Source organism: Pocillopora damicornis, chromosome 2 (assembly GCF_964200805.1).
Source record: "Pocillopora damicornis chromosome 2, jaPocDami1.2, whole genome shotgun sequence".
NCBI lineage: Eukaryota > Metazoa > Cnidaria > Anthozoa > Scleractinia > Pocilloporidae > Pocillopora > Pocillopora damicornis.
Genome location: NC_142671.1, coordinates 8,020,702 through 8,161,299, shown reverse-complemented (window position 1 = coordinate 8,161,299; position 140,598 = coordinate 8,020,702). Strand labels below are relative to the sequence as shown.

Genomic DNA, 140,598 nt, shown 5'->3' with positions numbered 1-140,598 from the left:
CTTGGCAGATCATGAGAGAGAGAGAGCCTTCTTTACCACTCCTCTTGCTCAGCCTTGGAGCCAGGCTCGGCAGCTTCTCCGAGATACGTTTATTTTTTTGCGGTGTCTCTATTTTCTTTGTGTTTGTTGACGATGTTATGTTTTCCATTTTGTATAGTTTTTGGTTGACTAGTATTTCCTTTTCACTGATTCTAAAGAGAGTGTTCATCCTTATAAGTATCTTACTGTTCTGTTATAAACTATTTTCTTTGTGAAATACTTCTTTTTCCGGGTTAAAGCGTAAGCAAGTGAGCAGTTTGCCAAGCGCTTAGAGGTGTTATATTTTGTCATACAGCAGTTATCTTTTTACACGACATTTTTACATTGTGCAATATTTTTCTGAGCGGTTTAGAGTCCATTCATTGAATTCAGCTAGTTTTATCCGACGAAGCTCTCTCAGCGATGTTTTAATAAAAGCCCTTGGAGACCTCATGGAAGTATAACCAAGAAACCGTAACCTTGAACACGATAATTTACACGGTAGCTATTTAGCCATAACGTGTAGGGCATAAGTATTTTCAACCGAGCTTTTTCATGACAAAGTGACAGATGTGTTCGTCTGGGATGTCAAAGTACGAGGACAACTAAATAGGCACGAGAAATATTTTTCAGAGGAAGCTTTCAGACAAGCAATCGTGCTAACTACTCTGAACACTTTTCAGAAGTTGAATTTTCCCCTCCCTCAGAGGAATTGAATCGGCAGTACACACTAACCGTAGTCTTCTATTCTTTGGGTATACCCAAGTGGCAACACTGATTGTGACGATCAAACTAACTGTGAAATGGTATCGTAAACCTAGTTTGCGTGCTTAAGGAATTAAAATAATTCTGCGTTTGCAATATTTTGAGAATTCCGTTTCGCACATAGGGAATTGTTGGAGAAGTCGCACATTGACCAGGATCTCTGTAGGGAACGAACCAGGTAGCGTAGGTCACTATGCCAAACATGTCTGAAAACAATGTAACTGCATTCGGGTACTTTTGGGCTAGACCGGATGTGTACAAAGATCCTGGAATTGAAATATGTATGTAATATGTATATATGTAAACCTATGTAAAAAATTGTATGTACAAACATGATCTAAAATAAAGTTGCTTGTTTTCCGCGATGAATGTGGTTTACCTCTTGGTTAATGGGTGATCTTGAGGAGCGCCTTTCGAGGGTGGGTACCTGAGGGATGGGACGTTGGCCATCCTCTGAGCACAACTTGTTAGAGTTGACGAGGTAACTGATTGGAGATTATACAGGGTTTCTAGATATTAATTAGGAGGTATTGTTCATTGACCATAAATGAAGAAAGGAGCAAGCTATCTAGTAATGAATTCCCCAAATAATTTGCTGTAATCGCGTTTGTTTTCCCAGAACCTGTACCTTAATCTTCAAAATGAACTCTCGTTTCTTTACGTTTTTATTTCATAAAGAAAACTGTATGGTTGTTTGCGATCATTACCGAGGCAAAAAAGACGCCAACATCATGCCGTAGTAGCTCGGGTGGTAGTTAGCGAGAAGCCTGGATTCCCAGGTGAAAGGGCTGGCCTTTAACATCCCGTCCAGCATAACCAGTCCCGTGAATCCACAAGAAAGAGCTTTGTCCACATAAGACGCCGCTTCAACTACAAGCTTTTCAGAATCCTGGGTGCTCACCCAAGCTCCGCACGCTTTGTCAAAGGGCTCGGCGGCGGTGGAGAAACCGTACGGCCCTGATTTCAAGTGAGTATGCGCCAAGTCAGCGCTAATGATGACCACGATCTTCTCCAGCTGCGATTGGAGAATTTCAAACAAGTTTTCGCCGAGATGGTGCAGCTCAGGGATCATCTCCACACTTTCCGTGTACCTGCGACTCGGCTGGGACAGAATGATCACCTTACTTGGTTGGCCTAAAACACTTTTTGTGAAATACAATGGAACCACCTCGCCCCATCGCAAAGGGAAGGGAACATCTTCGTTTCCGGGAGGCCCAAATGCGCTCAGATACGATACCTTCTCATCTTCGTCCTTGAGTATCCTTACAAGGTTCTCACTCCCTTTAGAATCCATGGCAACGGACAGGTTATAACAGCACAGTGGACATGCGCAGTTGTCCGTGTCAGAAAATCCGAATCCTCTCGGGCTAAGATAGAAAATGAAATCTTCAGGGGCAGCAATTCCGTGTGGGGTGCTGAGAACGATGGTATCAGGCTTGAGATCTTCGATTTGTTTGCCCACTTGTTTTGAAGCGTCATGCACCAACCAGGCTTGTGCTTTAGCTGTGGCGTTTGTTGTGTTAAAGTAGCGTGGGTCCAGAGCGATGCCTCCTAATTGAATAATTAGCAAATAAAAAAGAGGTAAACACGTATGCAAATACGGAAGTACACTAATAGAGAAGAGCTCATCTAGATAAATAAATAAACAGAAAGATAAATAAATAAACAGAAAGACAGACAGACAGACTTAATAAATACCTGATGAAGACAGGTGGGAAAGGATGAAAGGAAGACTGAGAGAGAGGAAAGATGGATGAAAGGAATGAACGCCATGTGAAATAAACGAATGGCATCTGTCTTTATTCTGTTAGGAATTAGAAAAATTAAACTGATCCGTTTTGAATTTGGAACGTAATTGTATACCCCTGCCTTCTTTCTTAATATTTTATATGCTTTTCTTTATTATTAATTAAACAAAACTTTGTTTCAAACAAACGGTTTCTTCTGTTACGTGTTGAAGACCTATCCTCCTTTTTCCCATTTGTAGCATTTCGTTCGTGATATATCTATTTATTATTATATATTTATTTATTTTCTTATCAACCCTTTGAACCCTGAGTGACTAGCATCGTATTTCTCCTTACAATATCACCCCTAAATTACACATTAAGGTCGCGAGAATCAAGGACATGATCTCAAACTAGAAGAGGCTCTTGATTTTAAAACTAATTCTCCTTGGCAGCACTTTGGCAAATGTATAGAGAAAAGTGCGGAGAATATACATACTGATGTTAGGGTGTAAAGGGCTGGATGATTTGTTATGTCACGTCTTGATGAAAATTCATTCTCCATCAAGGGACTTTCGATTGATTCCTCAGAGTTATCTTCATACAACATAATTTACTCTTACCAGTAATACGCTTCAATTAGTGACTAAATTTTGCTTACCGTGGGGCATCACGAAGGCTCCAATTACAACACTGTCGGTTTGAATCACGTAAAATGACTTCAGAATAAAGATTACTACCAGAATTGAAGCGAACATCGCGTTGATTTAACAAGAGTCGACCTCTTGAAATTAAAAAATCAGAACTCCGCTCGAACTAAAAGCAGTCAGAGTCAGGGAGCAGACACTGAAAAAATGAGTTGCGCACAGAAGAGGTCTGACTCTTGATTCTGATAGATAAAGACCTTCTGATCAACGTGAGATAATTCGTCGAGTTGAATTTGTGCTATATACGTTTCAAAATACAGGGATTTTTGGTCACGCGTTTTATATTTCAACGTGGAAACGAGGCTGAGATCTAACTTGACCTTTTAGCTCCCAATGGTTAAGCGAAGACGATTGAAAATTGATGGAGACTTCCCAGCCAAGCCACCTCCGAGCAACACGCGCTGGATTTGAACCTGAAATATACTAATGGTTGCAGGAATAAAAAAAAAGTTAAAATCGTCTTTTTGTGCCATATTATTTCACTGGTTTATTATATACTAAGTACGCGTATATATATGTTTATTATAATTTTACTTTTTTTAGTGCGTAAGATGGCAAAGCAACAATCCAATGAGAGAGAATCCTAAATGTACGCAAGATACTAAAGTAACAATCGAACGGAAGAGAATTCTAAAAGCGCGCAAGATACTAACGTAACAATCCGGTGAAAGAGAATATTAAAAGTTCATGAGATAGCGTAACAATCCAATGAGAGAGAATCCTAAATGTGCGCGAGATGCTAACGTTACAATTGAATAAGAGAAAATCCTAAAAATGCACGAGATGCTTATTAAATGGAAAAAAAATCTTCAAAGTACGCGAGATACTAACGTAACAATCCATTAAAGAAGAGAACCTTTAAAGTGGACGAGATGCATACGTAGAAATCGAATAAAAGAGAATTCTCAAAGTGTACGAAATACTATAATTTAGGATACGTCAATTCTGTTGATGAGGTGCATAAACTTATTGCGGAATTTGAAACAGGATTGACGACGAAGTTTTCTTTCTTTAAAGCTGTCAAAGGTTTCGGGAACACCGGTGTATATATATATATTTTGATATAGCTCTTTGGCATTACAAAGCTTTGCTATCGCTATTGTGCATTCTCACTAGTTTATCTAGTTCAAGTCCTCTGGCATGGATTGGATGATACCACAATTGTGGAATCATTCGGGTTAACTTAATGCTTACTCCTCCTTCCTCGGACAGAAGTCACAAAATACTCGGGGAAGATGCATGAGATATTTAAGGAGCAAAAATTCGTTTTTTACTGGTGTGCCTTTCTTGATTTTTGGAAGGAAAGTGTTCAATTGCCAGTACGGCATAGATAGAACAGCTGGAGAGAAAAGGAAGTGAAAAGATGCAGAAGAAGTACTGTATATAATAATTTCTTTTTATCCTCAACCTTTGTGTTACTGTCAACTATGGCTTGCTAATTCGAAAGGTCAAATACATGAATGGGTCATATGACATTGATCTCAGAATACTTTTATGACAAACGTGATAACAGTTCAATCTTGGCTAAATTGAAGATGGTTTAGAAGTTAACAATTATAAGAACTTTTCATTAACATATGCTGCTGACAAAGGAGAAAATATATGCAATTCTGCATTTTTTGCTTTCTATCAAGCAATCAAATATTGCCTCCTTATCACGCTATGACACTTCCATTTTGTCACATTCCAAAAAATGACTTGAGAAATACACTGTCACTCATCTTACATTGTTATATTTACCTATTACAGAAGGCCAGAAAAAAAAAAATTTTGTTTTCAAGAAAATAAGATTTCTTGTCCAAGACACAAGGAAGTTTGACTGCAAAGCACAGATAAAAATGTGAGAAATTTTATTTTTTTCAGAGAACAAGGTAGTTCTACTCATGTATAAACAGAACAAATCCGGTTTAATAAATCAGATATGTGGCATGACTCCTTTTCTTCCATCCCCACTCAAAACAAGCAAACACACCTATAGAGGTTCCAGTCTGGTCTGCAAATGAAAAGGAGGAAGGTGATCACTGCAAAATTAAGCATTAGGGTTCTTATTTATAACATATTGATAATTGTATACTGATATCAAGAAATTAAGGTTGCAAGTAGCAGCCAGCTGAGTTATAGTTTGAGTTTTATCAAGTCCATTACTTTATTAAATTTAGAGTAACCTTGTCTTGAGTGAAGGAAATTGAGGAGCTGTAATATACTTATCATCAATTAGGGACCACAAAGAAAAATTTATTTATAGAGACTTTTGAAGGAGAGGGGTAAGACTTGTGACAAGCTGGCAGACATATAGATAAACTTTACTGCTAAATGGGTTACAATATTAAGTGCTCAGTATTTGGATCAGCTATGGCTCAACTTAAACTTTGCTTTAGCTTCAAGTTTAATCCTTTGTGGTTTCCTTTCTCTGTGTTTATTTTTCAAGTTATGTTACACAGAAGAACACAAAAATGACAAGGAATGCTTTTGAATATTAAGAGGCTGGAATAAGCAAGAAACCAAAACTGAATTTTAAACAGTACAAAGTTAATTTGATCTTTCAATGTTATTTAATTTTAACCATTAATAGAATTTGCTATTTAAATTTATCCCCTCCATTTTTCTGGATATTGTGAGTAAAAACAAACAAATATCACAAAATGCATGGTATATAATGGTTTGATTCACCAATGTGGCAAAGGCCTTTCACTGTCTATCCATAAAAAGGGAAATAATTTGTAAAATGTAAGACATTCTGCATCTTGAGTGTATACTTATCCATCCATGTGAAATGAAAGGTTACTTGAAATAAATGTGAAAGATTTATAGGATTTTCAGACCCATGATAACAATTACTGATGTGCTGATTTGTTGTACTTAAAGGTTATGATTTTAGTGGAAATAGTGGAAGAAATTTCTGGACCTGGAATTTTGTTGCAAATGTCTGTTTAAGTCAGTTTAAGTCAGTTAAAAACTCTCCTGTTTCAAGATTACATGATTGCCACACCAGAACCTTTTGTATTCTATATTGTGCACCATGTTATGATTACGGTTTCAATAATAAAAGGTGCTGACTCAAGAACTTTGCAAAATATCACTACATACAAAGAAATAGATTGTGGTTATGTACTCCAAATAGCAGATCACATCAGTCTTCTGTAAGGAAGTAGCAGAAATTGCTATGGTGGTTTTGGTGGATGGAGAGAAACATCCACCAAAACCACTTTATTCTATGTGTTATGAGTTATGATAATCATTATGAACGTTTGGTCGGTCAGCAATTGTGCACCATAAAAAATAATTAGCCAGAGCACTAACTGCTAATTAGTGGTATAAATCTTTTGTCTCCCTGAACATCTAACAGTGGCTAAAGATAAAATTAAAAAAATATATTTTTGATGGTTTTGGTCAAAGTTTTGGTGGATGTTCCCTAATGACATCCACCAAAACTACGTAACATCTGGGCGCCTTTTAAATACGTGAAATATCTGCATAAAATTGCGTAAAATGTTTTACAATACTACAATCGAACAATAAATTAATACTTACCATTTCTTGAGTAAAAAGTTTTGACGCAATTTCCCAAACAAATAGTACACTTAGATCATCGGGATAAGTCGGCATGTTGTCGTAGCTTCGTAATTTTCGTTTAGTATAACAAGTCATGAGTTGTCCATCATTCCATCTCAGTCCCTCTCGACCAAGGTGGTTTTGGTGGATGGAATCTAATGCTGACTTTATCTGCGCTTCACGACAAAATGGCGACCGATACAGAGCATAAAAGAAAGTACACGCAGAGTCAGAAAATGGTATTAACCCACATATTCTGTGGCGGTTTTCTGTTGGCTTGCTTTTTCTTTACGGGAGTGTTTTTCCCGTTCCCTAAACCGCACCTACCAACCTTATTTGGCAGAGTTGTGTTCACCCTTCGCTGGCTGATCGTGTCTCTTCTTCCCGTCTGGGCTGGAGTCATTTTGGTTGGAAACGTGCGATTTGCAACATCTGCTATTGACCCACTTGACCAAAGCGGCGAGAAGTACATAAAAATGCGTTCGAATTTTCTTCAGAACACCGTTGAACAGTTCTTACTCCATTCTTTTGGTCTCACTGTTTTGTCCACTTATTTGTCTGAGGAAAGTATGCACTGGGTACCTCTCCTGGTGATCCTGTTCGTTGTCTCTCGAGTTCTGTTTTTCGTAGGCTACTCTATACATCCTCTTAAAAGATCCATTGGATTTTTCATGACATTTGCCCCAAGCGTTGCGGTCATGCTATATTCTTTGTGGTGCTTGATTGTTTATGGATTTGACGCGTATCGCTGAGCAAATAAAGCCGCTTAACTTTGGTTTACTGTGGACTGAAGCCAAGAGTTCCTTTATAAACTGTACTGCCTGATACCAAAGCCTTCAGTTACCATAATTTTTCAGACAGGAAGAGCTGTAAGACTCCTTTACAAAAGGACCTAGTAAAGTGACAAAAGGTATCTCACAGCCTACGTGTAGCCGTACCCTCCCCTCCTCAAGGTAAAACGTTTCACCTTGCGGGGGAGGGTACGGCTACACGTAAGCTAGGTATCTCTTACTCCATCAAAATTACGAATAATGGTATTTCTGACGAATGAGTCTGTGAATAAGGCAGAAATAGATATTTTGTCGGCACGAGATACTACAAGGCCTGGGCCTTAGGCCCGAGCATCATGGGTAATGATGCAGTGGTATATAAGGGAAAGTATAGCACGTGATGTCCATCTAGGCCTCAGAACCAACCGTTCACCTCTGGCTGATGACAAATTTATTTTAGTTTGAAAACATATTTTCTTTAGCTGTGAAGCCTCATAGGATGGGCTGCCAACTGCTCTGAGTTTGGGCCATGGTTCCTACCCAGATTTCCTGTCATGTTTTTCCCCAAAGGGGTTTTTTCTGGCAGGTTTTTTCTGGCCTCTGTATAACCGTAGTTATGTCCTTGTAAGCGGTTGCCCATCTCTGTTAATCCAGACTTGGTGAAGTTTGCATGTTAGTAATGTATACCTTTTTTTTTAATGTCTAAGGAATTGACTGTATATCAGGATTGTATATGGTATATCAGTTGCGAAGATATGTATGTATGCATTCCCCGGGCTATATATGCCTCGGGTTGGTTCTCGGCAGGCTTCCCTAAATAAACTTATTTGGTGTACACTACTGTGTTATTTGTTGTGTAGTGGAGACAAAATCGAGCCTTTCTGTTGCAGTAAATCAGTTGAAAAGTATTTAATGTAGCAGCCTGAGAATGTCTCAAATGTGGATGAATTTACCGGACAAAGGCATCATACGTCACATCAAATCTTTTTTTCAAATAAAATGATTGTCAGAGATGAAATATGAGACATTAGTTTGTTTAGAACAGTTTGATGGATTTTGATTATATATTTGTTTTTATGAAGCCGCTATCATTATCATAACTATTATCACTATAATTATCACTACTAATACTATTATTGTCATATTCGGAAGAGTCGAGCATTTCTTTGGAGTATTCCCTCGTCTAGGTGGCTACAGGGGTACACTTGACTCCTCACTCCCCTCCCCACAGTTCTTCGAAGGTCAAACATACCGATTACATATAAGATGCATTTATCAAAGCTCCGAGCAGCATCTGCGATTGAAAGTTTTCGTTTTGTCGTTGAACTGGGTGTTCTGATGTCCAATATGATTAACACAATTGTTGAAGTCAATGAGTAGTCTTGTAACCATACCTTCCACGGCCAAGCAGTAGTTATGACTCACTACATTTTGGTTGCGCGCTAGGATCTGGATACGAGATTAGTCCATAAGTTGAACAGAAAGTAGCTTGAGCACAACAACTGCTGTGACTGAGATTAACTGCAAAAATACAACGTATAGGCTCATAGTAATAAAAAAAAGGAAACCTAATGCGTGCGCCACTTTAGAAGTCATAGAATGTTTGGCAGTTAAGAAAGTACTTACAATAAAATTGATGCAGAATTATTACATTTATCTGATGGGAGCAGCGTTTATAATAATATTTTCTTCGCTTTGATTGACATTCGATTTTTATTTTCACTAAGGAAAGACAAGAAATTCTTCTACTGAAACAAAGTGGACACAGTCCATTTTCCAAAACTCAAAACTGAACATGTATGCAAATATTTGAATTTCACGTGAAATAATTAATTATTAACCATCAATACAACCTCTTGTCTGAATTAATTTGGTGCAAAAACGTAAGCAACGCCTTCACTACATACCACATAAGTTCTTCAACCGTGTGCCACATTTTCTTCAAAGTGAAAGGAAAAAAACTGAATCAGAGAATTAGATATCAGGCTTTATTTTTATGAAGTATTTCTAATCATGGAGACTCAATCTAAAAAATTTTTGAGAATTTGTCATCTCAATAGTTTATATATATTCTGTCAGAATAGCAAGTGACAAAAGAAATAAAAACACAAAAGCTTCTCTCTAGGTTTTAGGATTTTTCATCGTTTTCACCTCTCTCTCTCTCTCTCTCTCTCTCTCTCTCTCTCTCTCTCTCATGAACAATTAGGATTGTTATGGTTAAATTTAATAGCTATTTCTGAGTTAAGTTTAATTAAAGCCAGTTAACTTTTTTAGGCAAGATAAGGCTAAATTGCTGCGTGACCCAAACAAAAACCTTGACTATAAAATACAAAAGAGGCCAGGTGGAAATTTAGGCTCAACAACGCACGACGCTATTCACGTTCATGGCCTATATTCTGTCGTGGCTATCTTCTACTCGCATTCTCAGCGCTAAGACATATCGAAAGGGGGATTAGGGAGGATTGACTCGTTAATCCTTTCCAACTCTTGAATAACCTCACGTAAGGGAGTTCCTTAAAGTATGCGATCATTATCCTTTGATAAACAACTTCTTCAAGGTGATTGGTTCTTATTCTTTATACTATGATATCAATTTCACCGTACTTGAAATACTAAGAGTTATCTTTGAAGAGGATTGCTGTGTTACTGCAACAGAGACACACGTTTGAGGTATCGACGCGATCAGATTTTTTAACTTAGTGGTGATGTATCGCTCTAGTGGTGCTTACCATAACAGCAGAACTGCTGGCTACACAGCTGGTTCAGGCCGATCAAATGATTATTCCGCAAAACCAGTTTCCTCAACATCTTCGGTGTACTCCTATAAACCAAGTTCTTCCTCAATTCAACCGGGCACCTCCGCCACTGCAAGTCTGACCGGCTCAAGATCGCCGTCAGCGAGCTACATTACAACAGGCGCCAACCGATCGAGTGGTGAACTATCTTCAGTTAATCGGGATGCAGACCCCTCGAGGTAAGTGCAGTTACCTTATGCAGTGAAATATTTCCATTTAGGACCAGCTTCAAGTACATCAGTTTGAATTTATTTGGAGCCTGCGGTGATTCATTTATGTTGCCTGAAAAAAGTAACTCCAAAAACTAACTTACGATATCATCTGGGAAAGAAAGTGATATGATGCTTTTTTTCTTCTCAGCGCCTTTCTCCTTGAAAATTTATCCGCGATATTAGAAAAAAAATTTTATTTTTGTCACTCTTTGAGTGAGAGGGTAAAACCAAACTCACTAGATACCCTGACCAATGACTAACACAAGAAAATCGCCGAGAATAAAACAACAGTATTCAGAATTTCGCCTTTAAGAGTGAAACTAAGAAACATATGAAAATGATCCAATGTAACAACTTCTCGAATCAACCCACGTGTTAAACTAGTTCTGACTGAGAACCCACATGCTAAGCTTTTTAAGATAACTTAATTTAGAAATTCAGGACAAGCAAAAGAAAACAATTCGAAAGCGACATATAAAAAGACTTCAATTTCTTTAATACTAATGAGTGTGATTACAAGACAATGTCGAATATAATAAATTCGCTTGATGTTGGACCAGAAGCACGCCTCAGATATAAAAATCAATAGAAGAACAATATTACTGAGGAATAATATTATCTGATCTATAACAGGATGAATAGAACGTCTTGGAAAATTGGGGAAGTGGGAATACCGAAAAATGAAACAGAAATTAAACAAAAAACTGATACTCTGAGAGAGAATACTTTGTGAATACGAATTTATTGAAAGAGCGATAAGTGCTCAAAGAAAATTATTTCCCATTTGGATTAGAAAACAAAATGCTGTACTTGCAGAGCGGATGAACCAATACAAGATAATTTGGATTTATCACCTAAGTTGATTATGCAAATCGGCCACCCTAAAGAGTTTCTAAGCTGGCATTTCGAGCGTTAGCCCCTCTTCAGAGCGAATGGAGGAATTTTGGGTTGTGTGTGTGTGTTTACACATTACCTTTTGACCCGTCGATGCAACGCCAGGGAATTGTGGGTAGCTCTTTCTCTCTTTCAAAGGGACAAAAAATATTTGGATTGGTATTAGTTTGTATGGATGAAGAACAAAGTGGAACCTATATTTAAATCAAAGCGGATTATCTGCTCTTTCTTTGGCAATATCGAGTTAAGTAATAAATCCTCATCGATTAACATTAACATAGAAAATTCCATCCATCTCTGAGGGCAAAACAAAATACAAAATCGGTAAACTTATGAAATTAATGCACGAATGGATGTAACACGCTGGCTTTTGAATGCGTAGTAAATGAAATTCATTATACCAGGTCTATGAAAATTTTTTAATAAGAAATATGTGGTTCAGATTGTCCTCAAATAAATCTGTGTTTTTTATTATCACTGTTACATCAGATGGTACTCCGGGTCAGGAAGGACTTATGACTCTATCAGGTCAGCAGACGTCTCAGGAAAACCAGTCGTTTATTCTTTGAGTAACACTTCTCAACCAAGTGCAGCCACCTACACTGGGAGTTCTACTCGCCCAGTCACAAGTACTGTTAGGTAATTTTATCTAGAACAGATTTGGTTGAGTTCTGTTAGGGAAACATGTCTCCCATTATTAAGATTAGGAAAGCTCCTTTTAGAAGCACAATCAGCCATATACCATTTTTGCGGGACTAAAGTATATACCAGCGGCCATGTAATCTGACTTTCGAAAGATTTAAACTACTCCTAATTTCAACGGATTAAGCTATTGTGTTCATGAGTTAATTTTAGACTCGATCGCCGCCGCTGTTCGGGTAATGATCCCGCGCTCCCTTTCCGAAGTTACAAAGAGACGAAGTTCCTTCCTGTTTGTCAACAGTTGTTTGCCCGACCAGTCAATTTTCGGCAGACAACTTGTTGAAAGACAATGGGAGGTCGTTACTTTCTTATTTCAGACCTGCTGGATCTTATGGTTCAGTGAGAGCAAGTGTTTCCAGCCAGCCTACAGAATCACCAGTAAGACTGAAAACTCAGCCCATATACACCTCTAGTTATTCTCTCAAGCCATTCACGGTGAATTCCACTGCTACAAGCGGCGGTTCAGCGCATTTCAGCACACCTGCTGGCACCGGGTCAACAAGTGTCCGCGATACTTTTTCTGCCCGCGGAACTCCGAGGTAAGAACTTGTTTCGGTTACGTAAAATCATGGACCTCGAGCACGTTTCAGTTTTTTTGAAAAATTAGTCGATTCTCAGTGGAGAATTTGTTGAACGACAAACGCAGAGCCATTAATTTCTTTTTCAGAACTATTGCAAGTTATGCATCAGAGAGGGTATCTGAAGCTAACCAGCCCACAAGAGAACCAAGGTAAACGCTTGATTTCAGCTATGTGCGAATCATGGAATTGGGTGGTTTGTTTTTTTAACCCCTGTTCAACGTTTGCATTTGCGCAGACATATAGACGCTACGTTTCACGCATGCGCTCCTCTTCCTGCCCGGATTGGATAGAGTGAGATATCGAGCCTAAATGTCCTCTAATCCAATCAGATGCAAAACTAAAACTAATGACGACTTAGTCTCGTGTACTTTCCTGAAAAGAAATAGTTTACATTAAATTACCTTCATTTATTCCTAGCTCCTTTCCTTAGTTTTATGAACAGTTGTGATAACCTTAAAGACTACGACTTCCCCAAAATAAGCAAGTCAATCGGGAAGCACATAGCTTTTAAATTTTAAAGGAAGGAAAAAGGGGTGGGGTGGGGTGGGGCTAAAACATTTATATGTAGGTCTGGGACTTTCTTCCCTAAAAAAATCGTACATGCAGAGGCTTAGATATCACAATCCGCCATTCCTTAATATCAGAATGCCCTCCATAGCTATGCCCTTCACAATCTCAGATTAAAGTAAGTTTGGTGATCGGTATTCCAGTCGTCCTAGCAAAGGACAAAGTTATTTTGAAGAAAAAACTGCCTTTAAAATAGTTTGATTTTCTGATTTGATTTCACCATGCAAGGACGTCGTCTTATACTGTACCGGCACGGACATATGTCAATACAAGGCCAACGGAAAGCAGGTCTGCCAGTTATCATTCATCTTACCCGACGAGTTTAAGCCGACCAATTACGACTTCTAGCCGACCAATCCCTTGTTATGACCAACCAGTCATGAGTTCTAGCCAACCAGAAACGAGTTCAAGCCGACCAATTACGAGTCCTAGTCGACCAATCACTAGCTATACCCGACCAGTCACCAGTTCAAGCCGACCAATCACGAGTTCTAGCCAACCAGTCACGAGTTCAACCCGAGTAGTCAGCTCTACAACTTTAACTGGCGCTCGAAATGTATCATCAGCTGATGGAAATGCCAGGTTAGTCAATACAAGTCAGGAAAAAGTCAACAGCCGAACATAGAGGAAGCTTCGACAGTATGATGCCTTAAGATATAGGAGTATCTTTCTAGCTCAAAAATTTACTAAAATTTTCCTCAACCTGAATCATCTAAGTTCCTTTTGGTACAGGACCAAGAATTTAAGATACTTTTAGACTAATTGGTCGATTCAACAGAAAAAAAAATATAAGAGGTGAGAATGAAAAAAATCACGTCGAGAGAAAATGAAATACTTAGATTAGTATTTAGCTAAAAAAATTAGTTTATTGTGTGAACTCCAGCAAGTAATAACAATCTCTAGGTGAATTTAACTGTCTCTCGGGATAGAAAATCGGAAGGAACAAGTCCGGCCCTAGGCGATCACTCCAATCTGCAATCACTTCAAAATATTTCATCGTGAAGCCCGTTGTGTTCAGAAAAACTTCAGAGGTAGTTAAAGAAAAAACATCAGACTTTTTGTTAAAAAATCGTATCACAAATGTTCGAAGTATAAAGGTTTTTTCGTTTGACAGACGTTCAAGTCAGTGAAAGTGTTTGATGTCGCCTATTAAAGCAAACGAAACATCCCCCCTCCAGAGATTTAACTTTAACTGTAAGAAACAACTTCGGCCGCATTACGGGTACCATAAAACCGCCAATCTTCGTTGCAACAGATAGTCACTCAGTCTGGGTGTAAACAACCCGCAATGTCTAAACGGAGCGCTGTATGGAGTGTCTGGCTAAATAAATGTTTCCCCAGAGCTGAAATAAGAAGTTAAAATTGATTTTATATCAGTAAAAAAACTGATTCTGAATCAATTCGAATAAACGTAAACATTGTAAATGTATGGCACCTACTTTGAACTACGTATTTATTGCTGCATGAAATTAAAAGATGGTATTAAAGTACGCAATTGATCTACCGAGTGAGACAGCCGATAGAAACAACTCCTCATAAAAACATTTTAAGAAGACCAGCTGTGCATTAAAAATTGCTGCTGGGAAAAAATTATATTATAAAATGACAACCTCCCGTGAAGGAAACAGAAACATAAACATATCGGTATTTTGATGAACAAAACGAGACGTGAACAATTTCATCCGATTATTATAAGAACAAATTCGTTATTACGAGAACGATGACAACCTTCGCTCTCGTCCAACGCAAAAATCTGTACCGACAAATAGGGTATTCAAGGTCACAAAATTCAGAGGAGGACTTTGAAGAGCCATCGAGAGGGGAACATCTCAAAAAACTAAGGAAAAAAACGGAGAAATTGAATGAGGATGATTACGAGATACTCTACACTTCACAGATAGGTTTGGTCTTCCTAAAACCATGCGTTCGATTTTCCACCACAGTTTATTTTCATACGAAGAGTGATCAAGGATCTCCAGCACAAGACAGTAGGTGTGATTTGGACTTTTTTTCCTCACACTGAATTTCAACTCATCATTGTAACTCTTCCTTCATAAGCTTCCGGTTTGGCCGGAATGCATTTTTCACCCATTTTAAAATATTCCTTTTCTAAAATTAGGATTGTGACTTCACACCAATGTCAATTTGAATGAAATTGTGATTATTTTATGGAATGGTGTTTTGAGACCGTCCATCGGTCTCCATGACAAAACAACTGTGTTTGGGCTCTTCATGGACTTAAATAATTATTATTAGCTCTGCGCATTTATGGATAGGCATTTGTCGGATAGTTTTATACCTGTTCATCGGTGCCAGAAGTCAAATTTAAGCTTTTGGCTGAAACGATTTGAAACTTTTTAAGAATACTTCAAATTCCTTAGAATAATGAAAACCTAGTAAACATGTTCTGTTAATGAAATCCTTTTGAAGTCCGTCGAAGCACTCGTACAGCTCTTTCTCTCGTTATAGAATAAACAAACTTAACAATCGACAGTCTTACGACCCTCGGAACTACAAAAGGATGCAAATCGAGTGGCTCCTTCGGCGAGTTACATATTTTCATTCTTGAGCTTCGTAAAATCACTGGACGAGTTCGGACTATTTTTGTGAAAAAAAAAAAATGTACGAATGAACAATCGACAGTATGTTATGTTGTAACTTGCGCTTGTAAATTGCAGGCTCAGTCTATGATGCACATAATTTTCGCAATCACAATAATGTTGGCTGGTTACCTACCTGCAAATTATTATGGCGACCTCTAGCCGAGGAAATAATGTCGTACAAGACGCTAACTTCTCATGCGCAACGTCTCAAGTCCCAATAAATACTTAAAATTGATAATATTTGCTCAAGAGCAAACTGTTTATAAAAAAAACAAAAAAAAAACCGTCCCGCCCTAAGGACATGTTGGAAAGGGATAACTTAAGTAGCATATCTTAACAACCAGATTGGAAAGAGATACCATTGTTTAATTTGGGAACAAAGGGTGTGAGCCAGTCGCACATACGACATACATGATTAACCTCTACTCATGGCAATTTTCAGAGACGAGGCCGAACGAGTTCGATGTGGTAGGCTAGGCGAAGGAGTCAGCGGTCGTGCAATAGTGATCTCCGATAGAGAATTTCGCAACAACAACAAGGCCCTGACAACATCAAATCATCAAAAACATGGTACGGATAAAAATAGTTTCATTTAATTTGTTTGTTTATTTTTCACTGTGCCAAAATATTCATAGATGCGGGTAAAACCCAGTTTGTTATTCAAAACACATATGACTGTGTTTTTATTCAAACCCCAGGTAATTTCTCTCTTTGGAGGATGAATCCAAACGTTTTTAAGGTGCACTAAACAACCTATCGGAACGATCATCAACTGATATAAACTATCATATAACAACTCTTTACTAAATAACCGTGTAGGGCAGTAAGGAATATACATTTACGTGTCCAGTGGCGAAAATGCAACCCCATTATAGTTTTTCAAGTGGTGAAAATGTAACCCCAGTATAGTCAGTCTAGTGGTGAAAATGCAGCCCCATTATAGTCAGTCCAGTGGTGAAAATGCAGCCCCATTATAGTCAGTCCAGTGGTGAAAATGCAGCCCCATTATAGTCAGTCCAGTGGTGAAAATGCAGCCCCATTATAGTCAGTCCAGTGGTGAAAATGCAGCCCCATTATAGTCAGTCCAGTGGTGAAAATGCAGCCCCATTATAGTCAGTCCAGTGGTGAAAATGCAGCCCCATTATAGTCAGTCCAGTGGTGAAAATGCAGCCCCATTATAGTCAGTCCAGTCGTGAAAGTGCAGCCCCATCATAGTCATGTCCAGCAGTGAAAATGCAACCCCGTCTAGCGGTACATTAGTCTGTTACGAGGAAGTGCCCCTCCAGACTTTCAATTAACTTCTAAAATGTATCTTTTCAGCTGAGCAACTGACAACAAAGAATATTGACCTGCACAAGGACGAGAATCGAAGCAATTACTACACTGACAAGTACGAACACACAAACTTGATTGTGAGAAGAGGCCAGGATTTTGACGTCACTGTGATATTCAACAGGCCTTATGATGCCTCAAAAGACACATTGACCTTACAATTTGCAGTCGGTAAGTTTAACAGATACGAAATATTTCTTCCACACAGAGAAACGTCAATAAAGCTGAATACTGAGAGCAAATCCAGTTTCAGAAAATCTCGTGGTAATGGGGTCTCAGTTTATTACTTGAAGGTCTTTGCGTGGTCGATGTGGAAAACTAATCAAACTGATCTAAATGTATAAATAAAAGGGGTAAGTTTCTGAAGAATTTGTGGCGCTGCACGGTGGGGGAGTATAAAATGAAAATTTGGTTTTATCAAATGAGTTGAGAATGTAAATTGGCAACCTTAAAGACTTTCTAAAACTAATGTTTTCAAGCGTTAGCCCTTCGTCAGCGCGGATGATCTAATCATAGCACACCAACTGTAAGAGATCAAGTGACATCAATCACTGGTGAGCCTCAGAGTGGACAAAGAGAGACCAATACTGACTGCACAGTCAAAATGAAAAACAAAATGAAATTAAAGAAAACAAGAAGAAAACAAAGGAACAGTAGCACACTACTTTGTTCCATAGGTACCCGAAAAGCTCAACTAATCCTGCAGACCCGCAACAAATAAAAATAAAAATTGACCAAATTCCTGAGTTCCACATTCCACTCTTCAAATCAACCATTTATTGTCGGAATAAATTCTTTTTGGTCTTTTTACTCAGAAACTTCCATTAATCCTTTAGGATATCGACCACAAGAAAGTAAAGGAACCATTATCAGGGTGCCAGTGAGTCTGACCAGAGATTATGTGTACGGCGCATGGTCAGCAAAGATTATGCAGACCAATCAAGAAAGTGTGCGCCTTCAAATAACGTCGCCAGCGGACGCCGTCGTGGGTAGATGCCACTTTTATGTGGAAACCAAGACCAGTGTACCGGGTGTAGAAAAAGAAACAGATTTTCGTTACCAGCATCCGGAAGAAATCATTATTCTGTTTAACCCATGGTGTAAAGGTGAGTACCTGAAACATATTGTTGTGTTGAATATTCGATAGTTTTTTTCTTCCTAAATTGTTGAAAAATAAAGAAAACTTCAGATAATCTGATGGAAATATGTAAATAGATTTATAAATATATAAATACGCAGTCGCTTCAGAATTCGCATTTTTTAAGAGTTCCTCAGGTAAAATTGCATCTCCTTCCTTAACCTTGAATGATATAAAAAAAAACATAATACTATCAATCATAATTTAACCTTATACACTCTATATGCAAAAAAATTTGTGTAGCTCCTTCATAATAGCTTTACACGGGTTCCACAGTAAAAACGTTTCATGCAACTTTTCAATTTTCGAGGGATTTAGAGCCATCTCTGCGCTAACGAAAATTGCCAGGAACTGAACTTTGCTGTGTACCTTCAGCTGTTTGCGCACAAAAACGAAGACGTTTGCATTTTGTGGTTAATAGGTGTTTTTCTATTTTTCGCTGAGGAGCAAAATCAAACCTGAATTTCGCCGTTCGCGTTTGTTAGGGACTTGCTTCTTAGATATCCAAATATATCTCACTCCCTGATTGATTAGGCCAAAGTCTGTTCTCATTTAGTGGCCATGACTGAGTTCAATTATGATTTGGATCATGTGCGCATTAAATGAAAACCCTTGTTATGTCTTCATCCCGCTTACAAGATGACACAGTGTATCTGGACCAACAAACCTCACGCGAGGAATACGTGCTGAATGACAGTGGGCTCATATGGATGGGAACCGCCAAGAGGAACCGAGGGATGCCATGGAACTTTGGCCAGGTCAGTGAATTAAGTGCGTACTGTAAGAATTAGTACAATTGGTTTTTATCGTACAAAGACTAAAAAGCGTGTCTTACTTCGTTATGTGAGAAACGAATTACAAAATTGTTACTTCTCCGGATGGGAAATAAGTCTTTGTCAGGTCAGATTTCTAGCATTTCCTCACGGTTGACAATTTACTTGTATCCATGAAAATATCCCGGAATATCATAGGGCTTTAAGGTTGAACTGATTTCTAACCAAATGCTTAATGAACTGCCAAAAATGAACAAACCGCTGGACGTGAAACTCAGGGCGCGAGCATTTTGCAGCCTGAAACCATTTAGCCCAACGGCTCCCACAAAGAAAAAAAATTTTTCAGCATCTCTCACGTATTCTCTCCGTCCTTTTCATGATGACTTCAGTACTTAGACGTTTTTATTTCCTTGGTTTTTCAGTTTGAGGATGTATCATTGAACACGTGTTTGTGGCTTCTAGAACGAGGGCAGCTCGGAACAGCTGCGCGTGCAAATCCTGTCAGGGTCACCCGCTGTATCTCTGCCATGGTAAGAGTGAGTCAATTGATGGGGTGACTTTTACCTGAATTTCCAAGGAAGTCCAGTTTATGTATTTTTGAAAAAGTAATGAATTTCATTGGTCCAAATCTGTAGGCAAACTTCAATGATCAAGATGGTGGTGTTCTTTTCGGTCGCTGGGACAACGACTATCCCAAAGACACGACTGCTCCAACAGCATGGTCCGGCAGTGTCGCCATTCTGGAAAAATTTTGGCAGAAGAAGATTGTTGTCAAGTTTGCTCAGTGCTGGGTCTTTTCAGGGCTAGTTACAACATGTACGTGCTCTTTTCCACATAACAGGCAGTTATCTCATCACATCGCAATGCTCCTCGTACCGTGTGGGAAAAACATACGTGCTGTTTTCCTATGCCGTATGTTTTCAAGGCTCCAACTTTGCCAGCGTTATCTGCATGCGGCAGAATTCCAAAACTATCGTGTATTTTCTTTATTAACGACTCAAAGACTGCATTCAGTCAGCTGTGGATGATGGTGTACCATCATAAAGAAACTCGATTTAATTAATTTTCAGTATGACATGCTCATTTGTAAAAAGTGTTCAGATTATAATTGCTATTAATGGTTGAGGAGGCGAACGATTGCAAAGCTTTGGAAATTCTCAAGAAGAATGTGTATGGAGTCCAGGACTCCAACGATGGGCGACTCTGGGTAGGGCTAATAGTGGCAGAGGCGCATAGACGAACAATCTCCATCTTCTTCTCTAGACTTGTTGGGAGATGGGTTCCGAGTGTTTGCTTGTAAATGCATAATGCATATTTAGAATTTCTAAGTGTCCTTACTATTGTTTTGCCAGTGTTGAGGGCGATAGGCATACCAACGCGATCAGTAACAAACTTCGCCTCGGCGCATGACTCAGATGCCAGCATGACTGTCGACTTCCATTTTGACGAGAAAGGGAAGCCACTAAAGGATATGGACGATTCTGTTTGGTGAGAGGATATACTGTAAAATATTCCATATCGGTTCGGAGAAAAGTTCAGTAATGCAGAAAAGCGTGGTTTACACCTCACTATAAATGTTGAATCACTATAAATGTTAAATTATTGAGTGCAGAAGAGTGTTTTCATACCCCCAACTCTTGCACTAAACCCATTGCAGTAGCGTCCAACTTTTTTTCAAGCAACTATCTCGTTTTACGAATATGGTCGAATATAGTCGAGAGTTATATGAATTAAAACTACTGATAATATTAAAAGCTGCCACCCCTTTGTCTTGTATATTACGTCCCAGATCATACTGATAAACAACCCAAGATATTTGTTTCTTTGGAAGGGTACAGTAGCCCCTATAAATGGAAGAAATGCGATTGTAAATTACGACGCGTAATCTGTTTGTTAACAGGAATTTCCATGTGTGGAACGAATCATGGTTCAAGCGACCTGATTTACCAGATGGTCATGATGGATGGCAGGCGCACGATGCCACACCCCAAGAGACAAGCTTTGGTGAGAAGCTTCATTTAATCTTACAATTCAGGAAAAGCTAAAATGTCTTTTTTCCTAATATCGGGTTTCTTTCGTTTCGGTAGAATTCTGATACCATAAACAATAGTGGAATGTGGAATAGAAGATCAATATGATCAATTAATTTTTCAAACTGGGAAAAGAAACGTGGCTTTTTGTACAGGGCTTGATGCAAAGCCGTTAAAATATACGCTCTCTTCACTATAGACGAAAATTACCGGGAACATTTATTACACAATTGAGTGGCTCAGGAAAATTACATTTCGAGGCTCTTTGATCAACCTACTATTTTTTAGAGGGAAACGCGGGACAAAAAGCTAAATGATGGGAAGCATAAAGTCCATGTAACTACGTTTTAGTCACAGGCATAATTTTTAATGTTTCTTAACCAATTTACGTTTAGGAGTGTTTCGGTGTGGCCCTGCCTCAGTGAAGGCCATCAAACAAGGTGAAGTCTATTTACCCTTCGACTCTTCCTTCGTGTTCGCTGAGGTAAATGGTGACCGCGTGTTTTGGGAAGTTGGAGAGAATGGATCCATGAAAGTGATAAGAATAGACAAGAAGTGCATTGGAAAGATGATAAGTACCAAAGCTGTTGGTAGTGATGATAGGGATGATGTCACTCACCAATATAAACATCCTGAAGGTAAAGTTCTCTAAACATATGTCATATATGGCCAAGAGGGAATGAGCCTGTTTTGGCATGGTTTTTAGTGGCTGAAGTAACATTTTTAAATTTGATGATAACGATGACGATTTGGCCCAGGTATTATTTAAAAAAATGGGAGTAAAGTCTGATTTATTAGCTTCGGAGGATTTTCTCGGGCACTCAATCATTTTTCATGGTGGGTCCGGCTGACATTTTGCCAAAATACATTCTAGGGGCTCAGAGATTCGCATAACGTGGTTTGTGTAAGTGGTTTCGCTCAAGTTGGAAATGAAAGTCTCGTTCCCGGGTTGTTACACGCGCAATCGAAAACACCAAACCAATATGGACATACGATTCTTTCCTTTATTGTTCCTACGTACTCCTATTCTTGTGGCCTCAGGGCATTTATCGAATCAAAGCGGTCAACTGAAATAGTTACATTAAGAAATCACTTAAATATTTGTCTCTTTTACAGCTAAGGAATGATCATAAAACCAAGCGCACGTGATATTGAGAGAGAGGCTTAAGCAGTGAAATCTAGCGAAACCTATAACTTCAGAATTACAAACCGACATAGCTTCATAGCCTTAAAGATAATTAGATTGCTGCTTACCAACGTTCGCGGGTCTTGATTTCTATCGAGATTTTCGCTCTAACCTGTCTTCTAGTTTTCACTAACAGATCTTGATCTCGCGGGATCTTCTGAAGAACTGAAACGCGAGCTATACGCTATGCCTGTCTATACTGCGGTAATCCCAGCGGTAGCATAAATCAAACCACAAAATATTTCGTGACGTATTTCGATCCTAACGGAAGCGGTTACAGTTTGGTTTCTGTAATCAGTATGCGCACATCATTTCCTAAGGTTTATTTTTTGTAATTAAGGGTTTCTCGATTGGAAGAGAGTAAAATGAAATAGCTAGCAGGAGATTCACTGATGTCATTACTTCGTTACCCAATTAACGAATGGAGAATTTGCGAGATGAGGCAATAGAACAAGAGAACGTTCGACTGTAAAAAAAACTAGGTAGCATTTCATCAAATTATTAGGTAGGCAACCTATTGGTGCTGTTTTCCCCCGAACTCTTTAGCGCTAAGTTGCCGTCACCTAATTTTGACGTGCCCATTTGTAACAGGAATGACTCATTATTCTGCCGTTTACTTGAAAAGAACAATTTATTGATAAGTCATTGTTCTACCTCATTTACCATTTCAAACGTAATTTAGGTTCCGTCCAGGAGCGCAGAGCTGTGGAAATGGCATACAAGTACAGCAGCCGCAAGGATCAAGCTATTTACGGACTACCCACGGAGGACGTCAAGTTCTCATTCGAAATGCCGGATGATGTGCCCATAGGAAAGGATGTAAGTGTGTCACTGAAGATGAAAAACACCACTTACAAAAGTCGCACAGTCGGAGGAAAGATCACGGCCATGATTGGATTCTACACAGGAATTTCTTGTGAAGATTTGAAAGAGGAAGACTTTGAGATCACTTTAGACCCGTGGGAAGGTAAGTGGCGAATATATCTTTGTACTTGAATTCCTTGCTGAGACAAAAGTTTCTGTCTCCTAATCACTTTACCGGTCATTCACTCTGTTGTAGAGAGGAGCTTTGTCGTGGATATTCCTGCGGCTCTGTATCTTGACAAATGTAAAGCCGATGGAGGTTTAAAGATCTATGTCAAAGCGACAGTGAAAGAGAGTGAGCAGAGATTCGCTTCGTATGACACGATTGATTTCCAGAAACCGCACATAAACATGGAGGTATGTTAACTCCCAAATGACTTGAACCGAACCCAATTTTTTTTGGCAGTGACCGGGATATTAGGTGCACTGAAAAGTATTTAAAAAGCTTCCTAAATTTGCGGGGACGTCCTTGGGTGAGACACTAACGGTGGTAAACATGGAGACTTCTCCACTCACACTTGTACAGCCCGTCAATCTGTATGACCTTTTTCTATATGCAAGCTTGGATCGAGTTAAGCATCCTTACATATTGTAAAATAGGATGGATTCGAAGCGATCTGTGATCGACTCGTTGCATACCTATTACTGTATACATGTGCGCATGACGTTGTTATTAATATGTTTGGCCAATCATATTGCGTACAAGTATGGAAAAAATAAGAGCAAGATATAAAGGGAATTTCAGTTTGCGGCCTTAAAAAGTGCTTTAACTGGTACAATTTCTAATCGACGAGTGTTGCGAGGCAGTGCAGTAATTTTGTCTGTTTCATTTAATTATATAAATCAGGTGGCTTCCACATCTATCAATTCGGTACTAAATCACAGAGAACGGCTTAGTTGTATTCACGGTTTTACCCCCAGGGTTATTAATTTTGAATAGTTAATGTAATTTCAAGATTATCTTATTTTGATATCCTTTCAGATTACTCGGGGCGAGGCCAGGGTAGGCCAAGACTTTGAGGTCAAGGTTTCCTTTGTAAATCCTTTGCCAGTCAGAATCAGTGGAGGAAAATGGTACATTGAGACATCGGGTGCCAACCCAAAATCTAAAGAAATTCCTAATTCGTAAGTATTCTCCGTGAAGTTCACAGCCGTACGAAAGACAATTTGTACTACTCGACACGTTTGAGCCTGTAGCGAGGTGAAGCATATTACCATCCTCTTTGACGAATTTACCATGATAAAAACCTTCCAGGCCTTGAATTCGACGCAATTGCTCTGTCACTGTGGTTGGAGCATGCTTCTTCCGATCCATTGCCATTAAAGTAGAACGTTTTAAAGACACTCTTTAGCCGACTTTACTTGCCCCGTTGCTTTGCAAAAGCCATCATTCGCTGGCCCAGGTGTCTTTTTCTAGGTGTTTTTCTTGGGATAATTTGAACCCAAGGTTGATTTTAATCGAACATCTTAAACTCTCTATAGAAATTAAAAGAGAATTGTTAAAGTTAAAAGTAAAACTATTCAGTTTTTTTTTTCTTTTATTTCAGTGCAATTGTGCCAGAAGGAAAAGAGGCTCAAGCAACTTTCAAACTGACGCCTTATCGCGTGGGAGTGTGCCGGGTATCTGTTACTTTCAGGGCTGACATGCTCAGTGGAGTCTATGGGATGAGTGGTGTACGCGTCAGAGAATAAACAAACCAAAACAAAAGCAAAAAGGGAAAAAAGTTGGGAACTCTACCTTATGATGTGACTCAACAAGCAAACCTGCCGCATAAGCCCGTAGGATGTCAAACATTTGAAAAGCTATTGAACTTTTGGACGATGTAAAGGGAGTTGAGACAGCTAAGTTTTTTCTATAGAACGATGCAATGTTAAAATTTTGAAAAGGAAAAGTTCAACTTTCAGTTATAGTGGGGGCAATAGGAAGATTAACAGATCAAATTATAAATGGAGTGGATTGAGAAAATCCGGCGGTAAAAGCCATAAATGTTTATGAATTTATTTCAAAATTTAAAGAAAACAGCTTATGGTTTTTGCACGTTATAGAAGCGTATTCGAACGGAAGTCAAGTATTTCTACACCAGTGTAAATAGGCGAAATAAAGGAATATACACAATTTATTGGGGAAAAAGAAACTGCTCGTGTATTTGTTATTAATATTTGACGCTACCAAAGACGTTGATAAAAGATAATTTAAGGAGCTACGTGGTTATTTTTTTTTCTGGTCTAACGCAAGGTTAACTGAAAAGGTTCTCCAGTTGGGGCCGACCCCGTTGAGACTATCTTAATGCAATGCAATTGTCTGATGACTGAAAATCGAGTAGTTAAGATCACAGATTTTATGACCAGTTGAATCGATATGGCGCACTTTATTCGTGACTTTGGCAAAATTTGCAACTACCATGTTTTGTGTTCCAGGGCTAAATTCTTGATTGATCAGCGTCACTTAGTCTCAAAATTTATACCCATTGGTCACGTATCTAAAATAACTGTTTCTGGAATCGCAAAATTATTATTATTATTCTGGCTAGCAGATTAGAAGTGAAGCAGGTAAAAAGATTCATAGATAAACAAATAAATATATAGATATGAGAATAAGTTAATAAAAATAGGCAAGGGAGAAAACGGAGAAAATCTATGCATTGGCTTCTATGGCCAGGGAAGGGGAGGGGATCAATGATGCTTTGCGCGTGGTTCAGTCTCTACCATTTTCTAATTCACTAAAAGGTAAGTTATACTTTTTATCTACAATCGGTGACAAAATTATTGACACATTGACTTTTACAACCTCCTATTACCTCAGTTATATCTCTTTTGCCCCTGTTAAGTTAACCTTTTCGCCCAATTCCCCCCAAAACAATGTTGCATCGTGATTTCGTGAGCTTTGAGCTATATACCTGCAACATTCAATGGGGGAGGGGGTGTTTTCAATGATTTAGAGCGTGGTAAAAACAGTGGTCAGTGTTCTACATATACATAAACTGTTCAAACACAATCGGCTGGCTATATAAACAAAGTTAAGCCGTTTTTTAACAAAACCGTGTCCTAAACAAACCTCAGTTTAGCTGGACCCTCTTTCTGAACATTTATTTTTGTGAAAAGCGTCAAGAAGGCAGAAAGCTAACACTGGAAAGACATTTGTTTAACAAAATCAACCCTCTTATGGAGAAAGTCCGAGGACCAGTGATTGCGTAAAACCGTAGTTTGGGTTACACCTTGTGCAAACAACCGGCCCAATGTGTCAACTAACTTTGCGCTGATTGCAGATAGCCCTTTATCCTGTTGTTGCAATGAGATGTAGGAAGGAACACGAGACGTAGTCGAGTGTTTCTCCCTACCTCTAAACCCCAGATGTAGTCCCTCCAGGCTCGTTTATAAGTGTGCAAGATTTTTTATCCGTAGAGGCTTTGACAGAATACTTGGTGTGCTTAGACAAAAATGACACTGCTTATGGTGAATACTTCGCATGGAAACCAGAAGTCGCCTATGCAGGCATGTTGGGGTTAAAAGATACAGCCTGTGACATATGTGATGCTCTTCACAATGAGTACCTTAAACCCCAATTTTATAAAGATATTTCAAGCCTTTTTGGAACAGCGATTTTGATTGCAAAGATAAAGAGAATAGACTTTTAAAACTTATTGAGAGAGAGGAAGAGTTATCAATGTATGTCAAACATACAATAGTTTTCATAGGATAAATGTCAGTATCTGGGCAACTGCGCGCTTACCCCTCCCTTAAACCAACATTAACCCCACCTTACCATCAGTTGACTATTTTTGGGTTAAGAGTGGGGTAGGTGTGCAGTTGCGTTGATACTGACATTGATCCTAATGACTTAAGGAAGAAGAGTATGTGCCGTAGTAACGGGTACGAGAAGATTGAAATGCGATGATAGGTGAGTTGAAAAGACAAAGATTAAAACCACGCTTTTGATTATGACATCGTTATGACGTTAAGGCTTTCGCGCATTTAATTTATATCGCAATCGAAAAGTTCTCTGCACATTAATTTCGAGTGAATTTTAAATAACTCTTGATATATTTTAACTCTTTTCAAACAATTAAAACTTTTCTTGTCTGAGAATTTTGATTTCATTAAAATTCGTTCTTTGGCAGCTAAAATAACAAGTGGTTCGGTAAATATAGTTATATCCATTTTTCATGATCCCTAAGACTGAGTACCTAGCATCTAATCCGGAGAATATGCGTATTGATTCTTCTTTCCAATTGCTTAAATTGGAAAATTTACTGCGATGATCACATTTCCACTTTCATCTACAACCGCAGTACAAATATGAATTATTTCATATAAACTCCACATCATTTCACTGCACGGGAAGATATCAAATCAATAAATTGACCTCGCTCCCAATGTGTGGCTTCATAGCTCAGTTGGTAGAGCATCGCACCGGTATCGCGGAGGTCACGGGTTCGAATCCCGTTGAAGCCCTGATTTTTTTTTTTCAGGCTTCTTCTTTCCAATTGCTTAAATTGGAAAATTTACTGCGATGATCACATTTCCACTTTCATCTACAACCGCAGTACAAATATGAATTATTTCATATAAACTCCACATGCGTATTGATGTTCGCCTGTATAGGGTCATTATTACTTTTGATCTGCTCCAGTGATATCAGCATTTTTGAACATGTTTAAAGTAAAAAATACTGCAAATTGCTTTGGCAGGAAAAAAAGTCTTTACAATAAATATTCAAATCTGGTTTACAAGTAACAATTGTACTCTTTGCATCATCAGATTTTTTTTGTGTTACCTGTGTTCCTTTTTTTTTCGGTCAACGTTTTTTAAAAGTAATTATGTAAGAATTGTGATTTTTCATTTGTTAGTAATGTAAAGGAGGCTTTACGCGCCATCTACGTACCATTTAATTTTTTACGCCTTACCGGGCGACGGAGGTGTAACTGAGGGTGTGACTAAGAGATCATATCATATGACCTTTACCCACAATGCCTCAGTTTGTAGCCATTCTTCAAAACCATGGCCGATACTGCGAGAAGCAGGTTGGAGGTAATTAAACAACATCTATCCCCTTCGAGATTTCATCTAAAGTCACCAGAAAATTCAGAAACGGCCGCAGTGGGGGTTGAAATTGATAGTCTGGTGGTGCCAAACGATGTTTTGACCGAAGAAGAAATAGATTTCTACAACAAGAATGGCTACCTGGTTGTGCGAAATCTAGTACCCCAAGAGCTACTTGATAAGTATCTCCATCGTTTTCAACAAATTTGTAACGGGGAGGTGCGCGTGCCTAGTATGACTGTAATGAAAGATGTTACATTTGTCAAGTCGAACCGCTTATCTGGCGAGAAAACCATCAATAAACTTCAGAATTTCGAAGAGGACGAGGTCCTCTTCAGCTACTGCCAACTACCAGGGATTTTGAAGTACGTGGCATGTTTTACGGGACCTGACATCAAATCGATGCACACTATGCTAATAAACAAACCACCAGATCCTGGGACAATGACCTCACGCCACCCTCTCCATCAGGATTTGCATTACTTTCCCTTCCGTCCAGCCAATCGAATAGTATGTTCCTGGACAGCAATGGAAAGGGTCCATAGGCGGAATGGCTGTCTAATGGTACAACCGGGTACCCAGTACAGCCCGCTTCTGCAGCACTTCTACCCTGAATGGGAGGTAAGAGAAACCCATCATTGAAACATTCTGGGTAGTTATTTGTTGTTGTCTAGGTTAAAGACCACCCAAGCAAAGCACAATGTAGAGCGTCATTATGTTACGTACAGTTATAGCTGATTGTTTACTGCAGCAATATCCATGAGTTTTATTCGTGACTGTATTGATGAGCTCATTTTGCAATCTCTTTTCCATTGTCCCACAGTGTGTACAAAATTAAATCTTTACGGCATGATTAAGCAGAAAGTTGAAATTTAAAATCTCAACAGAAAATCACAGAAAATGTTCCATGTATGCCAAGTCCCTATTACATTCACATGGACCAGTGTTTTCAAAGAAGAAAGTGGTATCAATTTCTTATCTCGGACTTCAGAGTTCTCCTTTTCACTAGGTGGTAACCGGTAACATTTACTGCCTGTAGCACCCCTTATTACCGTTTAAAATTGCCTGAAATTCTTGAAATTCAACAGGCAAAAGGATTGCTTTACCAGGTTCAAAATTTATTTCACCTGTCATGCTTAAAATAAGGGAGAACACTGAACTTACAAAAAAAACTATTGATGGGGCAATTTTAATACCAAATTAAGCAAGAATTCTAAAAACACTGATGTTTTCTAGGGAGGAGTCAATGTACTGTATCATGGAATAAAAGATTATGATCCCAGCATTCCATTGGTACATTTGGAGATGAATGCAGGGGACACAGTTTTCTTTCATCCTCTTCTTATCCATGGCTCAGGAGCAAACCAAACAAATGGATTCAGGAGGGTATGTTGTTTCTCTTTATACTGTTTACATATTTTGGTAAAAAAGTTTCTAGTGAGGCCCTAAACTAATGTAAAAATGAGAAAAAAAAAGGGTTAAATCAAGTTTCTGAGCTTTTTCTGATTTACAGCATTATCAAGAATCCCTGAGAATGCCATGGATTGGCAAAAGCTGAGAGACTTTCCATATTTAAGGATATGGCAGACCCTTGTGGGTGTCCTTTGTGAAAAAAATTTTGATAGGCTATTTGAAGCATAACCCCCATAAACTATATATCAATGGAAAGGTTATTAAGTGCCCTATTTGGTAAAAGCTGTTTCGTTTTAGCTTGATCTAATAGTAAACTGAATGAGGTATAACAATTTAATGTGGAAGACTTTCTTTGAGCAAATCAATTGCATATCAAATCTGACTGCAGAAATAAAACTTCATGCACAATTCCAATCCTGAAGAGTTGGTTTTCAAGACCATATAAGGGTTTTTCAATATTCTGATTGGTTGCTTTACAATTCATCTGTTAAGTTTGCTGATCAAAATTTTACTGTTATGCATTGCTTCAGATGCCATTGAGGGAGATCCATTTTGAAAAATGTAATTCTCCCTGGTGGTTCTTTAGGTTGGTATTGTGGGAGTCTTTGAACCAAATTTCAAAGCATTCCATCAAGTTAAATACTCTATAAATTTGTTCAGAGAAGCCACATTCACCCTGAAACAGATTTCACATCTTTGGGTGACCACATGTCAAGTTATGTCAACACTCTGAAAACTATTGCATATTTTGACATGGAAAATAAATTAAAAATATTGGCCCTGAATGTCATCAATATCCTTAATTTGTTTTTGATTTTTGTAGTAGTTTAATTGAGGCCTCACTGGAAACTATTTTACCATTTTGAAATACAAGTTGCACTACTGAAGGACAACATCATACAATCACTTATACATTTTTGTTTGCAATTTTTGTTTATTTATTTGTTAGAGAATATTAGAGTAAACCCTTTCACTAGCAGGAGTGATCAAAACTTGATTTTTCCTTAGATTACCATTAGATTTTAAGCAGAAAGGCGATTAAAAGTATCACCAAAGTTCTCTGTGTTTGAAATGATAAGAAATGTATGGAAAACAGTGTTGAGAATAGACATTCAGATCTGGGGAGTGGAAGGATCAACTGTTAGGGTTAAAGTTAATTGTTATCCATTGTTAAGCTCATCAAGATAGCATCATGAATCCCACTTTTTTTAAAGGTTGAGATGTTTAGTGTCGTACATGTAACTTTGTTGGGACATTGTATTGTGTTTTTGGGTAGGGTATCTTCATCCCAAAGTGCTCCCCTCCACTCTGGAGTATAAATGGGTACTGATGAAATGTCAGGAGCATCTGAAAAAATCCTTGATAGAGATGGGTGATGTTGCAGGGGACTGGTTTCCCATCCAGGGAGAGAAGCAATATTGCTAATCACTTCATGATAAAGAAATTGGGACTAGCTCTGACTAGATGGACCACTTAGCCATCATTTGCACAAGAATATCAACTATATGTTTCTCCTCTTTACAAAATTGGAATTGGCCATAGTTTTGAATATCTTTCCTCTTATGGAGGACACGACTTAGTTATCAGTAATTGATGTTACCCTTGTTCAATAAAGTTTATATTTATTATTATTATTAAGAGTACAGACTTAACTTTCACTTTTTAAATTTTTATTTAAGGCTATATCAGGGCACTTTGCCAGCTCACACTGCTATTATATTGATGTGAAGGGAACAATTCAAGAGGGCATCGAGGCTGAATCCTTAGAAATTGTACATAAGAAGTTTGGTGCAGATATTGATTTGTCTTTTCAGGTATGAGAGAAAATATTTAATGTCTTGTTCATTATTATTTTTATGGTACTCTGGGTCAGATGTCACCACAATGATCTCAAAAATAGTGTTATTAATATCATAATTAATTCTTTTTTCTCTCAGGGCATTTGGAGGTTGAAAAGTCGCCTAGTACAAGGCAATGAGGGAACCCTGTGACATGCATTAAACTCCATTGGTGTTGCTGGGTTACATTTCTTAGTATGCACACTGTAAGGCCCTTGGGCTATTACTTTGCACCACTGGTATGCAATGCGCATGCAATGCACATGCAATGCACTGTTCAAGGCATGAAGTGAATAATGATCAGGACAAATCAATCCAACAGCCATGGTTGCAACCATTGTAGAGATACTGGTCGAGGGAAATGAGTATTTTCTGAATGATCAAAGGGGAGAAAAAGTCAGATTTAGACAGAATCACTTTAGTATCTTTTCTCAAATTTACTTTTGATGAAAATGGCATTGAATAAGAATGTCTGAAAAAAATGTTGACATACCTTGCAGGCTGGTATTGTAGAAATCAAATCTTTAACCCTTTAACCCCTTAGTGTGTCTGGCTTCTAATTTCTCTTTAGATTATCTCCCTTGAATCAAATGTAAAGGTCAGGAGAGTAAAGGAAATGATCACTGATTTAAGAAGCTTTTGATTGTTAAACAAGTTCTCCTTGTCAGTATTATAGGAAGACTGAATGGAGGGGGAGAGGGGGGGGGGGCTCAGAGCAAATTTAGTAATTGGTTGGGCAGAGGTGAGGAGAAGACGAGATGATTTCCTTTCTCAAGTTAAGTTTGGTCAAGGGGAGGAACAGTGGTACGTTTTCGCATTTTATTTCTCAGTAAACTTTGGGTTTAACCTGGGCAGTTACACTGTGGAAAACTTACTATATCATTCATTGACTTGTGGTAATGCAATAATTCAAATAAAAGTGGGCTATGAGCAGGGATGTCTCCAGAGGAATACCTTTTATTGGGATTAAGATGATGCGAGCTGCTGACGTAGAAGAGAGACCTACAATTGGAGAGGCATATGTTAAAGACGATTTATTTTTTATTTTTTTGCGATAAATTTTTGTTTGTCCCAAGCTTATCAGGAGACGAATTACTCTAACTTCCAATACTCAGCGCAAATTTAGCATCTTTCGTATTCCAAACACTAACAACTAAGGGAAATATTCAAGCGGTAATTGATTTAAAGATTGCGTGTAATACTGGTAAAACCCACAAGAACCCAGAAACAACGTCTGTACTGAGTATTAACCGTTTTAAAGGATGATGGAAGAAAATCAATCGGAAGGTGATTAAAAAAGGAAAAAATAAAAGAAAAGGGCTTTTGTAGGCAGAATTTATCGTTCAAATTTATTAAGTGTCACATCAAGTTGAAAAAGGCTTCACAAATCAAAAATCATTCAGTATATTCAAAATATATAATTCACATTTTGAGGATAATTGATTAATTCGTTTGCAATCATCATGTTCAACACCGTTGTCTCCAATCTTTACTTCTTCCTTGCATCTGTAAGTGGTTAAAAAAAAAAACCAACAAAGAGATGATAAGCAAGAAATTCATGATTTAGGAATCCTTTCCATGTTAACACCAAGATCTGCTTTGCTTGTGTCGGTTTTGAAATCATCCTATGTACATTTGTTCTGGAGGTAATCTGGGGTGTTCGTGCTCACCACCAGCAAAATTGTGCGTCGAGAATTACTACAATGATCTTTTCGGTTTGATCTCTTAAATTTAATTAAGTATCGGATTGTAAACAAGCTCATTTGGTCTTAAAGCTGTTTCCCGGCTGAACTCTCCAATGCTAATTATCGTAGTTCTCTGAACGGGTCAACCTCCAGAATTAAACAGAATATCTCGGACTTAGCTACCGAAGCGAATATGAGGTCGCATGCTATCTTTTCTTCAATGAAAAAATTGCATTCAATTTGAAAGATTCGACTTAAGTGAGAAAGGAAAAGTGACTTTCTATCTTCTAATTTCAGGCCCTTGATGGAATACCATTAAAATGGAAAGAACCAAAATAAGAAAGTTTTGGTTAGAGAGCATTAAGATAAATTAAATCTACCAAAAAACACTTTTAATGACGAACTGACCTACAGCTGGATTTTCTGAGTCTCTTGTGAATTCAGGGACATCTTCGGCTCCAGAGGCTAGTTTCAGCTCCTCATCAAAAGCTGCTAATTGGTCTTCATCCATTTCTGTGGCCTCTGGTACTCTCTGCGCCTGGGAGGCAATCACGAAAGCCATCAAAAAGCAGAACACAACAAAGGTCCTCATGTCTGTAGCTCTTCGCTAGTTTCTTGTCAACCTTTGCTGCCCGATTCGCGCGGATGAAATTTGCTAGTAATGAATAAGGCTTCCTTTCTCTTCTTTTATACTCAAGCACTCAAATTAAATTGTTTTTTATTATTGACAGAAAGGACACTTGTCATATGTTTACTCCTTAGAATTGTCCTTAATTAAAATTGGTCCTCTAACTGGCTTAGTTGATTTAAAAATAGCCGTGGAATGAGATCAATTTATACAGCTGCACGCTAAATAAGTTGAAAGAGAAGGTCTTTTGAGTTTCGTGAAGGTTTCGTCGTCATTAGAGTTTGACGGAGATTTCGAAACACATGGCAAAGTTACAAGTTTTGGAGGTTTCCGACTCTGCTCGTTGGAACAAACCTATTCTGGCCAGGTTATAACGCGGTCCATTTTAGTTATATCCCAACACATAAACAGTCGGAATAGTAAGAATAAATAGTAACCATCTTTGTTAAATTAAATAGATATCTGTGTATATCTTCTAATATTGCTAAAAAATTTCTAAAAATTTCCAAAATTTAAAAAAATCGTATTTAAATTGAAATTCTGCCTGCTTTCTATCACAATTTTGAGGGCTATTTCGGAATTGTTCTCCTTAGATCTAATCTAATCCCATTCATTTGTTGGTTTGTTAACTGTTACCTCTCTCTTTTTTTATTCCATATTGCCATCTGCATTCATTGCTCTTATACTAAAAAGTGTTTTTCAAATGTTTGATCAGCAATTATTTGCCGGCAGAAAACGAATAAAGCCTTCTCAATGTCGATTGTGTGTTTTCAATACAACAAATAAAGCGTTTTGGAACATATTAGTTCAAGTTAAATTTAATTCAAGTCAAAAACCGAGTTTAATTTTGGATAATAACGGTGGTTGCTTTTTAAAAGGGTGGATACACCTTAATTAATGCATAACAGAAGATACCATCTTTACACTTTAGATAGGTTTTACTGCCATGAAAAGAATTTCCTCTGAATCCATTCTCGCGTTATTCCTGGACGGAATTGTTCAGTACTTAGGTTTCGGCCTGGTACTGCTACTGAGACTCCATAGGGTAGGCTAACGCATGGATACTGCTGGTACTGTCATTTTGTAGTGAAAAGGAACGTTTGATTCATTGGTCTTTTAACTCAATCAGACGTCACAGATACCATCACCAGTGGCCTCGCTTTAATGATTCAAAGAGAACTTTTCATTTTTTTGTTCACAAGTTTGTTTTGTCTAAAGAAGTTTATGAGATTTGGCAACACTCATAAATCAGACATTTAATTTAATAAAAAGTCTATTTGATAACAAAATGAATGAAAGTAACAATTGAATAAAAAGAAAAATTCTAATTCCTTTATCGGCATGAAAAAAAAAAACGCTTTGTAAAAGATGACGCGATGCAACAGGGCCTACGTAAAGAAAACTTACGTGAATTAGAGGATTTTTAACAAGCCTTTGCGCCCCTCGATCTCCCATGGGTTTTTACGGGTTAGGTGTGAAATGGAAGGTATCACAAGTAGAAGAAAAAAACGGTTTTCTGTCATTGGACATTGGTCAACTTTATAACGAAAAGGGAACAATATTTATTATTGAATAAGTTTCTCTGGGTGTTAATTTAACAATTTAGCGAAATTGATTTTCTGCCAACTAATTGAAGTAAATAAAGACCCGAAGGTGGATGTCAATGTTTAGTTTTAACCGAGACGAGTTCAAACAAAAACCGAGAATATTAAAGAAAAGCGTTATACGAGTCTAGTTGGTTGGGAAATAACGTAATTCTTGCCACGTTTCATTTGTCTCTTGTAAAGTGGCATTACTAGATGGGAATGAGAAGAAAAGACTTGGTATAAAAGTCTAATTTAAATTTTTCTTCGACATTGAAGAGATAACCAGATTTGTACAGAATAGCGAGCCAAGTTTTATACTGTACTAGATTCATTTACTATTATCCCAGGGGTAGTGCTAATCGGTCTTCGAACAATTGGGCATAGATCTCGAACCCGGACACTTCTACCTGGGGTCCAGCGCGAGCTTACCTAGCAAGCGGCCAACTTGTCTTCCAGTTGGAGTTGAGAAATTGCCCTTTGTATGGTGGAATAACCAGACATTAACCGAGACAGATTTATAACCAACAAAAATTTATTTTAGGTTTAATGGAACTCCTAAAATAGCCAGAAAAACTTGTGGATTCAGTCTATCTTGATAGTATTTGAACAGCTCTTTCCCTTATCTGTCTCAATCGACATGACTCTCTCAAACAGACCAAAGAAAGTTTGGTAAGTTGTTGAAACAATTACGAATAACGCTCCTTGTCAGGACGAAATTGCATATGTTAAAGAAGAGCAAAAAAAAAAAAAAAAAAACGTGACTACTCTCAGTCACTCGCTCATCCTGAGAGCCGTTGAGAAGTCCACCTTAAAAATTACGAAATAATGGTAAAGTGTTTCACCTGGTTGAAATATTTTGCATGTACTGCTTATAAAAAGTTCATCATTTCTGTGTGAAAATCATTTGTTGAATCAGGAAATATCAAACTCTCTGAAAGTTTACGTTGGCATGGGTAGACTTGGTTGACTTCCAAAACAAATTAATCAGAGCGTTTTAACCCGCTAAACCGACAGAGCAACTGGTAGAGCTGCACTTGACTTCCACTTCCTGTTTGTTCCTTGGCACCGCACAGTAACTAAGGAGCACGTGGAAATCCCACAACTCCATGCACACCGACCAAGAAGAGGCACCTCGCGACGACACAGAACCTCACTTTTCTTTTCCAGTTTCCTGCACATCAACAAAAACCCCTCGCGTAAATGAGTGATGTGGAAAGCTAAACTTAATAGCAAGAGGATGTTTTCTTCATGCAAAACAACTTTCCCTGAACTAATATACAGGCAGTTATTTAACGCCTAAGAAGGACGGCTACCAATCATTTCTGAGAAGTTAAACGGTTCAAAAGGGTGCGCTCTGTTTGTCTTTGTGCCACGTGCAGGCAACGAGCCATGAAGACGAAGAAGAATTTTGATTATTCGATTGATATAAATATTTAAATGTAGAATTTCTAAACTTCAAAACAATTTAGAAAAATGGGAATTGAATTGATAAATGCTGAGAAGAAATTCAATTTTAAAGAGCGTAGCTCTCTCCACTTGAAAACCAATCAATAAATATAATTGACCTCTAATTCCCCGTCGATAAAACACAATTTGAAACGTTTTAAATACAAAGAATTGAGATTCAAAATGTGTAAAAAAAATACATAATTACAAATTGGAACAATTAAATTATTAAAATAGATCGACATAAACAGTTAAATTTCAAATTTTGTGGACAGTTTCCTGCATTATCACATTTCTTTCCTCTCCTGCCTTGTCTTATTTACACACAAGTCAGTTATTCCGCTTTGAGGATTTTGTTGTTTTTGTGCTTGGTGTGTTGCAAGCTGGAACCAGAGCTAGAGGGAGCCTGAAGGGTTACTCCAAGCAGTGGAAGCACAATCTTGGTTAAAAGTATTTTGAGAATGAAGATAATGAGCCTGAAAAGAATAATGGTAAAAAAGTATATTACGTACTTGGTTGTCACAGGTGGGAGACAAAAAAAATGTTTGATTCCCCTTGAAGAATCGAGCTTCAGGCCTTTGGATTTCGCGCTTCGTGGCTCTAGCCCGAGCTAAAGAGAACTCTATTGAGAGTTTCGCCATTAACGAGAAGAATGACCATGGCTCTAGATCTGATTTGGCACTTTCCAGCTAAGTGTGGAAACTACTCGAAAGTTGGGTAGAGACGTTCAGCACATTCATAAACTCTTGTGAATTATCATGTGGCCAGTTTATGCCAACACAGGACCTATCTCCAACTTTAACAGTTACTTTTGAGAATTTTCGTTGCCGTTCGCACTTTCGATTGGGTACCGCTCCATTTATCTCTCGTATCCCTCAATATCCAACGCAAAGCTAAGAGGCCTTGAGGTCTGTTCTCGATCCTAACTAATTGCCGGATCACATTCCGGTTTCTGTAGCATGAAGCGACTAGCAGTTCTGCAAGCTCAAGGATGGGATGCGAACCCATCGCAAACTCCTCCCTCCCCTCCCCGCTTCTAAAGGTTCGTCACGTTTTCTTGATAGTTGGCCCGGCGGTATTCATTTATTCTCCCGGGTGAAGAAAGCTTCCTAACTCCTGATTAACCAAGGATGGGATGCGAACCCATCGCAAACTCCCCCCTCCCCTCCCCGCTTCTAAAGGTTCGTCACGTTTTCTTGATAGTTGGCCCGGCGGTATTCATTTATTCTCCCGGGTGAAGAAAGCTTCCTAAATCCTGATTAACACAACACAGTGATCTTGCCAAGGCTCAGACTCAGACCTTTAAACCAGTATTTTGGCGCGCGAAACATTAGGTTAGAGTCTCCCTTGACAGCCAGAGTTAGATTCTCCCTGATTTTTCAACCCTCCTTACCCTTGTTGGCACGATCTCTAACCTTTTCATCCCCCGGCAAGGTGATCCCTCGAGAGAGACCTTAGATGAACCCCTTAAGAGTGAAGGTTCCGAAAAAGTGGCTTTCACCACTACTTTTTATCATTACCATGTGTAGCAGTTACCTACATCATTAAAGAGAGTCATTCACATATGCACTGCATAAGTCTCAAAAACGATACCTTGAGAGTCCCACAAAGATAATCGTGAGTATACAAATGGCTATTGCGTAAAATAAATTTTTCTTGATAACTGGAGGGTCTTCTAATTTCTGTGGACAGTGGCTAGCATCTCTCGCCTGTAATAGGAAGAAGAAGAAAAAAAATAACCTCCCTTTCAAAGTTGCATGAATTTTAACAATAAACAGAAGAAAGGAGAGATGGTAAACTTTGAGCTCCGCCGTCGCATAATGACAGATTTCAGCGAAAATTCGAAGGTTTGAAGTTCAATTGCTCATTGGGGATGATGATGTTGCTAAGAACTGCCGTGACTTCGATCGTCGCCTCGCTCTCCTTTTGCAGCTATGAACACGAAGCCCATAGTTAAAAACGAAGAAGAATAAATAGCTGGTGAATGAATGAATGAATCAATAAAAAGATGCAACTAACGAAAAAAAGCTAGACCAACAAATAACCAAGGATATCATCAGACAGTAAACTAATTGAAGCATGTAAATCAGTGCCTACCCTCTCTAAATGACCTAAAGATACAGTTTGCTTGAGATAGCTTCCAGTTTCTCCACGTACTTCTACTGTAACAGAGATCTGAAAAAGACGAGAGAAAACATTTTGCCGGTTCTGCTGTTAACCAGTCATCGTTCGAGACCTTCTGCTGGTACGGACTAAACGGGGCCATGAAAAAACAATTTTGTTCCTCTCCTTCCCTGTCTACGTAAGCAAGATCACAAACACTGTTATCTAAATTTCTTCCGCAGCAAAAATAACGAATGTAATTATAAATCAACAAAAAACTATTCCATATCATAGTTTGAATGTATTGCTCACGGTTGTGACAGTATTGGTTCCATTGTATAGAGATGAAAGTCAGGCCACAATACACTCGAGGATTCAGTCAGTAGTTTGTTATGAAAAAATGGAATACTGTTCAAATTTCTTAGGCAACAAGAGTTATCCATAATAGTAAATGTCATCATGAAGGCACCATTTATGATTTTTTTCGTTTGCTTAGGGCTACAGCTGTTTTAGGCTCAATAAAAATCGTAAAGGACTGTCACTGAATCACAACACCACATTACTTACTGGTTGATCGTTCCAGTGGACGGTTATTAAACCGTAATTTAGTTCAGTTATAAACGGATGGGTACGTTTAGAGGATGTTAAAACGTTCCTATAGGAAAAAAAGGAATAAAAATAATGAAATTATACTACAGACGAACAAAACTGGACTTGAATTAGCCTCACTGACTTCGCAAGCTCGCGACAGAAACTAAAATATAGTTTTACTCAATTGTAAAGTAAATTCTATTTCATTTTCAAGCCACGTAACTGGAAGGAATTTTTACCTTTGTTCAAAACATTTAGTAAATTTTAAACTGAGAACTCATACGCTACATGCTACCCACCCTAACTATAACTGTATTTTCAACCAAAAGAGAAAAAGGGAAAAGACAGCTTTGTAGCCGAAACTACAAAAAACCTGCAGATGGGATGATCTTTAAAACGCCACAATTTGCTTAGGAAAAAGTTCCGAAACCGTATTAGCAACGAATAAATTAAGTGTTCACGACTTTTATTATTTTTTCTTGAAAAGTGGGGAGCGAGAATCTTAAACATACAGATAATTTTTTTAAAAAAAGCTTAATGACAGATGGTATTGACATGAGATTTTTCCGTTCTTGAGATATGTTCATTATATTTTACTCTAAATTGGTTAGACACAAAAATGTCTTACGTTAGCTTATCCAGTTTTATTCAACTAGATCCGCCCAAAATCTGTATCAATAGGAAATCCTCTATTTCAACACCGCATTTCCATGTGTAATATATTTTCTGGGCCGAGAATTACTCTTTTGGGGAAACTTAATTACCCATTCCGGTCATTCCGTGTTACACACAAAGAAAAGGAGAAAGTTAGGAAAACGGTAATGCAAGAAAAGAAAAATAACATATGCGTTGGCCGGGAATCGAACCCGGGTCAACTGCTTGGAAGGCAGCTATGCTCACCACTATACCACCAACGCTTCCATGAGAAAGTGGTGAAAAATGAAGATACAAATTGCTCGTGGCAGGTACTAAATAAGACCGTTAAGAGCCTAGATCATAAAAATTAACCGTCACTCGAACAGGCTACAAGCTTTAGTTAGCTCTTTGAGACAGAAATAAGCAGTATGAACTTGGGTCTTTTTTGAAATAGCTGTATCGAGATTCAAACAATGAACATTTGTCTTGAAACAAATTAATTTTGTATTTCGTGACTCCCCGAACACGTGTGACATCGTCTGGTATCAAATCTCGACAAGAAAAGGACTTCATTGTACTTTCTGATATTAGTCGGTATAAACGTTCCCTTGTTCGACCTTCAACGAGTCTTTGAACTGGCGCATGATGATCAACTCTCTATTTCAAAAATTCGACGATTATTAACTCATCTTGGCAGTCGCGTATTACAATTGCAAAATTCTCCAATTCTTGCTTGCTAGTAAAACCAACAAACAGCGGGGTTTCTTTGGTTTAAAGCATGAGGTCATCAAGGGTTCATAGGAGGATTATAAAGACCGCAAAATCCCAGTGTTTTTAGGATTGCGAGGAAGTGTCACACGAAACAAGTTCTGTTGATTCTCGACTTCTCCTGATTATTCCATCCATATTTAGAGCCTATTAATTGCAATAAGTCAGACAAAGAGGGGGAATTCAAAATACCCTTTTCAGCGATTTCAACGTTTAGATGGGTCTAGAGCAGGAATATAATTTTCATCTACAAATTTATTCGCTTAAAACCGGCGGGAATTTTATGTTAATTGGAGATGCTGACTTAAGGGTTGGAAGAAGAAAAAGTTGCCTTATATACTCACTCTAAAAGCCAGCGGCACGTGGCTTTCGACATCCAAGATACACAGGTGGCTGTGAGTCCGCTGGAAGTAACCTCATAGAGAGGATAACCTGAAAGGGAAAAATGCAATAATCAGATAGAGATATGTCTTATGAAGAGTGTTTATTTTAAAATGATCAAAATTTTCTTTGAACTTATGTCTATTCATTAAAAAGCTCCAGATGCTGAAAGTATAGAAAAAACCTCTAATTGTAAGCAGCTTTCACCTTTTAACCAGGAGAATATAAGAAACTATGAATGCGCTATGCTGAATTATCAAATAAATAGAGTCACAGTTCCTTTTCATCGCTTGCTTTTTTGAAAAATGTTCGGAGCACCTGACATCTGATGGCAGCAAGCAACCTCAACTAGGACATTATTTTGTTTTCACGAATTGGAAAGATACAGTTATCGTTTTTGAGAAACGGTTGGCTTTCCGTAGGAAAAACGGATTGAAAACAGACTTTTAACTTACCCGTGCTTGTGCTATTGAGACAAGAGAATTCTCCAAAGTGGACATCTCCACTAATGAGAATCACCTGTAATAAGAACGAGGATCAGAAGACTCAGATTCCAAGGTAAATTAATAAAACGCAAGAGGAAAATACCTCAAGAAAGAAAAAATGGTCTGGTCTACATAAGATAGTGATCTACGTTATGCTCTTTAAGGTTGTTTTGAGGATCGTTGAAAATTGCCGCTTATTGTAGAGAAACCTTGGCATACACTGTAATTGTTTGCCACCATTTCTGTTGTGCTTTAGCATCTTGTAATGAGCTGAAGCTGAGATCTAAATGAATGAGCTCTCTTTGTCACTGCCCAGATACATTCACTGCTGCACAGAAATCATGGCCCGCACCAAATTCAACTCGAGCCGCAAAATTCTTAAAACAAGCTTGCAGTAGCGTTCGCAGTTATTTCATAATGAACTTGGCCACATGTGTTTCCTGTTGTTTCACTCGTGTTGTGAACTAACTGCAGTACATCACTGTATAAACACTGTCCCTCATTGATAAAGAAGTCCCTGAACACTTACGAAAACTTTTTTTTTTCAAGCTAAAGATTCCTACCCTTGGATTCCTTTGTACAAGCCAAATCAAACGATCATAGCTTGACGGGCAACCGGTCCATCTGTCTGTATAAGGAACGTCAGAAATAACCTGTGCAAGAGAGTTACATGAAAAATCATTGAGGGCAACGGAGGCAGTGTGGCAGTCAGTGAGTTAGGGCGCTGGGCTAGTAGTCTGGTCGTCCCGAGTTCAAGCCTTCCATCCTGATTCTCACTGCATTAATTTTGTCCTCAGTTGCCCCCAGTGCAACTCCTTGACTGCACTTTTTATATATAGCCAACTGATCTGTCTCCTTCCAGTTGGAATTTTTAAATACCATATTTTTCTCTACCATAAATTAGCTATATGTTCTTAGCTACTCTGGAAATTTGACATAAAATATGGTCCTGGTAACTTTGCTTTTGTTTTTGTTCTTTTGGTGCAAGGTGGGACAAATAAGGACAAAACCTTGTGTCCTTTCTGCTGCTTTGCAAACAAAAAATTTGTAGTGACTTTGAGTAAATGATGGTGGCTTTGGTAATGATCAAATAATCATTTAATAAACTAAAAAATAAATATCAGAAATTCAACAGCTTTTTCACCTGTATTCCACTGCCAATGATAGTAAGTCCAGCTGGGTTTGGATCACTAAGTTGGGTCTCCAGCCATGACCACTGCTCTGCTCCTAAAATATCACACTCTGGGCCCCATTTAAGATGCGAACGAGTGTCAAGAAGAATAAGCTAAAAACAGAAGAGAGCAAGGCCTGCATATAGATTTTACATGTATTTTTTAGTCCTCAAGGACCAAGAGAAATACACAGCTTGTCAGGATGTGCACCTCAAAAACTTAACCTCTATCCTCTTGTTGTGGAAAACATGTTTGAGCATGGGTTTAATTTAATGGCAGAGTTACATGTACATTGTTTCAGATCATGAAAAAGGAGATTTTTCTTTTGCTTTTTTAATTCATTCATATCTAATTTATTCCCATCATCAATTTATTCTTGGCTCGTTTAAATTTCAAGATTTTACAAAAAGGTGGACAAACTCCCTTTTATTTTAATCACCCTTTTAAAGAAAGTGTAAGAGCTATCTCCCCCAAATGAAAAATGGGTCTTCATCTGATTTTAGAACTTTGAGTCACAATCAAATTGCATTCCCAATTTTCTGTAGAGATTTAGGCTTTTTTCATGTTAAAGGTTACCTTTATTTTCAGGAAAACAAATTCTTATCATTTTATTGTCAACATGCATTACTGCTGCTGAGTTGCACCCTGGCCTCAGACTCGCTTCTAATTGTTAATGAAACAGTTTGTAATCAAATTTCTAAACAAAGACATGTCAATCTGTTAAAAATGGTTTTACTGGGTACTGTAAGAAGGTTATTCTAACCTTGATGCTCTTATCTCCAGTACCAAAGCTGTATGATACATAAGTGCCTTCTCGCTTGCGTCGTATGCTTTCAGCAGGCTCATCCAGAAAATCTAAATAAACACCTTGTGCTTGAAGACGATCTTTGTAATGCTGAAAAGATAAATTTATCATAATTAATTCATTAACTATTTCTTTGCTTGCCAGACACTCCTCTGTGTAAAAGGTTAAGTTGAACCATACTGCCATTTTATTCTGCTTTTCAAAGCATTCATTGACTGGGAGTATTATTATTCTCTCAATCCTTTTATACATGTATATCTGTTTTAAAAACCAAACATGCAAATAAAATGTAATGATAAATAACCAACCTTTCCTCCATTGTTCATTCCATAGTCATGGTCATCCCACACACCCAAAACCTTAATACCACTTCTGAGGAATTCCTATAAAGTTGTTTATCAATAAACAACATTAACCCCTCACATCCTATTATCAACATGCATATTCTCCGTGTTGTTCTCTGTACATTTCCTAAGGTGCTGACAAAGAGAATTTGTTTAACAATCGACAGCTTCTTTGGTTGGTGATGAATGTGGAACTCAGGAGAGATAATGTAAGGAGAACCAAGATGCTAGTCACTTTTAACCCTTTCACTCCCAAGTTCTAATTAGTAATTCTCCTTACTATCTGCCATATGATTCTTATGATGTTAGTTCAGAGAATTTGGTATTAGATCAACTAATAATCTCATAATTGATATTCTTCCCTATTCTCATCACCTGCCTGCTTGATATTGTATTGATATTGTCAGGAGAAATTCTGTCTTGGTCACTTGTGGGAGTGAAAGTGTTAAAGGTCAAAGGGTGTTCAAATTCTAGATACTATAAGCATACTATTGATCATGACAGCTTTTGGCTGTATGTTGTTCACTAGAAACAACAGCAATACAATATCCAACTACACATATCAAGAAGACAAAAATGCATGTGTCACACCTGATATTCTGACGAGAACTTTAGGTAATTAAATTTTTCCACCATTTCACTGAGAGGAGACGGAGTCCACAGAAGTGGTGCTACTTTGGTATCAGCATACACAGCTGCAAAAAAAAACGCAATTAAGTATTAATTAATTTCAAATTGAAGAAGCTTCAATATGATTTTAGCAGATTGCTTGTAATGCACATTATGTAACATGATCTCATTTTTCACTATCAATAATTTAAATATCTGAAAAGGTATGTCAAATTATGTTCTCTAAATGTGTTATTCACCTTGTGAATATTGAATTGAAGTGAAAGTTGCTGAATCCTCTTTTTTACATTTTAACCCTTAAACTCCCAGAAGTGACCAACATTTAACTTCTCCCCATAATATGCATACATTTTTCAGCAAACAGACTGTAGGAATACTCAAACTTATCTGGTAGAAGTTGTTATCTTGATCTAACACAAAATTCTCATTATTAAAGAGGAGAGTTAAAATCCGATCTTGGGAGTTAACATGTTAAAGTATTTCAAAGCAGCCTTCCCCAAAGGTAGTGTGTGTTTGAGGATAATAATCATTTAAAATTGTCCCAGATCATTAATCATTGATGAATATTACAAAAATATATACATGTTCCAAGTTCTGAGTTTTTTTTTTTTTTTTGCTGTGATGAAGTGATTTGACTTGTGCTGTGCATTTACATGGAGTGGATTACACTTGTTATTACTATTATTATTACTACTATTATTATTATTATTATTGTTATTATTATCTTCAAATAATTGTTTTGAAGTCCTACATACCGTCTCCAAGCCAAACCCATACATCTGGTTGTTGACTTGATATATGTTTCCAAAGTGGTTGAGGCTTCTTGGGGAAACTGAAATGTACAGCATACAATAATAATGCAATTAGAAAGATTAAAAAAACACACACACACACACACGCACAAATACGTTCCTGAGGTATAAAAGAATCGATGTATTATTGCCCGAGTTGAATACATGATGAAGACACTTCCCTAGTGTAGATTTCTGACGCTCATCATGTACACCTTTTTCATTGTAGCAAGAAAATTGCTTATACTTCTAGCCATTTTAAATACACTTCCGATGTAGTATAGTACAAATATGACTTCGCTGAACAGAAGAATCGCTAAATAGGCGAAAATATTGAGGGAAAAGTAGCAAAGCGGTGACGCCATTTTATACGTTCTTGCCCTTTACCTGCAACTTCCGAACGCGATGCGATTAATTGTTGTTTCATCGTAGAAATCTGCCACTATACTATCTTCGCCACTAGAATTTACAAGAGGAAAATATCTTGCACTGGCAATAATTAACAATGAAACTATAACTCTAAGTAACTTTCTCTTAGACATTGTCATCTGACTGTCACTTCCACTGACACTTCCGCCGGTTTATTTTTGGTCAGCTGTGTTCGCTCAAAAGAAATTGTCTTCGTTTCATTATCGGTCCTCTCCGTAGCGTGCTCGTAGATGCCTCTCAAAAGCCGACGAGTGGGTGTTTATCAGAGAATGCACGTCAAATAGTTTAGCGAACAATTTCCTTCGAAAGGAGCAGTATTTTGGTGCATTATTCATTGCCTAAACTGCTTCATTTGTTAAGTTTAGTAGTTGACGGTCATTGACAGAAGCTCCTTTCTTCTTCGGAAGGAACGGAAGATCTTCGGATAAATTTGACTTCCGGCACTATGCTGACGTCATACCAACTCCAAATATAGTATTACCCGTTAAAAAGTTCTTTCCTTTTACCTCTGAATTGTGGCGAGTAAATTAGATTCTTAGTTACAAAATAAAATGGCTCAGACCTTACAGATGAATCGGGGAATAGTCAAACAGGTAGTATAGCCGTAGACATCTCTATCTAGTTATTTAAAATTATTGATTTGAAATGGTGCACGGATTTTCGAATGCCACGTTTTACATTTATAAACCTCGACCAGTGACTCGAAATCATGAAAGTGATTTTCTACTAACAATTATTTTTAATTTATCGAAGGTTCTTTCAGGTGATAGCGTGGTGATACGCGGACAGCCTCGAGGAGGACCTCCTCCTGAAAGACAGCTATGCTTGTCGAACGTGAACGCACCAAAATTAGCGAGGAGATCGAACCCCAACGTTGAAGCCAGTGTCGAGACAAGAGACGAGGTTTGCGTGTTTCTTACGTTACTGCATTCTTCCGCGATGCCCTCATTTTCAGAGGTTTCATGTGCGTTCTAAGCTATTTTTCCTAGTCTTAAGCTTTCTTCATCAATAGGACGGTTTTATTTCTAAATATTATATCCAAGTGAGCAAGATTTCCTACTATAATGTGTCTTTTGAAATGGTAAAAAAAATTATCGTGTTTTGTTCATTTCGTTATGAATGACTTAAGGTTGTGGCCAATGGCATTAGGTTACGTGCCGTGGTTAAGTTCCGTTGGCTCATGAAATATCGGCTGTGTTTCATATTACAAATACACTCAGAAATCACGCTACTTGTAGTGTTCATTATTGAAGAGAAGTTTCGTGTAATTTTTCGTTGAATATTAAATTGGGTGAAGAATGTAAGACCTCTTCCCTATCGATCCCCACGTGAGGATTGATTATAATTCAAATTCACCTAAATGATCATTTATTCCCCCTCTTTAAAGAATATCTACTTAAATGAAATTAAAATTGGTTTTAAAGAAGACGATTAAGTGAAAACATTTGTTGAAAAAGCATCTTTTGTACAATCTGTTGACCCTAGTAAATAACTGTTACAGGGAGAATCTTCAAGATCTTGCATCAGCGTTTCTTTACAGTAACTTATTAGGAATTGATTGATTATAGTTTTACAAGCTTTGTTCATTGCATTATATAAACATAAGTTGCGAATTAAGAAAGGAATCCAGCTGAATCACCACCCTTTTGATAATGCCCCTGGCCACTGTAAAGCATGTGTACAAATGTATTTTGCAAGTTCATATTTTGCAAATTTGACAGATTTTCTTTGATCTGTAAAAACATGATTCTGGTGATTGAACTGAGTGGATTGCAATTTGGGCTGAAATCATACGCGTGATTTCAAAATTGAATGAGTGCGCAGCACGAGTTCAATTTGAAATCACAAGTATGATTTCAGACCAAAATTGCACAACACGAGGTTCAATTACCACTTTATTACATCCATTTTGAAATCGCCCAAATACAGGACCTGGTCAGTTCAAATATTTTATAACTACAATACTGAGCCAGTTTGAAATTAAATTCACCCATTTTTTGGGAGGAAAAATAAGAGTTTTGCAAACAAAAGTTGCAAAATTTGCCACATGATCCTTCATGTCTTTCATCTTCCTGCAATTTGATCGGTTACGTTAAACAAGCCTTGAAGTCTGATTGGTTGTTTTGTTTTTAGTGTAGCCTCCTTGTTGGCTGGAAAAAAGATGCGATTAAAGCAAAAAATGGTGCAATTCGTGAATAAATTGCACCAATTAGAGCCAATCAGATTACAGGGACCACCAGTGATTTCAAAATGGGTGTAATAAAAACATTAACAGAATAGGGGGTGAAAAAATTTTACTACCTTTAGCTAACTGAAAAAGACATAAAATTTCTATCTCTACACCCTAAGCAGACCAGTATTCATGTTTTCCATATTCTTCACTATACATTTAACTTGGTACTAAATTGGTAGAGAATTATTTTATCAATCAAAGGTACTGATGTTGGGGATCATTTCCTTTATTCTCATAATCTTAATAAATAATTCAACAGTATTATTGTTAGAAGAAATTAGATGCTAGTCACCGGTAGGATTTTCAGGGGTTAATGGTCGCTTGAAATATCTTTTTATGAATTGTCAACTGTATGGCTTTCTTTGCTTTAACAAAAGGTTTCCGTTTCAAATGTCACCTTTAGAAAGTCCTATTGATAGCCACTCTACATTATCAACTCAGTTGATAAAACCAAACTTCCCCTCTTGTGCAGTATCACAGTTTCTAAATACAAACTTACCCTTTTTATCGTCTTCTGTATAATTCAATCACTTGGAAAATTTGAAATTGTTTCCATTTCTCTCTGTGTACTGACTGCATTGTGTGAAACGAGAATTTTAAAAAGCCAAAATTTTAGGTGTAATGAATGTGCAACATTTTAATTCTCCAAAAAAGCAGGTTATCACTGGTCTACGAATAGAATCACCATGAATGTTTTGAAAACAGTAATTTCTCTACTCTGCTATCCTCTTATTATAACCAAATTTTCAGCTACCACAATTAACTGCTCCTTTGGATGGAAGGTGAGGATTCCCTGTCCTTTGATCCTTTAACCCCTAAGCTGGACTAGCATCTAAAATCTCCTTACATTTTCACCCCTGTATTAAACATTAAGGTTATGAGAATAATGGAAATGATCACCAATAAAAGAGGCTCTTGATTGTTGAACAGATTCTCCTTTTTAGCTCCTAAGGAAATATATAGAGAACAGTGTGAAGAATATGCATATTGATGTTGAGATTAAGTGATGGATCAAATGTAATAAAGGATCATAAGTTACTAAGGTATTATGTCTTGGAGGTCAATAAGGGGTACTATATAATTTAAAAAAGCAAGGTCTTCAGCACAGTCAGGCTTTATACATGGTTATATACCCTAACTAGTATATATTTGGTAGTAAGGAATTCAAATTGGGATCACCTGCCCAAGGTAATTAAAATTATATAGATTTTCACATATGGTACTTACGTTTGGTTGTCTACCTTGCAGCCATTTGCATGGGAGGCCAGAGAATTTCTTAGAAAGAAGCTGATCGGTAAAGAAGTGCTCTTCTCTGTGGAGTATAAAGTTCCTGGAACAGGGCGAGAATATGGATGTATCTATTTACAGAAAGGTAAATTACAAGATATACATGTACATGTAGGTAGATTTGCATTTGTGAATGAAAGGAATGATTGATTTTATTAATATCAGGCTTTCACTTAAAGCTTGATTATCCATTTCAATCTTCAAGTGAATTTTCATCTTCCAGGAGAAGACCTTGAAAATGTAACAGAAGCCATAGTTTCTGAAGGGCTTGTTGAAGTCAGACGTGGTGGAATCAAACCATCAGAGTAAGTTACACAAACCTTGTTTTTTATTATCTCTTCTAATTATAGAACATTTCCCATGATATCCAGTAAACAATATATTTTTACTGAAAGGATCCAGATTTGATTTTGGACTTGTGCAAGGTTTGAATGCTTTCACAAGGTGTTAAAGATTTCAGAATTGGAGGCAGGTTACAGTTTAACTAGGCTTGATTATGGGGCCTAGATTATTAGAGGTGGGGATTAACATATAAATTTAATTGGGATTTATTTAATAAGTAGAGATTGATGGTTTCTTGTCTCATGATCAGATTTGGTATAGATGATGGTCAAGTACTTTTGCTGTGGTCTTTGCATGTAGACTTATAAATTATCTATATTAATTTTGAAGTTATTGTTTTTATTGTGTTGGAAAAATATTAAATTGTAGCTTGTTAGTGGTTTGAACTTAGTGAAAATTATTGTGTTTGTAAATTATTGACAGAATAATTAGAAATGTGCTTAGTTTTACCTTGTACAGTAACTGTCTTTTAATCTGATTATCATTCATTTCAGTGACCAGACAAAATTGATTGACTTGGAAGAGATGGCCAAAACAATGGCCAAAGGAAAGTGGGGTGCTAATGCCTCAGATGTGAGTATAAATAAATGAATTTGAATAACTCCAGGCTACTTCAAAAAATTATGTACTATAACCATACTCTTTTTTGTACAGTTTTGGGTGAGATGAATGGTTTTTTATGTACATGGAAGTCTGATGTTTACAATGTCTTTTGATCTCAACAAAAACTGCACTGCATGTGCTAAATTTTTATGTCAACCTTGTGGATGATTATCTTTATTCTCTGTTTATCTGTACCCAAATCAACAGAGCTATACAATATAACATGAGCTACATGTAGCATGTATACAAATCAACATCCCCTTAATTTTTTGTCTTTTTAGCCAGCAATTCTTTGGTCCTCAGCTGATATTGCTCATACTTCAAAGATCCATCAGGATTACTAGCCTTTAGTACTTCTGCATACATTCTAAATTGCAGAGTGCCATTCAAAAAAAGGAGACTGTAATGCCATTTTGAATTATTGTGTTGATATTAAACCTTGAAATGAGGAAACCTTGTTGGTACTCATGGCCAAATTGCTGTTTTCTTACCTTGCAATCAGTGTTACAACTCTTTAGAGCAAAGCTGTTTAGTTTCTGAATTGATTTTTCGAGAGATTTTAATCAAAAGCTATTATTGAATAACTTTTTAATAACTAGCACATCAGAGACATCACGTGGACCGTGGAAAATCCAAGACATTTTCTTGATGCCAACAGTGGAAAGGAGTTTAATGGTAAGCAAGACAGTTGTAAAGGTTTCAGACTGGGAACCTGAAGACTGTAATAACTTAACACATGTAATTTATTTTCTGATAATTTTTGAGATGGTTTGTACAACATGGCTTTTTTTGGAAGCTATTGCTTAGGCACCATATTTTCAGACCTGATAAATGTTCATTGTACAATTTGTAATTGTGTTGGACTGGGGGGGGGGGGGGTAAAGGATTTTCTGTCCAGGTTTTTTCAAACCAATTTATAATGGATCACAAAAGCCTTGAAAGCCAAATAATGCATCAGTGAGTGGAATTATGAGAACCTAAAAGATGTATTTTAATTTTTAATTTTGTAAGCACTTTTCAACAGTTTCAAGGGTGAGATTAAATGAATTGCCATCCAATGCACAGTTGCTTTTTATTTTGAATCTCAATGGCTCAGAGGATGGTGTTAGTTTTCTAGTATATTGAAAAGAATAGAAAGTCAAAATAAAGTTTGCTACTTGACCATAAAACTATGATTGACATTGTTTTAATAATGAAACTGATGATATTTATTCAATTCCAATAGCAGTTAAGTAGCTGTTTTTGATGTCTTTTTTTTTGTTGACAGCTGTCATTGAACATGTTCGTGATGGTTGCACAGCAAGAGCATTTTTACTGCCTGAGTTCTACCATGTGACAGTCATGTTTACAGGAATAAAGGTAACTTAAACCAATTCTTAAGATAATCAAGTTAAGCTACTTCTTCATAAATGTAGTTATTATTAATAACAATATGATATAGCCAACAGATCGCATTTCTTTTTATCTTTTTAGTGTCCCATGATGATCAGACGTGATGCAGACAAGGAAATTTCAGAACCATTTGCAGATGAGGTTAGTGGCCATCCCTGCTTTTGGACAATACCTTTATCTATAAAAGTCTCACACATGTGTGTCTTTTAATCAGGCAAAGTTTTTCACTGAGAGCCGTTTATTGCAAAGAGAGGTGAAAATAGTTCTTGAAGGTATGTAATGACACTTTTTAACTACTGACAAAGAGTAGCATACTGTAACTTGTATTTTAGGACAAAAAAAAAACTTGTTTCAATTAGTCCTGTAGTAAATGCCTCTCTGTCAATTTTGTTGTAGGGAGACATTCATCTTTCTTGGAGTCATCCTTTGATAGGCATAATTCTTGTTGATGATAAAAAAGAATTTTAATTTTCCAATGTCTGTTCTTCCAATTTATGCAGGAGTCTCCAATCAGAACTTCCTTGGATCAATTATCCACCCAGTGAGTTTATTTGCTGTCTTTATTTAAGTCAAAGTGCCTTACTGTAAAGTTTTTTCTGTTTTTTTTATTATTAATTTATTTTTTTACTTTTAATCAGTATGCATATTTTCCTTGCTCTGGTCATGATACTGATGAGGAGAGTTTGTTGAACTATCAAGAGCCTCTTCAATTGATGATCATTTCATTTCTTCTGGTGACCTTAATGATTCAGGGATATTACTGTAACGATGCAAAAGACTAAAGAGGCAATAATTAACCCAGTATAAAACTGGTTGAGGATGATTATCATAGAAAATAGAAAGGCTGCATTTTTCAAGATTGACAAAACATGAGCTCCCGTAATGTTATTATCTTCTTTTGGCTGACTTTTCACTTATGCTTTATGCCTAGGCTGGAAATATTGCTGAGCTGTTGCTTCGTGAGGGATTTGGCCGTTGCGTTGATTGGAGCATGGCAGTGCTTACTAAAGGACACGACAAACTGCGTGCGGCGGAAAAGTAAGCTAATTTGTTATTATACGCACATATATCTATCCCTCCCCCACTTCCATCCACTTCAACCCCAGAGCTCCCCCTCGTGGAGCGGAAGGGAGAACTCAGTGTTGTAAGTACCAATCTACCATACGGTTTATTTTTTTTAGATTTGCAAGGGAGAAGAGACTTCGGATATGGAAGGATTATGTACCAAGTGCTCCAACTGTGCCTATTCAGAACAAAGAATTCACTGGAAAGGTAGGAAATGAACTAAGATAAAGTTTAGGAAGGTAATCGTAAAAAGCGGGAAGATTTAACTTTATTTACTCATGATAAATGTGCGCTTGCCAAGTCGTTTTATCCCTCCCTTCTTCACATGGTTTTCTAAGTGTTCATGGTGTTTCGTTTGATTTGTAGGTTGTGGAATGTGTGAATGCGGATGCTTTAGTCATCAGGAATGCTGATGGGGCACAAAGAAAGATTCACTTCTCCAGCTTAAGACCGCCCAGGTACTGTACTGTATAGCGCTTGGAGAACTGTGTGGCCCCTTTAACCTTTTTAGGGTTTCACCAGCATTACTTGATTAACGAATCTTGCCAGGATCTTACACAACCCGAATTATCATGGGAAAAATTATCACTATTTGAAAGCCGGATTCTCTGCCTTGAGTTGCTTGGAAAAAAAAAACAGCATTTACGCTGTATCTGCTGGCAATTCGTAGTTTGTGTTTTATAATTTCATGAAATTATTTTTTGCCTAATCGAGTTTCCCGCACCCCAAAACCTCTTCCGAATACTCACTATTTGCTCGAAATTCCAAGCTGTCTCTCTTTTGCTGGCACTGCACGAACATATTTGAAATCCATCTTTTTTTCCTTGCAGGCTTATCCCTAGAGAAGACGGCACTCAGGTATGACGAATCGTTTCCTTCTTTCCAGTAGGATTAAGAAACCGACGATGAGAATTGTTAATCTTCGAAGCGTTGTGTAAAGGTCATCGCTCTCATTACTAATATACACTGGAAATCACTCAGCTACACTGTAACTCGTAAACAGTTTCAAATACAAACGAACAGCTCACAGATGCATGTCTTTTTTTTTTTTTTTTATTTTCGAACAGGATACTATAACTAACGGGAAAGATAACAAGAAGCCCAGGCCACTGTATGACGTACCTTACATGTTTGAAGCCAGAGAATTTCTCAGAAAGAAACTAATTGGTAAAAAGGTAAAGAAAACCCTTTCATATTTTAGAAATTTGAGCGAAAATTGGATCCCCGAACGTATAAGTTTTGGCATGGCAACGTCTAATACACATCTCAAACACGAAGGCGCGCTTTGAATAAGTTGACTCCCTCCCCTTAATTTCAGCTAAAATGCAGTAATCATCCAATACGACGACCATTGTTGAAGAAAGGCCTTCAACATTTCTACATCTTTCCTTTTTTATTTTTACGGTCATCTACATCCAGTATTTAGAAACAGACATGAAATTATGCCGTGGTAATATTACGCAATGGCGAAGCCAATCATTTCGAATTTCAAATTTACCGCCATAATTGAAGACGGTTTTGATCGGAGAAAGGAGATATAAACCTCAACAAATTCTACCACTGTGATGCAAACGTAGAAAATTATTAGAGCTTTTGAGAAATCTGCTTGCTGTTCACTCGTTTTGGATCGACTGCAGCTCAAGCTGTTTTTGAATATAGAGACCAGTATGCCATGGCGGTTGATTGAAAAATGATCCAGAGGTACCTAAGGCACCTCTACTCTTGTAGCGCGCTTTCGCGTTTAAGGTTGTGGTGCTTGTCTCAGGAAGATAGTTTACTATAACAATCTCTCTCTCCGTCTAGTAGTATAAAAGGGGTATTAGCGAATTGGGGGGGGGGTGAGTTGATGAAATGCGGGGGGGGGGGAAGATAGGGTGGGAGAGGGTAAGGAAATGTAGACTACAATGGATAAGTATATCTATTTTTAGTTTACCCCGCCAAGGACGCTTTTTTTTATTTAACAGAGTACCTTACTGCTCTTATCTTTTTCCCTCCTTACAGGTGAACGTTAAAGTTGATTACATCAAACCTCCCAGTGATGGTTTCCCAGAGAGAACATGCGCAACTGTAACAATCAGTGGTATTAATGTTGCTGAGGCTCTGATAAGTAAAGGATTTGCGACCGCGTTGCGACACAAGCAAGACGATGATCAGCGGTCTTCGTGCTATGATGACTTGTTGGCAGCCGAGACACGTGCCATAAAGAATGGCAAAGGACTGCATAGTAAGAAAGAAGCACCCATTCATAGAGTTGCAGATCTTTCAGGGGTGAGTAAGTGGATCTAGACTATAGATTCGTTTCTGGTCTTTGAAGCGCGAGCTAAAGAGGGGTCTGGGAATAACATGAACGCGTTGAGAGGGACTCGAGGAAAGTGAGACTCTTCTTGGGAACGAGGTTTTTTCACTAAGGCAGTTGATGTATCTCATCGATGGTACCGGCCGCAATGATAGTGGGATAGAGGATAGAATGACAACAGTGTAGTGTAAGCTCTAGTAGTGTTTAGTATATTCTTCCAATTAAAAACTAAATACGTTTTTAATATTTATTGCAGGACGCAACCAAAGCTAGACAGTTTTTGCCTTTCTTACAAAGAGCGGGAAGATCCTCAGGAATAGTTGAAGTAAGTGATTATTCTTATGATTAATTTTGAACTTTTTCATCGCGACGCATATCAATAGCACGCTCTAGAGATTTTAGATTTTATTTTTAGACAACCGATGGCTCAGTAGATGGTCGTGATCACGAAAGTGGCCACACAAATCTCAAACCTAAAATCTTAGCGTGTTGCCTTGAAGCGGCGTCAAACCACTAGTAACCGGCTAAAATCGAAGCCCTAAAACAATATCTCGTGAGAAAAACGAGTTGTTGAATTTTTGATGTTGTTCTGTTCTTTTAGTTTGTTGCCAGTGGTTCAAGAATAAGACTGTATCTACCCAAAGAGACTTGTTTAATAACTTTCCTTATTGGTGGTAAGTATTTTTACATGATTGTAAAATTGTATTTTTGTATATAAAATGCAAGAAAAAAAAAAAAAAAACAGTTTGACATGGTTGTGTTGTCGTGTTTTGCCGAATGCCTGGATGTTATATCATTAATTGTGAACAGTACGCCGAATTCTTGGGTTGAAATCGTTTAGCTGTCAGGTAAAGTCGCCAGGCCGCTAATTTTTTAGTGATGTGGCCATACTGTAAATGTAGCTCAAACTTAAAGTTGCTCTAGTACACCAGTTCCGCCCTCGACAAAGATTTTTCTCAAGGAATCCTGCGATGTGAGAGTCTTCGACCAGAGCTGTCGACGATCCAAAACAGGGACTTTTAAGGGTTCTCTACTACGTTTAAGTTTGTGTATGTACTGTGATTCTTTAAGGTATCACATGTCCCCGAGCTGGTAGATTAGTTACTTCCCAGGGAGTTATTGCTACGGAAGGAGACCCGCACGGAGACGAAGCTTTGAGTTTTACTAAGGATCTCTGTTTGCAAAGAGAGGTAAGTGGTATGACAGAAATAATGTTTACACTTAATGTTTTTCAAAGTTAGCACCAAATAACTTAACAACCAAATAAAGTTACATGAGGAGCTTCCAGAATTGTTTCATCTAAATGTCATCGACTTTTATTAATATTTGTTCATTTTTCTTTTGTCCAATGTGTATTAGGTTGAAGTACAAGTTGAAGCTATAGACAAGGCCGGCAATTTTATTGGCTGGTTATTTGTGGACAACACGAATCTCTCTGTTGCCTTGGTCGAGGTAAAAAAAAATCTTAGCTACACATCAACCTTACATTTAACCTAGAGTAAGAATTTTTCATGTCCAGTCTCTTCAGTCCAGTTTATTATCCTCATTTGCCCTGACGAAGGGTAACGCTTGAAATGTCAGCTCTCAAACTCTTTACGATGGCGATTGACATGATCAACTCAGATGATAAAACCAAATTGCCCTTTTATAATAGTTGTGAAGGTGTTGAATATAAGTTTAATCGATGTCTGGTGTTTGCAGGCTGGTCTTTCTCAAGTACACTTCACAGCTGAGCGCTCCAGTTACTATCCTCAGCTCATTCAAGCTGAGGAAAAGGCAAAATCGCAGAAACTAAAGGTAGAATCTTTTTTTATCGTTTTAGATAATGTTGCCTTCTACCAGTGTAAATGGTATGGGGCAAAACGCGGTGAAATTATGCATTAGTATTTAAATTTTTTAATAAGGTTGTTTGGAATCTGAAAATAAAAAACCCGAAAGAGCAAAATCATTTAAAAATATAGTAAATTTTAAACTTGATTGTGGGATTAAGAAAGATCTTGATTGCCTTGTCACGAGCTGGTTCTTCCCTTTTTCACACATTTCCCTCGGTGTTGACCGGCAACTCCTCCATGAACACAATAAGGAATAACACGTGCCAGCACAGCCAAGCCTACGGACGACTTCATCACGGCACGAGAGTGTAAACTAGCACAAAGTGGGTCACGTTTAGAGCAACAATGTGTATAAGTATCGGCCTTAAAAACTTCGAACTTTCCTTGGAAACTGCAGAAAACTACGTCTCACTTAAATTCTCCATGTTTACGAAAGCAAATTATCCATCTAAGTGTGCTTGTGCGATCATTTGACCGCTGTGTTGGGCGCATGTCACGTGAACTTAGTGATACCTTAACCTAGCGTAGGGGTCTTAGTAGGTCAGTGATAGAGCGCAAAAGCTGAAGGTCTGGGATTCGCTTTACTGGAACTTTTGTTGTCCCATGCTCGTGAAAAGACGAATAATATCTTTCCTAACTGAACTAATGAATAGTCTCCAATGTGTGACTAGCATTCAAAACATTGCATCCCAAAACCTTTGAATGCAGTTAATTATTGGTGAGCCACAATAGCCTTGAAAAGAAAAAAAAAGAACTGATCGCGATTTAATTTGATTTTTTTACTTCTACCAAATAACCAACCTCTCTCCATAATAATTTTCAGCCAAAGTAACAATTTTTTCATTTTTAGTTATGGACCAGTTATGAAGAACCTAAAAATGTCGTTGTTGTTGAGGAAACAGAGAGAAAGTGCAATTATAAGAAGGTTTGTGATATCACTGATGTTTGAGGTAATTATTGTAAAATACTGCCTTAGTAAAGATTGCGTTACTTGATGTGAATGTCTTTGATGTATTTCTTACAGGTCATTGTCACAGAAACGTCTCAAAACCTCTCTTTTTGGGCACAACATGTTGATTCAGGTGAGCTGTAATAATGACCGGGAACGGACAAAGCTGTAACTTCTGGCGGTAAAGTTTGATCATCAAAGGGTTTTCGAAAACCCCGACCTCTAAAAATATCTTAGAGTTTTGCGGCTTTGCGAACTGCCTAGATGTAGGGAAAGGCTGGATGCTACCATATGTTCCAGCACCACAGTTTATTTATTTTAAACTTACCCCCTTTGTTCATTTACCTCAGGTGGACAACTCGAGAAACTCATGGATGATCTTCATACTGAGCTCAGTTCTAACCCTCCCCTCCCTGGATCATATACAGCACGAAAAGGAGATTTATGTGCAGCTTTGTTTGTGGATAATAACTGGTATGTGACTGGCAAGTCAAACATTCTTTCCTATGCTACCTTTACCTTTGCCATCCCATCCTTGTGGACTACCCCACACTTACATTTTCAAAAATAACAAGGAACTTCTCGCGGTCTTGCGACTTGTGGGTAAGAGGATTAATCTTTGTACCTCTAACATCTCAGTATTACTGTGAAATTCAGAAGATTGTGGACACCAGAAATCGTTTAAGTTTCAAGCTAAAAGTAACTCAGGCGTCAGTCACTTAAGACGCTAATAGCAACAGTAATTAGTTCTTGGTTTTGAGGTTTGTTTCCTTGTTCTGAGCTTTTAAATTAATTTTGGGTTCGTACACAACTGAGCGACGTGATCAAATCAAAGTGTTCATTGTTTTCTGAGTTTCACAAGGAATTTCTTAAATTTCCTGTATTGTTGGTTTTGACTGAGAATTTGACTTGGGATAAAACCGTAAGCTCTGGTTGATAATTCCATTTCTTATCATCACCTGTTTGCCAATGTGTAGTTAGTGGAAGAAAGATACCAGTTGGTCGCTCCAGGAACTAGAAGGGTTAACTGCAAAGGCGAGCTTTCATCAATTCTTTTGGAGATATATCAGGACACAGTTCAAGCTTCTCCTTGTTTTAGGATGTAGAGTGCCGAGTGGCAGTGTGTGTTATTAAAACTTATCGTTTGCGTTTCTCCGTCCGTAGGTACAGAGCACGAGTCGAAAGTGTGGCATCTCCAAAAGAGATTCATGTGTTTTACATTGATTATGGAAATGTAAGTACATTCGCAGTAAAAAAAGAGGCTTGAAGTATTTCCTTTTGTTGTTACACAATTCTATGCGGCTCTCATGGATTTAGTCATAAGTGAGTAATAGTTACTGTATTCAGAAAGTGTTGGTGGAGAAGTTCCCTGCGCCAAGATAGATTTTGTTTTCTGCTGCGTTTATTCTCGTTGTTTAAAGTTTACCGGTGTACATTCAAAACATTTGTATGTTTTCATTTCTTACAGAGAGAAGTGTTACCGTTATCCAAGCTGTGCCCTCTGCCTTCAGCGTTCCACAGGTAATTGTTGTTAATAGTAAACAATGGTTTGAATATGTCACTTCCCAGAAGTACTATTATTGCGTAGGTTTGAGTAGTACTTCATGTAAGCTTGATCATAACAATAATTCTGCAAGAAATATAAAGGTTTAAATGTTACAAACTACTGCAACTTTTTCTCTTCAGTTTTCCTCCACAAGCACATGAATATAGTATGGCTTTTATTGAACTTCCAAAGGACGTAAGTAATTTTTTCCTTCCCTTTCTTAACGAATTTGGATTATGATCTCCTCTCAACTGATTACAAATGTGTCGTAATATTACTTCCAATGACATAATTATGCCAACTCAGCTCAAAATGATTTTTAGTAGCTTTCCGTGGAAAGTGTTTTGTATCCCCCTTGCCTCTTTAATGGTTTTCCGCACACACAAAAAAATAACGAGTAAGACAGCGAAATATTCCCTTCCTTTCACACTTGCAGGGTTTTTCAGGCAGTGTGACTCTTTCTAGCTATTGTGCACCCAGTTTTTACTCTCGGGCAGTCGCTGGAAGACTCGGCCAATGTATGGTTTAACATTAAAAGGATCGTACGTGGTTCTGTTTTTCACATGCTCTTGAGTTAACCTGATTACTTTTTCGTCATACGTCGTCCATTTCACAGTAGATTTATGATCTGTAAAGGAAAAGCAAAATTACCGAAATCAGATCAAAGGAAGGTGCTGTTTTTCTAATCTTTTTCTCGTTTCTGTTTGTCAGGTGGAACAAGTTGCTGATGCCTTGGATTCCTTTAGAAATCTGATCATTGTAAGTTTTGATTTTGATTTAGTAGGGTCCTGCCTTGCGTTTATAGACGTTTATAGGCAGCTTGAATATACTTTTTTAGAGATCTTCCCTGGTGCTCATTTGAATTTATTCTCTGCTCTGTTTGGTTAATGCAAAAACAAAGACACTTACCTGAATTTAACTGAAAAAAAATTACTGAGACAGAATTGAAGCTTGCGCATCAGCGTTCTTAACTCACGCAGGGTAAAGTAATGTTTTATTATTATTACTATCATTATTTTTTTCTTTTAGAATCGACAGTTTATGCTAAATGTGGAGTACAAGTCCTCAGGCCAGGTAAGAAGTGCTGCTATTAATCACTTGCAAATAGCGCCCGGGAAACCAGGCAAATAAGCTATGGTATTACTTAGAGCGTGGTAGAGAAACGAAGGGGGGTTCATTAGTGCTCGTGACCTGCCTCGTTGTCATCAAGAAGTAACGTTTGCTAACAGGGAGAGAATGGCTGACAAAGTGGTAGAAATACTAGCCTCTCGTTATGCATTTCAATTTCCGGTGTCACACGTGTATTGAGGTTGTTGTCGGCTTAGAGGGTTTTATTCCGGATTCCCTCGTTTTCCGCACCTCCTAGATATCCTTGATAATAATGATCAGACCAGCCAATCAAAGCATGAGCAATTATTACAGGGAGCCAGTGAGAACTCAAAGTAAAAAAAAAAATAAAATAAAGTGCCTGAAGTGCCATAAAACGCGAATGACCAAGTCACGATTGGTTTTAGTTGTGTAACTGATTTATTTAAAAAGTGGTGCGAGTTTCTCAGACCATTCACTTAGCGAAGTCTCGGAAATCCCGGATTACTTTGGACACAGTTAAAAGTTTCTGTAATACATCAATCAAGGATGTCTTAAAATGCCGGAGTATGGCGTTAGTGTAGGACCCATCTAAACTAAAATTCGGGCCCAGCAGTATTAGAGCTGGCAACAAGTCTATAGCACACATTAGAAAACGTATTTTCCGTTGGTTTTTTGGTGTTAGGATTTCGTGACACTCGTGCAAGAGAATGGGGATGATGTCGCCAAGTCTCTTGTCACCGAAGGCCTGGTTACTGTTGAGAAGAGGAAGGAGAAACGACTGCAAAAACTGATGGAAGAGTATAACAGGGCACAAGATGGTGCGAGGAAAGCTAGGGTAGGTGTCTTGGAGACTTGCGAGCCTTTTAGCCCATTCGGCTGGCACTCTCCCTGCTTGCCATAGCTTATAGCGACTAGGGGTATGGTCTATCGTAGGCCACCTTCATCAATTTCTTCTGGTTTCACTACAGTTTGTTTTGTGGGTGCCCGTTTATACTCCTGGCTTGAAATAGGCACTGCAAAGGTTGAGTGTCTTTCCCTAGGACACAGCACAATGAACCGGCTTACGCTCTAACAGCAGCGCACTAACCCTCCAGGCTCCCCGCACCTTTCACAATCCAAATAAAGCATACGTAAATTTTTGCTGATTATTACAAATGTTCCCTTTTGAACGTACCTGTGAACGGTTTTCTCTCCCATTTTTGCTCTAGAGCCATTTGCAAAACGAAAATGATTCATTCAGTTGTTTTCGCGTAAGGCGTTTAGCGTTATTTCAGGATTAAACTTCAAACTTTTTAGGGTAATTATCAACCTCGAGACTGAGAATGCATTAGAATAACCGGAAGAATAAGACGGTACGTGTGTTACAAACACGCGACGCACTTAGATAAGCTAAATTGATCTTATACCTGTTTAGTCGCTCTCAGTGTTAAACAATTGGAACATCATCAAAACCGCATAATATTGTTCCTGTTCAGAATTTAAGCGCATATTTAAGACTGGCGTTTTGTGTAACCAACCGTTTTGTCTTTCATGTGCTGTGAGACAAATCTGACGGAAGCCAAAAATAAACATACAACTTGCTGTAAAGCTACATAATTAAAAAAAAAAAGTCTTGCATGCTTTGTTCAACCTGGCTGCGATCAATAGTATTTTTTTTTCTTTCTCTCCTGTTGCTAGGTAAACCTGTGGCGTTATGGAGACTTCACTGATGACGACGCTAAGGAATTCGGGTATTCTACTTAAGGACAAACTGTCGCCCTTTCGTGAATGGAAAATTTTACCAATCACGGATATGAACTAATTATCAATATGAGGATAACATTAACTTGCGCTGTCGTGAGCAATACAATCATTGATAAGAAAATGTCTACGCGTCTAGCGGCGAGAATTGTTTTTCGGCTTTTCAATAAGGTATATTCTAAATCCGGTCATAAGAATAGTGTGACATTCTGCAGAGGAATTATTTCCTTGTGAACCTGTTGCATTTCCAAGGTTAACTTTCTTTACTCGCCACACTTTCATGTCCGTGTCATGTCGTCTAGTCAGAATTTCTGTTTTAACTATGATCTCGTAATCATTCAATTTTCTTGTTTACACAAGTGAATTTGTGAGTGTAGAGAGAGAACTCACTCGAAAGATATAAAATAGAGGCAAACGAATGCACTGGTAGCGTTGTGTTTCTTTGGTTTACTATGACTGTTTGTTCGTAGGAGAAAGCTTCATATCGCCAATTCCCCCTCACTCCCCTCCATTCCTTGAGACTGTACTTCGTTGTATAATGAAGAGTGAGTTTAGTGTTACCAACTGGTGATTGTTAGCCAAGCAAACTTTTCTGATTTAGGGTTAGACGGAGTAGGCAAGGGGTAGGGAAAAGAAGCTTCTCCTCCCTCCCTGTTATGTTTTTCATCCATCTCCCTCCCCCCTTGGCATAAATTTCTTTCTCTTGCAAACCTTCCTTTCCTTTCATAGATGGCCGCGAAATCTTCGAATTTTCATCCACAAAATATATTTTAAAAAAACACACTAACAAAACAAAGGTAATCTACGCATCGGTAGTAATTTTTTTTAAAAAGTAGAAGTAGAGTCAGTAAAATAGCGAAATTGAATCAGGTATTGTATTCAAACAATAGTAATCCATTTAGACAACAATGCACATGTGCTAGGAACTTTTTCTTTGGGCCGGTTACTTGAACGCTTACACATCCAGACATGGTTGACTTGTAAATCCATGTAACAACCTCAACACATTGTGACAAGACAAAAACATCTATCCTTCTCAATGCATTTATTTAGCAAACATTGGATCAACAAACCTATCAGCCTACAAAGGAGGGGTAAGTTTCGAAAGAGGGGCATGATAAGATGATTTGGTTTAATCAAATGGAAACCACTTGGCTATTTAAAAGCACAATCGAAGTGTTGAACCCGAGACTGTCGAAGTCAGTACAAGAAAACATTGGACTGACAATATTGTCGGTATTTCAACTCAAATCTAAACGTTTAGTCCGATAACTCGGTTGTTGCGGCTAAAACAAAACGACGAAAAACTCCTTCATCCCAACTGAGGACAATCTGCTTGATGTCCATTTGTTTTATAGATTCTCGCTTAGCGAATTTGGTACCTTTCTTTGAGGTCATGAATACGGCATCTAAATATGCAGCTTTGATTGGTAATAACTTTTAACAATCGTACTTCTTACTGCACTATTCCTCTGCTATTTTCCCCGTCTTTAATTTCTTTAAAATCACATGAAAGGGTAACCTGAGGCAAAGGCAACGTTAAACCACACAAACAGACAAGAAATGTTACATTCTCTTACATACTACTGTTTGTAACCTAATTTATAAGATATGCCGAATGCTTCATCCATCGTTGATTTATAAAACTAAAATCTCGCTTCAGTAAGCTACACGAGCGCTTCAAGTAATAATTTTCACCCTAACATGACTGATTAAAAATGTTCTTTAAAATGCTGGACGTTTAGCTCATGACACCAAGTCACTTAAAGACATTTCCTTAAAAAGGTTGTCCAGAATGATGGCAGATTCTGAGCACGGTAGTGGAATTAAGGAAGGTTTTTTTTTTCGTCTTGTCACGAACGTGGGACAAAAGAAAGAGAAAGATGTAAATAAAGATAAACTGTTTTAAATTTGGCTACCGAGCTCAAAACCTACCATCTAATTCTATGTACACTCAAGACGCCTTCGATATTGCAGATCCTAGCAGTAAGCAAGGCGTCTGATTCTTAAGGACCTCGCAATGGCCTAGCCCACTGTAGGGTCCCTGTGGCTCAGTGGTAGAGGTCTGAACGACGGGGTTTGATTCCTTTCGGGAACTCAGAATTTTTTCTTTGTCCCACGTTCGTTACAAGACGGAAAAAGATTTTTAAACAAACACACTCCAATATTGAATATGAAAGCGATCCTCGAAGTAATGAACACTACTTAAACAGTGGTGAAAATAAGGCCTGAAAAAAATTCAGGCATGTTCGGGATTTGAACCCATGAGTTTTTGTGATGCCGGTGCAGCGCTCTACCAACTGAGCTGACGAGCCAACTGGGAGCTGGTCATTGTTGTCATGTTGGTTCCATATTGTTGATAATATTTACAATAAGTTTATATATTCATGACGTTCTTAAAACTAGAGAGCGTTCTTCAGATAAAAAAAACAAAACTCGATTTAGTCACATGGTATCACGGGCTTTGCGCACTGCTCCAACTCTTCGTGACCACATCATTTGTTATATACAGCAGGTGTCCGGGTTTCTTTGTCCACAGCCGCGGGTATACGCTGTATTTAGCCACTACATGCAAATTTAACACACGCTTTGAACGTGTTGAGTGTGTTTCTTTTCGAGGCACTGCTGCAAATTATCATGACCAAACAATTTAGCACATTCAGCAGGTGTTCGGCCTTCTTTATCCACTGCATTCAAATCTGCTCCATTATCCAGCAATAAGCAGACTACCTCCGTGTGACCAGAGCCTGCAGACACATGCAGCGGTGTATCGTCACTAGCATCGGACGCATTGACATCACTACCAGCATCAATCAAGACCTGCACGATTTCGGCCTTGCCAAGTGCCGCAGCAGTGTGTAAGGGAATGCCGCCTTCAGAATCCTTTGAATTAACACTCGCTCCGTGCTCCAGAAGCATACAAACCACGGACACGTCACTGAAGGCAGAAGCCAGATGGAGGGGAGTGCTTCCTTCACTGTCTCTGGCCTCTAGATCAGCTCCTTTTCTAACCAGTTGAAGCGCACAGTGTTGGCGATTAAACACTGTGCAAATGTGAAGCGGAGTGCATCCTTTGTCGTCTTTAGCCTCAAGATTGCTGTAAACAAAATTTTTAGAAAGGAAGATAAAATAAAATCTTCAGATTTAAAATAACTAAACGCTCCCGAGTGGCACTTCACGCAACTTAAGATCACGTAAGTTTAAATCGTAACCTTTTATCTTTCGCTCACGCCCTGGTGCTCCTTCCGCTAAGTAAACGATATGACCCAGAAGAGCAGGACTTATCCAATATGATACAAAAGAGCCATGGTATTGGAAAAAAATACTGTATTAAACCGTGTCACTTCAAAAGACCCAAAACGAAAATATTTAAAAATCGAACAATTCAAAACCGACGGCATACCTTTTGTAATCAGTAACAACTGAAACAGCTTTACTGCTCCCTGAAAAGCAACCCAAGTGCAAAGGTGTGCTTCCTTTATAATCCACGGCTCCAGGATCAGCCCCATGCTTCAACAAGCCTTTTGTTATAACCAGGTTATTTTCTTGTACTGCCAGATGCAGGGGGGTATTACCGAGCTCATCAACAGCGTTTACTTGACTTCCATGCTTTAGGACTTTTTCAATACAATTAGCACTGCAGCAACTGAAAGTACTCATAAAGTGTAAACATGTCCTTCCCTGCAGATTGGAAGCGTTGAAGTCGCCACCGTATTCAATAAACACGTCGACAACTTTTTCTATTCTGTAGCCTGTCACAGCAATATGTAAAGGTGTGTTCCCTTGGTTATCTCTGCGATGAATATCAGCACCCGCTTTCAACAGAAGCTTCATGGTATCCACTGTAGACATGTTTTCTGAAAAAGAAGCACGATGAAGGGGAGTGCAACCGTTTACATTCACGGCATTAACATCTCCGCCGTTCCTTATAATTCGCTTAAGAAGTCTTGGCAAGTTTACGGCGAAATGTAATGGTGTGTTTCCATCTATATCCGCTACCTGAACGTTGCTTCCTTGCTTCAACAGAACTTCGGCTACTTTCTTAAAGCCGACGGCAACAGCAACTAGAAAAGGGGTCTGCCCTTTATTGTTAACCGCCATGATATCTGCGCCCTTCTCAATAAGTCGTTGCACAATCTCTAGGGTGCCTCTTGCTGCCGCCCTGTGAAGAGGAGTGTCCCCATTCTTGTCCTTTGCTTTTAAGTCTAGTCCTTGATCCAAAATACGATTCAAAGAAGTGACATTCCCCGATGTTGCAGCAAAATGTAAAACTGTTCGACCGGTTACCTTATCAACAGCATGCAGGTCGCAACCACTCTCAAGGAACACTTCTATTAAGACCTTGTCCAAGAAATTACTTTCCTCTGTTGCTCCCAAAATTGTTTGCCCATTAAGAGGTGTAGAATTCACGTCGCCTTCGTGACGAATAAGAAATTCGACGATCTCTCTGCAACCGTACTTTGCTGCTAGAAAGAGAGCAGTTCTTCCTTTCTTGTCTACAGCAGCAACGTCACTTCCATGCTGCACCAAACTTTCACCACTGCCAAGTTGACCTCCCGCAGCAGCAAAATGCAAGGGCGTCCAACCCCTCTTGTCAGCTGAGTTAACATCTGCTCCACGCCCAATCAATAACTCAACAGAACTTACGTGACCTTCGTAAGCAGCAGCATGAAGAGGCGTCCGATCTTCCTTGTCCAGGGATGTCACGTCTGCTTCTTGTTCAAGGAGCCACTCGATCACAGCTGTGTTACCATCTTTCGCAGCAAAGTGTAACTGAGTCTCTCCGTTTATATCTCGTAAATTTAATTCAGCTCCATGGTTCACTAAAAGCTCACATATTTCCCTCGTGGCCATTTGTGGTAAATAATAAAGAGGAGATCTTCCATACTCATCAGTAGACTTAACGCTGCAACCACGATCCAAAAGGATTCTGATAATGTTGGTCAGTTCTACAGTTTCTGGATCCAAGAACCGCATACTTTCTAGAGCATGAAAAAGAAGGGACTTGCCGTGTTTGTCCATTGTATGGACATTACTTCCATGATGTAATAAAAGCTCGATCATGGGTAAACAGCCAAGACGTACTGCTTCAAATAGGACTGTACAACCCGACGAGTCTTTTGCCTCCAAATCCACACCGTGTTCCAACAACAGTTTGGCAGCATCCAAACTATTTGAACTTACGGCTGCATGTAAGGGCGTCCATTTGTCTCTGTAAGATTTCTCTTTGGAACACGCACCGTACTGAAGCAATGTCCTAACAAGTCGACTATTATTGCGCTCAGCCGCATGATGAAGTGGAGAAAAATTCAAGTTAGCACCATGAACATTTGCTTCACAACCATGTTCCAGAAAAAGCTCAGCTACTTTATCTAAATTCGCAGAACAAGCTATCTGAAGGGGCGTTTCAGACCTGCCATTCTTGATGTTGATGTCAGCACCGTACTTAATAAGGAGCTTCACAATTTCCATCGCACGAGTAGGTTCTGCGTACTGAAGAAGGATAGAAAGCGCAGTATCCCCTCTTACATTCCTAGCATTGACATCCTCACCTCTCTCCAAAAGATGAGTAATAGAATGGTATTCTTCTCTTAAGAGGGCCATTGTTAGTGGAGTTTCGTCAATTTCCGACTTGTCAAAGGTAACGCCGCTATCAGAAAGCAGTTGAGCGAGATCTGCATCTTTGACAGCAAGGTCAGCAAGATTGCCAAGATCAAAGCTGTCTCTCATACAAGCGGACGTGTTAGCACCACGTTTGATCAGAAGCTTTGCTACTTCGATTTGACCCGCATACAAGGCGCGATACAATGGCGAAATGCTCTCCTCTGGACAATACCAGTATTTATCTATCTCACCTTCTTCGTCATCTTCACCCTCATCGTCACTATTGTCACTTTTAATTTCTGTTGAGTTTTCAAGTTGTGCTGCAGTGCCGCCATTTATGTTAGCTCCTTTATCTAACAGAAAAACCACTGCGTCGTAGTGGCCACCAGCAGCTGCTACAGACAAGGGTGTGTCACCATATCTATTTGCTTCATCAATGGCAGAGAATCCTTTTTCCACAAGAAGTTGCAATACATCTGTCAGCCCTGTTGCGGCAGCCTCCATGAACACATCATCCTCCCGGTAACCATCTGGGAAACCTTCGTTTGTGGATCTAACTTTTAAATCGCAATCTCTGCTAATCAAAACTTTTGCAGCATCCCCACGCTCACTGTAAACAGCGTCAAACAAAGGAGAGTGACCAGCATCGTCGCGTGCATTGATATCGACACCTTGATCTAAAAGATAGGTTATTGTGTCAGATTGGCCCTTTTCAGCAGCTGCATGTAATACGGTTTTGGAATAGTAATTTCTTGCGTGAATGTCAGCTCCTTGCTCCACAAGAAGACGAACTACTTCAAGGCTGGTTGCCAGGTGAAGAACTGTATCCCCATCATTTGTCTTACTTAATACACTGGGATTGCTTTGAAGAACGAGTTTAATTACATCTATGTGTCCACCTTCAACGGCATAGTGAATGGGAAGCCTTCCTGCCTCATCGCTAACAACACTGAAATCACAACCATTTTTCAGCAGCAACTGGATGGTCTCAAGGTGGCCATTTTTTAATGCTAACGTAAGAGGAGTCATACAAAAGCAATTGGCTTTCTTTACAGAAGCACCATGCTCCAAAAGAAGACGGACAGCCTCTGTGTGACCGTTTTCAGCCGCTAGGTGAATTGCTGAAGACTTATGATAATTTACCTTGGAAGCATTACATCCGAACTCAATTAATCGTAGTATATTTTCTGATTTACCGCCCATCGCAGCGTGATGTAATGCAGTGAAACCCATATCATCTTCGTATTCTAATGATGCTCCTCTTTCAACAAGGAACTCTACAACATCTACCACGTTAAACCTGGCTGCCAACATAAGGGGTGTTTCTTTGAGAGCGAGATAGTCAGGCATCCTAAAATTGACATCCTCCCCACAGTCAAGCACTCTTCTAACATGCTCAACTTGTCCCCTTTTAGCAGCCAAATGTAAAAGTGATTGGCCTTGGAAATGCTTGGTAACTTTTTCCACGAACTCGCTGATCTGTCGATGCTCTTTCGAGTCACGCTGTCTTAAAACGGTGTAAATGGATTTGCCAGCGTAGCGTGACGCATTCCAGCCAATCTTAATGCTAAACGCAATAGCGCTGTCAAGTTTATCTGGACTATAATTCAAGATTGCACTAACTATATCGACGTCTCCCCTTATGCAGGCTGACTGGAGGTAGCTCAGGCCACTGTCTTTGTCAGGAGTACTCAGGTAATTAAAAGCCAAACTCTTCAAGGGCAACTAGAAAAAAAAAATATGGATTATGTTGTAAAGTACTTCCATTTCAGTCACAGTTCACAAGAAACTGGCACAAAAAGAACAACATCAGCATCAACCAGGGTCCAGGAGGGACGCATATCGTCGATTTGACAGGCAGTCAAATCCGCAATTTCAGTAAATTTTGAGGGTAAATTAGACGGCTGTAGGAGCGTTCGCCGAAGTCGAGCGTTTAGGCCACGCACCCACAGAAAATATCTGAAATACCTGAAATATCACAGGCAACTGCTATATACCATCTGTACAGCGGATTCTTCAATTGACATGATAAGAAATGCGACTGAAATGTATTTTAGATTAGAGGAAATAGGGTTTGTTACTATGTGGAAAAGAAGTAATTTTGTGCGAAAAAAGGAAAATGAAAATTGGCAAATCGTAATGACCATTCTTTTGCTTGTCGCTTACGAAAAGATGACAACCAAATGTATTTTACGCTGAACATGTAAAACATTTGAGTTGTGAATCGTATGGACTTACAGTTTTGAGCTTCCCAAATGAAATAATCCCTCATTAAAGTTTCTCTCAATGTAGAATATGTGTTTTGCTTTTTGTGACAAATTAACACAACTTGCCCAATCTTTTTCTCTTTTTGTTGGCTTCTTTAGCTTTTTGTCACAATATTTTTTGTACTAAATGATGAGAAACTGAAAATAGTCTGTTTTCCTCTTCTCTTTTCTTGTTGAAGACACCTGATACCCATAGTGGGTCCTAGATTTGTACTCTGCAAACTAATTTCAACAACTGAGCACTTGTGTTTTCATATTTTCAGTTTGTTCAGTGATCTGAATGATTGCTTCCTTTAGCATATGCATATTACAAAATGAGCCTCATCCCTTTAAACTCTAGGAGTCCTTAGCATCTAATTTTGCTTTAGTTATAACTGCTTAATCATTTGTTAAAATCATAAAAATAATAGAAATTATCCCCAACCTTGGAGGCTTTAATCATTGAAAGAATTCTTGCTTTAGTATCATGGGAAATGTAGAGGAAAGAGGAAACAGTAAGCAAATGTTCATACTGATGTTAGGATGTAAAAGGTGAATGAATATGTTAGTATTAGTATGTTAGTATGTTAGTATGAATATAGTATTATGTTGCACAATGGGCAAAATATTATTATATTATATTATTATATTATATTAAAGATTTGCACACTAATAAGAGGTCACATTTTTAAGCTAAAAATTTGATTTAGTTTTCAATGAAAAAAATTTTCTGATAAACTAGGTCAGAGGTGACAAGGAAAAAACTTTTCAACTTAGAGCAGTGAAACAAAATGGCACCTTACACAGTCATTTGGCTTAGAAAGAGGAAATACATCTACCATTATAGATATCATTATCTCCCATTATAAGGCAAAAAAACTCAATTTAAGTTAACTATCAGTTAAAAAAAAGATTAAAAACAAAACATTTGCTGCATTTTGCTATTTATGTTTAACCCCCTGAAGGAACTCTTGTTGTAGATACTAGGACAATTATTCACTACAGTGCCTTTAACCCTTTAACTCTCATGAGTGACCAAGACAGAATTTCTCTTTACAGTATCAATACAATTTATCAATCAGACAAGCAATGAGAACAAAGGAAAATATTAATTTAGGGATAATTAGTTGATCCACTACTAAGTTATCCAAACTAACATTATAAGAATTGTATAGTTGTATGAGCCTCATCCCTTTAAACTCTAGGAGTCCAAGACAGACCATTGTATGGTCCACTACAATTCAGTAACTCCTGATATTTAAATAATTGTTAACTATTTAACAAATACATTCCACATTGCTGTACATCTTTTCAGTAAGAAAACAACAACTTGATTATGTGCTGTATCAAGGAGGCCCTCTAAGCAGTTTTGATGACATTCAACATTGATTCAAAATGTGACAACAATGGTGTTCCCATGCACCAACAGCAAACAAAAAACTGACTGAAAAGGGGAATGTTTTGTGACAGAGAAAATCCATTTTTAATTTCAACAAAGGGAAATTTTTCCCATCTAACTTTTTTCAACAGAGAATTGATGTGGTAACCAGCACAGCCTCACCCTTTTTTTATCTTTCTGGCCTTATCATGCCCATAAACCACAGAAACATCAATAATATTCAACCCTTGTCATGCATGGTCAGTCCCTTGTTACCTATTGTCTTGTTATAAGTCTGTTGCAAAAGTTGTAGATTGCTGCAAATGATGGGAAGGTATGAAAGCTAGGGCACAGATTGACAATGAAACATAAACACAAAGCCTAGAAGCATGATGTTGGTCAGAGTAAACAAGTAAGGATGAGTTTCTATATATCTGTTGCAAACTCTGAGACTTAAACTTCAACTCACGCCTCTACAAACTTATGTGTGCTTCATCCTCTGTTAGCAAGAAAAAGCTTGCCAGCACTGGCACAATTCAGAAATAATTGAAACCATAAATTTAGTGTGATAGCCACATATGTATGATAGTGAAAGAGCAACTATGGCATTTGTCCCTGACCAAATAGCAGACAGGAGTGTTGGTAAACAAGCAACAAGATGACACCTAAAACTCCCATGAAAGGCCTCATTAAATGGAAAAGAATAATTAATTATAATCATGATAACTGGAGGGTACCAACTTCCTAATACAATCCAAAAAGCAGCTAAAAATGACAGGGAGCTGAATTAAGTTAGATGAATTAAATTTGCATAGCAGATGTACAGTATGGCTAAGTCATACACACTCGCTGAACACATTACTTAGAAAAATAAAAAATTATTGAAATTTTTAACAATCTTTGAAGATCAAATGTTGTAAACTGATTGGTCATTTTAGGAGTGACATTTTGGCTACAAGAGAAAGTTGGTTAGTTAGTGTGTATTGATTAGTCAGTTTTCATGCATCAGCAATATTTAGTTGCACATCCTACACCCCTTAAATAAGTACATTACCCACAAACCCATCACTGTACTATGTCAGTTGCTAACCAATGTCAAGACAGTGACAAATAGTAGAACAAACAAGGGGCAGTTTATAAGATAAAGTGCTCTGACTGCCTACCCTCTGACATTGCAGAGACTAACAGCAACCTCACAACAAGACTGACAAAAGAGTGATAGAAATAATTATATCAACAATCCATTCGTTGAACATCAACAACTTATAAGCCATGCAATTTACTGGGACTCTGCACCATGCCTAACCTACAGTGTACTGCAATAACTATTTCAACCACTGACTCTGAAAAGCTGGTTCACTAACTGATAACTGAGAACAGAATTCCCTCCAGTCAGCTTTCAAAACCTACCAGCACCATTCAAACGACTCATTCACGACATTTACACCAAAAATGAAACAGAAAAAAATGATCTCAACCGGACGATCACACTACTTGATCAAACTTAACAGTTTTGGGCCCTTTTGATTTTAAGTTACAGTACTATAATCCTGCATGAACATGTTACGTTCTTGCACAGCAAAAATGCAAAAAAATGGCGGAAAAGACTCGAGGTCACAGACCGATAGAAGTGCTAGAGCTTTCTAAAGAAGCTTTCTCATCTTCTCTTCTTTTTACCTTTCATTATATTAGCAACTGTGTATGTATTTTTCATATCCATCCCTTCGTAAGGTGTCGATGCTAGCAGACAATTGTCTAACTACAGCAAATCATTGAAAACCTACCACTCTCTTTCCGATGGATCTGCTCATTGCTTTGCGTGCTGCCAAAAACAAACTTAGTTCGAATGCTGATGGAGGAGGAACTACCGAACCATAGTTTCGAACCTACGTGGACTTCGTGATACAGCTGACCACGGACAATAGAGTGCAGTTTCGTTCACATACGTCGTTTTCACTCACGTGATCAATTCCTTGACTACCGTTGCTACGCCGCCATATTGGTGTACCTCAATTGTAAACAAACTAGTAGCGTCCTTCGCGTGGAACATGGTTTTGTGTCTGATCGTTGGCTGTGGCAGCAAAAGTGGACGAGATAAAGGGTTGTACTTTGCAAGGGTGCCTTCTGTGGTCACAAATTAAGGCGAAGAGGCACAGAAACTATCCGAAGAAAGAAGATCGCGCTGGATTTCAGCGATAAGCCGTGACGATCTGACCGAAGAGATCTTAGAAAAGCATTTTGTTTCAGGAAGGGCAGCTAAGAGCTGGGATAAATTTAATATTGACTGGGTTCCGACATTGCTTTTGGGACACAAGAAAGCTACTGATCGAGCAGATCATAAAGAAGCGGCGGCAAAACGAAGCGAGAGAGCGAGGGAACGTGAACTGGTGAAGAAGCCGGCTTTTGAAAAGAGAGAACGAGAGCTAGAACTAGAGCGAATGGCGAAGAGACAGAAACTTAATGAGCCCGGTGAACAGGTTTCAAACCTCAGCTTTGAAGGAAATGAGGACGAAGAGAAAAAATTAACAGTTGAAGCTGGCACACAAACTGAAGAGTTTGAATATTTATTCAGCTCTCTAAACATTGACCGGAAACCATTTGATCGGTGGGAATTTGTACAAAACGAAGAAAAAGTTAAATTCTACACTGGATTGCCTTCCTTCGATATCCTGCAAAATGTTTTCGAACATGTTTCTCCGTTTGTTGCTTACAAGTCCCAGAATCTGACCACATTTCAAGAGTTTGTCATGACTTTGATAAAACTTAAACTTGACGCACCACATCAAGATCTTTCATATCGCTTCAATGTCTCCCTTTCAACAGTTTCAAGGATTTTTTCATCCTGGATGGTAGCGCTAGATGTACGCCTGGCTCCACTTATCAACTGGCCTGAACTTGAGGATTTATGGCGAACTATGCCACAGTGTTTTAAATATTCATTTGGAAACAAGACTACCGTTATTATTGATTGTTTCGAAGTATTTATTAATAGACCATCAAATCTGCTCGCAAGAGCACACACATGGTCATCGTACAAACACCATAACACTGTTAAGGTGCTGATTGGGATAACTCCACAAGGTACAATCTCCTATGTTTCCCAAGCTTGGGGAAGACGAACATCAGACAAATATTTAACTGAGAACTGTGGAATTTTAAGTAAGTTGTTGCCTGGGGATCTGGTCTTGGCTGACTTGTGGAAAAATTACGGGGATTACGCAATCGAAAGTGGTACACCAATATGGCCGACCGGAAATGATGTGACGTCACGTGAAAACGATCTATATATTCCGTAACGTCCGCTTGTCCGATAAGTGGAGATGATGAATCAGGAGTACGGACTACGGACTACGGATTACGGACTTAGTATAAGGCGGCCACTGAGTATTTTTATTTTCCGCTGCATATTTCTTATCAAATGACGGTCTGTTATGCGATGGATACACCTTTTACTACCTTTCTACACAGAGTTGAGATATTTCTCTGTCCAGCTTTTCGAAAAAAAGTTAACGATAATGATAATGATAACGACAATGATAAGGAATTTATATAGCGCTAAAACTACAAACAATATCCAGAAGCGCTTTACATAAGTTAAAGTTCTATACTAAAAAAAATTTAAATATTCAAAGGCGATAAACATTAGAACTATTGAAACAAACTAAAAGCTTTCCTAAATAAAAATATTTTAAGTTGCTTTTTAAAAATGGCGAGGCTACTACTTGTTCTTACAGTTAATGGCAGCGAATTCCATAAAACAGGTGCAGCATGAGCAAAGGCCCGATCCCCAAGTTAAGAGCAGTTGGCTTTTGGAACGAACAGAAGAGATTGAGCAGACGAGCGAAGAGTATGATTAGTAGCTGGTTTCAGGGACAAAAGATCTTTAATGTAGGGAGGACTTTGGTTGTGTAACGACTTGTAAACAAAGAGGAGCAATTTAAACAGAACTCTGAACGTTACTGGGAGCCAATGTAGGTCGATAAGTGCAGGTGCGATATGATCAAATTTCGGAATCTGAAAAATCACACTAGCCACAACATTCTGAACTCTCTGTAAGTGATCGAGTTGATATTTAGGTAGACCGAAGAGAAGTGCGTTACAGTAATCAGGGTACGAGGATATAAAGGCGTGGGCTACTGTCTTAGTCGATTGAACAGTAAGGAATTTTCTGATCTGTCTTATGTTGTATAATCCGCGAAAAGCCTTGCTACAGATCTTGCCTATATGAACGTTCATTCGCATTTGGGCATCGAACCAGGACTCAAGGTTCTGGACGCTTTCTAAAGGTTTAATGAGGGTGTCACCAATAATAATAGTTTCAATAGATGTTTTTACAAGTTGTTGGTGGGTGCCAATAATAAGCAACTCAGTTTTTGCGTCGTTGATTATTAAACGATTAGCAATAAACCAAGAGCGAACATCAGCAATGCACATCTCAATCGCAGAGACAGCGTTAATTTCGGAATGGATAGAGCAAGGTCGGAAGGAGAGGTAAATCTGGAAATGACGGGAAGGTATGAAATCTAAGGTACAGATCGACAATGAAACACAAATACAAAGCCTTGAAGCATGATGTTGGTAAGAAAAAACCAAGTAAGGATAAAATGGCTTGAAATCGCTAATTTACATGATTTAGGACGAGAACCATAAAAACAACACTTCAGGCAAGGAAAACCCTTCCCAGACTATGAAACAAAGTATTTTGGAATTCTTAAACTAATGCGAATTTGTTCGTAACCCGACCTTTTTTCCATCACCAGCACTCACTTTCACATTGAAATTTCTGGTGTAGAAATTGAAATTCAAGATTACACTAACTGTATTGACATCTCCTCTTAAGCATCTCCTCTGAGGCAGCACAGTACTCAGGTAATTAATGGTAAAAGCCAAACTCTCACATCTGCATGGCACGATTAGGACAACTGTTACAATAACAACAGTATGCGGCACCAAAAGGGTCCAGAAGAGAGGTATGTCATCAATTTTGACAAGCTGACAACAGAATCCACATTTTCAGTAAGTTTCAAAGTTGGGGGCTTCAAACGCAATTTAGACAGCTGTAGGAGCAAGCGCCGAAAGCATGAGACTCTAGTGGACCAATCATTATTTTATTACAATGAATCAAACCTCTTATAAAGAAAGCCTGAGGCTCACTGATTGCGTAAAACCGCGATTTTGGTTAGACCTCGTGTAAATAACCGGCCCTAAGAGTCTACAGTGAAGATGCATTTCAACCAGTGCATTTCAAAGCGGTCTTCCCCATCCCTATCCCCTTACGTTCGCATTCGTCAAATACCCCGCGGTTCTAATTTCGCTTGTGCTCTGGACTATGATCTAAAAGGAATTATGAAGTCTGTAAGCAGACTAACCTCATTCTTTACTTACCTTTCAAGACATTTAATTCTACAAGTCAGATTTTATATGCGTAGTATAGCCTGCGTGAGAGCAAAGTGCGATCTTTGGAATCTGAGAATAACAATTGCTACCGAGGAAATGTGATAAATCTGGATAAAGACAAAGACCAGGAAACTGCTTCTTTAATCATAGGAGTGGAGTCAAATAACGAGAAAACAACAAACTTTGGTGGAAATTAAAATTCAAAATAGCCTTGGTATCAAAAAAACTTAGAGAGAGAAAAAACGTCGAGAGAGAGGTATGAGACAACTATTTTTACCTCATGGAACTATCATGAAATGTATAAAAAGCTGAGCTGTAAAAATAAGTGCTATATCTATAGGAACCTGTGAAATTTTTCATTGTTTGTTTTTTGTTTAGTTTTGTTTATTTTTTCACTGTGATTTCCCTCATTTGTACTTTCTTTGACTTCTCTGTTTCCTTTGTTCTACTACACACAACGAACACGAGCCAAACTACGTCATCCATCAGGCAGAAGAGGGCTTTATATAAAACCTTTGTCTCAAAATATCACCATTGCACATGTTGCCTTATTCGAGGTCTTTCTCAAAAAATAAAATACTTAGAATTTCTGTCATTACTAAATAGTTATTGCTTAACAATATGATTTGTTAAAAAAAAATACCTTCAAAAATTATTCTAAATTTCACAATATTTTACCCTTCCTACGAGAAATATAACGAGTGCACAAAATGTCAATTCGAGGCTTCGAAGCTTCAACATCCCAGCCTACCTCTGTGCAACCCATGGGCATTTTACTGTCGTCTGTCCCCGCGAGTGGGAAATTTGAACCTTGCCTGGGTTGGGTGAGAAATTTGAACTGCAACTAACAAGTCTTTCCAGCGGAATAAACGAGTTTTATCTTTAAATATGGCGGCAAAGTTCACTTCGCGGGCAAATGGCTCAGAAGACTGAAAAGGTCTACAGAAAGTCACGGTGGCTAATTTTGCCTTTTTCAAAAAAGTAGACTATTAAATCCCGCACTAAGGTAGGGCATTTGAACAAAGTTTTGGCCTGAAGGGGGGGGGGGGGGGAGGGGGGCGGAAATTTGAACGAGCCAATCTTCAAAAGTCTAATGCCCGGGGGTAGGGAGGAAGATTCTGAATCTTCGAATTGAGCATTACCGCAATCTTCAGTTCACGGAACTGCTCAAGCATATGGAAATTATGGAAAAAAGCTTAGTAACTAGATATGTAAATATCTTTTTAAAAAAACGCTACCTTCACTATTAGTAACACCTCAAAAAAAATCGCAAGATAGTTTTTCTAATTGTGATCGATTATTTACAAATTATAAATTATTATGTCTTAGCATAACTTAACTTAGGTTACGAAGGCCGACGCTCAAAACGGCAGCTTTTTTACTCTTTACGGTGGCCAATTAACGATTTCAACTCAGTTGTTAACACCAAATTACCTACTATACTCTCCCACCAACGCAGCACCACAGTTTCTTTAGAAACTTACCCCTTTATTAACTTAGGGTAGCTAACTTTAAGGAGCTCTTTAAAATACATTTACTTAATCTCTTAAAAAACTCTACTCTCTCATTTAAAAATATTTGAGGTATTCAACTATTAGTTTGAAAATAGTTTCTATTTCAATTGATGTAAGTCTTGCTACAATCACCCTTCCATTCCCTGAATTTACTGTCTAAAACCCCAGTCACACCAAAGCTTAATAAACATGATTGATTTAAAATTGTCTTAAATTGTTTTCTTCATAAAAGCGGCTTAGACTGATGTCGGTCGACTTCAAATACACAGGTTAGCTCTCACTTGAATACTAAGGAGAACTCAGATTTTCATTTCTTTGTTCCTGATTTTCATTCAGTCAAACCCAGTTTTACTAAATATGTTTTGTGATAAGAATACATGAAAGTCATATATTTGTACTGCGGAAAATACATTTTTAAGCAAATGACACACCTTCTCCATCTACGGGTATATAACGAACTCACAACTGACCAGCTCCCAGTTGGCTTGATAGCTCAGTTGGTTAGAGCGCTGCACCGGTATCGCAGAGGTCATGGGTTCGATTCCCGTTCAGGCCTGAATTTTTTTCAGGCCTTATTTCTCAACTGCTTAAGTTGAGTATATACTGCGATGATCTTCATTTGCTTAAAAATGTATTTTCCGCAGTACAAATATATGACTTTCATGTATTCTTATCACACCTTCTCCATCTACGGGTACATAACGAACTCACAATTGACCAGCTCCCAGTTGGCTTGATAGCTCAGTTGGTTAGAGCGCTGCACCGGTATCGCAGAGGTCATGGGTTCGATTCCCGTTCAGGCCTGAATTTTTTTCAGGCCTTATTTCTCAACTGCTTAAGTTGAGTATATACTGCGATGATCTTCATTTGCTTAAAAATGTATTTTCCGCAGTACAAATATATGACTTTCATGTATTCTTATCACACCTTCTCCATCTACGGGTATATAAAGAACTCCCAGTTGGCTTGATAGCTCAGTTGGTTAGAGCGCTGCACCGGTATCGCAGAGGTCATGGGTTCGATTCCCGTTCAGGCCTGAATTTTTTTTCAGGCCTTATTTCTCAACTGCTTAAGTTGAGTATATACTGCGATGATCTTCATTTGCTTAAAAATAAATATGTTTTGTTGGTGTGGTATAAGTCTTACATTCTATTTAAATTGATTATATAAATTCATTTCGTATATTCTGATATCACTTCTATTAATAATAAGAATTATTTTATAACATAATAAGATGACAGAAAAGGCAGAAACAGCCTAGATGCTCCAGTTCATTATAATGCTTGGCTGTGATGCTTAAATTTTGTAATTTACCGTCAAGTAATCTAGTCAATCCTTGAAACTGGTAATTTTCCCACACCAAGATCAATACTTTGTGTGGTGGCGTTGATGCGTTCATAGAGTTCAGAATCTTCGGAAGAGTTTCCTTTTTCATTTGACATATATTGGTAGTCGCAGTGACCATTCGGAAACTAATAATAAAAGGAAGTAAATAAATAATACGAATCAAGGTATTTGGAAAAGATACTTTGCAGGTACTTTGCAGGGCGTGACCACAGCAAAAGCCGGAGAAAAGGGTCGAAGCACGCCGTGTCAAACAGACCCTACGTGAAAAACAGTATCCCCTACCAAAGCTATGTAGCTAAATACTCACTCACTAGGGATACTACAACGTTGTTCAGGTGAGGGTGATCAACATGACAGCCACTTAACGGAGATACCCAGTTTCAAGCTCAACTTTTCTTAGAGACATCTGCACGCAAGTTAGATATGGCAAACTACGCCTGTGAACTTTACGCGCATTTTTCCCTTATTTCATCCACACTAAGTCCTCCCATAAAGATTCCGAAAACGATTTCGCATTTCTAAAACGATTCTAAAACGATTTCACATTTCTTTTTTTTTTTTCTAACGCGCTGATCATTGTGTAAAGAAGTGAAAACGGAGTCTTCCGAAAATGTCGACGTCTAATGTCGCCTTAATCTGAGTTTAAGGGTGTTTTGGCGTGGAAGATAGACGAAACGCAGCAAAAATATATGCGTTGTTTTCATATGAAAACTCAGTAATATGGATAGTTGAGAGCAACATGAAAACGTTGGCGTGGGAGAAAATATTTTGTTTCGTTTCGCATGCGACATAAAGAAAAAAACACAGTTTAAAAAACGCATAAGTTTAGTCTGGGCCTAATAATTAAAAAGGTGCTTTCATTAGGCCAAAAACACACTACTCCCCAAAATTGGTTTCCATCAAATTTAAATTGCATTGTATAATTCCTTACCAAGGGTCCTCCAATTGCAGTCCACAAAGAACTTTTTCGGGCACCAACCCTTTAAAGAAAGGGAAAAATAGTTCATATCACTGAATGAGACTACAATATCTTTGTGAAAAGCTGACGAGAGAAACTACCAGAAGGCATGACCAAAATGGAATGGGCACAAGCAAAAGATACAGAAAGTACATTACACCATTTCCTACATTTTCTAATTATTTCAAATCTAGCGACATCAGTTGGCAAGGTGAGCTTCACCCATGAAACAGATGATTAGGCTGCCAGAAATCTGTTCCTTTCTATCTTTTTTCCTTCTCAATTTCTATCTTTTTTTATTACTTTTTTTCTCACGATATGGAACGATGGTTCTAGATGAGAAAAGATTAAAGCAAATATATACACATACCGTTTCCGTTTGCGTAGATAGGCGATAAACACGCACGCGAGGCTTAACCCACCAACTGTTCCACAGACAATGGCAACAACCTTGAGCACTTTATATGTAGATAAGGTGGGATCAGGTTTTTCGGTAACTGAAAATCAAAGAATTCATGTTTAAAGGGTAATCGGCGAAGAAATTGATACTATGGCCAGGCCTTATGGGGCGCCGAACCAGTCAATATTCCCTCTGTATTTCTGTAACCCAGTTTAATTTTAATACCTTCAACTCGACTTTTTATATGGTCAACTCGACTTTTTATGTGTTCAATTTTTTATTATTTATATGGTCAATTCGACTCTTTATACGGTTAACTCGACTTTTTATATGATCAACGTGGAAATCGAATTGACCTTATAAAAAGTAAACTGGGTCATAGAAATACTGAGGGGATATTTACTGGTTCGGCGCCCTATAAATTTCGGCTATCCCTTGCACTTTTTCGGACTTTTGAACACAAATTCTGTAACTGTAACCTAGTATACCTCTACTTTGGTCATTGTAGACGAGTGACTGAAACATACGTTAAAACACTGAAGGTTAAAACTGGTAAGCGCAACCTTCGTGCCTTTTGTAACCATCTTGATGCATAAAAATTTGCTTAAGGAACAAAAACAACAACCAAACATAAGAATGGAATGTACGCATCACTAATAAAACTTTCTTCACCCATGTAGCTAACTTGTATATGTCGCAATAACATCATCTCTGGAGGGCACAAGTTTAATCCCACTCGAGGCCTAAGTGAAATTTTTCACACCTCTTTTCTGCAAAATCTTTATATTTCTGCAAATACAGTTGATATGTGTGAAGATCGATTCTTTACTAAACAACTACTCATCAAAGAGTAGGCGGCGAAGCGGCGAGGTAAATTGCTACCGCTACTCACCGACACTGAGGTGAATAGTTGTTTTGGGATATACTAAAACAGTGAGATGGTATAGTATATTTATTCCAGCAACGATTACAATATTTTCGTGTGAGAGATTATTCAGCGTTAATTGATTTCCGGTTGACTTTTTGCGATAAGTGACAGATGATTGAACAATAGGATCATATTATATATTTAAAATGAGAGAGACCAGAGCGAAAGACAGAGAACGGTGAGAGAGAGCGGGAGATTAAGTTGATTTTATAAAATAAAAACGTGAAGTTTCGGAACATAGCAGATTCTTTAGTCTCATTTCCGACACAGTGGCACCTCCGACGGGACGCGCGAAGCATGGAGGAACTAACCAAAGAAGCAGAGGCTAAATTGCAGATGTTGCTGTACACTAATGGAAAAACACGTGGCATTGTGGAAAAGGGAAACATAGGAGCGGTCGCGCGACATCGCAACAACCTACAAGCATTAGTAAAAGAAGTAGACGCGCTTAAACTAAAGGTTGAACAGACCATGTTCAAGGCCGGGAAAAGTGCAGAAGACGTTGGAAGTTGGAGCAGCAGCATTGAAGAACCGATCGCCGAAGCTGACGAAGAAGTTTCGCGACTGGAAAAATGGCTCGTGGAGACGAATGGAGAGATCGAACATCGAAAGCACAAGGACGAAGAAGAAAGGAAAGCCCGTGCTCGTGAAGAGGAGCTTAAATTCGAAAGAGAGCAAATGGAGATGAAGCTAGAATTCGAACGCCAACTGGAAGAGACCAAGGCAAAACAGCAACCTGTTGAGAAGGCCAATCAGATTGAACAAAGGACAACAAAGCTACCGAAACTACAGATCACAAAGTTTAATGGGACGTATGAAGCATGGCTGCCGTTCTGGAACAAATTTCAAGCTGAAATTGATAAAGCAAACCTTGCATCTGTGACCAAGTTTGCATACCTAAAAGAGCTGGTAGATCCAAAGGTTCGAGCAGAGATAGACGGACTACCTTTCACAACAGAGGGCTACGAAAGGGCAAAGAATATCCTCATCGGCGAATATGGGAAAACGAGCGAGATCGTGAATGCGTACGTCCAGAACATCGCGAATTTGCCTGTCATTACAGGAACACAACCTGCGCCTATCCACGAATTTTACAAGAAGCTCGTGTACAATGTGCTATCTTTGGAGACACTGGGCAAATTGAAAGACGTCACTGGAAATGTAAGGAGTGTGCTCGACAAACTAAAGGGTGTAAAAGCAGACCTAGTGAGAGGACAAGTGGACTGGCAGGACTGGGACTTCCCACAGTTAATAAAAGCTTTGAAAAGTTGGAAGGAAATCAACCCCATTGGGAGCGGCGCGGATAATGCGGGGAAGCAAGGTGCTAAATTCCGCGATCGCGAGAAAACATTTCACGCAAACGAAACTACGCCAACACAAAGAGGGTGCGTCTACTGTGACGCAACTGACCACAGAGCTGTGAATTGCGACAAGTTTGTGACAGTTGGAGACCGCAGGAAGCAATTAGGACTGAAACAGCTTTGTTTTAACTGCACCGGAAGTCGACACCGTGCTTCTGAGTGCAAATGCCGTTCTGGCTGCCAGATCTGCAGTCGAAGACATCATACGTCGATCTGTGACAAACATACATCGCGAGACCAGCTGATGACCACAACGAGCGCAGAAAGGAAAGGAGTGGTGTATCCTATGGTAACAGTTGACGTGAACGGTGTTAAATGCCGAGCATTGTTGGATACAGGAGCCGGAAGTTCCTACGCTTCATCAACGCTTCTGAACTGTTTACATTTGCGCCCTATCCGTCAACAATTCAAGCGCATTGAAATGATGTTTGGTACTTCAAACAAAGCGATAGACATCTATGGCCTACAAATTCGAAGCGTCGATGGTAAATTCACCTTAGGCAGGGGTCGCACTAGTGCTTTTGGTGTTTGCATTGGACATAGAATCTGTCATAGCATGCTTGCGACAAGTGCGACCCTTTTGTCGCGTCCAGACATAACTATGTCCGAAGGACCTAAAGATCAAACAAGCCGATGTCCTGCCTCAAAGCAGGTCATATCTTGTCTAATGGCCTTAAAATAACAATTTTTTATTTTTCTTCTGTCGTCAACGTCAATCAAATCTGAAATACGGGCAGAAATTGGAGTTTTGCAATTCTGCAAAGGCAACACGTGTGCACTGCTAGCTACAGCTATCGGGTTAAAATTTTAGTCACCGGTTTTCTCTTCAAACGTTTTATCATGGCGAATTTCAACCCAGTAATTGACATCCGTCGACGTCGGTTTAAAGCGGCAAGGGCCAACATTTGCCGTTGGCGAATGTTGTACAATGCGTACAAACCAATAAGGTTTTGTACATTGAACAAATTAAACAGAGATTGAAGAAATGTCGCTAATAAAACTAGCACCAGCCTCATGTCTAAAAATTATATTTGGCGCTCTTTTCGCGCGTGAAATAGAAAGAGTTGACAGACTGGTTTCAAATATCATTTATGTCGCGCAAGTGCGACCTCCATGACTCCCGTGGTGTAAATGTCGCGACATATTTATGGGACAACTTATGACGCGACATAAGAAAAATAAGGCCACAGTGCGACCCCTGCCTTAGAAGCCGAAGTAAACAAAGTCGACCGCAATGAGTTGTTGACATTGGAAAACCCAAAATGCGCAGAAATCGTAGCTCAGTTTTCTCACTTGAAGGGCGTAACCACAAATGATAACGACGAGAAAGCGATGTTGCCTGTTCATCTGATCCTTGGAACAAACGAGTACGCTAAGATCAAAACAGGGGCAAGACCAAGAGTTGGGCGCTCGGGAGAACCAGTAGCAGAATACACGAAGTTCGGCTGGACGATCTTGTCACCTGGAACAGAGTTGGATCTCAGTAACATGTTGTTAACGCAGACCTCCGCAATTGATTACGAAGAATTGTGCAAGTTAGACGTCTTGGGGTTGAAGGACAATCCAAGTGGAGACCAGGAAATCGTTTACGAAGAATTCAAAGAGCAACTAACTAGGAGTTCAGAAGGCTGGTACGAGACGAACTTGCCCTGGAAAGGAAATCACCCCCCCCCCCCTACCGAACAATCACACTGGAAGTTTAAAACGTCTCAAAAATATCGTGCGGAAGTTAGAGATACAAGGCGAGCTGGAGAGGTACAACGACATTATCCAGACTCAACTGAGCCAAGGGATCGTAGAACACGCTGACGAGGTGGTCAAGGACGGAAAAGAGTTCTACATTCCTCATAAAGCGGTCGTGCGCGAGAATGCAGAATCTACAAAGATACGCATTGTTTATGATGCTTCTGCAAGAGCTAATGCAAGTGTCCCCTCACTCAACGAGTGCCTCGAAATCGGCCCTCCACTACAAAACCAGCTTTGGAACGTGCTGGTACGAAATAGGTTCTATCCCGTGGCAATAGCTGGCGACTTAAAACAAGCATTTTTGCAAATTCGCGTCCGAAGAGAAGACCGAGATGCCTTACGCTTTCATTGGACAAAGGATCTGGCAAGCAAACAAGTAGAAACCTTGCGATTCACTCGAGTACTCTTTGGTTTGGCACCGTCTCCATTCCTCTTGGCCGCAGTTATCAAAGAACATCTACAGCGATACAAAATGGTGAACCCGGAATTAGTAGAGGAGATAGAGCGCAGTATGTACGTGGATGATTTAATCAGTGGTGGGGAGACAACAGAACGAGCGTTAGAAATCAAGATGACAGCCACGACCATCTTTGGTGAGGCGACCTTCAAGCTGCACAAGTGGCATTCCAACGATCGGGAACTAGAAGTTGAAACTGCGACTGTAGATGAAGAAAGTCAGAGTTACGCCAAACAACAACTGGGAACCAGAAAGGGCGAATCAAAACTGCTAGGAGTCCCCTGGGACAAAGGAAAGGACGAAATTCAAGTCAGCTTCCCGATTTCAACCGCTGAGCCGACAAAAAGAGGTATTCTTGGAAAAGTCGCAAAAATCTACGATCCACTCGGTCTGGCTTCACCCGTGACCCTCTCTGGAAAAATGCTCTACAGAGATGCCTGCGACACGAAGATCGCATGGGATAGGCCCTTACCAAGTGACTTACAAGCCAAAACAGAAGGAAAGGCCTATCTTGCATTGTACGCGTGCAGTCTTACCCGAGGATTATTCCTGGAAGTACTACCAAACCTGGCAACCAGTGAATTCCTAAGAAGTCTAAAACGGCTCATCGCGCGCCGTGGGCGTCCGAAGAAGATATATTCCGACAATGGCAAAACCTTTGTTGGCGCCGAGAAGTGGCTCAAACAAGTTATGCGTGACGAGAAGACACAAGATTACTTAGCACATGAGAACATCAAGTGGCAATTCAACCTCAGCCGCGCCGCTTGGTGGGGAGGACAGTTCGAGCGCCTCATCGCACTGGTAAAAACAGCTTTAAACAAGACTATCGGATGCGGAATGTTGACCTGGACAGAGCTGTGTGAAGTGGTACTGGATGTGGAGATTGCTTTGAATAATCGCCCTTTATGTTACGTCGAAGACGACATACAGTTACCCGTGCTTACCCCTAACTCACTGCTATTTCTTCGATCAAACCAGCTGCCAGAACTGGAACCACACCATCTAAGAGAATTTGATCTGCCTAGAAGAGCTAAATATTTGCGAAGGTGCAAGCAGGCTTTGTGGACCAGGTGGACTACAGAATATTTACGAGGGTTGAGAGAACGACACCGGATGAAACACAAGGGTCAAACCACGCCCTTGGCGAAAGGAGAGGTAGTCATCATCAAGGACGAGGAACGAAATCGCAATAAATGGAAAATTGGAATCGTGGAAGATCTGATTCCGGGACGAGACGGAATCGTTCGAGCTGCCAAACTTCGAGCGGGGAAAGGAACACTTGAACGGGCGGTACAACACCTTTACCCACTGGAGCTGTCCTGCGATCGGGAGAATGTACAGGCTCCTCTGCAGCTCAACCCCTTAGCCCCGACATTCAGGCCCAGGAGGGATGCAGCGGTAGCCGCTCGTTATCGCATTCAAGATGCGAACATTGATGCCGATTAGAGATATTTAGGAACACTGAACTGATATACTGGACTAACTTTCTGTTTCGTTCATTGAATTTCAAATTTTATCGAGCGCGCCATTCTAGTGTTTTTCTCCGTTGAGAAAAACAGGGGAGTGTGTGAGAGATTATTCAGCGTTAATTGATTTCCGGTTGACTTTTTGCGATAAGTGACAGATGATTGAACAATAGGATCATATTATATATTTAAAATGAGAGAGACCAGAGCGAAAGACAGAGAACGGTGAGAGAGAGCGGGAGATTAAGTTGATTTTATAAAATAAAAACGTGAAGTTTCGGAACATAGCAGATTCTTTAGTCTCATTTCCGACATTCGGGCACAAATCCGGCGCGTTGCTCGGAGGTGAATAGCAAAGTATATTCAGAGTTTGGTTAGCCAATCAGAGCGAGGCTTCAACACTATCCACCGTTTTAATATATACCGGTAATAATTTAAATTTCACAAACCTTTTGTATTGACCTCATCGCTTGGCACTGAATTGATGATGCACAACTCATTGCTTGCCCATTTACAACCTACAGCCGTACAAATAGCAACCATTGCTGAGTAATTCCTGTGTGGTTGAAGACCGTTCAATTTTACTTCCAGTGTATCCGAGCCATTGGATCCTTCCTGTAACTCCTTCAGAGATGTTTTGACTCTTTCAGTAGTGTTACCATAAGAAACCAAAAACTCACGAGGTATACCATTCCAAGTGTTGACCGGCGGGACCTGTGTAAAAAGCAAAGTTAAAATGATAAACAAAATTAGGATAAGCAGGTTCATGTAATAAAGTACAGTCGAATCTGTATTATTCCCCACGGGGTATAGCGGGATGAAAATTAAATACATCTATGAACTTCGTAATATAGAGTCTCTGTGGCTCAGTGGTAGAGCATCGGAGCGCGGAACCTGAAAGGTTCGATCCCTCTTGGGGACTCAGAATTTTTTCTTTGTCCTACGCTCGTGACAAGACGAAACACCTTTATCTATAACTATACAGTACTGCTAATTCTCTCTACGCATCAGATCTCTGAAGATAAAGATTTCACGAAGGAAGAGGATCAAAAATGAGGAACTTGGCGATATGGGTCTGTCAACAACATGAAAGTAGGGGTGATGAAAACTGAAAACCCTGTTGAGGATAAAGGTACTAGATTGCCAACAGTCCCTACGTTATTCCCATGATCTATTATACAATCAAGTCAACTTTGCAAGGTAAACAATAAAGAAAACGTTCTAGCTTCTTGTTTTTCGCTAATTTCTTATGACCTGTGCAACAAAATACACTGGATTGGAGGGACTGCTAAAAGTCGATCCAAAATGAGCATTCACACGAATTATATTTGGCTCTTATTTTGTGTAGAAGACAAAGTAGCCATATTACAATAGAGAATGGGTTATAACCATTTCACTTCCGGCAGTGACCAAGATATACTTTCTACTTACAAAATCAATAGAATATCAAGCAGACAAGTGAAATGAATATTGAAAAATATCAATTAGGAGATTATCATCTGATCCAATACCAAATTCTCCATACGAAAATCGCAAGCAATGTACAGCAGACAGTATGGAGAATCACTAAAGAGATCTTGGCAGTGGAAGGGTTAATGAGGCATTGTTCTATTGTGATCTGTTCTGTGTCTTCTACAACATTAAGGAACCTTAAATTCTAATTCTAACATCCATAACCTGTGAAGCTGTTTAATATGTAAAACAGAACAAAGTTAATTAAATTCAGTAGCTTTAATTTAACCTTTTACTTTCCAAAAAGTTCTCCAATTTTTTAAACAGATTACAGAAAGAAAAAATAGTTGTTTACCTTAAACTCAATAGTCACACTATGTGACAACCTATTGTTTGCCTGACACCTCGTTGGAGCCTCACTTGGAACTACAACATAAACAAACATTATGATAGTGTTGGAAAAAAACTATTTAGTCAAAACATTTCCTGTTCAGCATATGCACATGCATGTAGTTAACATACAATGTTTCACTGTAAACATCTATAATGCTTGTTGGGCTGTTAGTAACAGTAAGTGTTTCAATAAGAAACTCAATGTCATCTGCTAAACTAACCAAATTCACTACTGAAACCATTATTGCATTTTGGTCCCTCAGGTTTACATGGGTTTTAATAAAAGTCAGTTGCCAGAAATCAACCACCACCTCAACTTCCACCATCAACAGCTACTTAGTTGAGGTGGTAAAAGCAATTGAAATGCCTGATTTACCCCCCATTCCAGCTCAGGCTGATAATTAGTAGTAGATTTATTGGCCACTGTAGAGAGTTTCTAAGGCTCACGTTTGGAGCATCAGCCCTTTTATGTAACACTTTGAATGTCAGCTTTAGAAATTCTTTAATCAAATTAGTTGATAAAACCAAATTATCTCTTCATACTGCTCCATCGATGCAGCACCCCAGTTTCTTTAGAAACTTACCCCCTTTATTCAGGCTGGTAATAGCTTGTTTTAACTTTGAACTCTTATTGTCTCCTTATACTGATAAGCCAGTAAGACTATTGTTTACCATTCTTCTGATTGTCTGTTGTGATTATGTTCCTTTTGGTATAACAAAACTTGATGGAAAAACATTTTAACCCTTTAACTCCCAGATCAAATTTGTAATTCTCCTTACTATCAACCATACAATTCTTAGGATGTTGATTCAGAGAATTCAGTATTGGATCAACTAATTATTCCCAAATTGATATTTTTCTTTATTCTCATCACTCATCTGGTTAATATGGTATTGATATTGTAAGGAGAAATTCACAAGTTTCACAATCAAGAACCAGAGAAGAGTTAAATTTCAATGCAGAAAAAATAAATGTATATTTGGAATTAAATAAAAAATACACACACAATCCTTCCTTACTTCCTTCTTTGGACTTCACTTGAGCAATCACAGGAGGACCTTTTGTGTCCGGATCAGCTGCCATGCTGCAGGTTATTTGGAAACTATATCTTGCAAAGTGTACAGCATTGTCACTGAAGGAAGTGTTATCTCTAACTACTTTAGAGTATCTGGTTCCCTTTCAAAACAAAATTACACAGTCAAACTAATGCAGCTATAGTTAACCAATGTCATATAAAAATCAATATAAATAATAACTCAAGATCATATTCAATGAGTTTAAGATTTGAATTTAATTTCCTGCACTATATATACACTATATATACTTAAACAGTGGAAGGCACACTCTGATTGGTTACTCAAACTCCAAAGATCCTTCACCATTCACCCCTCAAGTAACTCACAAGGGATTTGTGTTAATGCTCCTCAAAAGGTTGATTCAAATCATGATGGGAGAGCAATTTGCTGTTAATTCTACTAAGGAGGAAAACTATTATAGCTCTGAAAAGCCAATATTTCTTTTAAATTTGATGTTAAGTTGTTTGTAAATGTTCCTCAAAGCTTGTTGGTTTCCTCTAGCTTTGGTCTAAGAAAACTGCTAGTTTCTCAGATAAATATCAGAGCTTGTAATCCATCAAATACTTTTGCTCACATGTGATTGGTCTAGATGCATCTTGTCACCAAATGTGCCCCAGCTAAAACTGAGGAATATCCAAGAATAAATTCAATGTGATATTCTTCAATTTTCAAACCTCATTTTCACTATGACATAAGTCTTTGTTTGAAATTTCATTCAAGATGAGAGTGTTTTGTGCTTGTTTCAGAAGAAGGGACATGATTTTCTTGTTCATAAAAAAGTTCATTTTACAGTTGTATGCTTGGTTGCCAAGTGTTTGAATAGGAGTGAGGCTAGGGGTGACCTTGTTGTGATATAAACTTTACTGCTTTTCAAATGTAGATGACTTTTTTTTATCATACTAACTAGATACTGTTCTCTATCACAACATGGTCAACTTCAGCCTCACTCCAAATCAAAGGCTTGGCAACTAAGTACACAACTGTAAAATGGCCCATTGTACCAGAGAACACTGAAAAGAGATTTATCACATGCATTTAACAGTAACCACTTGGAGAGTATTTTTTCCCAGGTGTTGCAAAAATATTTGAGGGATAATAAACACAGAAGACTTCATTTGGGGTGAAATATCGTTGTATATTAGTCCTTGGAAATTGTCTGTTCCTCAAAGCTCACTGAGTTTTCCTCAAGCTTCATTCACAGAAAAAAGTTAGCATCTTGGAACAGATTATGTCCACAGACAAATATCCGTGAATATTTTTGTGCCAAATGGAGGATATTGTAAATGTATAATTCCAAACCAAGTAGAGGCTATTCTTTACATTACAATATAGTTCAATAATCTTTAACCATAATTCTCCTGAAGGACTTAATGACCTATGAAAATCTCCTGTAAATTTTAGAATTGTATACAATGCTAAATACCTGGCCTGTTAGTATCCGAGTGAAATTGTAAGTGATGAGGTAATCCAAAGGAACTTTGCTCTTCACCAGGCGTGGGTGATCCCATGTTAGTGTAAAAGAGTCCCTTGTTGACACAGCTTTCACATTCTCCAGAGGGGGACACATCTCTTTGGTTAAGAAAATCACAATAAAAGCATTTCATCATCATACTTGTATCACTTTATTGTGGGTATCTTCTTTATTAATTAACATTGATTTAAAGAACTATTAATCTCTTGTGCTGTGATAATGTTTCATACCACAGCTGATTTAAAAATAGATAATTTCAAACAAAACTCACCATGATGTTTTAAATTCCAGTGCTTGGGAAGTGTAGTTTCTACTGTTCCAAACTGATTTTTAGAGATTACTTTGGCACAGAAAATGTCACACCTGATTCCTTGATTCTTGCAAGGAACATCAAAATTCTCTATAACGTCCTCTCCCACTTGACATGATAATGTTTCATTGAGATACCTAGGTATTTGCTTACAATATGCTTGACTGTCAAACACACAGCTCCAAGTAGTACTATCATAGTGCATACTGACAAAAAGTTCATAAGTCACATTTACTTCCTGAGCACTCCATTGTACACTCAACACTTGCGGCACTGGGAGTCCATAAACATCCACAAGCTTCACCAATTTTTGGGTGATCTCTTTTGGTTTCACTGTAAGGATTATAACATATCAACCCTTTAACTTCTATGACAGACTAGCATCTAATTTCTCCCTACAATATCAACCCTGAATCAAGCATCAACCCTTTTACTCCCGAGATCTAATTAGTAATTCTCCTTTCTATCTGTCATACAATTCTTATGATGTTAGTTCAGAGAATTTGGTATTGGATCAACTAATAATTCCATAATTGATATTCTTCTCTATTCTCATCACCTACCTGCTTGACATTGTATTGATATTGTAAGGAGAAATTCTGTCTTGGTCACTTGTGGGAGTGAAAGGGTTAAAGGTCACAAGAATAATTAGAAAAAATACATTTAATGATCACCAACTAAAGAAGTTCCTGATTTTTCAATTAATTCTTCTTATCAGCTCCTTAGGATGTGTATAGAACATTATGGAAAAAATGCACCCTGATGTTAGGTTGTGCAGGGTTAAAAATGACTTAAAACTAAATAAATTAAGTCTAGACCTAAATTATAAATCTCTTTGTTATTATAAGCTCTAACTGAAAAGAACTAAAAGTAGAAAAACCAAAACTTAAAAGTTTTATGTTGCTGCCAGTAAATTCAATTTATACTTCATAAAAAATCTTTTACAGCCCTTTACTGCCACATTATGACCAATCATACCATTCAAATTTGTAATCAGCTAGTACCAAAGTGAATGTCATTTGACAATTTGTGACCAAAGGGCAAATAAAATAATTTTATCAAAGTCCTGTCAATTTTTACCATGTAACCCATGTGCGTATATTAATCTATTGGGGTTGCAAGACTAGTATGAAGTGTCATGAGTTATAGTACAATGGTTGTGAGCATTCAGTCTCATTAAATAAATATAACTGCAAAGTCAAGTATAGTTGTACAGTACAAATTCATATTTTATAGTACATACCTCCTATTATGACTCTAACTTGATGAAACGTAATAATAGGAAGCTTTGAAGAATTACTGAACACTCCACAAATATAAACTCCAGTGTCTGCGAACTGGGTGTGATTTCTCCTCAGTTGTAAAGTGCTGTTATCAATCGTGCGGGTGAAACAGCTTGGTATCAGTGTATTGTTATGTTTCCATGCCAAGAAGTGTTTCGATGTAGTCTTCTTGAGTGTCCAATTGACAGTACAGTTCAGCTCAAGAGCGTAACTGTTGGCAGTGTAAATTACATCTTGGAAATCTTTCAACTGAAAGGAGAGTTCATCTGAAACAAATGCAAAAGTATGCCACATGCAAGACATTGGACCCTGCGCTTTCACTAATTAAGCTAAAATTAATCACTTTCTAGTTAAACTGTGGAACTTTGATACAGCGCAATTACTAATTTTCTAAAAATACCATAGATCAAGATGAGCTGAATCAAAGAACTATGTGTTACATCTGTGAAATGAAATTTATTGATAACACATGGTTATTATGCCAAAACTTCCTTTAGGACTCAATGTGACATTCAGTTATTTATCTCTCCTTGTTTTATTAGGTGAGTTCTGACATTTGCTCCCAGCTGAGGATCATATTGTTTCTAGACCAACGAAACGTCCACTGATCCCGTCTGAAAAAGCTAGTACGTAATTATGATTTTAAATTATTAATTAAATAACATTGTTGATACAACCCTGCAGTCTTCACATGTCAATTTTACTATGATGTATTTTCCCTCCGAAAAAGATGCAATCAAAGTGATCTTATCTACCAAGGCCGCATAAGAGCTCAAAATGGTAACTAATTTATCTGAAGGTGTAACAGCAAAAAGTTAATCTTTTCGCTGACACAATTAAAATATGCTCACATGCCCAACTGGCGACATTGGACTATTGTACGATCGCATGATTTACGAATGATTCGGAAGACGAAAATAATGCGTTTTCAAACATAACTATAGTAAAATCGACTGTCCGAGTTGGGAATTACACACATTAAGAAAATGAAAGTAAGATCAATTAACATGTATCGGCATGCGAATGAAAATCGCTTTTCTATACCAAAGCTAACAATTTACCTCATTAAAGTTGAGATGAAATGGATCTAATAAACGTGCAGACGTTAGCGTTTATTTTTTTCTGACGGAAAGAAATTGATTGAGAAATTGACGGATTAAGGGAAATTGCACATCAACTGGACTGTTCATTTGATTAGACTCCGTAGGCATCGTATAAAGTTCGACCGCTCCCGAAAACCATTTCCGTGTGCGTGATTAGAGACGCTAGTTCCAAACAAACACAGAAAACTTACCTCCCTCCTTTGTCTCTAAACAATTCACATTTCGAATTGCTCCAATAAGTAAGAACAAAAAGAGGCTTGTCAGGACTCTCATTAGCATATCATGCTCACAACATACTCTGCTTCCATTGAATTTTCGCCGCCATGTTTGTACGACACGAGAACCAATCGGAGCGACGAAAATTCTTAGAAAACCAAAACTTCCGGCCTTCCAAGAAGGTGAATGTGCAAGATCGGCGTTTTTAGCCGTTTTCAGAAGAAACACTGGCATGTCTGCCTTCCTTGGAACTACTCATTTGGTAACTTTTATACTTTTCATAAAGTGTGTTCCAGGTAAGCCTTAGATGCTGTCAGTGTACTAAGAAAGTTCATTGATACACCATGCATGTACTGCTAGGGTAAGCTCGTGACTTCTCGAAAGTACCACGAGATCGCATTGTGAATGTTATCAAATTTCAGTCGCAGTCGAAAGGTCAGTTCTCTTGAAATCGCGTGTTTTTTCTTACGTTAGATATACGCGGCAAGTGTCATTGTAGTGTTAGTGGAAATAAACCTCTCGGCGTTTCCATGGTTGTTAACGTATTATCCGTACTAACCAGTTTCGAGACGTATAACATATGCACCTGAGTGTGGAGTTTTGATTTTCGGTCTATGTAATTTATGATGGATACTGAAGCTGAATTCCTTCGAGTATGGAAGTCATTTCGATTCAAGGTGATTTTAGTTTTGTAGTTTTTAGTGCATTGGTTAAATTACTCAACGGTAATTTCGAAAAAAAAAGGCAAATGGCGCTTTCGAACAACACCGAACAAAACACAATTTGCTATAAATAGTATATATCAAATGGTTTTGATACGTCGCAGTTTGAAGGAGTCATTATTTTAGGGACAGTGGTGAATCTTGTTCGGCATGTGCATTTTATGAACGAGCCCGCATTATATCTTCCATCATAATATACATTTACAATTAACTCACAAGAAATTATCACCTGACAAAGTACTGTTTTTCTCAAACGTACACAACTTTCCGGGACTATTCATGGTAAAATTTCCGCATAGCCCCATACTATTGTAAAACAAATCTGGTTTCCCAATGGCAATGTATTGTTTTTGTCATTGTTTTCTCAATCCAAGAATTGAATGCATAATGTAGTATGGGGCTGTGCGGAAATTTTTACCCTATTGCATTCCTACACGCTCTTTGTGTCAAGTCTGGCGTAACACCATGAATTAAACAAAGCTAAGACCTTCACATCTATTTGTCTCTACATGCACTGCCCCCTTACATCAAGATCAGGCTAGTAAATGGGTAATTGTGAAGAAGAGCTCCCCAAAAAACCTTTCGGCCAACTGTCAGTCAACTGTTAGCCGACAGTTGACCGACAGGTTACTGACAGTCTACCGACAGCATTGTCAGCCGACAGTCGGCCGACAGGTTTTTTGGGGAGCTCTTCTTCACAATTACCAGTAAATGAACTACTCATTAATAATAGGCAGCATGTGAGAAAAAAAAGCCAAGCATCATGAGAATTGACTGCAGTATGAATAAACTGATGCATCTTGGGTGGGTCTGCTTGTAAATTCCTACGTTAACCGTTCCCATTTAAGCTTTTGTGAACTAGAAAAATATCGTCAAGATGATCTTCTGGAGTCACAAAGGTAGTCAGAGCAATTTTCATATACATGTCAAAAGTAATCTGGGATTGCTTTGGTTTATGGCTTCATACCCCTTAACATATACAATTTTTCCAAAAAATGCCATCAAAGTACTTTCTTAACCAAGCAGATTCAAAACTTAAACCATGCAATCATGCATATATCAACAGTCAGTTTTCCTAAGCTATGAGCACTTTTCTTGTTTTCTTGTTGTTTATGTCTTATTTTACCTGATTAAACCCTTGATTATCAGTTCACTATAATGTGATTTTCCTTGTTGCTCTAATTGGCTGTTTTGATTGCTATCAATCAGTGTTTTGCTTTTATGACAGTCAAGTTTTAAAAATGCCCCCTTATGAAAATAATTATATTTGAAATTCGTAATGTTCATAAATCTTTGGTCAATAACTCTTCTACAAAAGGCAATTGACTATTTTAGCCCAAAAGTAAATTTCAATCGGCTGATAGAGTATTTTCTTATTATTGATCCAATGTATATGTATGTGTGTGTGTGTGTGTATACATACATACATATATATATATATATATATGTGTGTGTGTGTGTGTGTGTTGATAAGTATTTTTACTTCAAGTTCTTTGATGTGGAAAGTCTTCATTTTAATCTTTAACTCCTTTAAACTCCTTCACATTCCTCACTGACCCCCCTAAAAGGAAGCCAGTTGTTAGTTGTATGGGTAAAACTATACATATATTTTAAGTGTAGTGCTGTGATATAAGAATGCAAGACAAACACCATGAATCAGCAGAATGCTTCCTTTTTGATGAGGTCCTTAAAGTAATGGCAATTAATGTACAATCTTACTTAAAAAATCACACCATGATCTATACAGTCATCCCTAATGAATAATTTTTTATTACCTGACTTTTCAGGAAATTTCACAATACTGATACCTGAGAAACCAGTGCTTTCTGCTTTTGGTTGGCCAAATGCTACTTGTGTAACAGCTTCTGTAAAAACCATAGACATGGATGAAATAGTCAGCTATGCAGATTTATTTCTTGGAAAACTCTGTCCAGATGATTCATTTAATCCTAGTGGGAAATGTTCTTCAAATATGACAGGTCTTATTCAAGGTTGCAGATGCCTTCATAATGAAGATGATTCAAGTTCATTGACTCACAAAGTTCTTAGCTGCACTGTTTGTAACAACTCGCATGGATTGTTGAAGTGGTTTTCAAAAGAGAAAGTGGTCTGTGTATATTTCAAGGTGACCACTCTAAATGGCTCTGTTTGTCCTCCTTGTCTTTGCAGGAGCTATCTTGATATTTGTGAGTACACTGGTTTCCTTTCTGTTCTTTACCTGATATACTGTATTTCCTCAAATAAGCACTCAGCTCTAATAAGTGCACTCCTTAGAAGAAGCATCCACCTCCTAGGTCATGACACCAAATTAGTGCCCCCCCCCCCATCCCCTCTATTTCCTCCTTTTTTTAACTTAAATATTAGCAATACATGAAAAACCTCTTTAATATTTTTCTAACCTATTAAGATTAACTTCACCCAAATCAGTACAGGATAGTAATTTCCTTACAAGTGCCCCCTTTGAATAAGAACCTTCCTTCGTGTTCAGTGGAAAAATTTTAAATGAGCACCCAAGTGCTAATATTCAAGGTTTCTTTAAATTTAAACAGTCAGCTTCGTAGTTTAAAATTAATGCATGCACACCCAGTGTATAATTACAATTGGAATGCTTTTTTTCTGCCGTATTTAATTCTGTTTTTAATGTGAAGAATTCTTAAAAATTTCAAATTAGCCCTCTTTGTTAAACATTCGTATGATAAGGCCATTGAAACCTCTGAACTCTTTGACAGAAGTGATTTAAATGTAACTTCTCCTTACAATTCCAATCAGTTATCTTGTAAACAGGTTTTGAGATTAGACAATCATCAGCTGGAGGGCATTATTTTAGAATAAGACCTGGACATTCTTATGTCTAATTTACAAGGAAAGGTGTAGCAGCAAGAAGGGAGAATTATTAAGGGGATCTTGGGAGTTGAAAGGTTAAATTATAGGTGCCCTGCCAATGTTCAGAGTGCTGGACTCCTGATTTAAACTTGAAAGTCAATATGCTGTAAACGAGTCTATTGCTCATTGTGGTGGTATATAAGCAATAATAAACTGTTTCATTGTTTGTCTCATGATGTAATCACTTGTGATGAAGATTGGGGTCATGCATTACAATTTGCATCATGGCAATCTGATGTGATTGGCAGATTTTAATCCCCATTGTTCCAGTGAGTTCTGGTTTTCCGAGAGGTCTGACTCTGAGTTGTTCCCTTGCTGGTTTAATGTTGTACCTGTCTCCTGTCGTGTTTCTGGATTGTTGGTATCCATGCTTCAGGAATTTTGATTCCATTATCCCTGTTGATGTTATCTGGGTGAAGTCTTCTGTGGATAGCTACCTTGACTCTTCTGGTGTACCATTGTGAGTCTCAATCAATAAACTTTAATGTATGAGCAGTCTACCCCATCGCCCACTGAATACTAGCAGAAAGCAGTTGAAACGTTGTGATCTACATCTTAAGTGACCACATCCTGAGACAAATGATCAAACAGTTTATTATACATTTGTTGTTATAAATCACAATAATCACAACCTGGCTTCATGGTAAAATACTATCATATTCAGGGCGTGAAATTAACTTTTTTTTTCCGATAGCCACTTGGCTACTAAATTCTTCAAAGTGGTAGCCAATTCCAAAAAAGTTGGTCGCCATTTTCAAAGACAAACAAAATCTTTCCTTACGCTGTCAGCGTTCTAGATAGACCCTCCAAAATTAAGTTAGGGAAAAGATCTTTAACGTGCTACAAAGTGGACATTAGGATGGATGATATACAACCTTCAGGCTCATCTAAATCCATGATGGCGTCTAGTTATCGATCAAGATGCATGTGCTGCGTTTTGGAAACAAACTTAACGAGGAAGTTTGCCACGGATTTATCTTTGCAAATCGTTTTAATTCACTATATCTCTTGGTAAGGTTATGATGAAACGTTCTAGTCGCCAATTTGGCGACTAACTTTCAGGATTTGGTCACCAAAGTGAAAAATTTAGGCGCATTGGCGCCTGTATTAGGCGCAATTTCACGCCCTGATATTAGTGTCACTGTGATACTGAACAGATTGAACAATGTGCTACATGATCTTCTGGCATGTTACTTAATTGTTTTGTTCTCCCTTCAATTTGTAGTTGTTATCCCTCCAGTTAAGAGTCTACAACTTCTTCCAGTCTCACGGAGGAAACTAACAGTTCTCTGGGAAAGGCCAGAGGGAATACCTAATGGAATACTCAACTATAAAGTGATTCTCCGTGACCACTTGGGGAAATGCCAAGGGAACATAAAGGTTCATTATCAGACTTGCTTTTAACAATTTAAGATGATTGCCAGTGATACCTGCCTAATACCCTTTAACTCCAATGAGTGACCAAGACACAAGTTCTCCTTACAACATAAACACAATATTATATTAAGCAGAAAAGTAAGGAGATTTAAGAGAAACATCAATTAAAGGATTCTTAGTTGATCCAATCTCAAATCCATACATTATGGCATACATTATTAAGGAGAATTACTAATTGGATCTTTGGAGTGATTAAGGGTTCACAGATTAAGTCCTTGTAAGCTTTAAGTTTGTAAAAGTGAATAGGTCTACTATCTATAATATCAGGCATGTGCCTCTTTCTTTTTTCATTGATATTTCATACAATGAACAGGCAATAACTTTTCACCTGACTTCATTCTTTTCCAATGTCTTTTACAAGCTTACAAACATGTCTTAACAATAGTTTGATTGTTTACATCCATGTTGTTTGACCAGATCAACTTTTACATAGTATTACAGACATGTAACTCTTATACACCCCATGATGGCCCTCTGGGATCTCCCTGCACTTACACCCCAGAATGATTACTATTAACTTTTCACTGGGCAAACGTACGTAGCTTTTTGAGTGAAATGTGTCCTTTTACATACTCAAGTTATTTGCCTAGTATTTATTTCATTGTTATTTTTTTCAAGAAGGACGTGGTGGACAATTCTCAAGGGAAGAGGACAAAAAATACAGTTAGCTATACTAATCTAATGCCATGGTCCAGCTATTCAGCCATTGTATGTTCTTCCATGTCGAAAATCTATGTAAACAAGGCAACTTGCACCTGCAGTGATTACAGGCATCAACCTGAAGGGCCAGTCTTCAACCAAACATTACCTGAAGGTAAAATATAAGTTGTCTGTGTCGTAGGTACATTTAGGAAATTTATCAATTGCCAGTTGCTAGGGAAATTTACTCTCTGGTTTTGTACACATAGAACTAGTAAAAATTATCCTTAGTTGTTGTTGTGATGTTGTTTTTAATTAATTATCAGTTGAAATAAAAAACAACTAACCATAATTATAAATAAGAGTAATTGTATGCTATTGTTGAAATTATTTCAAATTATCCATTGTCATGATCTCACTCCTGTCAGGTGGTTTATACATTTGTTCACCTTCAGTCAAAGTTTTCTACTCCTTGGCCAAAAGAAAACTATAATTAAATATCCTAAACTGTATTATTATTATTAATAATGATAATTAAGGTCTGTTGGCAAGGACTCAGCCAGGGTATGCAAACAGTGTTAATCTGAGATACTAAGAACAGGAGTATAGTGAAAACAGGAGTACAGTAAAAACCTGTATATAAGAACCTAGCCTTAAATTTCCTGGTAACTATTTACATGTAACCTTAGGTTCTTGATCAGATGTGGGTGTAATACTGTGCATGCTGTCTGCAAGACTTTAAGTGTCCTGCTTTGCATGATTGGTTAAATTATAGTTAGATATGTTGCACATCTGTGGATGTATTGACCAAACACTATTGTCAGTGGTCTTATATAACACTGCCAGTGTCCTGGCTAATTTCGGTGACACGTTTTGAATACCAGTGGTATGTAATGTACTGCTTACTGTAAATTATATTTGAAAAAACTCTATATTCCAAAAATAAGAACCTATATTGACATTTTAGCCTAGAATGACTCTTATGTGAAGGCTGCTTATCTACAAGAAATTTAAGCCTAACAGTTTGGTGCATATTTGGTTCTTAACCCTTTAACTCCCTAGATCTCATTAGTAATTCTCCTTACTGTCTGTCATACAATGAGAATTTGGAATTGGATCAACCAATAATCCCCTAATTCATTTGATATTTTTCTTTATTGTTTTTTAGAGGGCACGGTAATGAATCTTGCAATCTGATTGGTTCTTTACCCGGTCAGTATTTTCCTATCTCTGCCCACGGGCCACGGTAACGCTTTCATGAGTCGCCTCAGGCAGTATTTCCAAGACCTCGGTCACAGTTTTTCACCATACGGACCTCCCAGCCGGCAAATAACATATATTTATTCTCATCACTTGTCTGCTTGATATTGTGTTGATAGTGTAAGGAGAAATTCTATCTTGGTCACTAGTGAGACTTAAAGGGTTAAAAGAGCGTTTTTACTGTGCTGTAAAAATGGTGCAGGGCATCCTTAGCCAGAAGTATGGCTGTGTATTTCTAAGCACAAGCTTTCACTGTGACATTTGGTACTGATTTGGATATAGTGATAATGGTCAAAAATAATTATAATATTGATAATCAGTGATACTCAGATATGATTCTTTCTAAAAATTAATGATGATGGTGATGTTAATGTTAATATAAATGATGAAAGTATGATCAGGTTTAGAGGACATATTTGATTTACTGGCAGTATTCTTCATCTCCTAGAACCAATTAAACGTCCAGATATATGGCCTTGCGAGGCACAATGCAGTGAGACAAACTTTACTGTCACCATAAAATGGAAGGTAAAAATTAACATTACTACAATCAGATCACTGAAAACACTTAGAAATGTTCCTGGAGGAATCTTAACTACTCTCAATGACAGCATTGATTATTTATTATTTAAAATGATTTACTCTTATTGAAAAATTTTTTAGCAGCTGGCAGCACAGATTAAGACCCAAAATGTCTACAAAAACCTCCATTTGCATTCCATGTAGCTAGGATGTAATATTATTTATGTAGTACCCACCAAACATTTTCACTCGTGCAGTTGGTTTCATAGCATTATGTCACTGACTACATAATTATATTACAGCCCAAGTAATAAAAAGGGAAAATAAAAGGTGATATTACCCAATTTTCAGACCTTGTGTCCAGCTTGATTGTAATGTAAGTCCTCCTCTAAAAGTTGACTCAAGTTGGGATGATATTTGCTGACATTGCCACAGGAGAATTAAGAGAATGACTTGTTTGCTCAATCGGTTGCTCTGTAAAACTCAACATCCATTTTTGATGCTGGTAACATTTTGTTCATACAGTGACACCAAAGATCTTTAAAGGATGATAGCAACAGCAATTTATTAGTATCATTTTTACTTGATGTTCTTGCATTTGTATTTTCTTCTTGGACAGTAAATGTTCATGAGTTGTTATTGCTCAGCTGAATACTTTTTACTTCTTGAAACAGCTCATGTCAAAAGACTGATTTCCATGCAAGCACATGCAATGAATATATGATTTATTTCTTTCTTTTATCTTAATCCCCTTGATAGGCAAATGACACACCAATATGGAATGGAATCCCCAAGAAGTCTGTTATCAGGATATACAGAAGGAATTCTTCATCCCAAAGCATAGAACACACACACCAAACAAAGTCCCTTACTGGGAGTCCTATAATAACAGTCCATTTTTCCCTTGAGCCTAACTACAATGGGTCGTTACTGAGATATTCTGTGAGCAAGCTGAACAGCAAAGTGAAATACTCATGTGAGGTGCAGTTTTGTTCAAATGGGGGTTGTGGCCCAAGTGCAATGGCAGCACTAAGCTGTGATTCTTGTGAATTGCTGGGACATCCATCAGGTAACGGCATATTCAGTATTATTATAGTCAACCTGGAGTATATTTAAGATACATGTAATCTCCTCCTGACGGCATCTCCATAGATGAGTTGCAATTCTATGATTACTATGTGATTGTGAGGGGTAAATGTCTTATAAGTGCAAAAAAAATGGTGTTATGAGTCTTCTCATGTTTATTTAGTAGCCCCTTGGTGGAGAAAAGAATCATTTTCAATTTTTAACATTAATTGAGTAGGGCTTTATGAATTTATAATGAACTTGTAGTGACAATTATAGTGTCATCAATTGAGAGGCACTGACACTGGTATTGTGAGGAACCAAGGTGTTTCTTTAAGACTTTTGGTGTTTTCATGAATTAGGCTTTTTTTTTCTGGGAATGCTGTTATTGGCTAATTAAAGTTGTGTGTGCATTTGCTTTTTTCTAAATTCATTTAATCATTGATTATATATGGTTAATCTATTTACCCTAATCAGCCTTAGGTTGAATTTAGACTTTATTGGACTTAATTGTTTCTCAGATATTCTGATGTATTTTAGACTTGAAGTAATTTAAATGCTGGATAAATTAACAATTAAAAGTGCTCTACCAACCTAGATCTTTGAGAATTTATGTTAAGGTCAATGGCAAGTCAATACTGTAAGGTGCATTGATTTCAACTTAAAGCTTGTAAAAGATTTTCTTTGGTCAGCTTGTGTATGATGTGTTAAATTCTAGAAGATCCTTCTAGAAGATCCAACCACAGAAGCCAACCACACCATAAGAGTGAAGACACGAGTGACTTCACTGTGACATTGTGGGCAACAGTTGGTGTTGTCTCAATTTGCAGTTTTGTTGCTGTAGTTGTTATAGTATGGACTGCAAAGAGGAAAAGCAACAGGTATGTTTGTGTGCCAATATTTTTTCGCTACATAGGATTTTACAATGGAAGTAGTGTCATGACCATGGGTCACTTACCCAAAAAATGCCTATTAACTCTTCAACCTCCAAGATCTGATTGTTAATTCTCCCCCACTAGCTGCTACATCAAGATCAAAAGAAAAAAACTTTGAACCTACCTGATGATTTTAAAATTATTCCCATCATACTAATGTTTGCTAGATAATGTATGGATTTGTAGGGTGAAGGTAGCTTTTTATCACTTTTGGAAGTTAAAGTGTTAAATTACATGCATGAAACAAGCAATGAATATTCCATCTATATACTTTGTCATCATTGCTTGCGTTGGCTCTGAGCACTGAATGACACAATATTAATAATATTATGTGACTTTAACTATTGTTGCTTTCCTTGATGGCATTGGTTAATTTGGTATGTGAAAGAGGCTCAGAAATATATTAGAAGTCCTTCTGTTAAAGTGATAGGGGGGTGAGTTTCTAAAGAAAATGTGGTGTTGTATTGGTGGGAGAGTATAGCAAGATAATTTTGGTTTTATCAACTGCGTTGTTAATGTAAATTGGCCACCATAAAGAGTTTCAAAGCTGATGTTTGGAGCGTTAGACCTTGTTAGCTTTGAAACTCTTTATGTTGTGAACCCTGTAACCCCTAAGAGTGACTAGCATCTAATTTCACCTTACAATATCAACCCTGAATTACACATTAAGGTTACGAGAATAAGGAAAATGATCACCAGCCAAAAGAAGCTCTTGATTTTTTTGAACAAATTTTTCCTTGTGGACACCTAAGGAAATGTATAGAGAACAGTATGGAGAATATGCAAACAGATGTTGGGGTTTAAAGGGTCAAAGTAATAGTTAACCTGTTATCTTTTGTGAAACACCAATGTAGCCCCTTCTTTGGAGTTCTCATTTGTTTTTCATGCTGTCACTCTTGTAAGACCCAGAAAGTCTACCTCAAGGATTCAACCCTGGCTTGGTTATTACTAAGTGCTTAGGGAGTTCGCTGCTGAGTAAATAACTAACTAAGATAATTTGCCTTTATCAACTGAGTTGATCATGAAATTGACTAACACTCAAATTATTGGCTTTAGAAACTCTCTACAATGGCCAAGTTACATTGAGCAACTCAGTTATTAAAATTAAATTATCCTGTAATATCCCCCATTCATGAAGCACCAAAATTTTTGTAGAAACTTACCCACTTTTTTAACTTGTAAATACCAGTAATTCCTTTTATTATGCCTCTGAAAATCTGACTTGAGTGTCAATGGCTGCAAGCAGACTGTTAAGGAATTGTGTTTCTAAATTAATTCCCTAACCTGCTCAGTGAACAGATGATTTTTTTTAAATTTAAAACTCTTAAACTTTCTTGCTTTCTTTGTGGAAATGTCACAAAATTTCCATCACTATTTAGTACTGCATGTTGGCAGTAAATACACAAGATCTCAATTGCGTTACATTATCATAATCATCATTATCATAATCAAAATCATTACAACTGTTATTTTAAATGCTACTAATATTGTATTTATTATTTTAGATCTTGTGATGGTTTTGGGTAATTTTTTATTTTTTTATTTTTTTCAGGCACGGGAATTTAAAGCTACGGGATAGAGTAGGACCCTTGGTAGGTCTCACCAAGATATCTTACACAACACTTAGCTAATACCTCAGCCATTCAACAATCAAATGGTAAAATTATCAGGCGGTTGGTGTCACTCCATCAATCGATGAATAAGTCAATTCATCAACCAATTACCAGTTAATAAGTCAATCAACCAACCAGTCTGTCAATCAATCAATTAGTCGATCAATCAGTCAGTGAGCTGGCTAGTCAATCAATCAGTCAACCAATTAATTACTCGTTTATTCAGTCACTCAGGCAGTAAGTAAATAGGTCAATCTGTCAGTCAATCCTTCATTCACTCAATCAAGCAATTAATCCATCAGTCTGGTAGTCAATCAATACTTGCATACATAAAATGAAGAATTCTTGTGTTCTGAAGTACACAATAGTTTATTTTACAGATGCTAGTGAAATTATCAAACCCATTTTTAAATCTGTGTTTATTGGTTAATTTCCTTTGTGTTTGCAGCACATCAATATCTACGAAGGGTCTGACTGTACGGACAAGGCGTCGGATAGTGAACCCTACAGTAAGCTGTTTTCGTCAGAAACCCAGCTGTAAACGGAACTGAACAGGATACAGAGCAAGTCTAGGTCGGCCCGCAGCCTCTTTGGCGATTTTCCCAACGAAGAGTGCGAAAACATCTGCAAGCAAGTTGATTTTGTTAGCTAAAATGGTAGCCATAGACATAGCGTCGAGAGAGACAGCGAAATATCATGTATAACCCATAAGCAGATCTATCTAACTCACATTATGGTCACTAAAGATGTAACAATGTTCCTGTGGGATTTACTCTTTCGACTGGTGTTGTTGTATTCGCGCTCTAGGTAAAGCTGCATGACAAAAGACCCTCACCGCTGTTGGCATGGTACCTTCGCAGTCACATGACCTCAACTGTTATCAACGGAAGCTCTCTACCCGCAGACATTTGATACTTTATCGTGCATGCGCAGCATCTGCATCACAGTATCAAATGCCACCTTTATCTCAAGCATTGTTATCTACGTTCAGCATGCAGAGTAGGCGGTCTTGAGAGCAAAACAATCGGAATCTTGCCTGTTATTTTAAGTTCCAAATTGCCGTAGAGTTTTATAATATTTCATTTATCCAAGCTTTTTTTAAGACGCTTCTGAGGCCTTTTTTGTCAAAGCTCTTTAGCAAACAAAAATGAACTTCCATTTAATTAGATAGGATATTTATTGTCTGACGATACACCAGGCTCCAATATAGTGGAAAACGAGAAATTCAGTTCTATTTAAATTGGGTTGAGTTGCAATGTGCTGTCATCCTTGAGAGAAATGTAGTCTAATGTAGCCCGCCATCGTCGAAGTCGGTTCACTTCACGAAGGAGATTAATTAATTTAAAGTAAGATTTGTTCTACTATTCCTTACGCGTACACGCGGATTACTGACGATAGGTCGTTCCACATAGTCTGCAACGGAGCTCCTGAGCTGGGTGGGAAACTGCTTGGACACGGTTTTTCCGCCTTTATACTCCTTCAGATTGGCACGCCGCGAAAATGGCAGGGCCCTCATTCGAAGTATAAAAAAATCATTTTAAGGAGTTGATCATAAGACAGGGTTTCATTGACTGTAGCTAGAAAATCAGTTCTTCAACTCTTCTTAAATTCACAGTATTTTAGTTTTAGGTCAGTACTAACTTGTAGCGCGACTTTTCCCTTCTGGCTAGGTTTTTGTACAGAGTAAGTCTTTATTTAATAGTTTTATGATGTGAAAGAGTTGTTCCTATTTATGTTTTTACAGGTCATTTATTTGAAACTATGCATCCAGTGTGAAATTAGAATTCAACTGATGTTGAGTTAACTTGTTTTACGTTACTTAGGACTTAATTTTCCACACGCTTAAGTTGTTGGTGCTTATCGTGTATCGTATATTTTTACGATGATCGCTACGTTTTGACTGCATACTGCAAGTCTTATTTAAGCGGTGAGTTCGGTAGAGACGGTTACCAGCATGGATGCGCGTCACCTTGAAGACGTTATGCTCGGCTGTTACTGGCACATTTTGAATAAGTGTTCTCATGACAGTCTACCGTCGCCTAGCTGTCACCGTGTCATGGGGGTACTTTCCTCGAAATGCGCGCGCTAATCACAGCGATGAGATACCAGCAAATCACAGCTAAGTAGAACGGTCCACGAGGTGACACGTATCTAGTGGACCTCATCACCGGAAGAAGGATAGTGGAAACGTTGCTATCTACATTAAAGATAAACTAGCTACGGGATTATTTAATTACAATAAACGTTTCGATAGTGATGCAATGGGAAGCTTTACAAATTACATCGTGCAATTTGTGACGCGTGTGTCATAAAAAATTGTAGTTACTGTATATAGCTATAGTTCAGTTCCTAATTGAAAAATGATGTTTGTGACAGTTAGCTTATACTTTCCACAATTTTGACCACGCAAGCACCTAGTACACCCCAAGTGATGGTTTTCTAACAACAATAACTCATGTATGTTCTTTCAGTTTTTTCGAGAGCAAAAGGTTTATATCTTTTACACCTGCTGAGGTGTAGCAGGGAATAATTTGATTTTAGGCGGATTGTAAGGTAACACATGGGTGAAAGCCTGGCATTGACGGTCGTTCATCAATAGAATTTGCTTTCACTAATCAATTTGTGATTTTGGAGTACTCTATTTTGAGAAGATGTATTTTCAGGCTGAAATTTTACTTAATAGAGGACCTCATTAAATGTATTTTTGTACAAGTTATTGCTTTTGTTGTCTGTAGTGTTGAGATAACAGACGGATCGAAACCGACCAATGACTGTTAACAAACTCTACATGAGTCTTCCAGCCAATCACATCACGGCTAAACAGACCAATCACGTTCAACAGACCAGACTTTATAACATCATCGACTGACAACTATTCCTTACTTGACTCTGAAGATGACTATCGCACAGATAGTCGAAACGTCAGTCACCAACAACAGTTCTTTTCAGAACTACACTCACCCGGACGATCACACTACACAAACTAGTGTTGAGATAGTAATTCATCTACCGCGAAAACACATCAGAAAGTCAATTTCGTATTTGATCTGTGTGGAGTTCTTTTTTATTTTTAACTGCAAATTTTTTACTTATTTTTTTTATTTTTTCCCAGCTTTCTCGAAGAGAAGAAAAGGAAACCAATTTACTCACTCTTAAAGAAGAGAACAATCGGAGTGCTCAAATTTCCTTCAAGACTACCTTGCCTTTATCTTGCCAGTAGTAATCACTAACATATTTTTGAGCATGTTAATATTTATACTAGGTCTCAATGGGGCTAACCGGTATCGTTAGCCGTAGGATGACCGCAAAATGGCCAAAAAAATTCCTTAAATTTGACTAATTTTAACCGTTAGCCGTAAAAAAAAAGTGAACCGCAAGCTCTAGAACTTTTATGTATTTTATCTTAATTGTGGCCAATACGATTACGATAGTTAAAATTTTTATCCCGATGTAACCGAAAACAAAAAAATTTTTGGCTTAGGTCCCCTAAGAGTCATATTCTGCGACTGGAAATGTTTTCTTTCGCGCGGACAGACAGCCGGACTACTTTTAAGATCTTTAGTTTCTTCAAATCATTCAACATGTGAAGGATGGCTGTCCTAAAGGGCATAACTAGTTTATATCGAGCTTGGGAGGAGAAGCCAATCGGAAGATATGAGGGAACAATTACCTTCGAGTAAAGTTTTTGAGGGATGCCCTCCTCTTTTTGTTAGAAAAGAGGGGTGCATCTTTTAGATTTCGCTCACCAATGGTTGTCGCTCTGACAGTTTTTCATGAGCATTTAAATTAGGTTAGGCACTGATGGTTGATGTTGTGTCACAGTGAATGACGGCAGTCCTCGATCAAGAGACTGTACAAAATTGTTTTGGATACTGGGGTAATCGAGTGAAGGAAGGAGAAAAAAACAGAAGGATGGAGAGATCCGGCGAGTGGAATCTACCCGCATCAACATCAATTCTCGCTTGGTAACGCTCACTACCAAAAATGAAGAAAGTTGGTTTTGAATGTTTTTATTCCCAAGCAAATAGCACCCACATATAAAAGAAGAAAATCTTCAGCCTCTCCTCTTTCCACTGAAATTATGTCGGAACTCCACAATAACCTGGTACTCGTAAGTCATAGCTCTAAAAGCAAAGCTGTTCAGTGATTTTTCTGGCACCGAAAAAGTAAAAAAATATCTGGAAGTATTGTGATCAATATGAAAATCACCCTTACAATTGTTTCCACCTTAGCTGATCAACATGAAAATTAAAAAAATTCCACCTAGCTAGAAAAATTAATTAACTAATTTCATCAACCCTACCAAAAGTTTTAGTTAACCTTTTTTTCTTTCTACATCAAATACCTTTGGAAAGAGAGCTGAATACTACTAAAATGACTCTTTAACCCCTTAAAACCAGCATAGCAAATAAAAGTTCATAAACGTTTGTCCATATCCGATGTGTTTCCTTCTGAGGCAGGACTCATGATGCACCCGATGCAGCTAATACACCATCAGGCTAACAATGGAGCTGACAGTGTCTTTAGACGTCATCCCAGTGGCGGTCACCACCACGTCATCACCGGTTCCAGATATGACACCGGACTTTGCAGTAAACCAGACGTGGAAGAGGCCAGTCCGGTTTTGGTAGACACGGACTCGGGGCCGTGAAACCGAGGAATCGAAAACTGTCGAGGTTTTGACTTGGAACTTAAAAAACTCGGTTGTAGCTGTGTTGTAAACAAAGAATATCACCAATCCTTTTCCGCCAATGGGTACAGTGAATTCACGTCTGGCAAAGAGAACCCTAAGCAGGGCGTGACCTGGCTGAACGATGTTTGGGGAGTCGCGCTCAAAGTTGAAGTTCTTTTTGGTCTTGCCTTGCAGTTTCAATTTAAATGGGACGGTGGGAGTCGAGAAAGACGCTGAGAAATGGGCACCACTTTTCCCCACTGAATGGACTGAACTTACATTCAAAACTTTGTTATCTCTGCTCAGGATTCCAAGTTTTAATGACGTTCCACGGATCTTATTTGCTGCCCTTACAATCAAGATGACGTGGGCGGAGTGACCTGTGAGTGTGAATCGGAAAAAAAATAGTCTATCACTAGTTTATCACTATTTACCATTTAGATGTGTCTGGTAAATCTATGCTCTGCCGACCGCTTTTGTAATTACATCTGCGGAGTTGCTATTTAGAGCAAATTTAATCCTTTGTTTGTTTGTTTGTTTTTATTTCAATTACCAACAACCATGATTTGACAACGATGAGCTTTTCAGTTAGAGGAAAATAACCTCATTGAAACCCGTATACCATCGGTACACACTATTTCCAAGCCAAGCAAATGAAAGATGTTAATTAATATTAACACGATATACCTCCATGTGCCCTATCAACCCAAGAATGACCTAAAGAATCATTTCCAGAAATAAAGAAGTGTCAAAAAAGCATAGAAAAGAAGAGAAAATTGGCATGCGACACACTTACCAATGAGGGGATGGGGGACTGGGAGAGGGGGCATTTTACCCCGGGGATAGACAAAGATGAAGTCAAAGTCCAAGTTTGCCGTACCGGATCCTTTTACCACGTAAGAGTGCTTGCCTGCTCCAGGTGATACAAACAACTTCCAGACCCCTGGTTTAGGGTGATCTACCACAAATATCACGCCTCTGGTCAGGTCAGTTCTTCCTTTGTTGACGCGAACACCAACAGGATCTTTCAGGAAGATCATTGGTCCTCTGTTTTGGGTTGTAACAGAGACAATCACTTTGTTCATAGAGTCATCAAGAGGTATTTTGTAGATTGTGAAAGAGCTGAGACTTCTTTTCTTCCCTATGGAGAACGTACTACTAGAAGTGTCGCAGTGTACAGGGGCAGCTCCACCGAGTAGATTCTTGGTGACTTTCTTCATCTTTCCGAGGTCAGAGCCATGCTTAGGGAGTTCGAACACTTGACCGCAAGTTGCTTGAGCAAGTTTGTCATATGGGCTGTACTTGCTCATACCACAAAGTCCAGTGGTAAAGAAATAAACACTTGATCTTAGCGCCATAGCTGCGGTTGCCACCATGTCATATTTGTTCCAGTCTTTAGCTATTGCATCAGTGAAGACGTAAAGCGGTGATTTTTCCTTGGCAAAACCGCTACTGAGAGCATCGTACATTCCTTGGAAGGCCAACTCTGGACAATCTCCTCCTCCACGTGGAATAAGATTTTCAATTTTCTTTATAAATTCCTTCCCTTTTCCAGCATTCATAAGCGTTAGTGGCCCAGTTTCTAGGGGAAAAAAGAAATGTAAAATCGATCTTGAAACACAATTATGAAAATATACATATATAACATCTAAATTACAAAAAAAGGTTGGTCACTTATCTGTCTCACTTCGATCCAGTGTGCGTAATTATTTGTACACAATGACGCCACATTAAAAGGAGAGAATCAATCTAAAAAAGAAAACTGAATACATACTCGGGTCGTTAAAGGGGGAGAGCACATAGTCTATTTCCGTGTATTGTCTCGACGGATATTCGATGATATATTTTGCAATGGCTTTCACAGCTACAATCTCACTGCCCATGCTTCCAGTATCATCAATAGCAAACATCAAGGTTACTCTCTCCACTACACCAAGGAGATCATCAAAAACGCTTGCCTTGACTTCTTTCTTGATGGTTTCCAAATACTTCTTTACTGCAGCTGCGCACAGAGCACAGCGCTTCGATCGGGAAAGAGTCGTTGCCCTCTTTTCCGTGAGCTCAGTTGATGTTGCCTTCCTTTTCTCGATCTCAATTGATGTAAACAAACCATGACCAAGCAGTTGCTGAATGAACCGAGTGTTACCGTGTTTGGACGCTAGCTTGATGTAATCTTTGATCTTTTTCGCTCTTGTTGTCGATTGTGTATAATACCACTTCATGGCCTGAGCATCATACACGGATTTCTCAATTTGATCTACGGTTGTCAAGAAGGAGTTAGATGGTATGCTTGGTTTTGAACCAGATGTTCCTACAAAATAAGAAGACAGTACCTTGAAAAAGTGTTATTACGGTTCTGGAAAAAAGCTTGCATCCAAACCGAATTTAACGTATGACACGCTCATGGCAACTCTCATTAACACTGAATGCTATTTAGGGCGATAAGTGAGTATAAAATTTGAAAAAATAAAAGAAAAAAGTTTCATTATCACTATCTCAAATTATTTTGAAGAAGCCGAGATAGAGGATTATACTCAACTTCTCTCAGTTTAGTCTCTCTCAATTTTAGTTTGACCAGTGCTCAGAGAACAACTGACTATCACTGATTGTACAATTCTGAGATCAAAACTAGTTCTGGATTGAACTTAAAATAGATCATGAATAAGATGGACATACGAACAAGAGGTGGCTGTATAATTAACCTTTAAAGTCGCAAAAAAATTTGGCAAATAGAGAGCAGAAGTGAGAGGTAAATATAGAAGACAAAATGGAAGAGATGTGTTAAAAAGGCAAATTGCTTGCACAATAGAAATCGGTTGAACATAAAAAGAAATCTCAACAGGAAAAAAGTGATGATATAGACGAAAAGGTAGTAAGGAGATTAGAGAGTATAAGGAGAAAAAAGTTGAACAGAGAATAAGAATATATTCAAAAAGCTGATACGGCAAAGAATGGTGAATATTAATAAAATAATAAAAAAGAGAAAAATATAAGAAAGCCGAAGGGTGGTAGAGAGGTCGTTGTTGCTAAAAAGACCAGAAATGAGATCAAAGATGATAGAATGAATAGAGATGATTGTAGAACTAGATGGGGAAGTCAGTTCAGAAGTAACGAGAAGTCAAGACCAGGAATGGTAGAGAGATCAGGCAAAAAAGAGACCAAAGACTGTGGAGAAGTGAGAAATGATGAAAAACAAACAGAAAGATTGAAAAGAGACTACAGATGGATGCGTGAATTGAGATATTAGAAATCCAAGAGGGGAAAAAGATAAGAGAGAAGCTAGAGAGACCGAAGATGTCAGGGAAAGTAAAGTGTAAATAAAAATGAGAGAAATAAAAGAAAGAGAGTATAGAAATAATCGAGAGACTAAAAGTGACAGAGAGAGTGCAAATGGCGGAGAGAGTTAACGCGGCATAGAGACACTGGAGATAGTCTAGAGACAACATATTATAGAAAGCCTACAAAGGGCAGAAATACTAGAAATAATGAAGATACCAGAGATGTTAAGAAGAAAAATAGATGAAATAGATATCACAAATGGTAGAGACATCAAAGACGTTAGCAAGCTTAGAGATGGAAGAGAGAGTGGAAATGGCAGAGAGAGCAGAAATGGTACTGACACAAGGAATGATAAAGAGAAAAAAAAATGGCAGAGACACAAGACACTAAAGAGATTTTCAAGGGTAAAAAAGAAAACAGAAACACGAGAAAGACCAGGTAGAAGGTAGAAGCAAATAGATGGTAAAGAGACCGGAGATTGTCGAAAATCAGCAAATGGAAAAAGTATGGAGATGATAAAATACAACAGATGGTACCGAGAAAAGAGATGAAAGATGGACGAGAACAAGCAAAGAACTAAGAGATGTTAGAGCTATCAGCGTTAGCTGAAAGACAGCACCTGGTACAGACTCTGGAAATTGTGCAAAAGAATTACCAGGACAGAGAAATAGACGACAGGCAGACGAGAACAATCAAATAATGAAAAGATTGTAGAGAAACAAAGGAAGTAGAGAAAACTGTGGTAGGGAGTTATGAATGCTACAATTATCATGAGCGAAGAGATAAACAGTAAAATACTGCAAAACTTAATTTAACTCAATTTCACCCACAACTCTAATTTTGTTTTGTGAAAAACACCATTAGGTTGAAATTAGAAGATTAGGATCTTCTCCTTTGGACAGAAACTAATTTGAAAATTACATTCCTTCATTTTTTGTACGTCATATTCGCATAGTATTTAAGTTAGGTTTTTTTGAGGAGATAATTTTTGAGGACATCCTCTTTTTTGACATTTATAGGATTTTGACTTGTTCGGGAGATGTAATTGAGTTCTGATGAGGCCAATTGCCGCACCTGGTATAATTCTGTTCTATTTTGTCCTTAATTATTTCCCTCTGAGTATACCGACGAAAAATGTCATGGAAAGCAAAAACATGAAAAAAGCCATAACGAAAAAAAATAAAATAACGCTAAAGAACCAGGCTAGATTTCGCTTAATTTCTCGCTTTATTTTTCGCTTAATTTTTCGCTTAATTTTTCGCTTAATTTCATGAACTTGCACCATTTGATTAAGGTCGTTGCTGCTGTGGTGAAAAGATGAGTTTTTCCTTTTTTTTTTTAATAGTTTTCAAACGCATTCAGGTACGTTACCTCCAGGTTTCGAGGAACCAGTGGCGTAGGACATCAACGCGATCCTGGTGTCATCCAGGGACTCCACTTGATAGTTTTGGGTGATAGCGAAGTTACATCTGAAGGAAAGAACTAAAGCCAGCCAGAAAAGGAGTTCTTTCCTTTGATGCGGAACTACAGCGGCACGTAAATTAATTGGCCTCATCATAACACAGATGTTGGTCTGCGATAATGCGTCTATCTTGTTGCGTTATATTTGACGCTAATGCAAAGTACACAAAAAGTGACAGGAATTTTTCACAGTTAAGTAAACAATGTTACGTGTCACCAAGACAGTCTGCCCAATAGATGCGCATGTTATTTACGCATTAGCTCGAAGATCTTTCCCCATATATTTAATTTTTGATTGAAAGTTATAGAATATTTTTCACACCAACTTTGAAATGTGGTTTTGATGACATCTACTGTCATCCTCAGTGGAATATAAAGATTCATTGTTCAGGAATTCTCTGAACGGTGTTTGATTTTGTACTACTTTCGTCGTCTGGCATTATTTTAATTATCAAAATGCAGTTCCTACACCCAGTGAAGACGTTAATGATCATTTGTGACTCAAGGATATTACGGCTGAGATTGCTGATAAATGTAATAGAGATTAGGATATAAAATTATATCAATGAAGCGAACATCATATGTTAACCGAAGCGAAATCTTTTGCGGTTTTTATTTAATTGGTCGTCTTCCTCCAAACTCAAGATGAGAGCCTAGAGCAATACTGTGCTGAGGTTTGTGAGGATAGTTTCTGAAAGTTTACGCTTCTGTCCCCTAAACTAGCTCATGCATAATGTCAAAAACCGTTGGGCTGATGAAATACTATTTAACACCGATAAGACGATTTTGCTATTAACAGAACAACGCCGATCAGTCGAGTTTGAATGTATGTTTACACTACCTCAGTTCGCTTCAATCGGGCCTGGTCACCCTATGAACTTAAGTTTTGATGTTACGCACGCACCTATTAATTGTGACTTTATCAGAGAGCAGAGGCAGATTCCACTAAATTTCTGGTTTTCAACGAATTTGACCTAAGACGAAATGTAGAGGAAGCGAGCTATTTGTCTGAAATGGATACTGATAATTGGACTGCCTTTGCAACAAGCCACCTCAGCAGTAGTATTAAACCTTAAGAATGAGTTTTGTCGAGTTTTCGACAAACTACCGATCAAGATACCGTAATGAATTAGCGAAAAGAACTAAATTTGTTTTATACTGTCGAAAGCTTTAACAAATTTAGTTCGAAAGGCAGAAATTATACCGGCTTAGCTTGTTTGTTTGTTTGAAGACACGCTTTAATTCTGTGGGAAATATTCACGTGAAAGCAATGGTTGGAAAGAAGTTATCGTCAAATTTCAAGTTGACAACATAATAGATTCATTTTTTAAAGTTATCATTGCATATTTGAGTCAAATTTATCTGTGTGGTCCTCTGTCGCCGATCAAAAAAGTGCGTCGCCACACATCAAATATTTCCGAGCCGAATTACATCAGAGTACGAATAGGCGAAGAAATGCATGGGGTTTGTTTTCTTCCCTTTTTTCTCTGAAAGAATCCGAGTAATGTTTGAAAAAGGACACAGTGTTTCTTTAAATTTGGGATACAAGAAAAAACAACTGAGTGGAAAAAAAGTCTGCTGTGGATGCGGTGTAGGATGATTAACTACTCTCACGCCTTCATTTTGAAAGTTTTTCTGAACATTTCAACCTTTTTCAGCAAGAGTTTGTCGAAATTATTCCCATGATACTATTTGATGAGGAGTCAGGCTTTTTTTTTTTTGTTAATGTTATCGGTTATTTCAACGTGTCGAGATGCAATGTTTATTTTTCTTTCATTTGTACTTTCGAGAGCTAAATTAAAATATACATTAAAGATAATGTATTCTATGATTAATCTGACAAAAGAAAAGTGAAGAATGAATGTTGACTAAGTAAGTTTATTTGATTCAAAAGAAGTGCCAACACTGTATCTATCCTACGCTTATAAGTATCGTTCAATTTTTTGTAACAACTTCAGTAAAAGCTCTCCTTGCGTGTACTCGCGTTAGCGGACAATTCATATCTCCTTCACCGTGAAATTGTAACCTTGTTTGAATTTCCATAAATCTTTGTTGACAAAGTCTTCATAACAACGACATTGTGAGCGGCCGTGGACATTTTCCAGCATTTACGCTTTAAAAATTTCAATTATAACACATTTGTCGGTCTGTGTGATTCAAGACCCACTTAAGTGCGAAACTGCGTTGCTCTTGGTGCATCAAATTTGTCGTTAATAAATGCAAGGTACACGAGATGTGAACAGGAATTTTTCACAGTTAAGTAAACAACGGCGTTACGTGTCATCAAGTCAGTCTTCTCGGTAGATGCATACGTCATTTCCACAGCAGCTCGACGATCTTTCCCCGTCATTTAGTTTTATGTTAGTTTACATACCGACTTTGAAGCTACATCGGAAAAATGTGGTTTTCCTTAGTGGAATATAAAAGATTTATGAATTCTCTGAACGGCGCTTGATTTTGTACTGCTTTCGTCGTTTGGCTTTATTTTCATTAATCAAAATGCAGTTCCTACACTCAGTGAAGACGTTAATGACCATCTGTGACTCAAGGATATTATGGTTGAGATTGCTGATAAATGTAATAGAGATTTGACTATAAAATTGTATTAATGGAGCAAATAACATACGTTAACCGAAGCGGAATCCTTTGCGGCTTTTATTAATTAGTCGTCTTCCTCCAAACTCGAGCTAAGAGCCTAGAGCACAACTGAGCTTAGGTGTGTAAAGATGGTTCTAGAATTTTTACGCTTCTGTCCTTTAGACTAGCTCATACATAATGTCAAAATCGTTGGGTCGATGAAATACCATTCAATACCGATAAGACGATTTTCCTATTGACAGACCTACGCCGATCGGTGACTTTATCAGGGAACAGAAGCAGCGTCCACTGAATTTCTGGTTTTGACGAATTTGACCTAAGACGAAATGTAGAGGAAGCGAGCTATTTGTCTGAAATGGACACTGATAATTGGACTGCCTTTGCAACAAGCCATCTCAACAGTAGTGTTAAACCTTAAGAGTAAGTTTTGTTGAGTTTTCGACAAACTACAGATCAAGATAGCGTAATGAATTAGCGAAAAGAACTAAATTTGTTTTATACTGTCGAAAGCTTTAACAAATTTGGCTCGAAAGGCAAAAATTACTCCGACTTAGCTTGTTTGTTTGTTTGAAGACACGCTTTAATTCTGTGGGAAATATTCACGTAAAAGCAATGGTTGGAATGAAGTTATCGTCAAATTTTAAGTTGGCAACAAAAACGTTTTTATTTTTTTAAAGTTATCATTGCATATTTGAGCCAAATTTATCTGTGTGGTCCTCTCCCGCAAATCAAAAAAGTGTGTTGCCACACATCAAATATTTCCAAGCTGGATTAAAACCACCTTCAGGGCATAATACAGAATAAGAGTACGTGAAGAAAAGCTAAAGGTTTATTTTCTTCCCTTTTTTCTCTGAAAGAATCCAAGAAGTATTTGAGAAAGGATATAGTATTTCTTTAGCTTAAAGAGAACGGGTATTTTACTTATATTTGGTATTTTCGAAGTGCCCACAATTAACACCTTGCTTCCCTCATGTCCCCTAGCAATTTTTCTGTCAGTTACTTTTGGGAGGATTGCGCGAGAAATTAAGAGCGTGTCCACGAGAGCACCAGGCAGTCGTCCTACATGCTATCCCACCGATTTTAATGAAACTTTGCCAGTTTTAAGGGTCTAACCTAAAACTCAAAAAGACAAACTGGTTTCTGTTTTGGTTTTTTCCGGGGGGAGATAGACCACCCTCCCGGTTTTTCTTGGTTTTCACAAAGGAAATCGCTTCAAAATAGGTAAAATGTATGAAGCTCTTACTGCGATGGTATTTAACCAATTACTCTGAGGGTTTGCACATATATTTTTACATCCTCGGTTAATGTCCGCCGTAAGTATTAGCCAATTTTATTGACGGCTTGTCAATCAACAGAGGCAAATAAACGACTGTGTTTTTAGACTTTTCGATTCATCCAAATATTTGACAACTTTGAGGTCAAATATCTCCCCTTGCCAGAACGCTATAACACTGATCTTGATTCCCCTTTATAACCCATCATTTCATCTCTGAAAATCATCAAAAAAATCTTTGGGCGCTACCGTATTTTTGTCTCGAATGTCTTTTAAAATCTGCGTCTGTGACAAGTTGTTCTCAACTACACCTGTCACGCAATTCTTGCTCTGGGTGGTCACTTGACCAAATAAACCTATATCTTTTAGCTCTTTATACACGATGACTGATGAAGAAAGGTAAAAAATGTGAAAACCTTTCGAGACTTTTTGTAGGAATGGAAAATTTCACGTTTAGAGAGATGCAAATAGGCGAATAATCGATGGGAAAATCGTAGCGTTTCTTTCTTCTGTCGTTTATCAGTTTGAAGATTTGCTAAAATCAGGAAATAGGGTTCTCGTACAGTACAAAACATTTATTAGTCTATAATGTGGTTGTTATCATTATCGCACAGTTCACAATAAGTAAACTGTAACAGGAGAGGAGATTTTAAAGTCACATGTTGCATGCTTGTTGACGTACAAGCTCCCGTGTGTTACAACTTCGGTTTTTCCCGAACGCAGATGATGGGAAACTCTGCCTCCCCCCCCCCCCCCAATTTAATTAAATTCATTAACTGCGCCACGTTTCCAGAAAATAACACTGGAAAATGTATTTCCCACTTTCCACCATCAAGAAATTCCACGTAGAAATAGTATTTGTAGCGTGACTGCATGACCTCATGAGAAGTAAAAATTCTTTTTCTTTTTTTTTTTTTCAAAATACACTTCTGGAAAGTTCTTAATCCTTCTGTTATCTTATTTGCCTGGTTTTTTACTGCAAACATCATCTGCATTTACTATTATTTTCGCTGATTGTCATGGCCTTTCCTGCGTGCACGCGCGAGCCAGTTCATATACGGCACTCTTTCGAGTTTCTAAGCGTGTTGTCGGGCTTAGGTGTGTAGGTCTGGCTCAAAAGATGTCTGCACGCTGCAACACAGGTTCCTATGTTTTCTCCTTTTTCTTTATTTGCTTTTTATTCTCTTCCTTGCATTATTACGTATGTATGTTTTTTTTCATTCCCTCAGCGCGCTCCCTCAGATTTGGAAGTAGGCTATGGAAAGTCAATATTGAGCAGAACTGAAACCTTATCTATTACTATTTATTTCAAAGAACCTCTGTTATTTATAACTTATTTCTCAAGAGAACGTGTTTTTATTTGCTATTTATTTCCATTAGAATATGAAACTAGGTCCTGATAAGTTTTTTTGTTTCGTGACTCCCGGAAACTGTGTTTGCGACAACATCAATTGAGAAATCAAAGGCAATTACGCCCGAGAAATTCGCTTTTAGCCTTCTAAAAGCAGAAGGCAAATCCATATGATGAAGCGTTTTAAGACCTCTGTAAACTAGAGACATTATGTGATATTGAGGGGCCAAATATTTACGCTAAATCTGTGACCCTCAAACGGATCACGTACTCGTACATGTAACGTCCGAAAAAATGTCACGCATGTATAACACGGTAGGCGCACTTGGCGAATTCTATCCACTGACTTCAATATTAAAGAGACAGCTTATTTACTATTTGTATATGAGCAAGCTTATTTACCCTACTTGTAAAACTTCTAGATGAATTCTACTATTGTCAGACGAAACGCGTGGGAGATAAATACAAGTTTTTACTTTCTCAGTTCGTGCAGTGATGCTCACTAGTTTGTTCCGTCCAAAACGCTTTTAGTGTCATGTCGACCTCGACAGAAAAATTATGCTCACCCTGTCATACTAAATGGTTTGATACCGTTAGTACTAATTTAGGTACGTCATTGGGCTTTGATCACAATAATGAAAAAAAGGTGCATTTCCTCACGCTCGACACATTTATTCTTTGAAAAATCATTATACTGGAAGGCGATGTCACTTAGCTTGGCGTGTCTTGACTCTGGCCGACGAATATTATCGAGGTGAACCTCATAAAATTCTTGTCAAATGTTTGATTTGCACACAGAAAAAAAGATAAATTCCGAACGGTATTTCAAAATATTTTATGCATTGGTCAATTTATGAACTGTTTTATAACAGCCCGAGGAAAAAGCAAAATTGAAACAACGGGCATATCGGTCAAATGAATTCCAGTTTTTTCAACAAGGAGTTCGTAAGTTCATTTTTCTCAGTAAATTTAAGAGGAGGTCAATTAGTGTAGGTTTATCAGTTGTACTACGTCTTCATAGTGATGCCATATAAGAAATCGAGTGTCTAAAAAGCTCTCAATTCAACCTAACACTCGAATTGATAGAGTCAAGACTGGCGCAGTTGTCTTGTTCATTTGCAACTAACTGTAGAACCAAATGTTATTTTTCTCGCGCTGGCCAAGGACGGCAATAGCTCATACCTCTAAATTCGTGGGTGTACAGCATAAAAATAACATTTGAGAGACGTCAATGTATCCCAAACAATCGTCCGTGAAGATGCTTATTCTAGCGCGCATTGGCTTATTTGGAGTTTACGAAGGCCGCGATTTCACGATATGCCTCAAATATCAAGCACAACTTGGTGTGAGATTCAGACCTTCGGGTTCGTAAATGCCAATATCCTCCTCATAAAAATCGGAGACGTAAAGTTGAGAGAGAGAGGTGAATCCGAAGATGGCAGAAGAAATCAAAGACGGTGGTGAGTCTTCGTGGTGGCAAGGTGACTGTAAACCCAATAGAACGCATACTTTAACTGCTATCTTAGCGGAGTCGGCAATGAATAAGGAAAAAAAGGGTGAGAGGAGCGCTTATCTGAACATCAGTTTTCCTTACTGGTGATTTGTGACTGTCATGAACTTTATATCATATGATTGCTAGGGATACGCATGTACTGTAGAGGCTCTCATATAAATAGAGGTGGGCGATCCTCCCTCTGACTTTGGAACTGTGACAAGTTTATAGCGCAGACCAACTGGCACAGTTTGGAGCACCTCAGGGTCTCACTGGGCTCATCGCATTAGAAACCTTCAGCAAACTAATCGTAAAAACGGGCGGTTATCAGCAACTTGCACAGATCTCTGAACGCGAGTCATCGCGAGAACTATACCCAATCCGTCACAGACAGAACAAGAAAGCGAGATATTCTTACTAAGAGGATGGATGTGTCAAGACCTTTCAGTCTTTGGCTGCCATCCAAAAGCACCCTAACAAAGGCAAACATACTGAATCTGCCAAAAAAATCCGCTTATGATAAGATCAAGAGGAAAAGGACGAAGACCGGCTTGCCATTCTGTTGGAGGTGGCTACGTTGAAGGTCGGACCTCAGGTAAAATTCTGACGAACAATCCCTAACTAGCCAAGTGGACTATGGTTGGGCCCTTTGGAAAACACAAAAAACAGCCACCTTTTCTCAGAAAGCAAAGAATTATCTCTTAGACGTGTGTGCTGGACAGGGGAGGAAACTAGTAAGGCAACCGCCTCTAATGTGACTTCCCAAATATCGAGTTTAAGAGACGCACCGGCTAGAAATGTTGTCTAAGACTGACTGGTTGACTAAGACTGACTGGTTGATAGAGCAGCAAATCGCTCGATACTTTACGATAATTTCTACGGTTATCTGCCGTAACAAAATTTGTTTATTGACGAGGTCCTCCTCTGTAAATATGAATGAGGACGAAGAGGCCAATGCCGATGATTTAGCTTCAGAGGTCGAAACTGACTGAACAAGGCAGAAGATAAGGAGGGACCTTGCAAAATTCAGACGATGACTGCAGGAGAGGGTACAGCTGTTATTAAGCTTAAAAAAAAAGAATGACCTTTGCATCTCACTTTTCTTTCATATTTATTGTCTTTGCTCACGAAAACAGCTGACTATGTCTTGGGATTTTTTCATCAAGGGAAATTTGCAGGAAGCCTACTGGTCAAAATACTGCTGGCTCATTCTTAGTAAATTTTACAAGTCACGCAATTAAACGCCGACAACACTCGATCTTGAGAGATGCAGATATTTTACGATCGAAGGAAGCAAATAATTATAGAGATCTGCAGATTATTCTGCAATTGTTGTCTAGCAGACAGCATGTTCAACGCGCTTGAATGAATCCTACGGAGAGTCACCCAACAGAAGTTAGCTTAGCGGAGTTCTGCATGGACATGTTCGATGGCGGTAAGTGACAACGACAACTCCATTCTAATTTTGTTTTCGGGATAGAAGCACAGTTTTAGTTTGATAGAACTATTGATATTTGCTCTCAAGCGAGAGTACAGAATTTCTCGTCTGTAAAAGCTGAAGATGTAGCACACTGGAACTTGTAATAATGTCAACTAACACGCACGCCACGATTTTCCCGTCGATTTTTCGCCTATTTGCATCTCTCTAAGCGTGAAATTTTCCATTCCTACAAAAAGTCTCGAAAGGTTTTCACATTTTTTACCTTTCTTCATCAGTCATCGTGGATAAAGAGCTAAAAGATATAGGTTTATTTGGTCAAGTGACCGCCCAGAGCAAGAATTGCGTGACAGGTCACAGGCGCAGATATTAAAGACATCCAAGACAGAAATATGGTAGAGCCCAAAGATTTTTTTGATGATTTTCAGAGATGAAATGATGGGTTATAAAGGGGAATCAAGATCAGTGTTGTAGCGTTCTGGCAAGGGGAGATATTTGACCTCAAAGTTGTCAAATATTTGGATGAATCGAAAAGTCTAAAAACACAGTCGTTTATTTGCCTGTTGATTGACAAGCCGTCAATAAAATTGGCTAATACTTACGGTAAGTTCTTTTTCTCGCCTTAAAGTTTGTTAGTTCATGCGCAAGCAAACCGTATTCCCTCACACACAAGAAACATTCTTGTCAAATTAAGGCGTTATTTACAATGGCTGTGGTCACACTACAGAGTTTAATCATTATTAAGGCACCTCTAATCACGCTTTAGCTAATTCTCAAGTGCGACCTCAAAAAATGTGTATTCGAGATCACGGCCGACGAGGATGTAATTGACACCACGAAGCGGCAGACTTCAAACACCTAAAGCGCTTTTTAAAGCATCTAAAATAGTAGGGTTTATGTCTGTTGTCTACATTTATTGTTCCTGTGGACTACTTTTGAGGTAGCCTAGGCCTAAAGCCTTAATGATTTCTATTAGGTTTCTGCGCCATTAATTTTTTTTTTCCTGTACCCGTTACTGTAAACTGTTGTAATTTTTTAAGTAATGCTACGCAGTTCGTTCGTTCAATGCTGAAGCGCCTGTGTATCGAAAAAAGTAATGAGGGTTCAGAGTTGCTCTCAGGCAAGCTCGTTCAAATTTGTACTCAGCCTTATCAGATGGAAGTCCTTATTGATAATGATACAAAAACCGAAGAACTAGGTTTTACAAAATGTGTAAAATGTAAAAGAATCTGTTGTGATCAACTAGACCCTGTGAGCAGGGTAACTGGGATACCTGGATGGTACTGGATCCTTGGAATCAAGTGTAGTGATACTATGGGTGTCGGACTAGTATACTGAAATAGTGAGCTCAAGTCTGGCTAAGGGCATACACCTATTTCAAAAAACAGGCATGCTCTGCATGCAAGAGTTATTTTTTGTAGGGATTACTTGAAACATTGTAAGGGGTCTACATTCTTACAAAAGGAAAGAAGAGTGTTAACGCGGAAAAGAACGAAAATGTCGAATTACCTCGCACACAGGTATTTTGTGGTAGATTATGTCTGTTATGTGTGTTGTGCAAATAAATGTCGCCAAAAATAAACTGTATTGGTGCCACGGATACCTGTTAGTACAAAATGCAGACAGCAGACTGCAGACCGGATACAAAATATAGACTGCAGACTGCAGAGTAGGTACAAAATGCAGACTGAGAATCTGAAGAGTTTTTACGTCTGGTATATAATAACATGTCATCCTACAGCTTACCGAGCGTCACGCAATCGCTTTTCCGCGATCAGCCTTCACGATTATTTGCACTATTGTGGAAAATTCCTGGCCCATTTCTTGATGAAAATCGATCGTAATATAATTTCAAGCCTTCAATATAGTCTTTTTACTTTGCGCGCGAGTTGGTTGGTGTGATGTCTGTACAGATTTTACCAACGTAATAAAAGTAGATGACGTGAATAACAGTGATGGTAAAGCAAGCTTAAAACGGCAGAAATCGCCAGAAACTACAACGGATACACAGGGTATGAGTAAGTTTTATTGATTTTACGAGAAAAATGTTCATATTTCGAAATATTTGTCGTTGTAAATCGACCATATTTCGTTCCCTATACTATTCCATATAACGTGTTCAAATTTTCAACGGTTCCTCTCGTAACTTAACACCGAGTCACACAGCGCGTGACGCGTTCATGAATTAATCGTTGGCTTTTTCTCGAGGCGTGAGCTTGGGCCACCTGTGACAAGACAATCGCGTAAACAATACTTGACATAATAACATTATACACAAAAACACAGGATTTTGGATCGTGTATTTATTAAAAAAGAATATCCATACAGCTACAACGAAGACAAGCGTAAGATTCACCTTTCTGATCGTGAAATTAATACCATTCGCACTGTTATCGTAGCTACGTTCCTTGGCATCAAGTGAATCCAACATGCCGTCTTTCTTCACTATCAGTTTGCAACCCTTAGAGTTTCGTTCTTTAGTCTCACGGTAGGAGTGTTGCTCAACAGATTGCATAGAGTATATGCAGTTTGGTTTCAGATTTCAGATTTTGCTTTTTACAACAAGTGTACGTTTTTCAACTAAGACATTGGTATACTTGGCATACAAGGCATTCAAGGCTTTCAAGCGTTGGCGACTCAATCCGTTCCAAATTACCGCTCAATAACATCTTTTTGCGTGGATTGGCCGCGAACAATGCGACTTGTGTATACGTCTGTAAGTATTTTGAGCGTTTGCGCCGTGATGTTCCGGGTGATCGTAATCCAAACACATTGAAATACGAAATAAGTGACAAAAGAGTTTTATACGCAAAAATCCCGTGGTTCGTCATGTGACCCGGCCCTGTCCGTGCATGACAACGTCAATCATCATCAAGATAACACGCGTGATCAGCATGTGAACACTTCATTGGATCACAGTTAGTTGTCATGGTGTTAAGTCATGGCTTCGGTCACGTCATATCCATTTTATCTGCGGAGGAAGAAGTTTGTGTAAACAGTAATTGGCGTCCTTGGAGATCTTTTTCGATAAAATTTGCGTTATCTCTAACACTCCAAGTGTTTTATGTAAAGTTACCCAGGTAACCATGTAGGCACACTTAGAGAAGTTGTCAATTCCTTCGAGATATTTACATTCGAATGCACTTTTCCATACTTCAATAGCACTTAAAAATAAAGACGTTGTTAAGATTTCACATGAAATTGTTTGGTGAGTAACCATCCTGTCATTTCCCTCTTCGTGATGAAAGATGGTTACACTTCTAGTGATGTTAAGATATTACTCGAGTTCATTGTTCAGCATAGTTGACAGATTCCTGACCAGCATATCATTTCCCTCAGTTGTGCAAGTTCAAGTTGATTTGTGAATGAAATCGTATGTTTTCTTTTTCTTCTATTTTCAATGTTTTCCAACGTTTAAATTATTTTGTTCATTTCCCCTGCAATGAAGGTATTGAATTGTTCATTAATACTTTGTTCGTTCTTGTACATTACAGATTTATGATAGGAAATAATTAGAACACACTCAAAAGTAGTACAAATGAAGAGCCTGGAGGTTAAATAATTGTTTTAACTTAAAAGTTTTTTAGTCAGCCTACGTGTAAGACTGTGAATATACGAAAATCATATATATGAACTGCGGTGTAAGAAATGCATATGAAAGCGATCTTCGCAGTAACCTACGTATGCTAGGAAGATATAATTCAGTTAGGAAGTTTCTTAGCAAGGATTTCTTTATTGCATTTTTAACAGAATATTGAATTTTCCTCGGAGCAGTCGTGTGCCAAAATACTCACTTCGAGAGGAGGAAAGGACCAATCAGAGCGCCAAAATTTACCCCAAGACCACCTTGCCTTACAGCTGTAAATATATATACATTTACGAAAAGATGATCGTGAATATTTCTTTGCGTATGCCTCCTCGCTCTGGACCTGATTACCCAATATTACGTCGTCAATGTTGAATTCGAGTACTTTTTCCTTCCTGCTAATGGCATAACAGGACAGGAAATTCGATCAATACACGTCTGGCTCGAATAAGCGACCACCCTGTAGGTAGGAAAGTTAATAAGCGCCCAGCCTGTAGGTAGGGAAAGAAAAGAAGCGCTCAGCCTGTAGGTTGGGAAAGTTAATAAGAGCCCATCTCTGAAAAAGCGCCAACTCTCATGGTCCAAATATTCAATAAGCACACGGGGCACATAATGGAATCAATACCGTAACGGTATATTACGTAAAATGATTGATGTTGGCCTTCCCGGCTTAACATATTGGAAAGGCAGTCATATAAAAAAACATTTTGGAATATGTACGTGAGAGGGATAGAAATCAGTTTGGTTCTCACAAGTTGTAAAGTATGGGCGGCCATCACCGCTAAAAATAAAGGCATAATAAATGGTTTATAAGAAACAAAATAGTTCAATTCTCTTTTGGAGAAAGGGTTAACTTGTCTCAAGAGATTTACTTAAAATACAAATGGACAAGTCGCCTTTGGTGAAATGAAATATTCAAACGAAAATTGGTTTATTCAATTCAGAAACTGTGTAGCCACCCTTGTTGAACTGATTCGACAAAAACACTATTGGCCAAGTGTTAACTGAAATAATTCAGTGTCGAAATGACAAACGGTTCAGCTAACTGTACTTTGGTTAAGTGACTTGTCGCAAACGGTTCAGAGTAGTGTGAAATGGCTTTAGTTATCGGCAAATGGTTAGTCCGTTAAGCCACAATGGCGTAGTATCGCATCAATCTACTCATCGTTAAGTGAAATGGTTTAGCGTGACTCCTGCATTGTATAAACCACTTTTTGTTTGAATATTTCATTTCACCAAAGGCGATTTGTCCATTTGTATTTAAAATAAATCTCTTGAGATAAGATAAACCGTTCTCCAAAAGACAATTAGACCATTTCTGTTTATTACAAACCATTTATTATACCTTTATTTTTAGCGGTGACGGCCGCCCATACGATAGCCATCTTTAAAATAAGGAACGGGAATGGGAGAATAAGGAATGGGGAATAGGAATCTTTAAAAGCGGGAATCTTCAAGGTTCAAAACAACAGCCGGAACTTTCAGCACACTTGCCAACGATTTTTCACCGAAGAACTAGAGTTTTGTAGAAAATATTATGCTTGTGATCGTCCAACTGAAGCAAAAGTCGATTTCTTATGCATGTTATGGTGAATATGCCATATCGGGTAGTAAAGCAGCCAAGAAATGCTTTAAAAGCTATTTGGAAACGTAAACGAGTATAAAGTTTCGAAATTTGACGCGTGCAACAACGAGTATCTTCGTTTACATTAATTAGCTTTCTACGTATTTGTTCAAGCGTGAAACATGCAAGTTTTTGTACACACCGTCACATTACCGTGTTTATGTTTCTGCGCGTACACACTACCTTTAAACAAGATTTATTTTCCTGTCAAATCCAGTCTAACGTCGTTTATTAAGCCTTCTCACGCGTTCAAATTAAAGTCGGTGCTTGACAGTAGCGCAGCCGTTTGTCTTGGCAAAGTTGTTTATTTCACGCTTGAACAAACACCGGAAAATCGAGCCTTTCAAAACGCTTTGTTAGGAAAGGATTGCTGCAACAAAAAATGTTGATCAAAACAAAGACTCTGATGCTGAAATTTATTAGTGACAGCCGGGGAAAAAATGAGCCTGGACAAAAGCCTACAAATTCACGCTGAAAGCTGAAAAATTATTTTGAGCCCTGATCTTTAAAACGAGGAATCTTTAAAACGAGGAATCTTTAAAACGAGGAATCTTTAAAACGAGGAATCTTTAAAACGAGGAATCTTTAAAACGAGGAATCTTTAAAACGAGGAATCTTTAAAACGAGGAATCTTTAAAACGAGGAATCTTTAAAATGGAGAATCTTTTAAAGCGTGGAATGAAATCGACCAAATGTATGAGCGATCTGTGTGAAAGTTGCCCTCTTGAGGCGGGAATTCGTTAAAGATTACCATTTTAAAGATTCCCGCTTTTAAAGATTCCCCATTCCCTATTCCCCGTTCCTTCTTTTAAAGATAGCACCCACGCAATCACCTTTATATTTAATAAGCGTCATACAAACATCATCAACATATAAATGTAAAACACTGACAGGTTGCATTTAAATCCTAACGGCGAAGAAGATTCTAACCGTTGCACTTCTCTTTACGTCTGTTGCCTTGAAAGCAACCACAAGTATTGTCAGGTATGCCTTTCGACGACCTATTCAACTTAGATGACCTCCTTTTTCGCAAGGGAAATCACTGAATTTCTTCGATACTTTGAAATTAGACACTCAGCGGGTATGAATATTCTGGACGTCACTGTCAGGTTAGACAAGTTAACGACTAGCCCCTCTTTCGAATGCTGATGTCTTTTCATCGCATCGCACCTCGCGGAACGGACTTAATGGTAATAGGGAAAGTTTTATTGATTGTTCTCTCACGGCGTTGTTGAGTAATGTTTATCCTAACATGAGCACTGTTCGTCGAGTTCTTAAGTGAATCTAATCAAGAATGAATGCGCTTGTATGGTCTATTTCGAGAAATACAAACCTATGTTTGGGTTTAAAATTACTCTAGAAAGAAATTTAAGGCGTTTACAGGTACAAAAAAGGATCCTGCAACAAGAGCTGATTTGTGAGGATAATTTCCATCAGGTTGAAACTACCTGCTAATTAAGATTAATGAAAGATATAGCCAAACTGGCATAACTGTTAAAATTCATACTAATCATGACGGTATGAGAGCGACTGTGATCATGCTGAGGTCCATCGTATCGCGGCTTATCGTCGCAACAGAACAGAGCAGAGTCGAATTTAACCCTTTTGCCTGAATTTTTTTCAGTCTCCAATACAGAATCTGGAGGCGAAAAGTTTAGCGAAATCCGACTCAGAAAAAACACGCAAATCTTTTCACATGATAATTTAGAAAATGAACTGCTCAAGGCGTGTGTTTTATGAATGAACGACTGCCGAATTCACAGGAACATGAAGATTGCTCGGCATGACAGCGCCGTAGAACTTAGCTGCAGTGACTGATGTGGCCTTCCACTCAACGCATTGAAAAGAATATCAGAGCAAGCTTTTAACTGTTCATTCGTAGGGCGGTCGATGTAATTTCTGAGGCTTGCTTCATTGCGATGACTGGAGATCGCCACGATGAGCTAGCCGTGATGGTTCTCTGCATGATGTCGTAATGATTGGAATGAATTTAAACATTATGCCAGTTTTATTTTTATAGCTAAGCTATATTTCTCTTCATTCGCACACCCGCGTCGTGGTGGTCTTCCGAAATCGCTCGTTCGATTACAGACCTAATCAATACTATAACAAAATTCTCGAACGTGAACGGTCATCACCAGCCCGATTTGAGCACTCATAGGAAAGGGTACGCGTCATGCTTGTAAATGGACAGTATAATAGGACATTTAAAGGGACAGTTAATACGTCATGCTTGTGCGGCTTCGACAAAATCTGGATCGTACTCGTTTGGATTATGGATTGGATCACGGATCGGATCACGGATCATATCACGGATCATGCTAAATAAATTAGAAATTTTGCGTAGCAAGCTTCTTTAGGGTGCATTTCTGAATATTGTCCTCACTGGCGCCGAGGAAAGGCTTTGACTTTGAAATTAGAAAGCCTTTTGAGACCAGTTTCAGTTTGCGGTGGGGATGGCTGACAACTTGCTGATATGCCCTACGCACACTCTCCTCATGAAATAATCCCCACTCTCTAGGGTTTTGTGGCTCCACTTCCTGATTTTGACCACAACTGTGTGGTGATTTGGGTAGCACAATACCTTCTACCAACTTTTTGACATCTTTTTCATTTTTTCAATGGCCTCTGAGCTGTTATGAAAGCAGCTTTGTGAATATACCATTCCTCACATTGCCACTGCATTGATGTGGTACTCACTTCATAATCTCTTTCTGCATCACTGAAGGATAACAACCTCAACACATCTTTGCTAGAGATGTTGGGATGGCCTTTAACAATCTCGGGTACTTTGGTACTCATGATACCTGTCCTAGCCTTACGAAAAGGCTCATTGTCCGTTCTGAGTGAGCTTTGGAAGTGTAGTGGAGGTGCATCAGGTGTTTTTAACAGGCACATCTTTTTGGGGAATTGACAGAGATATTCCTCATCTTTTGGATTCCTGCCTTCAGGAGCGCAAACATCTCAGGCAATATACTGGGGATGAATGTGTTTATGTTCCTTTTTTTGTGAGGGTTTTTTTAAAATTTTTTTTGATCACCAGGTCCTTCACTTTGCACGATTTAGTATTTTCTATAGGTTTTTTAACCCAGATAATGGCCACTGGTTACACTACCTTTACCTCGGGTGTTTAACAAATCTTCTAGGGAATACAAGGCAGCTGCAATGTGCTTGCATCCCCCATTTCGACCACCTTTACATTTATATCTAGCTTGAAATATACTTCCCCGTGAAATCTAAAGCCCAAAAGGTGAATTGACATGATCCGATTCGCGATCCGGTCCGTGATCCAGTCCGATCCAGTCCGATCCAATCCGGTCCAACTCGGTCCAATCCTGATTTTGTCGACGCCGATGCCTGCGTAACTGGACAGAAGGCGTCGTGTGTTTTTGCCGGGTTAACAGTTTATGAACGATATCAAGTTCTATCCTACGCAAGGTAGAAGTTTATTGCAAAAATTTCTTAAAATATTTAAATATTTTTGTGAAATATTTTATTGTTATTTAACAAAAAACTTTTAAATCCCCCAGATAAACATTTTCTCAATCCATTTCTGATAAAACAGTGGCGAAAAAACGTCAATCTCTCTCAAAGTCTCTTTTTTTTCGGGACGTAACGACAACCTTTTGCCATGGATTTCCTCTTAGCAACTTGTAATGTTAGCTCCCTGGCGATCCAAGAAACCTTTTATTGTAACATAGGGATCCATTTTACTGGTAATTTATTTATTTTCCTCATTTCGAAATGTCTAGGCTTGCCGCTACTTAGTCATTGAGCAAATGTTTTGACATAAAATCTCTGCAACTGATGTCTCAGGATTAATGGTTTATCGGAAAGAAGAAAGACTTCTTTTACTGAGGGAAAGAAAAGAGAGATTTTGAATATTCAGTCGGGTGGAAGATTAATTGCGGGCTCATCTTGACCTCCATCTTATTCCTGTTGTCAAAATAATTGGCTGACGTTTTTCAGTACGCTTCATGCGTGAGCATTTAAATTCAAGTTTTGCCGACAGAATTACACAGCAGATTGAACAAAAAAAAGTATTTACGTGTTTCTGTCAGGGACAAGTTCTTCTACATAAGGTAAGTATTTTCTAGATCCTGCTTTCCCGCTGATAAAAACAACTTTTTTAAAAACTAGACTAATTGAACTCGGAACGAAATCAAATTACTTGTCAAATCATTGAAATCGTTCAAAGTAAAAATGCTCTCAACGCAGCTAAGCCCACACTCTAAAGCTATGGAAGAAGGATCGATCCAGAATATTCGGATGTATATCGTAGTATCAGCGGTGTCGGTATCATAGAGAACCTGCTGGCGCGCTTGCTAGTCTAACTGAATCATTCGCTCTCGGTTAAATCGAACGCCTTCTACGCTGTATAGCATACTCGCAGCAGAACAGACGCAATATCCATAAAATAAACAGAACAATTGAACCCCTATGATAATTATGATACATGGAACGATGATTCATCCATCTAATCCTAGTTAAATACGGTACTCGTACAACCTCGGAGTCGCAACATGTTACAAAAATCTGAATTTGCTAATTTACAAATTATAAAACCATGCCAAATATTTTGGGAAATAATTAAGTTATGGATACGATTTTCGTCTGTAATCCTTGTCTACATGTACCTTATTTTGTTTTCCTAAGATATAATAATTTTAATTCGGGGAAAACTTGCTTTGTCTCTGAAAATTTCCATATGGAGTTTTGACATTGCTTGAAGCCCATTTTATTATTGTTGATTGTTACTGTTGCGTGATGCTTTGAAGCAGTCCGTCTTTTCAGCAAAAACATGGTCCTATGCAAAACAAAACGATTTTGAACCAGTGAAAAATAGTCTCAACATGGCGATACAAAACCTGTTTGGATGTTATACGGGAAAAGTTAAGAATTAGAAGATTGTCAAAACGTTCCAAATAGAGATGTTCTCAGTATATGTAAAATGCCAGAATAATCGAATACCACGCTTTGCTAAACTTTTTAATTTATTTAGCTAAAATCCGCCTTTCAATTCTCTTTTTATTGACCTTGAACCTCGTTATGTTTATGTTTAGTTATGCTCCGAAAAGATACACTGAGTTGAAAAAACGAAAATTTCAAACCTCCGTGAGGTGAGTGATGATTAGCTTTACGTACATGACAGTTGATTTTGAACAGTATCCAAGGCTAAGAAACAATTTTTAAAGAGAGGGAGGGGAGGGTGCATCATATGTGTCTTGCCGGTGACACACTTTGCGATTTTTTTCACCGATCGTGACGAACGAGGATCAATTCCTTTACGAAAGGAAACTTCAAGGTGGTGCAAGTTCGGGTTGTTGACTATTTTATAGATGGCTTATCGCAAGGAATCCTACAAACATCCTTGGGAAAATAATTTTTAAGCGACTCCAGAGCTTCTCGAATTTACAGCGAGAATGCTGAAGTCTCTCAGTGAATTAAGAAGTTTTTCCTGTTCCACTAAATCATTAAAACGGATTTTGGGGAGATTTAGTGGTCAATTATAACAAAAAACGTGGAGGAGACTTGGACATCCATAGTAGTAAACGTATTTTGGGGTCGAAAGAAATGGTACTCAATAGCTGTAGGAGCCAAATCGACCAGCCCACCAAAAAAGCATTATGAATTGGTTGTAAGTTACATATGCTTATACATCTTGTTTTAAGAAACGCGACCTAAACGAACATGAGGAAAATAGGTAAAGTTATGCAGCATCGGCCAGATAGTTTGTTTTCGTGGTTCGTTTGCGTTTGCGCCTCTTTGTGTCAAGGACTGGACCTTGGTTTTGCAGTTAGCTATGGAGTGTTGCTTCCTGAAGTTATGGACGAGTTTGGGGAAAGCCGGCAAAAAACTGGTGAGTTAGCATGTGTTATCCTAAAAATTTCCTCGAAAATATGATATAAATGCGTCATGCAGTTAGATAGGTTTGCTTAGGATGATCCTTGGTAATGTGAATTTCATCCTTGTAATAACAGAATTAAGCAATTCTTTCTCTCAATATTCAATCTGGTCTAGTTTTTTTTATCTTTTTTCTCCTTTCGAGCATAGAGCTTAGGTGTGAATTTAACAGAGTTCTCAATTTGTAATCTGGAAAGCTGTGAATTTAAGCGGTAACCTTTCGGCTCTCTTTTTCATCTATCCTAACTGATTCATAATTGACTGAAATTCAATTCCAGTTTGGGTCGGATCTATTGCATTTGGATTGACCTTTTTCCTCGGTCCGCTGGCGTCGTTTCTCTGTCAAATGATTGGATGTCGCTTCCCTGCCATGCTTGGATGTTTACTGTGTGGTACAAGCTTTTTGCTAACTGCACATGCGACCAGTCTTCAGTGGATGTTTTCCACATATGGCTGTTTGTATGGTTTGGGTTCTTCGTTATTGTTTTCATCTTACCTTCTCATAACAGCAAAGAACTTTTGTAAATGGCGGTTTCTCGCAGTAGGGATCGTTTCAGTCGGGGGCAGCATTGGAGTCCTAATTCTGGGCCCAGTGCTACAGCTCCTGATAGACAATGTAGGCTGGAGAGGAACATACATGATGATGAGTATACCCTTTTTTGTGATGGCACTTATTTGTGGTGCTACATTTAGTGATCCTATTGTCAATTTTTCGAGAGCCGAAGAGTCTACAATATCTCTGATGGAAATAGCTACATTAAAGAAAGATACTGAAATTTCAGTAATTGATAGACATCGAGAGGACGTCAATTTAAAAACAGAAAGAGATTACATTAACGAGGATTGCTATAGAGTGGAGCAAAAGCTTAATAGAACTAGATCTCTGCAAGCAGTGGTAGTCAAAGCTAGCTACCTAAAGGATAGGAACAATAAGAATCCAAATAAGACAGGAACATTACGAAAGCTGTTGGACTTGTCTGTGTTCAAGGTTCCTTCTTACACTGTAGCGATGATAAGTCTTCTGTTGATGAATTTTGGACATTATGTACCTCAGCTATACCTAGTAAGTAGTCTGCAGTAATCCCTACCACAGGTAGCCCAAACTAGTCACCCGGCTGCGTTTGAACTATGTTCTTATCACGCATTTGTAGAAATGTCGGGATTTCTGCTAGGAAACGATTGCATCAGGAAACTTAAACCCTTCAGGCTTTGGCTATAAAAAGATTGCCAACCACGCCCTTCTTAGTCACTGACGTGGTTTTAGGGTCGATTTATAGAGATTTGGGCCGCTCAGAACTCATCTTCTTTTTCATTCACTTAGCACGTGAAGTGCCCTAGTAGTTAGCAATCGACATGTCATCTACATCGGACACAAAGAAACACGCGACTAACGCGAGGTCTGCTGGATATTTCTTTAGAGCAATACCGGACATTTGATATGATTGATACTGTCAGATGCAAGAATAAAATTTACGTTTTCCAGAATTTGTCACTAACTTCTTTTCGATCTTGGTTCACAGGTAAAATATTGCCTCGATCTCGGCATTTCTGCTGATTCAGCCTCCCAGCTTTTCATTCTTCTTGGTTTATCATCCTCCATTGCCCGCGTTATAACTGGGAGACTGTGTGACGTAAAGTGGATAAATGTGATTTATATTTACCAATTTGGAGACCTGCTTATCGGACTTGTTATCATTTCCCTCCTATTGATAAGAAGCTACACGGGACTTCAAGTTTTTTCCGTTTTTTACGGCGTTGGGGATGGCATCTTCACCACAACGATGAACTCCCTCCTTGTGTTTAGTGTGGACGAGGAGCTCAGAGCAGCTGGATTGGGCCTAGGTAACATGTTATTGTCATTGGGGATAGTAGCCGGGCCTCCGGTTGCAGGTTTGGAAGCCATTATTATTGAAAGAATATACTTTAACACTAAAATCCAAGCTCTACAATGTCTCCCTTGCTGTAGTTTGTATAACATGCAAGCATCCATTACGAATGTAGAAGCTTGGGAGCGCATGTATTTGAAATTATCCAAGTCTTAGTATCATGTTGGATGAAAAACGCAATTCCAACTTTTAGCAACTTTAAAAGTTGTCTCATTGTAACAATCGGAGTTGCGGACGCTTTCTCGGTATTTTAAACTTAAAAATATCCATGTTTCTTGCGAAATGAGACTAATATCCTTTATTGATAGGTAACGATTTGGAAAATTAGTCCCTTTGACGGTCACAAACCCTATTTATTTATCAACGTTTTTTTTCTTTCTCCAGGACTCTTGGTGGATATGTCTAATTGCTACACCTGGGCATTTTTTATGGCTGGTATTGTGACACAATTAGCTGGTCTGATGCCGCTGGTTCTGTTCTTCTTTAAGAAAAAGAAAGACGATGGCCCTAAGGGATATGAAATCCGAGAAACGCGCTTGTGATTGAACTCAAAGCTAGAAATTTTTCCCATGTGGTGGTTGTCAAAACGTAGGCAGGGAGAGGTAGGATAAAGCCGATCCCAAGGAGAAATTTTCTGTGAAATGTTGACATAATTTGTGATTAAATGTGCGTGAAAACCGCGCCCTCTGACTGACAGAGCTTTGTTATGAAATCAGGACCTTAGCCAGACTTCATAACAAGACGAGGCAAGTTTCGAGCGCCAAAGGTGCGAGCCGCTTGGGGCTTGGGGGGGGGGGGGGTCTGTTTTGCAATATTTTGAAATATAGAGGCTCAGAAATGCTCTTTTAAGCATTTCCCGTGGCATTTTTCTTCAGAAAAGTCAATCTTGGGCGAAAATCAAGACGAAGCAATTGCCTCCTCTTGCCTCATGCTAGCTATGGCCCTGAAAATACGCGCTTGATTCGTGAAAAAGTGAGAAACAAGTTTCATTATCTTTTGCGTATAATGATTTGGCCTAAACGTCCGCTGTAACTTAATCAAGCGTATCTTATTTACAAGATGCAATGAATTGCAAGTGATGGTTAATATTTAATAATAGGGGAGTACACTTTACTTCAATTTGTTTTTCCCATCTTCTTTTCTTTAACACAATCGACGCTACGTGAGAGCGTCATGAAAATATAAAACAGTGTAGCTGATAGTGTCATTAGCTGACATCATGCAAGCAACTGGCCTGGTGGAAACGAATGGTGGTTTGCGACAAAATGAAAACAATTAAGGAGACCAATATGATGAAAAAATTTGTATACATTTATTGTAGAAGGGAAGAAATGCGCATATCGCGATACTCGATAAAGCCTTGTATCTTCAAATTTCCTTTGTTCCGCCTAAATCTTGATTTATGTCTGACGTCAAAGAGAAAGAAACTAATCTCTATATGGTGCGTTACCTTACATAGCTAGGTGTTCCATCACTATTTAAATAAAACAGTTGGGTTTCTTTTTGTCTTTCTTTTTTGTTTTTGTTTTGCTTCTTTTATTTTTGGCATTGTGAATTTTTTTCTATTTCAGTCTCGCTTGTTCTGGATGCTTCAAGAAAGCTAAAATTAAAATGTAGACCTAAAATTTATGAGGTACAAGGCTCTTATCTAAGCGGGTAATTTATTATTATCACCTGAGTTTGTAACGTAAATTGGCCACCGTAAAGAGTTTCGAAGCTAAAGTTTTGACCGTTAGCCCTTCGTCAGAGCGAATTATTCGCTCTTTACGGTGGCCAATTTACGTTATCAGCTCAGTTGATAATACTTAATAACCCTGTTATACTCCCCCACTGACGCAGCACCAAGTTAAGTTTCGAAAGGAACGGTTTCTTTCTCTATTCTTTTATCTAACTGGTCATATAAATGAATGTTATTAGACAAACTGTCTCGGGGCATTTCAGGACCTGTAAGAATCCAGACTTCTCTGGCAGGCGAGTGGCTTTGCCATCGAATTTTAAGTGTAGGGAGGAAGGAGATCCTTGACGTAAAGTCCGAAGATAGACATTCTTAAACCTAAGACCTCCAGAAATTTTTAAAATGGGAGCTAAGTTCACTCGGCCAGAACTGATTGGGGTGATCAGTATACCCTTGTGTGTTGTGTGCGGCTGCGTTCAGTTTCTACTTAAGTTTTTTTCACAACATACTTTATCTATGAAACTAATAAGCTATCATTACAACCCTGCAACTAGTGATGCTTTTCATGTCTAACTTATTCCATCGAGACCTTGTCTCAGGAAGTTTATACGTTCTGGAAGCAGTTTATACATACAGGTTCATGGGCTGGAACACCGGTGATGTGTGAACTGTGGATAAAGAAGTGAATCGATGTTCGCAGTAATGAACACTACCTAAGCAGTAGAGGAAATAAGGCCTGAAAGAGATTCAGGCCTGCTGCTTAAGTAGTGTTTATTACTGCGAAGATGTTCACTCCGTTATCCGCAGTTCACATAATTATGATTTTCATATATTCACAGACACTTAAAAGAAAACCTTGTCTATAAACACCCACATACTTACCAAATAAACAAAGGAATTGCCTGAAGGCCGGAAAAAAATTTCTGCACCCTCTTGTCATGAAAACAAATGCCATCAATTAATCATGAGTAAATAAATCGAGAGTAGATTGCAGCCACCGGCAAGTTTCTTTGATTTGTATTAAGATGGGGTTAGACGCAAAACTTTCAGCGACGTTTAAACATGTTTAGATGTAAAAAGTCAATTCGTGTTCTATCATTTTAAATCTAATCTCAACATGAAGCGAGGGTGTACAATAAGACAATTTAAAAGTTTTAAATTCTTTGTTGAAGAGTTCATTTTCTAGAATCCATGGATGGATGAGCAACAATTGTTACTGACTCTCTGTGATGTTCGCTATTCTTTCAAGGAGACTAATTAGCTTAAATTCCTTTTGTTCTTTTGTGATTTATTTTATGTTTTCTGCTGCATTCTGTTTAACAAGTCAGCCAAGTCATTCTCCTGCTGAAGTCAGATAAACGTGAGGCACGGCATGCTTTCCAGTTTGCCGTGAATTTGTTTTCAGTCTTCAGTCTTCAAGCCGCTTGCTTTCGTTGGTAGAGTCACAGGAGCCTAGAGATTCAACAAAGTAGTGAGATAGTGAGACACTAAGGTAAGTGGTTAGAAGATTCACAACACTGAACAGCGTCAGTTATTTCATTGATTGAAGCACAGTTTACCAGTCATTGCTGAACACAGATTAAATAAATGACTGTAAATATATATGAAAATCATGTATGTGCACTGCGGTTGAAGAAACGAATATAGGCGATCCTCGGAGTTATGAACACTACTGAACTAGTAGTTGAAATAAGGCCTGAAAAAAAAAACTCAGTGTCACTTTGTTAGACAGATTGTGCATGCTACTAGAATCGTCGGATTACTTTTAACGGTTGGATCCAGTTAAGAATGAAACATCTATGAAAATGAAAAGTATATTTGTTATCATATACGAAATAACGCGAGATCTTGGAATACTTTTATGAAAAGCAAGGTGAGTAGTGGATATTGTTATCGAGTAATTCACAGCAGGTCACTTAATCTAGAAAGAAGCTGTTTTTGCTTTGTTTCTTTAGTTTGGTTACCATATGAATAAGTGCCTTTCTTCTACACGCCCTGCAGCTTTGAACCATAAAACCATCAAGTACAAACGAAAAAAAAATCATCATCTGTGGTTTGATGACTGCTTAGAACAGCTGAGTTTCATTATCCTAATTATCATTACATCTATAGGAGTTTATCAAAAACCCAAGTTGTATTTCGGAAACACAACTTGGATTTTATTATTGGAATTTTAAGATTTCCTTTTGATTTTAGACTTCTTAGTATATTTCGTTCTGTGTTTACTGTTTTTTTTTTAAATGGTAAGAATTCAAGCTAAATAATGATATTAATGTTAACGGAGTGTTGGGTTCCTCGTTACAGAAATCGGCGTCTAGTACATCATGAGGGAAAGAGTTTTGCTTGCATTACTTGTGCTTGTTTTTCAATGCGTGACAGGTATGTGGGAGTTCAAGATCTGAATAGGCTTTGCCTCTTTCTGTTCAGCTCTTCTCTCAGCGAACTTTGTATTTACATTCAAAGTGTAAGAAACTACAAAATATATAGGTCAGTGAGAAAAATAGGCAGACATAGAATTCGGAAAAATGAACTATAAATGAGCGAGGGTTGCCTAAGAATGAATGAGTGACGCAAATCGGATTTAACAGCTTTAACGCTGTTTATGCTCATTTTCTTCGAGATGATGCATCAATAGTGAGGCAGCTCCGCCTTTCACGAGACCAGAAAAGTAAAAAATCCTGTTTGAAGAGGTTATACACACACCAATCATTAAATATGAAATGTGGTGGTCAATAGAAAGGTGAAGACTGAAAGAAATGGGCGAATACTCAGAAATTTCGATTCATTTATTCATTTTGTTTGTTGTTCAACAACA

At 38.3% G+C, this 140,598-nt stretch overlaps 14 protein-coding genes, 1 long non-coding RNA gene and 1 other non-coding gene across 31 annotated transcripts in view; 9 read left to right on the top strand and 7 right to left on the bottom strand.

The window, feature by feature from the left end:
- Positions 1-1,148, top strand: part of LOC113685170 (rab-like protein 2A) — a 7,656-nt gene extending 6,508 nt beyond the window's left edge. Inside the window, exon 8 of the mRNA XM_027202652.2 lies at positions 1-1,148. This exon is cut by the window's left edge and continues 1,082 nt beyond it. The gene's annotated coding sequence lies outside the window, so the exon portion shown is untranslated.
- A 280-nt stretch (positions 1,149-1,428) lies between these two features.
- On the bottom strand, positions 1,429-3,493 carry LOC113685169 (uncharacterized). The gene is made up of 2 exons (XM_027202651.2): positions 3,172-3,493; positions 1,429-2,334 (listed from the first exon to the last, which is right to left on the bottom strand). The coding sequence occupies exons 1-2, from the start codon at positions 3,266-3,268 to the stop codon at positions 1,487-1,489; spliced, it is 945 nt and encodes a 314-aa protein (XP_027058452.2). The 5' UTR covers positions 3,269-3,493; the 3' UTR covers positions 1,429-1,486.
- A 1,557-nt stretch (positions 3,494-5,050) lies between these two features.
- Positions 5,051-6,865, bottom strand: LOC149049755 (uncharacterized). Its single transcript, XR_016183502.1, has 3 exons — positions 6,749-6,865; positions 6,518-6,566; positions 5,051-5,210 (listed from the first exon to the last, which is right to left on the bottom strand). It is a non-coding gene; the product is annotated as an uncharacterized LOC149049755 (long non-coding RNA).
- Positions 6,866-6,927: 62 nt separating this feature from the next.
- Positions 6,928-7,544, top strand: LOC113685171 (transmembrane protein 79-like). Its single transcript, XM_027202653.2, has one exon. It carries the CDS (start codon positions 6,928-6,930, stop codon positions 7,519-7,521), a length of 594 nt encoding a protein of 197 aa, XP_027058454.2. The 3' UTR covers positions 7,522-7,544.
- Positions 7,545-9,891: 2,347 nt separating this feature from the next.
- Positions 9,892-25,850, top strand: LOC113685163 (coagulation factor XIII A chain). Its single transcript, XM_027202643.2, has 18 exons — positions 9,892-10,513; positions 11,930-12,079; positions 12,460-12,681; positions 12,810-12,872; positions 13,519-13,872; positions 16,336-16,463; positions 17,214-17,396; positions 18,062-18,331; positions 19,003-19,121; positions 19,559-19,666; positions 19,772-19,952; positions 20,489-20,624; positions 21,037-21,140; positions 21,562-21,804; positions 23,035-23,319; positions 23,413-23,573; positions 24,199-24,341; positions 24,764-25,850. Exons 1-18 carry the CDS (start codon positions 10,245-10,247, stop codon positions 24,906-24,908), a joined length of 3,264 nt encoding a protein of 1,087 aa, XP_027058444.2. The 5' UTR covers positions 9,892-10,244; the 3' UTR covers positions 24,909-25,850.
- A 2,335-nt stretch (positions 25,851-28,185) lies between these two features.
- LOC113685168 (phytanoyl-CoA dioxygenase, peroxisomal) lies at positions 28,186-32,440 on the top strand. The gene is made up of 4 exons (XM_027202650.2): positions 28,186-28,877; positions 29,493-29,642; positions 31,349-31,483; positions 31,607-32,440. Exons 1-4 carry the CDS (start codon positions 28,215-28,217, stop codon positions 31,658-31,660), a joined length of 1,002 nt encoding a protein of 333 aa, XP_027058451.2. The 5' UTR covers positions 28,186-28,214; the 3' UTR covers positions 31,661-32,440.
- A 388-nt stretch (positions 32,441-32,828) lies between these two features.
- Positions 32,829-46,410, bottom strand: LOC113685167 (uncharacterized). Its single transcript, XM_027202649.2, has 14 exons — positions 45,946-46,410; positions 45,523-45,599; positions 44,729-44,832; positions 44,102-44,176; positions 43,752-43,883; positions 42,961-43,101; positions 42,380-42,469; positions 41,787-41,850; positions 41,295-41,382; positions 39,523-39,610; positions 38,950-39,027; positions 38,446-38,561; positions 33,601-37,328; positions 32,829-33,013 (listed from the first exon to the last, which is right to left on the bottom strand). Exons 1-13 carry the CDS (start codon positions 46,104-46,106, stop codon positions 37,187-37,189), a joined length of 1,356 nt encoding a protein of 451 aa, XP_027058450.2. The 5' UTR covers positions 46,107-46,410; the 3' UTR covers positions 32,829-33,013; positions 33,601-37,186.
- Positions 40,392-40,463, bottom strand: Trnag-ucc (transfer RNA glycine (anticodon UCC)). Its single transcript has one exon. It is a non-coding gene; the product is annotated as a tRNA-Gly (tRNA).
- On the top strand, positions 46,263-62,780 carry LOC113685164 (staphylococcal nuclease domain-containing protein 1). Its single transcript, XM_027202644.2, has 31 exons — positions 46,263-46,580; positions 46,741-46,890; positions 49,469-49,592; positions 49,731-49,812; positions 50,344-50,422; positions 51,052-51,127; positions 51,720-51,811; positions 51,926-51,985; positions 52,059-52,116; positions 52,345-52,385; positions 52,776-52,882; positions 53,026-53,116; positions 53,276-53,367; positions 53,740-53,767; positions 53,977-54,084; positions 54,911-55,177; positions 55,462-55,530; positions 55,807-55,879; positions 56,277-56,395; positions 56,565-56,657; positions 56,907-57,002; positions 57,888-57,962; positions 58,062-58,119; positions 58,337-58,460; positions 59,151-59,220; positions 59,455-59,507; positions 59,673-59,727; positions 60,244-60,291; positions 60,562-60,606; positions 61,304-61,456; positions 62,299-62,780. Exons 1-31 carry the CDS (start codon positions 46,539-46,541, stop codon positions 62,362-62,364), a joined length of 2,694 nt encoding a protein of 897 aa, XP_027058445.2. The 5' UTR covers positions 46,263-46,538; the 3' UTR covers positions 62,365-62,780.
- A 916-nt stretch (positions 62,781-63,696) lies between these two features.
- LOC113685162 (uncharacterized) lies at positions 63,697-73,512 on the bottom strand. Its single transcript, XM_027202642.2, has 3 exons — positions 73,374-73,512; positions 65,765-69,690; positions 63,697-65,458 (listed from the first exon to the last, which is right to left on the bottom strand). Exons 1-3 carry the CDS (start codon positions 73,398-73,400, stop codon positions 64,939-64,941), a joined length of 4,473 nt encoding a protein of 1,490 aa, XP_027058443.2. The 5' UTR covers positions 73,401-73,512; the 3' UTR covers positions 63,697-64,938.
- A 97-nt stretch (positions 73,513-73,609) lies between these two features.
- On the top strand, positions 73,610-74,900 carry LOC149049754 (uncharacterized). The gene has a single exon (XM_089195875.1). It carries the CDS (start codon positions 74,028-74,030, stop codon positions 74,883-74,885), a length of 858 nt encoding a protein of 285 aa, XP_089052001.1. The 5' UTR covers positions 73,610-74,027; the 3' UTR covers positions 74,886-74,900.
- A 2,567-nt stretch (positions 74,901-77,467) lies between these two features.
- Positions 77,468-94,702, bottom strand: LOC113685145 (uncharacterized). Its single transcript, XM_027202625.2, has 10 exons — positions 94,444-94,702; positions 93,110-93,415; positions 91,828-92,199; positions 91,509-91,654; positions 90,029-90,185; positions 88,971-89,041; positions 87,613-87,877; positions 81,176-81,302; positions 80,779-80,827; positions 77,468-79,972 (listed from the first exon to the last, which is right to left on the bottom strand). The coding sequence occupies exons 1-10, from the start codon at positions 94,700-94,702 to the stop codon at positions 79,826-79,828; spliced, it is 1,899 nt and encodes a 632-aa protein (XP_027058426.2). The 3' UTR covers positions 77,468-79,825.
- LOC113685146 (uncharacterized) lies at positions 94,623-108,260 on the top strand. 8 transcript variants are annotated; one of them, XM_089195874.1, is made up of 10 exons: positions 94,623-94,764; positions 94,943-95,145; positions 96,978-97,376; positions 99,299-99,453; positions 100,132-100,324; positions 101,858-101,937; positions 102,691-103,000; positions 103,718-103,877; positions 105,484-105,523; positions 105,993-108,260. In XM_089195874.1, the coding sequence occupies exons 2-10, from the start codon at positions 95,124-95,126 to the stop codon at positions 106,083-106,085; spliced, it is 1,452 nt and encodes a 483-aa protein (XP_089052000.1). In that variant the 5' UTR covers positions 94,623-94,764; positions 94,943-95,123; the 3' UTR covers positions 106,086-108,260. The 8 variants fall into 8 exon arrangements, with proteins under 8 accessions (XP_089052000.1, XP_089051998.1, XP_089051999.1 ...); XM_089195872.1 differs by having other exon boundaries at positions 103,715-103,877; XM_089195873.1 differs by having other exon boundaries at positions 100,129-100,324.
- A 1,278-nt stretch (positions 108,261-109,538) lies between these two features.
- LOC113685144 (von Willebrand factor A domain-containing protein 7) lies at positions 109,539-115,124 on the bottom strand. The gene is made up of 4 exons (XM_089195865.1): positions 114,867-115,124; positions 111,991-112,527; positions 111,013-111,798; positions 109,539-110,596 (listed from the first exon to the last, which is right to left on the bottom strand). The coding sequence occupies exons 1-4, from the start codon at positions 115,051-115,053 to the stop codon at positions 110,028-110,030; spliced, it is 2,079 nt and encodes a 692-aa protein (XP_089051991.1). The 5' UTR covers positions 115,054-115,124; the 3' UTR covers positions 109,539-110,027.
- Positions 115,125-122,895: 7,771 nt separating this feature from the next.
- On the top strand, positions 122,896-137,608 carry LOC113685176 (monocarboxylate transporter 3). Of its 6 annotated transcripts, none has more exons than XM_089195838.1 (6): positions 122,896-123,105; positions 133,382-133,438; positions 133,991-134,178; positions 134,501-135,285; positions 135,743-136,112; positions 136,493-137,608. In XM_089195838.1, exons 3-6 carry the CDS (start codon positions 134,010-134,012, stop codon positions 136,648-136,650), a joined length of 1,482 nt encoding a protein of 493 aa, XP_089051964.1. In that variant the 5' UTR covers positions 122,896-123,105; positions 133,382-133,438; positions 133,991-134,009; the 3' UTR covers positions 136,651-137,608. The 6 variants fall into 6 exon arrangements, with proteins under 6 accessions (XP_089051964.1, XP_089051960.1, XP_089051961.1 ...); XM_089195834.1 differs by lacking the exon at positions 122,896-123,105 and adding an exon at positions 129,186-129,302; XM_089195837.1 differs by lacking the exon at positions 122,896-123,105 and adding an exon at positions 129,221-129,427.
- A 1,521-nt stretch (positions 137,609-139,129) lies between these two features.
- Positions 139,130-140,598, top strand: part of LOC113685155 (ZP domain-containing protein) — a 5,498-nt gene continuing 4,029 nt past the window's right edge. For 2 of the 4 annotated variants that reach the window (XM_089195848.1, XM_089195846.1), the window contains exons 1-3: positions 139,130-139,275; positions 139,739-139,857; positions 140,088-140,162. In XM_089195848.1, coding sequence (XP_089051974.1) covers positions 140,108-140,162 — 55 coding nt within the window. In that variant the 5' untranslated portion in view covers positions 139,130-139,275; positions 139,739-139,857; positions 140,088-140,107. The remainder of the gene's footprint in view (positions 139,276-139,738; positions 139,858-140,087; positions 140,163-140,598) is intronic. The other 2 variants (XM_089195847.1, XM_027202636.2) reach the window with 1 other exon arrangement.

What these genes read in the sequence shown, in the direction of transcription:
- LOC113685169 (XM_027202651.2), bottom strand. Translation starts at nt 3,268, where the DNA reads ATGTTCGCTTCAATTCTGGTAGTAATCTTTATTCTGAAGTCATTTTAC. An exon ending in AGCCTTCGTGATGCCCCACG is followed by an intron (nt 2,335 to 3,171) that starts GTAAGCAAAATT and finishes TTATTCAATTAG; the next exon opens with GAGGCATCGCTCTGGACCCA.
- LOC113685171 (XM_027202653.2), top strand. Translation starts at nt 6,928, where the DNA reads ATGCTGACTTTATCTGCGCTTCACGACAAAATGGCGACCGATACAGAG.
- LOC113685163 (XM_027202643.2), top strand. Translation starts at nt 10,245, where the DNA reads ATGTATCGCTCTAGTGGTGCTTACCATAACAGCAGAACTGCTGGCTAC. An exon ending in GTTTAACCCATGGTGTAAAG is followed by an intron (nt 18,332 to 19,002) that starts GTGAGTACCTGA and finishes CCCGCTTACAAG; the next exon opens with ATGACACAGTGTATCTGGAC. An exon ending in AACCGCACATAAACATGGAG is followed by an intron (nt 23,574 to 24,198) that starts GTATGTTAACTC and finishes ATATCCTTTCAG; the next exon opens with ATTACTCGGGGCGAGGCCAG.
- LOC113685168 (XM_027202650.2), top strand. Translation starts at nt 28,215, where the DNA reads ATGGCCGATACTGCGAGAAGCAGGTTGGAGGTAATTAAACAACATCTA. An exon ending in ACTTCTACCCTGAATGGGAG is followed by an intron (nt 28,878 to 29,492) that starts GTAAGAGAAACC and finishes GATGTTTTCTAG; the next exon opens with GGAGGAGTCAATGTACTGTA. An exon ending in ATATTGATTTGTCTTTTCAG is followed by an intron (nt 31,484 to 31,606) that starts GTATGAGAGAAA and finishes TTTTTCTCTCAG; the next exon opens with GGCATTTGGAGGTTGAAAAG.
- LOC113685167 (XM_027202649.2), bottom strand. Translation starts at nt 46,106, where the DNA reads ATGACAATGTCTAAGAGAAAGTTACTTAGAGTTATAGTTTCATTGTTA. An exon ending in GAATGAACAATGGAGGAAAG is followed by an intron (nt 43,884 to 44,101) that starts GTTGGTTATTTA and finishes TTATCTTTTCAG; the next exon opens with CATTACAAAGATCGTCTTCA. An exon ending in CTTTAGGTCATTTAGAGAGG is followed by an intron (nt 38,562 to 38,949) that starts GTAGGCACTGAT and finishes TTCCTATTACAG; the next exon opens with GCGAGAGATGCTAGCCACTG.
- LOC113685164 (XM_027202644.2), top strand. Translation starts at nt 46,539, where the DNA reads ATGGCTCAGACCTTACAGATGAATCGGGGAATAGTCAAACAG. An exon ending in TTATTGAACTTCCAAAGGAC is followed by an intron (nt 59,728 to 60,243) that starts GTAAGTAATTTT and finishes TCTGTTTGTCAG; the next exon opens with GTGGAACAAGTTGCTGATGC. An exon ending in ATGGTGCGAGGAAAGCTAGG is followed by an intron (nt 61,457 to 62,298) that starts GTAGGTGTCTTG and finishes TCCTGTTGCTAG; the next exon opens with GTAAACCTGTGGCGTTATGG.
- LOC113685162 (XM_027202642.2), bottom strand. Translation starts at nt 73,400, where the DNA reads ATGAGCAGATCCATCGGAAAGAGAGTG. An exon ending in GATCCATCGGAAAGAGAGTG is followed by an intron (nt 69,691 to 73,373) that starts GTAGGTTTTCAA and finishes TTTTTTTTCTAG; the next exon opens with TTGCCCTTGAAGAGTTTGGC. An exon ending in GTTGTTACTGATTACAAAAG is followed by an intron (nt 65,459 to 65,764) that starts GTATGCCGTCGG and finishes TTTTGTTTACAG; the next exon opens with CAATCTTGAGGCTAAAGACG.
- LOC149049754 (XM_089195875.1), top strand. Translation starts at nt 74,028, where the DNA reads ATGGCGAAGAGACAGAAACTTAATGAGCCCGGTGAACAGGTTTCAAAC.
- LOC113685146 (XM_089195866.1), top strand. Translation starts at nt 94,701, where the DNA reads ATGTCTGCCTTCCTTGGAACTACTCATTTGGTAACTTTTATACTTTTC. An exon ending in CTGTCACCATAAAATGGAAG is followed by an intron (nt 101,938 to 102,690) that starts GTAAAAATTAAC and finishes TCCCCTTGATAG; the next exon opens with GCAAATGACACACCAATATG. An exon ending in GCAAAGAGGAAAAGCAACAG is followed by an intron (nt 103,878 to 105,483) that starts GTATGTTTGTGT and finishes TATTTTTTTCAG; the next exon opens with GCACGGGAATTTAAAGCTAC.
- LOC113685145 (XM_027202625.2), bottom strand. Translation starts at nt 94,702, where the DNA reads ATGCCAGTGTTTCTTCTGAAAACGGCTAAAAACGCCGATCTTGCACAT. An exon ending in CTCGGATACTAACAGGCCAG is followed by an intron (nt 90,186 to 91,508) that starts GTATTTAGCATT and finishes TTGTTTTGAAAG; the next exon opens with GGAACCAGATACTCTAAAGT. An exon ending in TATCTACGCAAACGGAAACG is followed by an intron (nt 80,828 to 81,175) that starts GTATGTGTATAT and finishes CTTTCTTTAAAG; the next exon opens with GGTTGGTGCCCGAAAAAGTT.
- LOC113685144 (XM_089195865.1), bottom strand. Translation starts at nt 115,053, where the DNA reads ATGATGAGGCCAATTAATTTACGTGCCGCTGTAGTTCCGCATCAAAGG. An exon ending in TGGTTCCTCGAAACCTGGAG is followed by an intron (nt 112,528 to 114,866) that starts GTAACGTACCTG and finishes CTTATTTTGTAG; the next exon opens with GAACATCTGGTTCAAAACCA. An exon ending in AGTCCCCCATCCCCTCATTG is followed by an intron (nt 110,597 to 111,012) that starts GTAAGTGTGTCG and finishes TCACACTCACAG; the next exon opens with GTCACTCCGCCCACGTCATC.
- LOC113685176 (XM_089195838.1), top strand. Translation starts at nt 134,010, where the DNA reads ATGAGGAAAATAGGTAAAGTTATGCAGCATCGGCCAGATAGTTTGTTT. An exon ending in ATGTACCTCAGCTATACCTA is followed by an intron (nt 135,286 to 135,742) that starts GTAAGTAGTCTG and finishes CTTGGTTCACAG; the next exon opens with GTAAAATATTGCCTCGATCT. An exon ending in AGCCGGGCCTCCGGTTGCAG is followed by an intron (nt 136,113 to 136,492) that starts GTTTGGAAGCCA and finishes TTCTTTCTCCAG; the next exon opens with GACTCTTGGTGGATATGTCT.